The sequence below is a fragment of the Lacerta agilis genome, chromosome 8, assembly GCF_009819535.1.
Source record: "Lacerta agilis isolate rLacAgi1 chromosome 8, rLacAgi1.pri, whole genome shotgun sequence".
NCBI classification, from domain to species: Eukaryota; Metazoa; Chordata; class Lepidosauria; order Squamata; family Lacertidae; genus Lacerta; species Lacerta agilis.
This window is the reverse complement of record NC_046319.1, coordinates 80,951,931-81,093,003: the sequence shown is the minus strand read 5'-3', so window position 1 is coordinate 81,093,003 and position 141,073 is coordinate 80,951,931. Positions and strand designations below refer to the sequence as shown.

Sequence of the window (141,073 nt, the reverse complement as noted above, 5' to 3'; positions counted from 1 at the left end):
TAAACCTTCTTTAGGAGAAGAAAAGGCTGCGGAACAAAGCCTACAGAAATCTCTAAGACGGACGGATGGCACCTTGTCCGCCTCCTTCCGGCAACTCCTGCAGCCAAGCTGGCGCCAAACATCTTCCTCTGGTTTCCGCTGGACCACATCAGCGAGGCTGATGAGAACCCCAAATTAACAATCTCAACTTTGGGGTTTTTCATCAGCTGAACGCCAAAATCATCACAATTATAACAAATAAAGGCTTGACATATCTCGCTTTGCATGTCACGAGACTATTTCATATATTAAACTCCAGTAGCTAATGAAAACAATTGCTTACATAAATGGACTTTTCCACGACATTCTAATTTTTCGAGTTTCGCCTGCATTATGGGAGGGAGGAAAGTCCTCTATCCACTTTCTCTACAACATGCATAATTTAGCACACCTCTGTGAGGTCTCCCTCCCTCCCTCCCTGGTCCCCCCATTTATCTAGCCTTTTGTCTAGATAAAAAATTAAAATGTTGTAACCTTTCCTCTTAGGGAAACTGCTCCACCCCCTTGATCATTCCGATTGCGTTTCTTCTGCAAACAAGCAGAGATGCCTGCAGCTGATAAAATGCACTCTTGATCGAAGTCACGCACCAGATCCTTCAAGGAGGGGGTGACACTCCCCAGAACGAATTGCTGGGAAGATGGGGCCCCACACCTCCGTCCTGTTTGGGTTGGACTTCCTGTTCCTCAGCCTCCATGGGTGCTTTAGGCCAGTGTTTTTCAACCTTTTTTGGGCAAGGGCACACTTGTTTTATGAAAAAAATCACGAGGTACACCACCATTAGAAAATGTTAAAAAAATTAACTCTGTGCCTATATTGACTATATATAAAGTAATTCTCTTGAATAGGAATCAAATAAACACAATTTTTCCCACGGCACACCAGGCAACATCCCGCGGCACACTAGTGTGCCACGGAACAGTGGTTGAAAAACACTGCTTTAGGCATCTGAGCAGGCGTTCCTTCGTGCCTTAACCTCTCAGGGGCTCCAGGGCTGATGCCTCTGCTTGGCCACGTAGCTGAGGATTCCCAGCGGTGACTCGACTTCTCAGAAAGAACAAGTTTCTAGGCCTCATCAACGGTGGCCGTTTTCTAGAAGGGGACATGCCACGATACCCCAACAACTGAAGGAGGACACTCACAAACTGGAACATGCCTAGAGGGCAATGCCGTTTATTTTTATTTTTTTAATGAAATTTATTGGATTTTAATAAAAATAACAAATACAAAATAAACAAAACACTACAACAAAACTACAATACTACAAAAATACAATGCAAAAAAACAACAACATAACAAACAAACACTTAATCAACTATTCTTATCTCATTCATAACATTATTTTGGGGCCTCCTCACACCCTCTCTCCTGCGTACATTTCTAATTAACTATGGTAACTTTATGACATTGTAAATTCTTCCTTCTCAACTAATCTTAATCTTTATATATCATAATCATCTTATACCTATAAACTTATTCCTAATAAAAATAAACATAACACTATTCTAACTTCTTATATCCTATCTTAACCTAACTTCTCATTACTGTCGCCTTAAATTGTCCTCTGATTTCAATTTCAAATGTCGAGGGCAATGCCATTTAGCTGTGATGCCTGCATTGCAGGGGGGTTGGAATGGATGACCCTCGGGGGTCCCTTCCAAACCTGCAGTTCTATGATCACTGACAGTGAGCGGCCGGGAGGAACCAAGTCCTGGGAGGGCGAAACAGCCAGACATGACGGATCCCTGTTTAGCCAGCTGGAGAAGCTGAGACATATAGAGAAGCTACTCTGGCAGCCAAGTCCTCCTTCATGCCATGCGCGGTTAACCTATGGAACTCCCTTCCACAGGAGGCAGTGATGGCCACCAACTTGGATGGTTTTAAAAGAAGGATCTGCTTGTTAAGAACAGGATGCTGGGCCACTGGCCTGATCCAGCGGGCACTTCTGATCTCCCAGTATCCAAAGGGCTGGCACTGATGGGAGAACATTTAATAATAATAAATAATAATAAATTTTTATTTATACCCCGCCCTTCCCAGCCAAAAACTGGGCTCAGGGCGGCTAACACTCATTAAAATCACAGCATAAACATAAACACGATCAATTTAAAATAACAGATTAAAATACAAATTTAAAAATTCAATAATTAAAACTGCAGTCTCATTTTTAAATAACCCACCAATAAAAAATGAAGCATAAATATCAAGTAGAAGCTAACCCAAAGGCCAGGTGGAACAGCTCCATCTTGCAGGCCCTGCGGAAAGATGCCAAATCCCGCAGGGCCCTGGTCTCTTGTGATAGACTGTTCCACCAAGTCGGGGCCAGTACTGAGAAGGCCCTGGCCCTAGTTGAGGCCAACCTAACCTTGGAGCCAATTGATCCAAATCACAAAAGGGGGGGGGAGGTTTAGACTAAACATTGGGATGAACTTCCTGGCAGTACGTGCTGTTCCACAGTGGCAGAGGCTGGAAGATTTTCCAGCCCAGGTTGGTTGACCACCTGCCAGGGATGCTGGAGAAGGGGGTTGGACTGGAGGACCTTTGAGGGTCCCCCTCCAACTCTGATGATTCTATAAGCTTGGCTGGAAAGCCACCGCCTCTTACTTGGGACCCCAGCACAAAAGATGATTCAGGTCTTTCCCTCTCTCATTTCACATCAAAATAAAAAAATAAAAAATTTATTCCAGTAGCACCTTAGAGTCCAACTAAGTTTGTTCTTAGTATGAGCTTTTGGTATCTGAAGAAGTGTGCATGCACACGAAAGCTCATACCAAGAACAAACTCAGTTGGTCTCTAAGGTGCTACTGGAAAGAATTTCTTATTTTGTTTCGACTATGGCAGACCAACACGGCTACCCACCTGTAACCAAGAACAAACTTAGTTGGTCTCTAAGGTGCTGCTGGAAGGATTTTTTTTATTTTTTATTTTGTTTTGACTACGGCAGACCAACATGGCTACCTACCTGTAACTGGAATTATTTCACTCTGGTCAGACCTCACTTGGAATACTGTGTCCAGTTCTGGGCACCACAGTTCAAGAAGTATACGGACAAGCTGGAACGTGTCCAGAGGAGGGCAACCAAAATGGTCCAAGGCCTGGAAACGATGCCTTATGAGGAACGGCTTAGGGAGCTGGGTATGTTTAGCCTGGAGAAGAGAAGGTTAAGGGGTGACATGATAGCCATGTTCAAATATATCAAAGGATGTCATCTAGAGGAGGGAGAAAGGTTGTTTTCTGCTGCTCCAGAGAAGCGGACACGGGGCAGTGGATTCAAACTACAAGAAAGAAGATTCCACCTAAACATGAGGAAGAACTTCCTGACAGTAGGAGCTGTTGGACAGTGGGATTTGCTGCCAAGGAGTGTGGTGGAGTCTCCTTCTTTGGAGGTCTTTAAGCGGAGGCTTGACAGCCGTCTGTCAGGAATGCTTTGACGGCGTTTCCTGCTTGGCAGGGGGTTGGACTGGATGGCCCTTGGGGTCTCTTCCAACTCTAGGATTCTAGGATTCACATGTTTCGAGTCTGACTCCTGGTACCGTAAAGACCAGCAAACCCCACAACTATAATTACTTACTGAAACGTATTCTGCTGCTCAGATTAAGGCAGGGCAAGAGCTGCATGCAGGCTTGGCATTTGGGGAGGGGAGGGAAGGATTGTGGCATACATCTCTAGCAAGAGACCTTGGAAAGGGGCAAGTATAAGTAACTTGTGGCCACTGAGCAGTTGCAACCAGAACCCCAAACAGTGGCTGGCCTTGGGTGGAGGTATGGTTGGGCCAGACACGGAAATATGCCCCCCCCCCCGCTGCCCCGTTAAAGGGATCTCAGAAAGCTGGTGGTGAAGGTTTCTTGGTCCCTGGAGAGTTTGCTGCCAGTCAGAGCGGCACAGATTCCCAGGAGAGAGAGAGGCAGACCTTCTGATGTGGCACAAGGCAGCTTTTGTATTTCTCCTGAGCGAAAGGATGCCTGAGACGGCGTCTCCATCTGTTGAGGCTGCACAAATCGGCAGCTGTTGCAGTAGCAGGAGATGAGGACAAACGCTGCCAGTTGATCTGAATCTCTTTGGGTTTGTGGTCTAGAGAAGGGAACAAGTTTTGAGATTGTGAAGCTGGGGGTGGGGGGTGGGGTTAGCGGAGAAGGAAGCGAATCAGCCTGCCAGACTTCGCCAACCTGGGGCCCAAAACAACTGCAGAGAACCAGGTTGGCGGAGGATGCAGTCCCGGGCAGCGCCTCTGAGCATGTTAAGAGTGCGGGGGCTTCCTACGAGCTCCCTAACTAGGTGATGCGGCCACCAAAAAAAGGCTGATGCAATTCCAGACTGCGCCAACGGAAGTCTAGCGTCCAAGTCAAGGGAAATAATGGTTCTGCTCTATTCTGCCTGGGTCAGGCCCCTCCTGGAGTCCTGTGTCCAGTTCTGGCCATGCCAGTTTAAGAAGGAGGTTGAAAAACTGGAAGGTGTGCAGAGAAGGGCAACCAAGATGATCCGAGAGTCGGGAGACCAAGCCTTGTGAGGAACGGTCGAAGGAGCTGGGGATGTTCAGCCTGGAGAGGAGTAGACTGAGAGGAGACATGAAGAGCCACCTTCAAATATCTGAAGGGCTATCCTGGAAGGTGGAGCAAGTTTGTTTTCTGCTGCTCCAGAGTGCAAGAGACCGAACCAATGGCTTCAAGTTACAAGAAAGAAGATTCCAACTAAACATCAGGAGTAACTTTCTGTGGGTACAGGCAGGTAGCCGCGTTGGTCTGCCATAGTCAAAACAAAATAAAAAATTTCCTTCCAGTAGCACCTTAGAGACCAACTAAGTTTGTTCTTGGTATGAGCTTTCGTGTGCATGCACACTTCTCCAGATACCACACGAAAGCTCATACCAAGAACAAACTTAGTTGGTCTCTAAGGTGCTACTGGAAGGAATTGTTTTATTGTTTTATTTTGTTTTTTCTGTGGGTAAGAGCTGTTGGACAGTGGAGGCTGTGGACTCCCCTTTCTTGGAGGTTTCTAAGCAGAGGTCGGATGGCCATCTGTCATGGATGATTTAGCTGAGATTGGGTTGGACTAGATGACCCCCCCAGGGTCTCAAATTGACAATTCTATGATTCTTTGACTCTTCTTGCTGCAACAGACTAGCACGGCTACTGCTCTTGAGCTTTTCTTCTTGTCTCTTCCTCTTGTCCCGCGATTCCCATCTGGGTTTGCTTTTCGTCGCAGTGACGTAGCGGCGGCGTCTCGGCGCTCTGCACATGCTCAGCAGCGCTCTGCCCTTTGCATTTCGTGGCAGGCAAGCAGGCACCGAGAAACAGCCAGGCCCCGGCTACAGCTCGGCCGTGCCAGATTCTCCGTGCTTGCTCTCCGTGGGACAAAAGGAGGCCCCGGCAACCTGGACACTCCTCAAGCCCAGGCTTGCACCAAACCCTAGACGTGGTTATTTACTCAGACCTCGAGATTAGCTGGGCAGGCGCTTGGCAGACTCGCCCAAACCAAACATGCCCAGGTGATGAGAATCCCTGACTCGAGGGGCTGGGAGGGAGTCTGCGGAGGGTGGCTCGGAGCAGAACCCAGGTGGAAGCAACCTGCCTGCCTTGGGAAGGCAGCTGGGGTTGATCAGTACCACTTAAACCCATTTGCCTATTTCCAAAACCTGCTTGCCTCCTCCCTTTTGAGGCACCAGAGGAAAACATGTGTCAGTCAAAGGACTGCTGTCTACTGCCACAAACCTGCCTTTGTCTCTCCGCCCGTCAAAAGGTTTGTCCTCACTAACTCAAAACTTCCTGGTTCCTAACTGGTTGTTGGAACGCTGATTTAAGAGAAAGTCATGCCCTTCCTATTACTGCACCTCGTTTTGAAAGCGAGCCAGGGCACACACACACACACCCCACCTCCAGCAGCGTCTTTTAAGAGCCGTTTGCTAGGCAGAAGCCCAACAGAGCCCGCTTCATTCCGCACCTTTTGAACTTCTGCCTGTTGAGCAGCTTCTGTAGGAACAGGGGCCCTGGAAGAATTTCAAAAACTCGCCTGCATTCGGAGGACGGGTGAATTGTAGGGTTGGAAAGGGACCCTGAGCACCATCTAGTCCAACCCCCTGCAACGGAGGAATAGGCAGCTGCCCCAGATAGGAATTGAACCTGCAACCTTGGCATCGTCAGCACCAAGCTCTAACCAACTGAGCTATCCAGCAACGGCGGTGCTTCTGTTTTCTGAACAAGCAAGGGCTTCACAGAATTTTAGAGTTGTAAGGGATTCCCAGCGTCCAACCCCCTGTAATGTAGGAATCCCAGCTAAATAGCATTTTTGGGGGGCGGTGCAGTTCTTCGCAATTCTGGAGTCCTGACAATGTCAAGTCCCTGCGCGACCAGAACAGGGACACTTACAACTACCTCTTAAGATGGTGGATTCTCCTTCCTTGGAGGTTTTGAAACAAGAGGTCGGGTGGCTATCTGCCAGGGATTATTTTAGTTTTGATTCCTGCACTGAAGGGGGTTGGTATAGATGGCCCCTGAGGGCCCCTCTCAGCTCTGAGATTCTACGGCTTCCTTTTGCTTGCCGCGGTGGGAAGGGCAAAAGCCGCGTTGGGCAAGAATTCCCCCCGACTCCATAGCCTGGTGGAAAAAGTTTTGGGAAGAATTGATGCTTTTGAATTATGGTGCTGGAGGAGACTCTTGAGAGTCCCATGGACTGCAAGAAGATCAAACCTATCCATTCTCAAAGAAATCAGCCCTGAGTGCTCACTAGAAGGACAGATCCTGAAGCTGAGGCTCCAATACTTTGGCCACCTCATTAGAAGAGAAGGCTTCCTGGAAAAGACCCTGATGTTGGGAAAGATGGAGGGCACAAGGAGAAGGGGACGACAGAGGACGAGATGGTTGGACACAGTGTTCTCGAAGCTACTAACATGAGTTTGGCCAAACTGCGGGAGGCAGTGGAAGACAGGAGTGCCTGGCGTGCTCTGGTCCACGGGGTCACGAAGAGTCGGACACGACTGAACGACTGAACAACAACAAACCCATGGTGCGCACACGGCAGCTGGTTTGTGGCCGAGGCAGAGGCAGAGAGTGCGTTTCTAGGATATAAATAGGCCAGTGGCGGGATAATCAAATTGGGGGGCTGAGCACAGGTGGTTACTGGGAGTCGTGGGGGGGGGAAGTAACAGAGTGCTGAGGGACCAGGGGTTGAGGGTAGGAGACAAGCCAGGAAGCAGGCAGGCCATCCTTCTTTGTGACACACAAGCCATGCAGCCTGTGTCCCCCTCCTCCTCCTGCCTCTCTCGGAGCATGCAATTTCCAGAGGGGTAGCTGTATTCGTCTGCCGAAGCAAAAAAACAATGGAGAGTCTTGTGGCGCCTTTGAAGACTCATCAGAACACCAGCAGCCCTCTTTTAAAACCATCCAAGTTGTTGGGGGGCCGCCCCTGCCTCCTGCGGGAGGGAGTTCCATAGTTCGCTTAATGCGCTGCGTGAAATGTGCCTGCGCTGCAAGGGGGGTTGGACTAGATGACCCACGGGGGTCCCTTCCGACTCTACGATTCTACAGTTCTAAGAAGGAGGTTCTTTTACCGGCCCTGAATCTTCCAACAGTCTGTTTCGTTGGGAGTTCTATTTAACAAAAGTCTACCAGAATTCCCTTCACACGGTGTTCACTCTGCTTAATCAGGTGTGTGTGTGTATATATATATATATAATAGAATTTTAGAATTAGAAGGGAACCAAGGGGTCATCTATATGTCTGTAAACAGAACTGCCGCATTTGTCCCTCCTTTCACACCCACACAGATATAGAGGTGGCAACTAAGGAGAACTTCTCATGCATGCGATCAAAATGACGCCATCTGCCATCATTAATCTTGTCTTTAAGGTGCCACAGCTTCTTTGCAGACCATGCCGGCATGTGGGGGGCACAGAGGCCAGGGGGCTGAGCGACCTGAATTTCTAGCCCTGTAGAGGCAGGTTTTTTTTCCGTCTCTATAACCAAAAGGTTAGGACCTGGTTGGGAAGGGGCTGCAAGGCCTATCGCGTGGCCTGGGGGCCGGATGCGGCCCAATCGCCTTCTAAATCCGGCCCGTTGAACGGTCTGGGAATCAGTGTGTTTTTACATGAGTAGAATGTGTCCTTTTATTTAAAATGCATCTCTGGGTTATTTGTGGGGCCTGCCTGGTGTTTTTACATGAGCAGAATGTTTCCTTTTATTTAAAATGCATCTCTGGGTTATTTGTGGGGCCTGCCTGGTGTTTTTACATGAGTAGAATTTGTCCTTTTATTTAAAATGCATCTCTGGGTTATTTGTGGGGCTTGTCTGGTGTTTTTACATGAGTAGAATGTGTCCTTTTATTTAAAATGCACCTCTGGGTTATTTGTGGGGCATAGGAATTCGTTCATTTCTCCCCCCCCCCTTCAAAATACAGTCCGGCCCCCCACAAGGTCTGAGGGACAGTGGACCGGCCCCCTGCTGTAAAAGCTTGCTAACCCCTGGCCTATCGTTTCAGACCCATCTCCCCCAAGCTGGCACCCGCCAGCTCCCATGAGCCAAGCTACAACTCCTGCAGCCAACCGGGTGCCAAACGTCTTGCCCTGCCGAGGGGGGGGGGTGGTTCTTGTCATCTGGGCAGACCAGGACCTCCATCCACACTTGCGCCCCATGGAGGTGCTGCCAGCGCAACGATTAGATTTCACCGCCAGAGGCGCACTCCATTGTCTCTCGAGATAACAACAAAACATTTCAAGGTGACTACCTTGTTACAGAGGTGAAAATGTATGCGAAGTTCTGAAGTGTCTGGATCTGATTCTAATTAGGGAGCTGGGTATGTTTAGCCTGGAGAAGAGAAGGTTAAGGGGTGATATGATTTTGTTGTTGTTGTTGTTCAGTCGTGTCCGACTCTTTGTGACCCCATGGACCAGAGCACGCCAGGCACGCCGATCCTTCACTGCCTCCCGCAGTTTGGCCAAACTCATGTTCGTAGCTTCGAGAACACCGTCCAACCATCTCATCCTCTGTCGTCCCCTTCTCCTTGTGCCCTCCATCTTTCCCAACATCAGGGTCTTTTCCAGGGAGTCTTCTCTTCTCATGAGGTGGCCAAAGTACTGGAGCCTCAACTTCAGGATCTGTCCTTCCAGTGAGCACTCAGGGCTGATTTCTTTGAGAATGGATAGGTTTTATCTTCTTGCAGTCCATGGGACTCTCAAGAGTCTCCTCCAGCACCAGAATTCAAAAGCATCCATTCTTCGGCGATCAGCTTTCTTTATGGTCCAGCTCTCACTTCCGTACATCACTACTGGGAAAACCATAGCTTTAACTATACGGACCTTTGTCGGCAAGGTGATGTTCAAATATATCAAAGGATGTCATATAGAGGAGGGAGAAAGGTTGTTTTCTGCTGCTCCAGAGAAGCGGACACGGGGCAATGGATTCAAACTACAAGAAAGAAGATTCCACCTAAACATTAGGAAGAACTTCCTGACAGTGGAATTTGCTGCCAAGGAGTGTGGTGGAGTCTCCTTCTTTGGAGGTCTTGAAGCGGAGGCTTGACAGCCATCTGTCAGGAATGCTTTGATGGTGTTTCCTGCTTGGCAGGGGGTTGGACTGGATGGCCCTTGGGGTCTCTTCCAACTCTAGGATTCTAATTGTTTTTTAATGCACAGATGACCTGGGATCTTATTCCCCCCCTCCCCATCCTGACAAAGGAGCAGTCCTGTTACACCCTTTCATAAATGAGGTCATGGCACAGGTTTGGGCAAGGAAGGGGTTGTGATTTATTAGCTACTAGGGGCTGTGTTTCTCATGGTGTTTTTTTCTTTAAGTGAGCCAAGGGTGACTGAGTGAGGGATCTTTGTGCCAGGGCTGAACATTTTGGGGACTAGGCACTTAGCAACTTTCCTTCCTTCCTTCCAGGGAGGGAGGGAGCACACTGCAGCCGACTCATCTGTTTGGAAGCAGGTGGGCAGCTCAGTCCAGACCGGCTTAATTATATTTGGGCCGGTAATAGGGAGGGAGAGAAGCCAATGTCCTTGGGGGGGGGGGCACAGCTGCTGTTCCCTCATTTCATGTCCTTCCCCCAGCCCCGCAGAGCTTTATGCAAACCCCCTTCCCCAGCCTTCCTCATGTACCAGCTTCGGAGACACAAGCCACTAGAATACTTGCTCAAACCCGCCTGGTGAGTTTACATTGGTAAAAGCACTTAATAATTAAGTTATAGGTATGTAGCTGTGTTGGTCTGCCATAGTCAAAACAAAATAAAATTTAAAAATCCTTCCAGTAGCACTTTAGAGACCAACTAAGTTTGTTCTTGGTATGAGCTTATCTGAAGAAGTGTGCATGCACACGAAAGCTCATACCAATAACAAACTTAGTTGGTCTCTTAAGGTGCTACTGGAAGGAATTTCTTTTATTTTGTTTTAATAATTAAGAACCATGGTCAAATTCAATTCTTGGACTCGTCCGTTGCAGTTAGGAAACCAACACAAAGCTCAGAAACAGAAAGACCTCAAAACCCAGGTCTCTCCCAGCTCAACGCTCAAAGTTGAGATCTTTCTCCCAAAAGATGCTCCACAGGTATCTGAGCGTGGGGCAGAGGTGTGGGTGGACCGGTTTTTATTTCGTGCCATGGTGGGCATATGTGTGAACGCTCAGGTGTATCGCAGTAGTGATCTCGCCACTCGTGGGTGGGTTGCATGTGGAAGTATCTGCACAAGCAGCCAGCAGGGTGCAGCTACTCTGCCGCTGGTATGAACATATCTGCGCACTTCTAAGCAGTGTGCGGAGAAGGGCGATCAAGATGACCAAGGGTCTGGAGGAACGGTTGAAGGAGCTGAGTACGTTTAGCCTGGAAAAGAGGAGACTGAGAAGAGATCTGAGAGCCACCTTCCAATATCTCAAGGGCTGTCCCATGGGGAGAACGGAGCAAGCTTGCCTTCTCCTGCTCCAGAGGGTAGGATTCGAGCCAATGTCTTCAAGTTACAAGGAAGGAGATTCTGACTAAACATCAGGAAGAACTTTCTGATGTTGTTCAGCTGTGGAACGGACTCCTCCAGAAGGTGGTGGACTCTCCTTCCTTGGAGGTTTTCCAACAGAGGTTGGGTGGCCATCTCTCAGGGATGATTTAGCTGCGATTCACGCATTGCAGGGGGGTTGGACTGGATGACCCTTGGTGGTCCCTTCCAACCGTATGATTCTATGATTGCCCTTTGCGCATCATACTTCTGCATTTATCCTCAGCGTGTCTTCAAACGAAATATGGTTAACCTAAGGTCTCAGCCGGGTTAAAAAGCATTTTAAAGCAATTTAACAATCACAGAAATAAGGTGGGCCCTAAGAATATGCACCTCGGGTGCCGAAAGCTGGGATAAAGAGAGTTTCGGGTGGGATCATTATTTTCAAAGCAGCGGCAGCAGTAAGTGGATGATCGTAATTGGGCGTTTGCCGCAAACCACTTTGGGCTCAGATCACCGTGCGGAGGAGGCAGGTAAACGAACGAAACCAAACCCAGCACGTAGCTTGCGAATTCTGGTGCAAAACTGAACGCTCTGAGAAGCTCGAGAAGAGTTCGTTTAGAAAAAAACAAACCCACCCCAAAACCCACCCCAGGTTTGTAGCACTCAATTAAGAAGGCAGAGCGGCAATGGATGTCCCAACTTTTCCTGGTCATCTTTGGACCGCGTTGAGTCGTCCTGCCTGGTTACTCAGTAACGGTGTTCTTCTTCCTTTTCGCTTGGGCTCCTCCGGCGCATGAGCACATGGGATGCGCGCATGCCCCTCCTGGCCAATGATTAACACCGTCCGCACAGGCCGGCTGGCGTGATATGTGCTCCTTTCCCCCCCTGCTTCATTTCGGTCTCCTGGCTCTCCCACATCGCAGGCTCAAGGAGCATTGCTTTGGGGGAGTCAGGCTCACAACAGGACCTAGGAGGAGCCCCCTGTTCCTGGATCCGTCGGAAGGGGGCTCAGGGAGCCCAGCGGCCTCAGTGCAAAACCCTCAAGCAGGATCTCTCACCCCTCCTGCGGTATCCAGCGGCTTTGGGAAGGCTGTTGAAGATGCAAAGCGCAAGTTTATAAATCCGGTGTCCATGCAAAGTGCTTGATTTCCATAGATACCGATGCAACCACAAAGGAGCAGCCCAGGCGGCTACAGGGGCCCGTGCAGCCTCCCCCCGACTCCTCCCCGGGAAATGCACCTGGTACTTCTCAGAAGAGCCTCTCTGGTACCCTGTTCCTCCGTTCTGGGTTTGCAGAGCCTGGCTGGCCGCCCTCCCCCCCCCCCCCAGAGCCCCCGGCGCATGCCCTTTACCTCATTGCATCAGAAATAGGTTACAGAGTCAAGGACTGCTTTGTACAGACCATGCCTGAACTTTGGTGTCTCCCGGGGAAAGTTTTAGGAAGATAAGGAAGCTGCCTCATGCAGAATCAGGCCTATTATTATTATTATTATTATTATTATTATTATTATATAATTTCTATGCTGCCCTATACCCAGAGGTCTCAGGGCGGTTCACATAAAATATCAAATATATAAAATCAAAACAAAACAAACAACCCAATTAAAAAAAACAAAAAAAACAAAAGAGCTAGCATTTTTTAAAAGGGTATATAGGTCAGCAAACTTTTCCAGGAGGGGGCCGGTCCACCGTCCCTCATACCTTGTGGGGGGCCGGACTATATTTTGAAGGGAAAAAATGAATGAATTCCTATGCCCCACAAATAACCCAGAGACGCATTTTAAATAAAAGCACACATTCTGCTCATGTAAAAACACCAGGCAGGCCCCACAAATAACCCAGAGATGCATTTTAAATAAAAGGAAACATTCTACTCATGTAAAGACACCAGGCAGGCCCCACAAATAACCCAGAGATGCATTTTAAATAAAAGGACACATTCTACTCATGTAAAAACATGCTGATTCCCGGACTGTCCGTGGGCCAGATTGAGAAGGAGATTGGGCCTAATTTGGAATTCAATGGGGGGGGGGATTGGGGAAGCCCGTAAATATGATGCATAAAAGCTAATTGGTTAAATTGGAAAATAATTGTTAATTACCCCAGGGAGAGGGGGGTTTGCTTTGTTTTGCTCCTCTTGGTGAGAGAAGGGGGAGTTTGGAAAATTTAATCATGTATTGTAATTTGGTTTAAATTGGAAAATCTTTAATAAATATTATTTTAAAAAAAAAAAGAGAGAAGGCGATTGGGCCGCATCCGGCCCACGGGCCTTAAGTTGCCTACCCCTGGTATAGGATGTAGATCAAGGCAGGCAAAGGCCTGGTTAAAAAGGAACGTTTTTGCCTGGCACCTAAAGGTGTATAATGAAGACGCCAGGAGAATTTCCGTGGTGAGAGCATTCCACAGACGGGGAGCCACCACAGAGAAGGCCCTGTTCTCACGTTGCCACCCTCTGGACCTCTCAAGGAGGAGGCGCATGAAGGAGGGCCTCAGAAGATCATCTCAGGGTCCTGGTAGGTTCATACGGGAAGAGGCGGTCCTTGAGGCATTGCGGTCCCGATCCATTAGCCCATCTAGCTCAGTACTGTCTCTACACTGACTGGCAGCAGCGGCTCTCAAGCTTGCTCAGGCAGATTTTGGATGCTGTCAAAGGCACCAGAGGGAGAGGACACCAGAGCTGTCCCACGGGGGGGCAAAATTCTCCTGCGCGGGCGTCTCCGGAAATGAGTGGGGCAGCGAAGGCCCCGTGTTTGGTAAGAGAGCTATCAGGAGGAAACGCAGACCCCGAAGGTTTCCATGGGGTGTGTGTAGTTGGGAAGGGGGGGGGTGAAGTTTGAAGGCTGACACAAGAGCTCCGCCGCCATCTCCTTCCTCGAAATGCTCCCCTCTAGTGAATTAGCTGAAAGTCCAGTCCATGGGTAGGCAAACTAAGGCCCCAATCGACTTCTCAACCTGGCCCACGGACAATCTGGGAATCAGCGTGTTTTTACATGAGTAGAACGTGTGCTTTTATTTAAAATGCATCTCTGGGTTTTTTTGCGGGGCATAGGAATTCGTTCTTAGCCAACGTGGTGCAGTGGTTAAGAGCAGTGGACTCGTAATCTGGGGAACCGGGTTCGTGTCTCCGCTCCTCCACATGCAGCTGCCGGGTGACCTTGGGCTAGTCACACTTCTCTGAAGTCTCAGCCCCACTCACCCCACAGAGTGTTTGTTGTGGGGGAGGACGGGAAAGGAGCATGTTAGCCGCTTTGAGACTCCTTCGGGTAGTGATAAAGCGGGATATCAAATCCAAACTCTTCTTCTTCTTAGAATCATAGAATCATTGAGTTGGAAGAGACCCCAAGGGCCATCCAGTCCAACCCCCTGCCAAGCAGGAAACACCATCAAAGCATTCCTGACAGATGGCTGTCAAGCCTCCGCTTCAAGACCTCCAAAGAAGGAGACTCCACCACACTCCTTGGCAGCAAATCCCACTGCCGAACAGCTCTTACTGTCAGGAAGTTCTTCCTAATGTTTAGGTGGAATCTTCTTTCTTGTAGTTTGAATCCATTGCCCCGTGTCCGCTTCTCTGGAGCAGCAGAAAACAACCTTTCTCCCTCCTCTATATGACATCCTTTTATATATTTGAACATGGCTATCATATCACCCCTTAACCTTCTCTTCTCCAGGCTAAACATACCCAGCTCCCTAAGCCGTTCCTCATAAGGCATCGTTTCTAGGCCTTGGACCATTTTGGTTGCCCTCCTCTGGACACGTTCATCATCATCATCATCTTCTAAATATAATCTTCTTCTTCATCATCATCATCATCTTCTAAATATAGTCTGGCCTCCCACAAGGTCTGTGGGACAGTGGACCGGCCCCCTGCTGAAAAAGTTTGCTGACCCCTGGTCCAGCCGTTCGTCCGAGTCTTGCTTTTCAGCCCCCGTTACTAAACAAAACTTTAAAATTGGGGAGGTCTTTAAATTTATAAAGGCTGTCCTAAGGCTAACAGAGGAGACTAGGACCCCCCCCCCCAATCTCCAGCACCTTCTCATTAACAGAAAGTTAAATTCTTCAATGAGAGTTTGCCAGATACAGCTTCGGACCTTCCAGCTTTCGACATTGCTTCAAAGCTGGAAGAAAGCTGGAACCCTGGATTTTTAAATATTTTGTGCACCACGGTTTAAGGAGGATATTGACGAGCCACCCACAGCCCTTTCCTACTTCCGTGGATTTGCCCAGCCCACTCTGAAAGCCATGCAAGATGGCGGCCGCCGATGCCTCCTGTGGTAAGGAGTTCCACAGTTTTAACACTAAAAGGAGATGCCTGCTTGTAGGGGCTTCTCAAGAGGCACCAGTGGGTGCTGGATCAGGAAGACGGCGGGGCCTGATCCAGCATGGCTCTTAGGATGTTCTGAAACTCACTGATCTTTATCCTTCGCCGCCTCCGCTGCCTGCCCCCGGTCGGGCGAACCGCTTCACCCTGTGCGTTTCACTCCTACATTTCTTGCTGCAATCACGTCTCGTTATTTGGAGTGGTGATGCGTGCTTCTCCATCTCACACCTCCGCATGTTTCAGGGAAATGAGGGCAACCGGTGCTCCGAACAGCCGCCGCCAACCTGAGCCCTCCTCCAGCTGTTTTGGAGTACAACTCCAATCAGCCCCTGCCAGCACGTTGTTGTTGTTGTTGTTCAGTCATTCAGTCATGTCCGACTCTTCGTGACCCCAAGGACCAGAGCACGCCAGGCACCCCTATCCTCCACTGCCTCCCGCAGTTTGGCCAAACTCATGCCAGTCCCTTCGAGAACACTGTCCCACCATCTCGTCCTCTGTCGCCCCCTTCTCCTTGTGCCCTCCATCTTTCCCAACATCAGGGTCTTTTCCAGGGAGTCTTCTCTTCTCATGAGGTGGCCAAAGTCTTGGAGCCTCAGCTTCAGGATCTGTCCTTCCAGTGAGCACTCAGGGCCGATTTCCTTGAGAATGGAGAGGTTTGATCTTCTTGCAGTCCATGGGACTCTCAAGAGTCTCCTCCAGCACCATAATTCAAAAGCATCAATTCTTCGGCGATCAGCCTTCTTTATGGTCCAGCTCTCACTTCCATACATTACTACACGGCTGGTCTTAAATAACGGCAGAGCCACAAAAAACGGTGTTCTGTCCTCCTGAACTCCTGTCACAGGGAGCGAGCGCCAGACTTTTAATTTCTGCAAATCTCTTCAGCGAAGGGTCTCAAAGATAGGCTTTTGGGTGCGAGGAAACCAAATCTGCTGTTATTTTCGTGACCGGACAACACTTAGCTTGGCAAGTCTTGTGTTTGATGAAGAAGGGCATGGACTGCTTTCGGGAAACCAAAGAATTTTAATTTTAGCTTCTGAAAATGCAAGTTATGCTAAATAATGATGATGATGATATAACTGCAGCTGTTTGGCAACCGTGACTTATATGCAGTTCCACACACATTTTACCTGCAAAGCAAAACCGAACTATATCAATTTAGCCAAAATATATTTTGAATTCCCAAATCGCGTTGCAACTTTTCACCACCCTTCATTTTCGGGAATATGAAAATTGAACAATTCAGCACGCCCCATAGGTTCCACTCCTAGGGTGAACTTAGGATGCAGACGTCCGCGTGATCTCCTGCTTTTGTGTTTTTCCAAAGAGGGACGCGGTGGCTGCTCCTTTCTTCAATAGCCTTTTGTTGCAACCTGAGATCTATGTTACGCCCAGCACTGTGTGGCCTCATTAAATCTCCGTTCCGTCATAAAAAAGTGCAGGCAAAAGGGGTTTTGTTTTTTTGTTTTCTTGCAATGCACAGGACCAACACCCCCTTCTCTCTCCTCTCGCAGGTGTTTATTTTTCCTTAACATCCAGCCTGAAGAAGAGTTCTGGTGGGCTCTCCACCGTGGGAATTTCAGTTGCTCTTGGCAGGGGGTTGGACTGGATGGCCCTTGTGGTCTCTTCCAACTCTATGATTCCATGAAATTGCCCCTACTGCCGTAATTCTAGGAGTCAAACGTTCACGACCAGTCCCCTACTTTTCCTATCGTTGCCGGTGTGGCCACGATGCAGCCACAATCTTCTTCTTTTCACCAGAAAACCAGAGAGAACCAGCTTGCTAATCGCTTCTTGCCAACCTGTTGGGAACTGTAGTCCGAAACAGCCAGAGGGCGCCCGGTTGGCCTAGGCTGCCTTAGAACTTCTCTTCCTTTCTCTCCCCAAGCCAAGAACTTATTTCTCCCACGAATTAATTCTCTGCCGGCAAGCCTGTCTTGCAGGGTGCCAAGGGGAAGACCAAGACGAATGAATGAGCTTCGGAGCTGTTTATGCTTTCCATTTAGACACAGCCCATGAATGGTGCTAAAATTCTCGTAAACAGCAGCAAGGAAAGGCACAGCTTCCCCTATCGAGAGCGCCCGAGATTTGCACATTTGATCCAGTTGTTGTTTTTTTATACCTCTGCACGTTCCGCATCCCTTTTCTGGATTTTTCAGGCCCGGCTCTTCTGCCACGGTGTCCTTGAAGCAGGTTAGTTAATTGGACCGCACTGAGGTGAACTGGCATATCTGAGAAAGTTGCAGGGTTCTTGCAAGTAGGCTTGGCTGAGAGGGAGGCAGTCTGGAAGATTAAAGGGTTCCCCCCCCTTCATATATCCTGCACTGAACCTGGATTTTTAATTTGAGGAAGGCAGCATGTGGTTGTATCCTGTTTGGGGCTGGCAGGGGCCCTGCCGTTCCAGCCTCAGCTTGTGTCTCCTTTGTTCCCTGCCCTTTAGTGCTTGGCAGGAGAGTGCCAGGGAATTGTGTTAGGGAGGAAGGGGGTCCCCATAACCTTCAGCTGCAGGCGGAGGGATTAAGACCTCAGAAAGGTCAGCATTAATTTTTCAGGAGCCCTTTTTATTAATTAATTGGAGAATTAGCGCTTCTGCAGAGCTAAGCTGGGGGGTAAATGCCTCGAGAGACTGGGGGGGGGTTATATCCCAGTCTGTTCCCCCACCCCAATTTCCCGGAAACCAGCATCTAGCCCTGCAAACGCAGCATCTCGGGGCTTCTGCACTCTGCACGCGTCCCAAGAACTTGTAGGGAAAAGGCAAGGCGAGCCCTTGAAAACAGCCCGGGATTTTACTGAATACATTAAAGAAGTACATTTGTCGCTTCCACAAGTTTGGCATTTTTAGTTGTTTAGTCGTGTCCGACTCTTCGTGACCCCATGGACCAGATCACGCCAGGCACTCCTGTCTTCCACTGCCTCCCGCAGTTTGGCCAAACTCATGTTAGTAGCTTCGAGAACACTGTGTCCAACCATCTCGTCCTCTGTCATCCCCTTCTCCTTGTGCCCTCCATCATTCCCAACATCAGGGTCTTTACCAGGGAGTCTTCTCTTCTCATGAGGTGGCCAAAGTACTGGAGCCTCAACTTCAGGATCTGCCCTTCCAGTGAGCACTCAGGCCTGATTTCTTTAAGGATGGATAAGTTCGATCTTTTTGCAGTCCATGGGAACATGGTATTTTTATTTTTATGCGGGATTGTAAAGATGAGACCAAAAACTAGCTGAAGAAATGACACCTGGGGTTGGAACGTGACTTGTTTAGTCGTGTCCGACTCTTCGTGACCCCATGGACCAGAGCACGCCAGGCCCTCCTGCCTTCCACTGCCTCCCGCAGTTTGGCCAAACTCATGTTAGTAGCTTCGAGAATACTGTCCCACCATCTTGTCCTCTGCTGTCCCCTTCTCCTTGTGCCCTCCATCTCTCCCAACATCAGGGTCTTTTCCAGGCAGTCTTCTCTTCTCACGAGGTGGCCAAAGTACTGGAGCCTCAGCTTCAGGATCTGTCCTTCCAGTGAGCACTCAGGGCTGATTTCTTTAAGGATGGATAAGTTTGATCTTTTCTCAGTCCGTGGGACTCTCAAGAGTCTCCTCCAGCACCAGAATTCAAAAGCATCCATTCTTCGGCGATCAGCCTTCTTTATGGTCCAGCTCCCACTTCCGTACATCGCAAGTGACATCCAATTGGCTGAATTTTTTTTCCTTGACGTAATATAGAGGCTTTTATTCTGGGTTCTCTTTGGGGTCAGGTGCTGTGCCAAACCTCTTGCTCTCTCACATTTTATGACGGCTCTCTCTGCACTTGTACCTGCCTGTTATCTCATCGCAAATATCCGGAATACCTGCTTTTATCATTTCTTCTGGCGAATGTAACATCCCATGCCAGCCTTGGTTTGGATCGGTCTAGTTTTTTCATATATATATTTGTGTATTTTGTTGCTTGGGTCATAGGGATAAAAATCCAATGGAAATACTGTCGGAAAGGAAAAAGGGGGGAAAGAAACAGCCCAGAAGCTTCCACTGGTTCAGAATATATCTGTGGGGCTTCAGATCACACACGCACAAACGGTTGCCCGTTTCACCGGTCGAGAACTTGGCTGCCCGGCTCAATCCCAAGCAACGTTGCTCTTTCAAGACCTAAACCACCTTGCAAGCAGATTTTCTTGAGAATCGCCTCCCTGTTTAGCCTGGAGAAGAGAATGTTCAAATATATAAAAGGATGTCATCTAGAGGAGGGAGAAAGGTTGTTTTCTGCTGCTCCAGAGAAGCGGACACGGGGCAATGGATTCAAACTACAAGAAAGAAGATTCCACTTAAACATTAGGAAGAACTTCCTGACAGTAAGAGCTGTTGGACAGTGGAATTTGCTGCCAAGGAGTGTGGTGGAGTCTCCTTCTTTGGAGGTCTGGAAGCGGAGGCTTGACAGCCATCTGTCAGGAATGCTTGGATGGTGTTTCCTGCTTGGACTGGATGGCCCTTGTGGTCTCTTCCAACTCTAGGATTCTATGAACCTGCCCAGTTCTGTTTCTGAGGGCCTCCTTGACATTCCTCTCCTCCTGCTGGGTGAATGATGGGGTGGCCCTTCCAGGGGTTGGGGACATTTTCCAGGTGTGGTGCTCGATATCTAAAACAGCAGCCCCAAAGCGGAGCATGCCTGGCCTCATGTTTAGACATTTAAATAAAGAAGGGGGGGGGAAACTTCCATTTTTCCGTCTCTCCACTTCAAAAACTTCTGCAAAATTCCTACTCTATAGTAACAGCCAGCTCTTTTACTTTCCAACCTTTTTTTCAGTCTTCAAACCCAGATATCACAAGCCGATTTTCCTTTTTGCGCAAAAAGCCCATAAGGGGTTTCCAATCGTTGATAAATGTCAACAGTGATTTTCTCCAGTTTAGCACGTCAGCTGTGCCGTCCCGGCCAAATCCATTCATTTCAATATCTGTTCTTCCATAATAGGTAATGAGAAGTCCTTCCATCTTTGTGCGTGTAACAGTCTCGCCGTTGTGATCGTATATTGCAATAATCTTCCATAATCTTCCCCCCCCCCCCCCCCGGGCGTCTGGTTGGCGACTTTGAGAACAGAACGCTGGGCTAGATTGGAGATATCAGTTTGATCCAGCGCCTTGTCTTATCTTAATAAAGATTCGATTACCCCTACATGGTCTTTGCTGTAACATTTTAGATGTCTCTGCATTTTTTGCAGGAGGCAAAAGATGTGCCCCTGCTGGGCAGCTTCCGACACCCTCGCAAACTCTTTTTTTTGTTGTTGTTATCAAAAAACTTTATTGATTAAAACACAATACATTCAATACCTTCTCACAATAACATACAATATCATTTTTATCATACATTTCCCATTTTTTCATCTCACACCCACCACCAAACACCCCTCTGACTTCCCTCCGTCACTCTTTCGACTTCCATTATAAGCTGTTTGTTCACTATTTGTACAATCATAATTACTATATATTTCTATAGTCATCTTTAATTCTTTATATTAATTTATTATTCTACAATTCCTTCATACCTCTTACTCCAAGCATATTAGCACTTCTTTCTTTGAGCGATGTTTCTCCATATACTCTTCATAACATTTCCATTGTTCCTTCAAATTTTGATTTGTTTGGTTTCTTATTGCGGCTGTCAGTTTTGCCATTAACAAATACTCGTTTAACTTGCCTATCCACTCATCCTTTGTTGGGACCTGTTGTGTTTTCCATTTAGCTGCTATCACCATTCTGGCGGCCGTGCTGGCATACAAAAAATACACTTTTCTTTCCACTTGGTATTTGCTCATCTAATAAACCTAGCAAATATGCCTCCGGTTTCTTTACTATTGATTTTTTCATCATTTTTGTCATTTCTGTACGTACCATTGACCAAAATTTTTTATATCCTCGCATAGCCACCACATGCCGACACCCTCACAAACTCATCCGATATGTTGCCTGTGGCACATCTACCTTTGTGAGTGTGATGTGACATACTTGGGTTTTGGACACACACACCCCTGTTTAGAGTCCGAAGTTTTGGGCTGCAGTTCACCTTTAGGATGTTTCCTGCTCTCGTCTCCCCGAGTCAGACAGCATGGCTCCCCAGCCACTTTCGAGATTTCTACTGGCGAGACAGAGGTCTGGTGCTGCCGTCGCAGCCTCTCTCTGCAGATGGTCTCTTCTTCCCGGAACCGATGAGCAGAGGGGCAAGGTTTGGGGAGGGTTTGGCCGCTTGCCTGGGCGAAACGTCGAGCGCCGCTTCGATTCCCGGCAGCGGATGAAGCTTCCCGCCACCGATCCGGGTGGGGGAGGCAGATGCGCCCTCAGAAGAGGATAGAATCGCAGACCTGTCGAGTTGGAAGGGACCCCCAAGGGTCATCTAGTCCAACCCCCTGCAACGATGCAGGAATCACGGGTAAAGAGGTGGGCCAGGCCAGTTCTGTTGAAGAATCTCAAATGCAGGAGAGCCCACCGACTTCGAGCAACTCTTAATGTCAGAAAGTACTACCTGTGAGTTAGCTGGTTCCAGCAAACACGAGGAAAAGAGTATTGGGACACCTTAAAATCAGAATCACAGAATTGTAGAGTTGGGAAGGATCCTGGGGATCATCTAGTCCAACCCCCTGCATTGCAGGGAAATGCAGCCGCCCCATTCGGGGATCGAACCTGCAACCTTGGCGTTATCAGCATGAGGCTCTAGCCAACTATCCTTCTGTGGCTTAGGGAAATTTATGCCATAGCAAACGTGTTACAGCCTCGAAGACGTCACAAAACTCTCATGTGTTCCTTTATTTATTGCACCCTTTTCTCCAGGAAGCTCATGGTTCCCCCGCCCCCGCACACACTCATTGTTTAATAACACAACAACCCTGTGAGGTAGGTTTGGCTGAGTGACAGGAACCCAAGGCCACCACCCAGGGATCTCCATGGCCAAGTGGGGATTCGAAGCCCAGGTCCCCAGGTCTTATCCTGACACTGTAACCCAGGGGTCAGCAACCTTTTTCAGCCGTGGGCCGGTCCACCGTCCCTCAGAACATGTGGGGGGCTGGACTATATTTTTTTTGGGGGGGGATGAATTAATTCCTATGCCCCACAAATAACCCAGAGATGCATTTTAAATAAAAGGACACATTATCCTCATGTAAAGACAAGCTGATTCCCGGACCATCCGTGGGCTGGATTGAGAAGGCGATTGGTCCGCATCCGGCCCACGGGCTTTAGGTTGCCTACCCCTGCTCTAACCCATGGATAGGCAAACGGAGGCCTGGGGGCCGGATCTGGCCCAATCGCTTTCTAAATCCAGCTGGCAAATAGTCCGGGAATCAACGTGTTTTTACATGAGTAGAATGTGTGCTTTTATTTAAAACTAGTGGTTTCAGCCCGTTAAAATAAGGGGCGCTAGAACAGAAGCCGCCTCCCTCCCTCTCGCTCCTCCTCCCTCCCTGCGGCCAGCCGGCCTCCGTCTCCTCTCCCGTGGCCTCCATCATGTCTTCTTCCCCTTCTCCGGAGACGGGGCCGGGGTTCGAGCGCGTCCTGGCCCGGCGGGGCTCCGCCTCGGGCAGCGCTCGGCGGACAGGACGGGCTGCGTGGTGTGGGACGCGGCACTGGTGCTGGCGTGCTTCCTCGAGAAGGGGGCCGAGGACTCAGAGGCGGTGGGCCCGGCAGGGCTCCCTCTCCGCTGCAAGGCTGTGCCCGAGCTGGGCGCAGGCACTGGCCTCGTGGGCCTCATGGCCGCCAGCCTCGGGTACGTCGCCGCCGCGGCCGGGCCTCTCCTCAGAATCGCCGTGGGGGCTGCCGTCTCGCTCAGTGTGGCCTACACGGACTGGCAGCAGCGGCACCCTGGAGCCTTTAAGAATGACAATGATGCTCCTCCTCCCTTCTCCTCCCCTCCCGCGGCAGTGGCAGTTGAAGCGGAACGCCGGCGCTCCGCGGGGGCGGGCTGCTCTGCACCGCTAGGCCTCGGGGCTCTCGTTGTAGCGGCGGCAGCGGCAGCGGCAGCGTGGCCTTCCTCCTCGGCCTCCCCTCTCTTCTGGAGCGCTGGCGTTCCATTTCAACCGCCCCGCTTCAACTGCCGCCGCTGCTCCCGGCCCGATGTCTCTCCATTCAATCCCTGTGTCCCTGGGGCACATGCTCAGTAGCGCAAACCCAGAGACACAGGGACTGGACGCAGAGACACTTGCATTTTATATATATAGATGCATCTCTGGGTTATTTGTGGGGCCTGCCTGGTGTTTTTACATGAGTGGAATGTGTGCTTTTATTTAAAATGCATTTCTGGGTTATTTGTGGGGCATGGGAATTCGTTAATTCACCCCCCTTCAAAATATAGTCCAGCCCCCCACAAGGTGTGAGGGACAGTGGACCGGCCCCCCGCTGAAAAAGTCTGCTGAACCCTGCTCTAACTGCTGCACCACACTGCCTCTGTGTTAATACTGCCAAGAAAAAAAACCCCCACCACAACAGCCCTGTCAAAGCCCGCCCGCCCGCCACTAACTAAGGGCCTACCTCTTGCCCTCCAGACGACGACTCTGTTCCACCGGCCAGCTTTTTGTGCCACGTTTCACTCCATGAATTGTCCTGATAAACCAGGCCACGTGCACTCAGTGCTAAAAATACAGAAAAAGATGCAAAGTGGTAAACAAAACGCTAGGTTCCCCAAAAACGCTGAGGTCTGCAGCCTGTATAAATCATTCCTGTTTGCATAGTCTGTTATGGTTTTGCCCTCTTGCAGTGGGGTGTTTGTGTGGGGGGGGGGAGGAAGATCAGATGAGCAGATGAGGCTACTCTAGCCCAGTCTTGTCTCTGGCAAAGCAGGTGCCCATCTCTGAGCTCCGATCCATCTCCCTAAGGACCTCCAGAAAGCACAGGAGCCCAGTCCCCTGTCCCCGAGAGACTTCCTAATTTCTGCATTTCTGGCATCTCACCAGGCAGCACCTCTCTGAACAAATCTTTACAAGCCTGAGGGCTAGAAACTTGCCTTCGTTTATGCATTGCATTTATATCCCAGCTTTTTTCTTCCAAGGAGCTCGAGGTGGGGCCCACAGATCTCCTCCTCCCTCAACAACAGCCCTGCGAGGTAGGCCAGGCTGCGAGAGAGCGGCAGTGATGAACCCCCCCCCCCCACAAGGCCACCACGCAGTGCAAGTCATGGCCAAGTGGGGATTTGAACCCTGGTCTCTCCCAGGCCCTGGCCCAATACTCTCACCACACTGGCTCTTTGATAAAAGGGATGCAGAGATTCTTGGGCGGCTGAATTTCGCACCCAGTACCAAACCCCATGCTTCCCCCCCCCTTCTTCTGAGAACGGTTGTGCTCCTCCCAAGCTCTGATTCATTTTAAAATGAGTTGGAGAGGGGAGGTTACTGGGTTGTTTTTCTTTAGAATTATGTATTTTGTGTTACTATATCGTTATTTTATGTTGTAACCGCACCGAGATCTGTGGTTATCGGGTGGTAGGGATGCAGGTGGCGCTGTGGTCTAAACCTCTGAGCCTCCTGGGCTTGCCGATCAGAAGGTCGGCGGTTCGAATCCCTGCGACGGGAGTGAGCTCCCGTTGCTCTGTCCCAGCTCCTGCCAACCTAGCAGTTCGAAAGCACACCAGTGCAAGTAGATAAATAGGTACCTCTCCAGCAGGAAGGTAAACAGTATTTCCGTGCGCTCTGGTTTCCGTCACAGTGTCCAGTTGCGCCAGAAGTGGTTTAGTCCTGCTGGCCACATGACCCGGAAAGCTGTCTGCGGACAATCGCCGGCTCCCTCGGCCTGAAAGTGAGTCCAGGGGTCCTTTACCTTTTTCATCTATAGGGCGGTGTACAAATTTTAATAATAATAATAATAATAATAATAATAATAATAATAATAATAATAATAATAAAACAATTCATTTTGTTATCTCATGGGAGAACTTAACTGTGGAAAGAATGAAGTCTGGACTTGCCACCAAGTGATGCTAAAGGAAATTTAATAGGATGCCGTTCCTATGGTCCCGCCCAAGGGGCTCACCGACACTTTCACACAATCCGTATTTTGACTGTACTTTGCATCGGTTAATTCTCCTGGGTCTGAGAGCTTCTCTCCTTGCTCTGGGCCATTCCATGAAAATGAGCCTGATAAGAATGCTAGATAAACGCTGGACTTTGGTGAGGAAGATTCCAAACGTGCAGCCTAACCATTTTTTTTAAAAGCTAAAGACAAAAGAAGTTTATTTTATGGACCTTCTTTTCAAAAGTCCACCCACGTAGTCTTCACAGAAGTGTTCAAGTTAAAAGTTTTCTTTTGATTGTCCCACCCGTGACAGCATTTTTTCCTTAATTTTGTATCGTCAAATTTCTTAAACTTAATTCCTGATTGCATAGTTGTAACCAATAGACATTAATTTAAATAGATATGCTGAGTTTATCATTGATCAACCTCCCAACTCACAGAGTTTTTCCATAAATCAAACTTATCTCAAGCTCCGTGTCCTTTTTTTTGTCCCACCCGTGACAACACTTTTAACATTTAATAAAAATATCCATAAAAATAATAAAAAATTAGTAAAATGTTCAGCATCTTATTAAGAACATAGTTTAAATTTTGGTTGTTAATTTTTATGTATATTTACATTGTTACATATGTGTGAATAACCAAAAAACATGGTCAAAGTGTGACAATGGAATGGCCCCTCTGCCTCTGTGCCCTGTTAAAATGCCATGTCCTCTGAACCAGATCTTACCAGGGCACAGAAAATCCAGAGAGAGGTTTTGTCCCGCTTCCTAAACCGCACTAAATGCAGAACTCAATCCGGACCTAGATATTCATGGACAAACCCAGGTGCGAGAGAGTTCAGAGAAGAAAGCCACTGCTTCTCCCATCAACCGGGCACCGTTGTAGGACGCCGACCGAACGTGCTCACAGGTCTCTGAGGACACATGCCAGCTTATGGCACGATGCCTTTGCTTGCAAAGCAAAACGACTTAAGCGTCAGATGTAATTAAATAGACATTTGGTTCTCCTTGCGAGGGTGGCTGGATATCGATTGTTGCTTCTTGTATAAATAAGTGAAAACTATAAAATGTTTGGATTCCAACCAAACCAAACCAACCGCACCTGCAATTGCTCCTGGTCTGCCCAACCACAGCGACTGAGAGGGAGAGAGGGAATTGTTGGGTGCCTGTAATAAGTACTTACCGTATTTTTCGTCCCATAGGGCACACCGGACCATAGGGCGCACCTCGTTTTTAGAGGAGGAAACAAGAAAAAAAATTTTTTTCTGGTTTTCCTCCTCTAAAAGCCCTGTTTTTTTTAGGATCAGCTAAAGGTTTTGCAGCTTTTTTTTGCAAAGGGAAAAGCCTGTTTGTTTGAGGATCAGTTAAAAGTTTTGCAGCTTTTTTGCAAAGGGAAAAGCCCTGGTTTTTTGAGGATCTGCTAAAAGTTTTGCAGCTTTTTTTGCAAAGGGAAAAACCCTGTTTTTTGAGGATCAGCTAAATGTTTTGCAGCTTTTTTTGCAAAGGAGGAAAAGCAAAGCTCCTTTTGCAAAGGGGGAAAAGCAAAGAGGAAAAGCCCCGTTTTTATGGGGTTCAACTCACATTTCTGCAGCTTCTAAAGGAAAGGGAGCCTTTTCTACAGTTTCCAGACAGATAATCTAATCAGCCAGTCACATGTCGCTGGGGAAACAAACAACCTCCCTCTGCAGCACATTCAACAATGGAGGGCGGGGCTGAAAGGGAGCCGGAACTCTTATCTCTCTCCCGATCTCTTGCTGATCAGCTGCTGAGCGGGGTCCTTTCAATACCCCCTTTTCTCTTTGTAAAATAAAAAGCATGATCCTCTTTTGGCCCCTGGGCAATTCAGCTCCAGGGACCACCATTCGCTCCATAAGACGCACAGATATTTCCCCTTACTTTTTAGGAGGAAAAAAGTGTGTCTTATGGAGCGAAAAATACGGTATTCACATGCTGCTAAATAGCAAAACTGTGGAAATCCCTCCTGCAGGGTGGGCAGCGATGTCCACCTACCTGGTTGGGTTTAAAAGAGGCCTGGACAAATTGATGGAGGAAGAGGAGAGGATTATCAATGTGTTGTAGATTTTGGGGTGGGTACCCCCAAAACCATAAAAATTAATAAATGATAGGATTTGGATGATTTGGGATGTGAAGGCAGAAATTCCAGCTGCAGAAGAATTACACCAGTGTGGTGTAGTGGTTAAGAGCGGTAGACTCGTAATCTGGGGAACCGGCTTCGCTTCCCTGCTCCTCCACATGCAGCTGCTGGGTGACCTTGGGCTAGTCACACTTCTTTGAAGTCTCTCAGCCCCACTCACCCCACAGAGTGTTTGTTGTGGGGGAGGAAGGGAAAGGAGAATGTGAGCCGCTTTGAGACTCCTTCAGGTAGCGATAAAGCGGGATATCAAATCCAAACTCTTCTTCCTCTTCTTCTTCTTCCTGGACTAGCTTATGCAAGAGGACCTGGCCAAGCTAAGGCCATTAAGAAACAACACAGGGCCATTGAGAGCCACTGGCAATGCAATAGAACTGTCTTTTCCGTTTGGAAGGTTGTCAGGGTGACTGGTTGTGGGGTGTCAGGAAAAGTGAGTCTTTAGCGGGGTGTTATGGGAAGAAGAAAGGGGGTGCAGTCCATCTTGGGCAGGTTGGCTGGAGGCAGGGGTGGCGGAAGGGGCATGCAGTGAGGGCGGTGCGCCCCGAGTGTCACCATGCAGGGGGGTGACAAAATGTCAGGCAGCACTCACTGCGCGGCCTGCAGCACGCCCAAGCCACCCGTCTTTCCTGGGAGTGACGCGGTGGCTTGAGCGCCCGCAGGCTCCAAGCTACCCCAAACGGTCCGCCCACCGCCTCCCCCTCAGCTGTAGGGCAGCTGAGTGTGAGGAGGCAGGCAGACTCCTCGCAGGCCCCACGGAGCGTCCTGCCCCGGCTGGCCACGCCGCTGGGCGCAGGGCAAGCGCGCCGCCCCAGGCACCCGGTCGGCTTGCTCCGCCGCTGGCTGAAGGCTGGCTGCACTGCTGTGCGGAACAAGCCCCTCTTGGAAGGCCCACGCTGTAAGATCTGCACTCCCTCCATCCAGGCTGAAGGTGCTAACAGGTGAATAAACCCTGTTTCTTAAAGCTACGGCAGTCTCAGCGTGGCACCCGACTCTTGCAACTGGTGGCTACTCTTTTATGATGGCTAGGCTTTGCCTTCTGAATGCCCGTTGCTGGAAACGGCAGGAAGGCAGATGGTTCTTGGGTGCTGCTTGCGGGTTTCTCGTTGAGCCTCTTGTGAGCACAGGACGCTGGCCTAGACGATCCCCCATTGCCCTGATCCAGCCGCAGAGCTCTCCTTGTGTTCTTCATAAGGAGACGAGTAGGGAGCATGGCTCAAGGTGGTGTCTCTGCCCCGCAGTGCCCCTCCCGTAACCTCCACCTGTGTCTTGCCGCCCTCTTTCCCCAGGTCCACAAGGCCAGGAAGAACCTCTGAGAAGCGTCCCTCGCGCCAGCCCAGCTGATTAGGTGCCACAGAAGAAGGCAGCAACCAGCTCTGTCCCATGGGGGCCTCGCTGCACGCCGATTCCAGGAACCTCCTCGCGATGGCCTGCCCGCCCCTGCAGACGTACCTCTCCTGGCCCCGCAGACCCCTATCCTGAGCCGGGGACCCAGCGCCGCCCGGGCTCTCCGCGGCCCCCTTCCCCCGAGGATGTGCAACGTGACGCTGGTGAGCTGCCACGTGGACTCCAAGATCGACCACCTCTTCCCTCCGGCGCTGTACATCGCCGTCATCACCGTGGGCCTGCCCACCAACTGCCTTGCCCTGTGGGCCGCCTACCTGCAGGTGCGCCAGAAGAACGAGCTGGGCGTCTACCTGATGAACCTCTCGGTGGCCGACTTGCTCTACATCGCCACGCTGCCGCTGTGGATCGACTACTTCCTGCACCACGACAACTGGATCCACGGGCAGCAGTCCTGCAAGGTCTTCGGCTTCATCTTCTACACCAACATCTACATCAGCATCGCCTTCCTGTGCTGCATCTCGGTCGACCGCTACCTGGCCGTGGCGCACCCGCTGCGCTTCGCCCGCTTCCGCAGGGTCAAGACGGCCGTGGCGGTCAGCGCCACGGTGTGGGCCATCGAGATCGGGGCCAACTCGGCGCCGCTGTTCCACAACGAGCTCTTCCACGACCGCTACAACCACACCTTCTGCTTCGAGAAGTACCCCATGGAGGAGTGGGTGGCGTGGATGAACCTCTACCGGGTCTTCATCGGGTTCCTCTTCCCGTGGACTCTGATGCTCTTCTCCTACCGGGGGATCCTGCGCGCCGTGCGGGGGAACATCTCCACCGAGAGGCAGGAGAAGGCGAAGATCAAGCGGCTCTCGCTCAGCCTCATCGCCATCCTGCTCTTCTGCTTCGCCCCCTACCACCTCCTCCTCCTCTCTCGCAGCGCCGTGCACCTCAGCAAGCCCTGCGACTGCGGCTTCGAGGAGACGGTCTTCGTGGCCTACCACACGGCGCTGGCTTTCACCAGCCTCAACTGCGTGGCCGACCCCATCCTGTACTGCTTCGCTAACGAAGGGGCCCGGGGCGATGTGGCCAAGGCCCTCTCCACCTTGCTGCGCTTCCTGGCCAGCTCCAAGCCCCGAGAGATGGCCAACGCCTCCCTCACCCTCGACACCCCTCTCTCCTCCAAGAAGGGCAGCTTCTGCCGGCAGCCGCTGGCGCTCCCCGTGCCCCCCTCGCGGGCTGGGGGCGCGGGGGACGAGGAGCTCCAGATGAAGATACTGACTTTTGAACGCTGAACGCTCGGGAGCTGCATCCACACACAGCATCCGCACGGTGCGGAGGGCACCCGCCGGCAACTCGCCGGGGCAGGTGGCCAACGGATATACCATCGGACCTAACAATAAAATGATAATATAGTATTATAATAACTTAAAAACGTGCCAGCACATTTCTGCCCTAAGTTCCACGCTGCGAGATGATTTGCGATTCCTGCATCGCAGGGGGGTTGGCATCCCCAACCTGCGGTCCTCCAGATGTTTTGAAGGGAGGTGCTCTGAACTCTCCAGCAAAGCACTATGCAGGTGCCAGGTATCGCTGTTAGAATCGCAGGGCCGTAGAGTTGGAAGGGACCCCACGGGTCACCTGGCCCAGCGTTTCCCAACCTTGGTTCTCCCGCTGTTTTTGGACTACAACTCCCATGATCCCTAGCTAGCAGGGCCAGCGGTCAGGGATGATGGGAACTGTAGTCCAAAAACAGCCGGAGACCCAAGTTTGGGAAACAATGGTCTAGCCCAGGCACCGGCCCTCCAGATGTTTTGGACTACAGTTCCCATCATCCCTAGCTAGCAGGACCAGTGGTCAGGCGTGATGGGAACTGTAGTCTCAAAACATCTGGAGGGCCGGTGCCTGGGCTAGACCATTGTTTCCCAAACTTGGGTCTCCGGCTGTTTTCGGACTACAGTTCCCATCATCCCTGACCGCTGGCCCTGCTAGCTAGGGATCATGGGAGTTGTAGTCCAAAAACAGCGGGAGAACCAAGGTTGGGAAACGCTGGGCCAGGTGACCCGTGGGGTCCCTTCCAACTCTACGGCTCTGCGATTCTAACAGCGATACCTGGCACCTGCGTAGTGCTTTGCTGGAGAGTTCTTGGAGGCCCTAGCACAACAACCCTGTAAGAAAAATGAGCATCGAAGGCCCAGGTGGGTGACACCGGGTGTGCTGTGGCTGAGAAGCAGCAGCTTGCCTAAGGTAAGATTCGAAAGGAGGTTTTAGGACACGGGAGCCACCAACGCTTCTGAACACCAGCTGCTGGAAACGACAGGCGGGGAGAGCTGCTCTTGTGTTCGAATCCTGCTCGTGGGTTTCCCATTGGGGCCTCTGGCTGGCCCCTGTGAGAACGCATTTCAGCACATTCCTCCCCTATCCCTTTTGGCTCAGAGTTTCATATTATAAGATGGCTTAAGGACCAGAAAGACACCCCTGCCGTTCTTTAGAGAGCATGCAAGTATTTGCAGGGCTTGTAAAGAACTCCCAAAATACCCACGGGCAAGCCGTAACTGGTTGCTGGGCTGTCTCGATGCCCCTAGAATGGCAGGCTGGAAGCTACCATGAAATCCTGTCCCGTTTGTTCTTTGCAAAGGCACTTTAGTCAGGGGTGGGCAGAGACAAAGATGGAACTGGAAGGGGGTGTAGCTAAAACAAACAGTAGGAGAAACGGCCCCACAGGATCCTTTTGCGGCATCAGAGATCCAAGCAAAACACACATGTCACTTCATTCTTCCCCCCTCCCAGTTTCCCATCACCAAATTACAGCAAGAGGCCAAAGGCCTGGCGGTTACGGAGCTTAATGAGCAGAGGAAGCTCCTTGGGGACCATGAGAAATCTGCCACGCAGCCAGCCAAAGCCCGTCTCCCGCACAGGCCAGGGATTTGGAAGTGCTCCGCCAAAACTGGGCGCACCTCGGAGCTAGCTGAGCAACGGGGTCGATTCTGAAATAAACGAGAGGGGCTGAGGCTGGAGCTGGGCTCGACTGCTATGACCCCCCCCCAGGTGCCTGGGAGCTGGCTGTGATTCCCAAATGGAGAGAAGAGGCACCCAACATGTCCTCTGTCGCTCTTTGTTATGCCCCGAAGGGAGGCTGATGATATCCAAGGCTGCATGAGAAAGCTGACACTCTTTCTGAGTTCCTGTTGTACTTTGGAATCAGGCCCTTTTAAGGAAGACTGAGAACGTGGCCTAGTCTCACAGGTGAAATACAATAGAAAATTCTTTTCAGTAGCACCTTAGAGACCAACTGAGTTTGTGCTCTGTTTCAGTGTATCTGAAGAAGTGTGCATGCACACGAAAGCTCATACCAAGAACAAACTCAGTTGGTCTCTAAGGTGCTACTGGAAAGAATTTTCTATTTTGTTTCGACTACGGCAGACCAACACGGCTACCCACCTGTAGGTGAAATACAGCTGTCAAACAGCGTTGGGGATTGTAAATATGGAATAGGGGGAGAGCAACTCCACAGGTGCAAAGTTATGGTACTAAGAAGATTTAATTCTTTTTATACTGGTAGCCGCAAGTCTAGTGATAGCGTATCCCTGGAAATCCCAGGTGGAGCTACCTCTTGAGATGTGGTTGAGTAATATTTGGGGTATAGCTGGTTCAGAATGACTAACTGGGGAGAAAAAACAAAATAAAATAAAAAAAATTCCTTCCAGTAGCACCTTAGAGACCAACTAAGTTAGCTCTTGGTATGAGCTTTCGTGTGCATGCACACTTCTTCACATAACTGGGGAGAGCCAATGTGGTGTAGTGGTTAAGAGCGGTAGACTCGTAATCTGGTGAACCGGGTTCGCTTCCCCGCTCCTCCACATGCAGCTGCTGGGTGACCTTGGGCTAGTCACACTTCTTTGAAGTCTCTCAGCCCCACTCACCTCACAGAGTGTTTGTTGTGGGGGAGAAAGGGAAAGGAGAATGTTAGCCGCTTTGAGACTCCTTCGGGTAGTGATAAAGAGGGATAGCAAATGCAAACTATTCTTCTAAAAATAAATAAATAAAAAGAATGACTAAGTGGGCTTAGAAGAGTTGCAAAAGGGGTTATGACGGAAAATACCTTTGATGAAACCTGGTCTCCATTCTTTCCACACATAAAGGAAGAATAAAGTTCTCCCACCATCCTCCAGGACGCCATAAACTTAATGCTAGGTTCTTTTCTCTGCTGAGACTGTGTGGTATAATAATTTAAGTTCTAGAGTTATGGGAGCAGGAGAGAAACTTTTCTCTATGCATGCAGCCATGCGTTAATTTTGTAAGCTTCTGTCCTGTCGCATCTTCCTTGACTTTCCTCTAAAGAGTTTCTCCTCAACAAAACGTTTTGCGTAAGACGCGCCTTCCTGCATCCCCCTCCCCCCCCGCCAAGGCAAAGTCCCTGAACATAAGAATAATTTTCACTTTGCTCATAGGCAACTCAGGAATCCCTGCCCGCCTGCAAGGCTTAACCACAGAAATATCCGCATTTCCACACAGGGTCGGCGATCCTGGTATAAACAGCTACCGTATTTTTTGCTCCATAAGACGCACTTTTTTCCTCCTAAAAAGTAAGGGGAAATACCTGTGCGTCTTATGGAGCGAATGGTGGTCCCTGCAGCTAAATTGCCCAGGAGCCAAAAGCAGATTGTGTTTTTTATTTTACAAAGAGAAAAGGGAGTGTTGAAAGGACCCCGCTCAGCAGCTGATCAGAAAGAGATCGGGAGAGAGATAAGAGTCCCGGCTCCCTTTCAGCCACGCCCTCCTTTGTTGAATGTGCTGCAGAGGGAGGTTGTTTGTTTCCCCAGGACATGTGACTGGCTGATTAGATTATCTGTCTGGAAACAGTAGAAATGGCTCCTTTTCCTTAAGATTTTTCAGAAATGTGAGTTAAACCCCATAAAAATGGGGCTTTTCCTCTTTGCTTTTCCCCCTTTGCAAAAGGAGCTTTGCTTTTCCCCCTTTGCAAAAAAAAGCTGCAAAACCTTTTGCTGATCCTCAAAAAACAACCAAAAAAACAACAGGGCTTTTCCCTTTGCAAAAAAGCTGCAAAGCCTTTAGCTGATCCTAAAAAAAGGCCTTTTGCCTTTGCAAAAACAGCTGCAAAACTTTCAGCTGATCCTCAAAAAAGCCAGGGCTTTTCCCTTTGCAAAAAAGCTGCAAAGCTTTTAGCTGATCCTCAAAAAAACAAACAAACAGGGCTTTTAGAGGAGGAAAACCAGAAAAATGTTTTTTTCCTGGGTTTCCTCCTCTAAAAATGAGGTGCGCCCTATGGTCCAGTGCATCCTATGGAGCGAAAAATACGGTACTTTCTCCGCCACCTTCTGTTCCTGGCTGCCTCTTGGCTCAGGATAAAATCAAACACGGTATTCTGCGCTGAACGCTTTCCGAAATTCCCACACCTCCTGGGATTAACCTCCACCTCTGGCGATGGATGGGTCTTGGAGCCTAATACTGCCCCACCGATGACTCACTCCGCGTTCCAGGAATGCGCGGAGGAGCAGGACGAAAGAGAGGGTCATCTGTGACGTCCCAAGATGGGAGCAGCCTAATCTCAGGGTTTAACAAGAGGCGAGGGATGCTGAGTCAAGGGCCTTTCTGGGAACAAACAGGAAGAGGCCAAAGGTGAAAGAAAGCGAGTGGAAATACCCACGGAGGGAAAGGGACCTCCCATCAATTCCAACAGGCTGAGACGAAAACAGCAGAACGGGCAACCTCGGTGGGTTCTCCTTCGCTGGAGCTTTCTCAACAGAGGTTGGGTGGCCGTCTGCCAGGGAGGGGTTGGACTAGAGGACCCTCGGGGGTCCCTTCCTGCTCTACAGTTCTGCGATTCTAGAAATGATCAAGTGGGCAAGGAGTGAAGGATGCCACATGCCAGCCCGTGTGGTGTTGTGGTTAGAGCGCTGGCCTAGGACCTGGGAGGAAACTAGGGTTCAAATCCCCACTCGGCCATGAAGCCCAGTGGGTGTGTGCCACTGGCTCTCGGCCTAACCTCCCTCGCAGGGTCACTGTGAGGATAAAATGGGGAGGGGGGGAGAACCACGCACACCATCTTAAGCTCTTCTTCTTCTTCTTCTGGGAGATTTGCAGCCCCAGTGACAACAGTCCCTCAGGTCTTTTTTTTGGACATTTTGAGAGTGGATTCCGGAGCGCGATACTTTCACCGCTCCTGTTTATTTAGTTTCCTCTCGCTCGGCCTAAATCTCTTGATCCCTTTCCCGCTCGAGCTGCTGGGACGCATGCCGGATCTCCGGGGGCCATGAGAGGACACGGTTCCCATGTGTGCAGGCAGGGAAAGGAAACGACAGGCCCTTTGGTTTCCCATTGGGGCTTGGGTTCCAAACTCTCCTCTCCATTCCTTCCCCGATATTGCTTAATCAATACAGGGCACCAAAACTACCCCCAGCCAGGTTGTGGTTGGGCTGTTACGGTACTGACCTCTTGGGGGGGGGCAGCTCCCTGCTCCTGCCCCTTGGTTTCATGCCTCAGTTTCTCTCTCCGAAAACCCCGTTCTGCTCTAACGAGAAGGATGAGCCAAGACGGCAGCTTCCGAGGCACGCCAGACAGCAGGAAAGTCCTTTAATTCTTGTGTTCACACGGTCTGGGTGACCCTGCGGGAAGGAACGAACTTGGGGTCAGTCTCCTGGCCAGGCAAAACACAGCAAACCCCCTCAGAGAAACTGAGGGTCCAAAGAGGATCTAACTTATTCAGGGGAGGATTATAAAAGCTTCATTCCTCTTCGGAAATCTCTTAGCATGTTTAAAGTCACAATGACCTAAGGAGAGCCCTGCTGGATCAGGCCAATGGCCCATCTTAATCCGTCACCCTGTTCTCACAGTGGCCAGCCAGATGCCTCAATGGGAAACCCACAAGTGGGACGCTCAAGTCCCCTAATTTATATGTATTAAATTGTCTCGTCTCCCTTCATTAGCACTTAACTGATTTTGTAAACACACGAGCTACTCAGCCCAAAACTCAGAGATATAGCGTTAAGGTTATCGCATACTGTATATCACAGGCACACTGCATGGACAGAAGTCTCACACACACACACAAAGGGTCTATTTGCAGTTTGAAATTAATGAAATTAACTATAAAAATGTTATAAAATATAACAAACTTTGTTGGTCTCTAAGGTGCTACCGGAAGGAATTTATTTATTTTATATTTTATAAAAATGTACTAAACTTAAAAATTGCGAAACCAAAGGCCGAAGTAAAAAAAACTTGGCGTAATCAGATGACCTGGGATGGCTCAGTCGGTAGAGCACGAGGCTATGAATCTCAGGTTTGAGCAGCACATTGGGCAAAAGAAACCTGCATGACCCTAAACTTGATGACCCTCTTGGCCCCTTCCAACTCAACAAATTCTTTGATTCTATGAAAATATGACGAAGACCTATTCAGACATTCCTTAAACTTCCCCTCAGCTTTCAAGGGATCAAATATACCATCACAGGGATCAAACGTCAAGACTATTGAGAAACACAGTCGCAGGGACTTTTGATTTGGAACACAGATATCTCTAGATACATACCAAGCCCGGCTAAAGTCTTTGTGCTCTGCTGGACCTGCAACGCTACAGACCCCAGGAAGTGCACCTGAGGTTATCAGGAGGCACCCCTCCTGGCTTCCGTTGCAAACGGTGCTTGGACTTGGGACCTCACAGAAACCCTCGGCTGGGTCAATCTGGCTGCAGCCCTCCTGTAATAAGGTCAAGAGACCTCAAAGGGGTGAGAAATGGAGGCGTCTGGTCAGGAAGGCCGATGGCTGCTCAGCAATCCCACGGAGGCAGGTTCTTCTCCTTGCCTTCTCAGGTCCCATCGTTTTGCACCATTAGACCCGGCTACTCTGCGCAACACTGAACAAAATCGGGGAGTGGGGCCAGGGAGCCAGTGTGGTGTAGCGGTGAAGAGCGGTAGACTCGTAATCTGGTGAACCGGGTTCGCTTCCCCGCTCCTCCACCTGCAGCTGCTGGGTGAAGTCTCTCAGCCCCACTCACCCCACAGAGTGTTTGTTGTGGGGCAGGAAGGGAAAGGAGAATGTGAGCCTCTTTGAGACTCCTTCGGGTAGTGATAAAGCGGGATATCAAATCCAAACTCTTCTTCAGGGTGACTTGCGGGTGCTGCAGGCCTTTGCCCCTTAGACTTTGAGGTGAGCAGGAGAAGCTCTTCCCTAGAAAGCAACTTCATGCCAGCAGCAACAGCAGCTTCACCTGTTGAATTGCTGACATTATTATTATTATTATTCCAGTTACAGGTAGGTAGCCGTGTTGGTCTGCCATAGTCAAAACAAAATAAAATAAAAAATTCCTTCCAGTAGCACCTTAGAGACCAACTAAGTTTGTTCTTGGTATGAGCTTTCGTGTGCATGCACACTTCCTCAGATACCATTATTATTATTAATAATAATAATAATAATAATAATACCCTGCCCATCTGGCTGGTGTAGGAGGAGGAGCAACAGCATCAGGGAGGGGATTTTCAAGGACAGGAAGGTACCAATGCGCCCCTGGGTCTCTGCCCCGCGTGCCTGGAGGAGAGAAAGGGGAGGAGCCTCCTGGCACGTGGCTTCCGCGCAGCAGTGGGAGAGTTTTCCCGCCAAAAACTCGGGAGGGAGGGGGGAAGAGGGCGGATCGAGCCATGATTGGCTGAGGCGGATGACGGCCTGCACTGGAGGGCGGAAGTGCGCCGCAGATATAGAGAAAGGGGAAGAGTGACACAAGAGCACTGCAATTACTGTAAGAGAGGGAAACTGAAAAGCTCGACCGGCTGTGATTGCCTAAAAGGGCAGCCGCGATTATTTTCCTAAAAGCACGTTTGGCAGACGAAGAACAGAAAGGTGGATGAGAGCAGGAGCGCCTCTTTCCCGTTCTGTGCTGCAGCTTATTTCGCAAAGGGCGGGGGGAGTTGCTGCCGCCCAACCCCTTCGATAAGGAGATTCCGAGTTCTTCTTTGGCTTTCGAAGGCGGCCGCAGTGGCTCCTGCCCCGGGTGGGGGGAGGGGGAGGAACGACACATAGACCAGCTTCTAACATAAACCCGGAAGTTCCCTCTACGGAAAGTTAAAGGGTGATTCTACTACTTTTATCTCTGTGACCTCAGCCTCTGGGCAGCATCAAGTTCCTATATTCATGCGCAGCCGCCGTTGGCTGTGTTCCAACGCACCTCTCTATCCCTTGCCATCTCTATGACAATGGGAGCGGCTTCGTTCCTTCCTTCCGGTCTGTGCCGGAAGTGTACGTCAGGGATGCGTTTCGGATCGCTGCTTTGAAAGGCTGGGAAACAATCGGTTTTTGTTTTGCTTTTTATAAACCAGAAATATATTCAGTATAAACAAAAAATTCAAACAAACCAGAGTAAAAACAGAAAGTACACATGTAATTAACATATTCAAAATAATATATTCCACTTCGCCTCATTAGCATATTTATGAAAACAAAAAAAACCCTATATGCCAGTTCGCCTTATTAGCATATTCATGAGAGAAAAAACAATATTATTCAACATTGCCTCATTAGCGTGCGCCCACGTGTTAATTCAGCCGATGCGTCATGCGTGGGAGAATATATTAGCATATTAATAAGGTCTATTTGCATACGGGATATGCAGGGGCGCGACGGGCGTGCGTCTGCGAGCTGACGTCGCTGACGCACGCCAGGGAGGTTTGGCGTGACGTGCGTCTGCGAGCTGACGTCACCGAGGCCCGGCCTCTGCGTGCGCCGCGCTCTGCGCGGGGGCCGCTGGGAGCGCGAGGATGGTGGCCGGCGCCTTCCCGATTGCCAAGCTGCTCTACCTGGGCGTTCGGCAGCTCTCCAAGCCCCTGGCCGCGCGCATCAAGGACGGGGCCCGCGCCAGCCCCTTCTTCCGCCAGTACGTCTGCGGGCCCCCCGCGCAACGTGAGTCAGTCGGCGGGAGCGCCCCCCACGATAGGCGGAGTTTCCCGTCAGGGTCGAAAGGGAAGCCAATGGGAGCGAGGGCGGGCGGGCACGCAAGGGGAGTAGGCCAATGGGGAGGCGAGGGGGGCGGGCCTCCTAGGAGCCGCGGGCCAATGGGTGGGGCGGACCCGCTACGGCGGTGACATTGAGAGGTCCCCTTCCCGGGCGGCACGTGGGGAAAGCGGAGGGGGCGGAGGAGGAGGCTGAGCACTTTTGTGGCAGGGAGTTATATTATTATTATTATTATTATTATTATTATTTAAAATTATTTAATAAAATTTGTACAGCGCTTGGTTGTTTAGAAAAACCATCAAAGCGGTTTACAAAGAGAACAAAGCAATGAAAACAAACCAATGAAAAGTGAGAGAGCCAGTGTGGTGTAGTGGTTAAGAGCGGTAGACTCGTAATCTGGGGAACCGGGTTCGTGTCTACACTCCTCCACATGCAGCTGCTGGGTGACCTTGGGCTAGTCACACTTCTCTGAAGTCTCTCAGCCCCACTCACCTCACAGAGTGTTTGTTGTGGGGGAGGAAGGGAAAGGAGAATGTTAGCCGCTTTGAGACTCCTTTGGGTAGTGAAAAGCGGGATATCAAATCCAAACTCTTCTAAAAACTGAGTTAGAAATCCAGACTTAAATTCATCAATACAGTAGACTGGAAATAGACACTGGAACTCACACCAACTTTCTAAGACTCCGGACAGGCTTGGCTGAGCAAAGGTGCTCCTTAGCCGCCTGGTGTCCACATGCAGGGAGTTCCTAAGTTCAGTGGTACCTTGGTTCTCAAACTTAATCTGTTCTGGAGAGCCAGTTTGGTGTAGTGGTTAAGAGCGACAGACTCGTAATCTGGGGAACCGGGTTCGTGTCTGCACTCCTCCACATGCAGCTGCTGGGTGACCTTGTTAGCCACTTTGAGACTCCTTCGGGTAGTGAAAAGCGGGATATCAAATCCAAACTCTTCTTCTTCTTCTTCAAAACCAAAGTGTTCCAAAACGAAGGCGCACTTTCTCATAGAAAGTAATGCAAAACAGATTAATCCATTATTATTATTATTATTATTATTATTATTACTACTACTACTACTACTACTTACCAGGTAACATGCACAAGATGGCAGGCTTGGAAGCGACCGCACAAGCATTGTTGCACTCTTAAATCATGCTGCCTTTTCTCCGAAATAAACAAGTCCCAAACACTCCTCATAGGGGAGTCTCTCCATCTCCTTGAATGCCCTTTTCTGAACCTTTCCAAACTCCACAATGTCTGACGTGGTGAAAATTGGGGTGTTATTTTTATTCGTAACATTTGCATACTGCCCTTCCATCAACAGATCTCGGGGGAATTCGCACCATTAAAATTACAATTAAAAAACCCACAAAGCACACCCTCCAGACCTCTCTTGGAGGAAACACACAAAAAAGGCCTCAGAGGATGATCTCAGGGTCCAGGTAGATTGGGGAGAAATATAGGAAAAACGCACTTTGAAAATGTTGTCTATAAGGATAAAAGAAAATTATTATAAATTAATTTGGAGATGGTATTTAACACCAGTCAGATTAAATCAAATAAACAAGGGATATTCGGTGTTATGTTGGAGGGGATGCCAGGAAACTGAGACCAATTTTCAAATGTGGTGGGGGTGTAAATATGTACAATTTGGGGGGGGGCAAAGGGTGTTTAAGGAGGTAACAGAAACCACTGGGTTAAAGCTGACCAGAGCACTATTGTCAATTTACAATGGGGTGGAAGGTTCTCAGGCTATGAAGGACTTGCTTGCTAATTTATTGATGGCGTGCACAAATTATTATAGCTAGGAAGTGGAAGGGGCAAGGTGAATATAAAATGGAAGAACGGTACAAAGAGGTGTGGGATTTAGCTATTAATGATAAATTAACATGTGCCTTTAAGGTAAGACGGGGAATATGCAGGAGACATGATTTTGAGGAAATACAGAAGGTGTTTGCAGAATTTAAACTGTAAAAACGGAAAGGGGTCAAACCATCGCAAGAGGTGTTGAAATTTTGGGAGGTCGGATAGTTACAATGGAATGGTCTCGGGGGTGGGCTGCAGGTTTTTAATTCTCATTTATTTATGATCACTGTATTTTTCGCTCCATAAGACACACCTTTTTCTTTCTAAAAAGTAAAGGGAAATGTCTGTGCGTCTTATGGAGCGAATGCATGGTCCCTGGAGCCGAATATCCTAGGGGCCAAAAGCAGATCGTGCTCTTTTTTTTACAAAGAGAGAAGGGGGTGTTGAAAGGAAGCCGCTGAACCGCTGTTCAGCAAGTGATGGGGAGAGAGATAAGGCTCCCTTTCCAGCCCCGCCCCCTTGCCCAGGCCTCCATTGTTGAATGCAGAGGGAGGCTGTTTGTTTCCCCAGCGACATGGGACTGGCTGATTAGATTATCTGTCTGGAAACTGTAGAAATGGCTGTAGGACTAGAAGCTGCAGAAATGAGAGTTGGACCCCATAAAAATGGGGCTTTTCCTCTTTGCAAAAAAAGCTGCACCACTTTCAGCTGATCCTTCAAAAAAGCAGGGCTTTCCCCTTTGTAAAAAAAAGCTGCACCACTTTCAGATGATCCTCAAAAAAACAGGGCTTTTCCCTTTGCAAAAAAAGCTGCACCACTTTGAGCTGATCCTCAAAAAGCAGGGCTTTTCCCTTTGCAAAAAAGCTGCAAAACTTTTAGCTGATCCTCAAAAAAGCAGGGCTTTTCCCTTTGCAAAAAAAGCTGCACCACTTTCAGCTGATCCTCAAAAAAGGAGGGCTTTTCCCTTTGCAAAAAAGCTGCACCACTTTCAGCTGATCCTCAACAAAACAGGGCTTTTCCCTTTGCAAAAAAAGCTGCACCACTTTCAGCTGATCCTCAAAAAAGCAGGGCGTTTCCCTTTGCAAAAAAAGCTGTACCACTTTCAGCTGATCCTCAAAAAAGCAGGGCTGTTCCCTTTGCAAAAAAAGCTGCACCACTTTCAGCTGATCCTCAAAAAAGCAGGGCTTTTCCCTTTGCAAAAAAAGCTGCACCACTTTCAGCTGATCCTCAAAACAGGGCTTTCCCCCTCTAAAATTAGGTGCCTCTTATGGAGCGAAAAATACAGTGCTTTGTCACAGTAAAAATAAAAAAGTAAATGATGCCTGGAAGGGTGCAGGCCCTCCACCCCGGACATTTCTAACTCTTCCATTTCCTCTTGCAGTGTACCACTGGGTGGAGATGCGGGCCAAGATGCGGATCATGGGCTTCCGGGGCGCCGCCATCAAGCCGCTGAACGAGGAGGCGGCCGCCGAACTGGGGGCGGAACTGCTGGGCGAAGCTATCGTCTTTGGGGTGGGGGGGCTGTGCATCTTCCTGGAGTACTCCCGCCAAACCACCAACACCAAGAAGAAGGAGGACGACCTGAGCAGCACCCTCGAGAGCCTGCAGGAGCAGGTGGCTGAGCTGAACTTGACTGTGGAGACACTGGACGCCCGGCTGCGGGAGGTCAACCGGGTCCTCGCGGAGGTCTCTGCCGCCCCCAAGAAATAACGGTGCTCTCTCGGGGATGGCGGGCAGAGGGGGAGAGAGAGAGGCGGGTTCCTAAAACTGCGCTCGGCTGCACCGCGAGGTTCCCCCTTGCTGGACGGCAAAGGGCGCCGCGGGGATCCTAGCGTACGCAGCAGGATTCGGGGTGCAAAAGCCCCGCGTCCCAGCGCACCCTGTGGCGCTGAATTTCTCGGCCTTTTCCATGCGTGTAAATACTGAATCTATTAAAAAAACAAACAAATCGCAACGAAAAAAAGCTCTCTCCTTAGCCTCGCTGATCGTGGGGAGAAGCTGCGAAGGCAGCGGGTGGGTGTGGGGACTCCTGCATGGCAGGGGGTTGGGCTAGATGACCGCTGGGGGTCCCCTCCAACTACAGTTGGCTATCGGTCAGGGGTTCTTTAGCCCTGGTTAAGTCTTGTGTAATATTGGGTGGTGTGTTCATGACCTGTAGAGGGCTAAGCCTCCTGTTTTCTGGCATTTGTTAATTTATAGCATAAACATTTCCCAGATTCTGGAAGCGGGGAGAGAGAACCGATGCCCCGTGGCCATGGATTTAAAAACACAGATGGGGCACATTCTGCTTTTTGGCATTGAGGTGGTGCAGCGACCTTCTTTTCCGCCATTTACGGAGCTGGGGTTTTGGGGAGGTGGTCTGTGAGCTGCTTTCAGGTTCCTCTGAGTTTCAGTCCCCGAGAACAGCGGTTTGGGGAATTATACTCCTGCTAATATTTGATCACTGCATTAACATGTAGGAATCAGGCAGAGCAAATCCATCCACGGTCTTTGAGGTAGGACGGGGAGTTTGGGGAGTGGGTGGCACCGTTCTGGCCCCCAACCAAGGCCCTCTCAACATGCCTCCAAACAGCTTTCCCCCAGCCTGGCATTCTCTGCTGCCTGTTGGGCTACGACTCCCAGTAGCTTCAGCCTGACCGCCCAAGAAGGGGTGAAAACTTCCAGCACCCCATCCCAAAGGAGCCCAACACAATGATCAAAGTACTGATAAGGTAAAGGGACCCCTGACCGTTAGGTCCAGTCGTGGACGACTGGGGTTGCGGCGCTCATCTCGCTATATTGGCCGAGGGAGCCAGCGTACAGCTTCCGGGTCATGTGACCGGCATGACTAAGCCGCTTCTGGCGAACCAGAGCAGCGCACGGAAACGCAGTTTACCTTCCCGCCGGAGCGGTACCTATTTATCTACTTGCACTTTGACGTGCTTTCGAACGGCTAGGTTGGCAGGAGCAGGGACCGAGCAACGGGAGCTCACCCCGTCGCGGGGATTCGAACCGCCGACCTTCTGATCGGCAAGCCCTAGGCTCTGTGGTTTAACCCACAGCGCCACCCGCGCCGATATGTGGTGCATTATTGGAAAGCCCCTGCATTTGAGGAGCCAGTGTGGTGTAGTGGTTAAGAGCGGTAGACTCGTAATCTGGGGAACCGGGTTCGTGTCTCCGCTCCTCCACATGCAGCTGCTGGGTGACCTTGGGCTAGTCACACTTCTCTGAAGTCTCTCAGCCCCACTCACCTCACAGAGTGTTTGTTGTGGGGGAGGAAGGGAAAAGGAGAATGTTAGCCGCTTTGAGACTCATTCGGGTAGTGAAAAGCAGGATATCAAATCCAAACTCTTCTTCTTCTTCTTAACCAGCAGCAAAACCAAATGCTGCTGTCCCTTTAAGAGAAAAAAGTATTTGCGCGTCATCGAAAGGCCTTCTGCCGAGCTACTTAAATAATTAATTTCCTTAAAAGCACTTTCATCGACTGCCTTTGCTTAGATGGGAGGCAAAAGCGAATCCACACAGTAACAGGGCAGAGGATTACCGACAATGAAATAGGGGTGGGAGAGGAGAACTGAAACCAATTCGAGGTGACCTTGTCCTTCCTTCCCAAAACTGCCCCTTTAATTCCTATTTTTAGATGAGGCTTGCCTGTTCCAATAAAGAAAGCCCTCCTTCACACAGATCCTGCAGGCGATAGCAGAGGCCGCTAACCTGGATGCCTTTAAAACATAATTAGAAAAATTAGAAATGGCTATTAGCCATTACGACTCGGCTCGGCCACCACGGCTGGAGGTAGCAATGCTCTTCTGCTCAGATCCTGCTTGCTGGCTTATCTTTGTTGCATCTTCTTGTTGACTGTAAGGATGCTGGACTCGATGGGCCATTGGCCTGATCCAGCAAGCAAGCTCTCATTTTATTACGGCCACTGACAACAGGATGCCAGACTAGACGGCGGCATACTTTCGACCCAGCAAGCTTTTATCTCATCTCCTTAAGCTCTTGGGCTGGGTCGGCTCCGTCACGGGATCGAAGGGTTTCCCAAACTTGGGTCTCCAGCTCCTTTTGGACTACAACACCCATCACCCCTAGCTAGCAGGACCAGCGGTCAGGGATGATGGGAGTTGTAGTAGTCCAAAAACAGCTGGGGAGACCCAACAGGCAGCCTGATCCAAGGCGGGCCACGACAGGAACACTACCACCGTGCAAATATACGGCAAGAGGTTGAGAAACTGGTCCCCCAAAATGCATGTTTGGATCCCAAAGTGTGGCAGAAAGTAAGACCGCCTTAAATGGCACTGGAATTGCGAATGGCCAGCAGGTGGCAATATTGTCTTTTGAGAAGACCTGCTCCAACCACTGGTCCTTTCTGTCATATCTCCTCTCTTCTCCCACCCTTAAAATGAGCGTTGGGTCAGCGCAAGAGCTTCTGCTTTGCATGCAGAACGTTCCAGATTCCATGCCCACTGGCACCTGCGGGTGTGGCTGGGGAGAACACCTCCCTGGCAACCCCCAGAGAGCTGCTGCCAGCCAGTGTAGGCCCGGCGCAAATTAAATTTGAGGTTCATAGCCAAGGTTCACGAGGGCTGAATGCTTAGGACTGCTGCTGCCTAAAGCTGAAATCCTTAACCAATTCAGTAAGGTCAATTAAGCACGCAGTAGATCTTGGGTTCTTAAGAACCAGTCTATAGCATTGCACTTCTCCAGCCAGAAGTCTGGCACCTGCTTCTACTCCCCAGCCCTGCTGGGCTATGTGGTACCTCTTTCTTTGGCGATCCCTCGTAGCTGAGTAGGGACGTGGGTGGCGCTGTGGGTTAAACCACTGTGCCTAGTGCTTGCCGATCAGAAGGTCGGCAGTTCGAATCCCCGCGATGGGGTGATCCCCTGTTGCTGAAGGAGTGCCACCCTTGGAGGGCGATCTTAGAGGAGAGCTTTGCAACAAGTACTTTAGACCTAAGCAGGGCTGCAAGTCCAACAGGGCAAGGAAAACAGACAGGAGTTCAGCTCTCCGAAGAGCTCGGCTTTTGGGAAACAAGAGTGTGTGCATGCAGGTTTTTCATCTTTGCAGATCTAGGATGTGCTCAGCTGGGTGGAGGGAGGGCAACGCCCGCCCACATCGAAAGCCAGTGTGGTGCAATGGTTAGAGCGTTAGACTAGGACCTGGGAGCTCAGGGTTCGAATCCTCCACTCGGCTATGAAGCTCACTGGCTGACGTTGAGGGGCAGCCACTGCCTCTCAGCCTAACCCACCTCGCAGGGCTGTTGTAGGGATTAAATGAGGACTAGGGACGCAGGTGGCGCAGTGGGTTAAACCAAAGAGCCTAGGGCTTGCTGATCAGAAGGTCGGCGGTTCGAATCCCCGCAATGGGGTGATCTCTCGTTGCTCGGTCCCAGCTGCTGCCCACCTAGCAGTTCAAAAACACGTCAAAGTGAAAGTAGATAAATAGGTACCGCTCCGGCGGGAAGGTAAACGGCGTTTCCGTGCGCTGCTCTGGTTCGCCAGAAGCGGCTTAGTCATGCTGGCCACATGACCCGGAAGCTGTACGCCAGCTCTCTCGGCCAATAAAGCCAGATGAACGCCACAACCCCAGAGTCGGACATGACTGGACCTAATGGTCAGGGGTCCCTTTACCCTTTACCTTTGTTGAGTAAGATTGTCTTCCATAAACACGGTTTTAACAATGAGTCCGTAAGTGACTGTGGAGGCCGATTCTGGATCCACACGTCCTTCCACAGTGGGGACATTGGTTCCCGGGCAGGAGTTGATCACGGTGTGGATTTGCCAAGTGTGCCTTCCTCTTGGCACGCTTCTCCCTTGCGTCCAGAGTTCGAGTTTCTTCAAAGCCCACAACACCTTTGGTCAAGGCTGTTCTCCAATTGGAGAGCTCTCAGACAAGTGTTTCCCAATTGTTGGTGTTTATACTACATTTTTTAAAAAATATTTTTTGCCTTGAGACAGTCTTTAAACCTCTTTTGATCATAGAATCGGAAGGGGTACCCAAGGGTCATCTATTCCAACCCCCTGCAATGCAGTAATCTCAGCTAAAGCATCCCTGATGGACGGCCACCCAAACTCTCCTTGGAAACCTCCAAGGAAGGAGAACCCACCACTTTCCAATGGAGTCTGATTTGCTGTCTGACAGCTCTTACCATCAGAAAGTTCTTCCCAATGTTTAGTCGGAACTTCCTTTCTTGTAACCTGAGTCCAATGGTTTGGGTCCCCTCCTCCAGAACAGGAGAAAGCAAGCTTGCTCCATCTTCCATGGCAGAGCCCAAGAGATATTCGAAGGGGCTCAGTCTCATCCCCAACTCCTTCAACCGTTCCTCACAAGGCTAGCTTTCCAAACCCTTGACCATCCGTCTTTTCCTCTCCTGGCTAAACATCCCCAACTCCCTCAACTCTTTCTCTGAAGTTTCTCCCTCCTCTGCATATTGTTGTTCAGTCGTGTCCGACTCTTCGTGACACCATGGACCAGAGCACGCCAGGCACCCCTATCCTCCACTGCCTCCCGCAGTTTGGCCAAACTCATGCCAGTCGCTTCGAGAACACTGTCCAACCATCTCGTCCTCTGTTGTCCCCTTCTCCTTGTGCCCTCCATCTCTCCCAACACCAGGGTCTTTTCCATGGAGTCTTCTCTTCTCATGAGGTGGCCAAAGTCTTGGAGACTCAACTTCAGGATCTGTCCTTCCAGTGAGCACTCAGGGCTGATTTCCTTCAGAATGGATAGGTTTGATCTTCTTGCAGTCCATGGGACTCTCAAGAGTCTCCTCCAGCACCAGAATTCAAAAGCATCAATTCTTCGACAATCAGCCTTCTTTATGGTCCAGCTCTCACTTCCATACATTACTACTGGGAAAACCATAGCTTTAACTAGACAGACCTTTGTCGGCAAGGTGATGTCTCTGTTTTTTAAGATGCTGTCTAGGTTTGTCATTACTTTCCTCCCAAGAAGCAGGCGTGTTTTAATTTCATGACTGCTGTCTACAGTGATCATGGAACCCAAGAAAGTAAAATCTCTCACTGCCTCCATTTCTTCCCCTTCTATTTGCCAGGAGGTGATGGGACCAGTGGCCATGATCTTAAGTTTTTTTGATGTTGAGCTTCAGACCATATTTTGTGCTCTCCTCTTTCACCCTCATTAAAAGGTTCTTTAATTCCTCCTCACTTTCTGCCATCAAGGTAGTATCATCAGCATATCTGAGGTTGTTGATATTTCTTCCGGCAATCTTAATTCCGGCACATAGAGTGGTACTATGACTCTCACCTCATGAGAAGAGAAGACTGCTGGAGGAGACTCTTGAGAGTCCCATGGACTGCAAGATGATCAAACCTATCCATTCTCAAAGAAATCAGCCCTGAGTGCTCACTGGAAGGACAGATCCTGAAGCTGAGGCTCCAGTACTTTGGCCACCTCATGAGAAGAGAAGACTCCCTGGAAAAGACCCTGATGTTGGGAAAGATGGAGGGCACAAGGAGAAGGGGACGACAGAGGATGAGATGGTTGGACAGTGTTCTCGAAGCTACTAACATGAGTTTGGCCAAACTGCGAGAGGCAGTGAAGGATAGGCGTGCCTGGCGTGCTCTGGTCCATGGGGTCACGAAGAGTCGGACACGACTGAACGACTGAACAACAACAACAACATCCCACATACAGTTTCCTGAGCCCACTGAGGGTGCCACCAGAAATAGAGGGAGCGAGAAAAACCACGCAGAGGCCCCCTTTTTTTGGAATTTTACAAAAAAGGAAAAGATTTATTCCTAGAGAAGTTTGGTGCATGTGCCCAAGACCCTAGTGCCGATCTGCAGGTGAGCATGTGCGGTGAGGCCAGAGGGCGGGCAGAAATAACCCGGCAGTTCAGTAATAATAACAATAATAATAATAATAATTAAAAAAATCAAAATATAATATTCCATCCAGCTAGACAAAAAAAATAACAAAAGTCAAAAAATTACAGCTCAGTAGAAAAGCCAAGAACCCTGCCTTGCTTTCCCCTCGACGCTTCCTGATAAGGAGGCAGAGGGGAGGGAATCCTCTTTTTTATTATTAAGAATAAAAAAACCAAATCATTACCCAGAGAGGTGAGAGCAGAGATGGGTGAGTGGGTGGGGTTGAGTAAAATATATTTTTTTTTTTCAGAATGAGCCCAGGAAGAGAGCGCTTGTGAAATGAGAAAAGGTACTAGGAAGTGGGGTGGTTATTAATTATTATTATTTGGGATTTTTGGGGGGGGAAGCTGTCCTTTTCGGCAAAGTGGTCCATCTTCCAGGGGTGGGCATGCGTGACTAGCGAGGGGCGTGTGCATTGCAAGTAAGGGTGCCTTTTTTTAAAAAAATAAAAAGGTTGTGGTCGGCAACTAGGTGGCCGGAATTTGGCCCGGGTCAGGTTACTAGCAGCGGGGACGCTGCTGTTCCGTCACCCTTCCGCTGGGGAAAATATATAACTGCCCCCCCCCAAAAAACTACAGAGAAGGTTCCTTGGTCCCCTAATCACAAACCCAACCCCTGGCATCGTGCCTTGAAGAAGGAAGGGTCCGGGAGATCTGCAAATGCTGTGGGGTTAGGTGAGCAAAGCAGCTCAGGAAAGGGCAGGGCAGGTCCGGCCTTTGGGGCAACCCAGTTGCCGACCACTACCTTCCAAGGAAAGGAAAACTTCTCCAGTTTGGTTAAGCTGGTGGGAATTCCTGAAGCCCAGGAAAAGCAGGGTGTTTCTCGCGCCACTGCCCCCCCCAAACGTCTGAGGGTGCCCGGCCGGGCTGACTGCACCCCCCCTTTCCCACGCCATGGGTTTTTTTGGGGGGCAGGGGAGAGAAAGGAAAGACAGACACAGGCATCTTGGTCCAAGCGTGAAAAAGGATGATTTGCGGATGATGGGAGAGTCTAGCCCTCTCTGGGAATGGCACAGTGTTAAGTGGTGGCGGGGTGTGGGGGGGAAGGAGCCAGTTCCGCCAGGGAAACGCCCCCCCTTGCACACCTCCCGCGGGAACAAGCCCCTCGTTGTGGCTGGGGGGCGGGGAAGGAAGCAGAGGACGAAGGAGGGGTGCTGCTATTGCTCTGGGTAAGGCACAGGTGGGGGCCCTGCCCTTCCTGGGGTGGGGGGGGGCTGCCACAGATTGTCCCTCTCTCCCCCCCCCAACCCCGGGAATTGCACAGCGGGGGCCTGGGAGCCGACGGGAAAGGGTGTTGTGTGTGTGTTGTGTGGAGCTCATCTGGTGCGTTTGGGGTGGGGGTGGGGGGCGTGGGGAGAAAAGGGGTGATCAAGTTCATTTCTTTCATCTTCTTCCGCTTTTATTCTTTCCTGCACGTTTCGGAGGATTTGAACTGATGACTCCAGGTGGCACCGACAAGTTGGGGTTTTCTTTCTTTTTCTTTCTTTCTTTGGGGGGGGGGGGTTTGCACTAAGGAGACCCCCGCTTCCGTAGCTCTGTCACAAATGCTGCGGCGAGAGAGAGAGAGAAAACATGAAAGTGTGAAGTTGGGCCCTTTCAGTGATCCAAAATGATCCAGTGCAATCTATAAAAGTCAGGCGTTTCCAACCCCTGGGGGGGCCTTTGCATAACTGCTTCAGACTACAACACCCATCATCCCCTGCCGGCACAGTCGATACGACACTCTGGCTCATGGGAGTTGTAGTCCAACACAGCTGGACAGCCCCAGGTTGGGGGAAGACAGCTGCAGGTTATGTATATATAATTTATTTTGTAAAATTTATACACCACTTATTTTTTTAAAAAAAACAACCAAAAGCCTTCATAACTTACCTTGTATGATCTCCTCTTTCATTTTCTGTAATTCCCGCCGGACCTCCTGCAAGAGTTCCTAGGGTGGGGGGGTTGGGAAGAAATGCATTTAGGGCCCAGAGGGAGAAGACAGGACATCCCGCCCCCCCCCACCCCCACCGCCCCACAACTCTGGCACCAGGGAAAGAACAGAGCACAACCCCTCCGCCCAGCCTAAAAAGAGGAGTATCTTTGAAATAATCATTAGCTGAGATTCCTGCGTCGCAGGGGAGGTTGGACTAGATGACCCCGGGGGTCCCCTTCTAGCTGACGTTAGCTTGGACCCAAAAAGGCAGGTTTTCTCACCTGTTTCACCCGTTCCAGCTCCGACTCATCTCCTCCTCCTCCGCCGCCACCAGCAGGTTCCGAACCGGTGATCGCTCCGGCGGATTTCATCCTGGGGGTGGCGAGAAAGTAAAGGAAGGATTTCTTTTTTTTTTTTTTTTAAATAGAGTTTATTAAGTTTTTCAAAACACACAATAGAAAAATACACAACAACATAACTACACTACAAAAAGAGAAACATACAAAACAAAACAGATAAAGATAAAAACAATAAAAAACAATACAATGCAAAAAGGACAAAAACAAAATTTTCTAATTTTTATATCCTTATTTCTAATCTTGTTATAGGACTTCCCCCATTCCCTTATCTGCGTACTTAATAAATCTACTTTAGCAGTTTCTTAACCAGTGTAATTCACAATCATAATAATGCTTATTGGTTAAAACCTTTCTTATCTCTATCTCTAATTCTTGAATATAACACATCAATAACAACATCTTGTTTAATATTACATTATCTTCTGCTCCTATTCACTCTTTCCTTCTTATATAGTAAAGGAAGGATTTCAAGGGGGGGGGCAGGCTAAGATTTTCTGCGTCGGACCTGCCAAACAGGCAGCTGCCGTTGAGTTTTCCGTGAAATGCAAACAGCTGCATTGGAAGGGCGTAAAAAAAAAAAACAGCTGATCTCGTCTGGCCCCGAGGGAGGACCAATAACCAAGCCAATAACTGATAATCGATTATTTTATTGCATTTCTATGCCACTTTTGTTTCCAAGGTGGCGCTCGAGGTTCTCCCCCTCCCTCATTTAATTCTCCCCCACAAACAGCAACCCTGCGAGGTAGTTCAGGCAGAGAGATGCAGTGACTGGCCCCCCCCCAAGGCCAAGCGCAGTGAGCTTTGTGGCAGAGTGGGGGGATTTGAACCCAAGTCTCTCCTAGGTGCTAGTCCGACACTCTAACCACTGTGCCACACTGCTCGGGAACGGGGCTGGGCGGGAGGCAGCTTGCGCAGCCCTCATACAGGAAGTATTTGCCTATGGGGGGAGAGAACGCTGTGGGGCAGGCTTGTTTGCCTCTCTCTCTCCCTGCCTTGCAAGCTTTCCTCCCGCAGAAAAAAAGTTTCTCCTTTTTTCCCATTGGCAGGGGGTTTCTTCGCAACAGAAACGCGCCCCCCCCTGCTTTTCATTAGATGCCGCGGAGCGCCTGAATCAGCTCAGAAAGCTGTGCTTGGATGCCAACTGCCATCAGCCCAGGCCGTGGAGAAGGATGGGAGTTGTAGTTCAGCGGCGCCCGGTGGGGGCACAGATACCTCTCCACCCAGCCCAGTCTTAAAAGAAATCCAGCAGCGGGAGCGAAGTGGGCACCCTCTTGCTCACGGAAGGCTCCAGGTATGTTTGAAGTCGGCCGCGATTCCTGCATTGCTGGGGGGGGGTTGGGCTAGATGAGCCCTGGGGTGCCCTTCTATGGTTCTACGGGGGGTCCTTAGCAGATATAAGCCATCCAGCCCTCCCTGCCTGATACCTAGACTGGCCGAACTGAGGACGGGCTGCGGCTGGAGGTGTGGTGCTTCTCTGGGTCACAGTTGTCCTGATCGTTGGGGGTGGGGAGGGAGAAGAGAAAGACTGAGACACAGCTGGGGGGGGCGGGGAAGCAGGATAGCCACCCACCCCCCACCTCCTGCAGTGGACCTCACGGCCCCCCAATTTGTGGGTCAAGGAGGGAGAGAGAGACAGCACACACACACACCCCAATTCCACTGGCTTTGTGGAGACTTGGTGCCAGGAAAAGGGGGTGGGAGTGGGTAGATGGGGGGGAAATTCGGAGAAACTCAAAATGACCACGATGGGCAGGTGACACTCACCTGGGTAGCGTCGTGCTGGTCTTCTCCCAAGGCCTGCGGAAGGGATCTAGGACAAAGCAAGGAGGGAGAGGCTGGGTATGGGGTGCTGTGGGTGCCCCCCAACCACCCCCCACCTGCTCTCAAATGCAGATTCTGCACCAAGGAACCTGGACATCTGGGAACAGCGAAAAGGCACAGCTAGGGCCGGGGAGGCAGGCAGAGGGGCAGAGCCCTTGGTCACTCTGAAGCCCCCCGTCTAGCGTTCCCCAGGCGCCTGGGAACTCTAGAGCGAACAGCCCTTGTGGATCTCTATAGCAGACTTCCCCAAACTAAGGCCCGTGGGCCGGATACGGCCCGAGGGACTCAGTTTTCTGGCCCGCCGCCTGCTCTTACCGGTGTGGCGCGGCGCAGCTGCCCACTTTCAGGTTGGCAGAGCGCTAGAAATAGCTTGCGCACATGCGCGTCATTTCCGGCGCACTTTCGGGTCACGGAGTGCCGGAAACAGCTTTTGCGCGCACATGCGCAAGCATCATTTTCGGCGCACTTCCGGGTCAGCGGAGCGCCGGAAACAGCTTGTGCTCGTGCGCACGGCCTCCGCAGACCCGAAAGTGCGCCGGAAACTATGCTTGCGCGCGTGCACAAAAGCTATTTCCGGTGCTCCGCGACCCAAAAGTGCGCCGGAAATAGTGCGCGCGTGCACGCTCCTCCGCACGATCGCCGCTGCAGGAACCGGCCCGAGGCCGGGTGAGTTTGGCGACCCCTGCTCTAAAGCGACTGGCTGCTGGATCGGGCCATGGGATACCCATCGAGTCCAGCGTGCCGTTCTTACAGCGGCCAAATGCCCTTGAGGACGCAGGAGCCAAGATAGACTGCTCCTGGACCTGGAAGCTCCGAAAGAAAAGCCCAGCTTCTGGATTCATAATTATATTATTTATACCCTGCACATCTGGCTGGGTTTCCCAGCTTCCAGCTCATATAGAAAGGTTAATAAATTTACTACTCCGCTGTCCTCCCAGATGCCTCGAAGGGAAACCCCGCAAGCAGTATTTGGGTCCTTTCACTGGCCGGAGGGGCCTTGTGCCCACTCTAGTCTATCACCAGCCTTTTGGGCCCCCCTTTGCCTACCTGTGGTCTTGGCACCAGCTTCCGTGTCGTTTTGCTGGGGGGGGGGGGAGAGAAAAAGAGATGGCAAAATGAGACATGAGAAGCCACCAGCTTCCGTCCCACCCCCTACCCTCCCACCCCCAGGGGGACCCCCCCTGCTCTGCAAAGCAAAACCAGAGAGGGAGCCGAAACAAGAGAATGGACTGGATTCACTGGCAGGATTTGAACACAAACTTTCGCAACTTCATTTGAGTAACAGATACCCATATTTTCCGGCGTATATAGACGACCCCCCCCCAACTTTTCCAGTTAAAATATAGAGTTTGAGATATACTCGACCGCAGATTCTCCACCCGGCGTGTTAAGACGAACCCCCCCCCCCGACTTTTGAGAAGATTTTCCTGGATTAAAAAGCGGTTTTATATGCCGGAATATACAGTTATTTTAGAGAAATGACAAGGGATTTTATTTTTGTGTAGGAAAAGCAGGATACGATAAATAAAACTAAATTAACTCGGCAGAGGGGGGAGCTGAGAGAAGTCCAGAGGAGGGGGGGGCAGAATAATTGTAAATAGCACAATGAATGAGATTTGTTATCATTAATTGTTATAAAATTCAATATATATTTTTTAAAATTGTTGTAGGAAGTGTATTGGGGAGGGGGAGGGCAATCTTTGCCACCTTGCGGGAAAAGGTGCAATATAAACTGGCCCTACTACACAGGTGCCGATAATCCCCCTATTTGCATCTGCAAGAACTTGAATGTTTGCCCTTTGGAACTCCCCGCCTCTTGAGATCAAGCAAGCGCTTTGGCCGGTGTACCTCCTTTTGGGCGCCAGCTAAAAACATCCTTGTTTAGACAAGCCCGTGCAGACACTTGGAAAGTTATTTTTTTTAATCTGTTACGTATTTGGTGGGTTTCCCCTTGATTTTATTTGTCTTTTTTCCGAGGTGTGTTTTTCTTTCCTTTTCAATCAAGCGTTGGGAAAACTGCACGGAATAAGGCAATGCAGTGCAATAATTAAATGAATGAATTTTGCAAGCGGGTTGTGTGTGTGTGTGTGTGTGTGTGTGTGTGTGAACGAAAGCCAGATTTGGTGGGGAGGAGAGGGGGGCTGCTTTGATCTGTGGGGAAGAGGAACCAAGGCTTCCCCACCCACTCAAGTGACCCCCCCCCACCCCCACCAAGCAGCCAGCAGCCATTCCTAGCCCAGCTGCCAGCACTGGCCTGGCCTCATCCAGTACAGCATCCTCTGACCCTTTTCTAAACTTCTGGTTCTCATACTGGACCCTATGGGGCAGGGAAGGGGGGGGGCCAGGTACTTACGGGACCTTCATCTTTCTTTGGAATGGGTTTCTCACCCTGATCCGCAACTTTCCTCCTGGGGAGACGAGGTTTAGGGTTGGGGGGGGGGAGAGAGAGACAGAAACGGGTTGTTCCAAGATCACCTCACTCCCTAGATGCCCTCTCATCGATCTATGGGAGTGGCCCTGCCATAGGCGCCACAGAACACCCCTTCTGCGTTTGCAATAAATCCAGTTCTTAGTGCGGCGGCAGCTACACTCTGGAACTCCCTGCCACTTGACACCAGGCAGGCGCCTTCTCTAGTGTGCTTTTCAGCACCTGCCAAACGCATTCTTGCTTAGCCCAGATCAGGGGTTCGGCTCGCTTCTCCTACAGCTATTGGGAGAAAAACGGGCCTTCCTTGAGCCCAAGAAGGGGCTACGCCTAGCCTGGGTCCTCGGCCCTACCTGGAAATGCTGCCAGGGTCCGACCCTGGGCCCTTCTGCATGATCCAAAACAGAGCTGGGGTCTTTTCCTTAACAAAAAAAATCGAGCTAAGATCCTAGTCCTCAAGAGTCCTGGATTTGAATAGGAACACTGGTACTCTGTGCCACTGAGCCGTGGCCCCTCACTGCCACCCACCCCCGTGAGGTTCCCCCGCACTCACCGCCGCGCCAACATGGCGCTCATTTCCTCCATGAGCCCCCCGCCTCCCCCTCCACTCGGTGGGGGAGCTGCGCCAGCCGCGGCCTTTGGCGCCTCCTCCTGCGGAAGAAGAACAACAGGATTAAGGGTTAAGGCGAAGGCGCCAAGAGGGCCCCCCAACTACAACTCCCATCTACAGCCTGGGTGCCTGTCAAGGGGCTCCCGAACTACAATTCCCAAAATCCGCGGAGTGGTCTGCACTCACCTTGCCCACTTTCTTGAGCTTTGCCCCTGCGAGGGCAGCAGCCAAGCCGGAGGGCGGGCCGCCCCCTCCTGCCGGGCCCTGGGGAGGCGGGAGGGGCGGCGCAGGGGGTGGCCCCCCTCCCGGAGGTGGAGGGCCAGGGGGGCCGGGCGGAGGGCCGGGCGGCGGCGGAGGCCCCGGAGGTGGGGGTGGCCCCGCTGGCGCTCCTGGCGGTGGGCCCGGGGGCGGGCATGGCGGGGCGGGCGGTGGTCCTGGTGGGGGCGGGGGTCCTCCTCCTGAAGGGGTCCCTGCAGGCACTGCAACAAGAGAGTTTCGGCTGTGGCTCCAGCACGGCAGGGGGTTGAGCTGGATGACCCCTTGGTGTCCCTTTCCAATGCTACAGGGTTACAGTTCTGCGGAATGTGGGGTTGCATCCATCACTGCCACCCCACAAGCACGGAACACCTGTGTGCTCAGCCCAAGATACTTACTTGGGTCACATCCACACGTCACATTTAAAGCACTACAATACCTCTTTAAACAGCCCTGGCTTCCCCCCAAAGGATACTGGGAAATGTAGTTTATTAAGGGTGCTATTTCCCCTCCCAGAGCCATGATCCTCACAGCTCCTTCTTCCCCTCCCAGAACTACAATTCCCAGAACTCCCTCTTCCACTCCAGAGCCATAATTCCCAAAGCGCCCTCTTCCCCACACAGAACTACAATTCCCAAAGTACCCTCTTCCCCACACAGAACTACAATTCCCAAAGCGCCCTCTTCCTCACACAGAACTACAATTCCCAAAGCGCCCTCTTCCCACACAAAACAATTCCAAAAGCGCCCTCTTCCTCACACAGAACTACAATTCCCAAAGCACCCTCTTCCCCACACAAAACTACAATTCCCAAAGTGCCCTCTTCACCACACAAAACTACAATTCCCAGCGCCCCCACTTCCCCACACAGAACTACAGTTCCCAGCGCTCCCGCTTCCCCACACAAAACTACAATTCCCAAAGGGCCCTCTTCCCACACAAAACTACAATTCCCAAAGTACCCTCTTTCCCACACAGAACTACAATTCCCAAAGTGCCCTCTTCACCACACAAAACTACAATTCCCAGCGCTCCCACTTCCCCACACAGAACTACAATTCCCAGCGCTCCCACTTCCCCACACAGAACTACAATTCCCAGCGCTCCCACTTCCCCACACAGAACTACAGTTCCCAGCGCTCCCACTTCCCCACACAGGACTACAATTCCCAGAGCGCCCTCTTCCCCTCACATAGCTACAATTCCTGGGAAGAGGGGTAGACAACTGTAGCTCTGAGAAGGGAATACAGGGCTCTCCTAACAACTCCCAGCACCCCCCCCCACAAACTACAGTTCCCAGGATGCTTGGGTGGGGGTGGGGAGAAGCCACATCTGCTTTAATCATAGGTGAAGATGTGAACTTGACCATTAAGCAGAACGCCCTCCACCCCATCCTCCCCCCCCCCCTCCCAAATCCTCAGCCTGGGCCCGTTAATCCACACTAAACCAATTGTTTATTCTTCAGGCGCTCAGAGGCAGGGTCCGCCTCCTCCCACCCACGGACTTCCCTTTTGGGAGTGAGGTCACCCCACTTATCTTGGGGGTGGGGGAAGGAAGGCTTTACCGAGGGCAACCCCCCACCCTGCAAAAAAAAACCCATAACCCTCAAGACACATTTGCAAGTCTCTCCCCGGAGCCCTTACCAGCCAAGGTCCTGAAACAGAAAATCGGTTTGTTTGTTTTTTGCACCCCACACTCGCCTGGGAGAGGAGGGAGGGCTGGGGGCCACCCACTGGGTGCTGCTCGTCACCCCCACCCCACCCCAGGGACCCACCTGAGATGGTCACCCTCCGCTCTCTCTCGGCCTGTTCCTGCTGCTCCCTCTCCAGCTGCTGCTGCCTGGAGTTGGGGAAGGGGGAGAGAAAAAGAGAAAAATCAGGCACCCCTGGGGTCCGAGGGCCCAGGAGAGGCAGCTGGGCAGGATGAGCCCGACCCGGGCAGGGTCTGCACGCCCCCCCCCCCATGCTCAGCTCCCACCCTCACTGCTGCCACTCACTTCTGCGGAGGCTCCGGCAGAATCCCGGAAACTGCAAAGCCACACATGGTCGGGCCGGGTGGGGGGTGGCCCCCCAGGAATGGGGTATTCTGCTCACGCTGGGAACGGAAGGTGGGACGGAATGGAGGCGGCGAGCGGGTGACCCCGGTGACCCCTCAAGCCGATTAGCAGCTAAGCTCGAGGGGGAACGCCCACCGCTGCGCAAGGAGGCATGAAGGAGGGGCTGGGGGGGGGGAATTAGCAGCAATTGTCTGCTGACAAAGCTGGCCTGTGTACCGGATCGGACCCCCCAGTATTGCCTGCACTGGCCGGCAGCCACTCTCCAGGGTTTGCAGAGGCAGGAGTCTCTCCCAGGGGTCTCTCCCAGGAGAGGCCACCACTGGGGACGGAGGCTTCTGCACGCCAAGCAGATGCTCTGGCCGCCGAGCTGCAGCCCTTTCCATTTCTGGCCGAGTATGAATCGGAGCCAAATAGGAAGGCACAATTCGCACTGGGGGCCGAGGGAAGGGAAAGCTGGCGAGAGGGAGACCCGTTGGATTTGGGGAGAGAGAGGCTCGGTTACAGTGTCCACCTCAGGCAACAGACTCAATCGGGTGGCCCCCGCGGGTCAGCTGCTTCGCAGCCTCAGTTTGCTCCGTCTGTAAAACGGGCACGTCAGCAACCTCAGATTCACAGGGGTTTGTCGGAGAGCCAAGGACTCCTTGGAAACATGCAGCGGTTTAACAAGGTGCAAAGGGGGATGTGAACGATGAAGTGACCTAGCCTGCTCCCCCCCCAAAAAAATCCTTCCCCTCCCCCCCCTTTGCTGGGGGTTGGACTAGATGACCCTTTCCCCTCCAGCTCTACCATTCTATGACCTTAAAGGAATTGAGGCTTGTGCCTCTTTTGAGGGCACAAGCACGGAGGACGCAGCCTGGGCCGGCCTCTGCCAACCTGGCGCCCATCAGCCCCTGTGAATCTGGCTAGGTGCGAAACCGGAGTAGGCCGAGGCCCCGCCAAGGCGCTGCTCAGGGCAGCGAAGCAACGCGGAGGCAGGGAGTTCCACAGAGCACCAAGTACCTTTTCTGCTGCTCCGCCATCTCTTCCGCCGTGGGGCCGTTCTGGATGGGCCGTGGAGCTGCAGGGTTTCCTGCGGGGTGTGTGGAAAAAAATCAGGCTGGCGAGCCAGTTCGGCAGAGAACCCTCCCGGCACCCCCCAATTCTTCCATTTCCCGAAAGGCACCTGCGGCCTCCTCCTCCTCACCTGAATCCAGAGCCTCCAGGGCGGCCATCATCCCACCAGCAAACTGGCTAGCGTCCTCTTTGGTGCCAAAGTTGAGTCCCCAGACCTGGCGGGCATCTCGCCACTGGTGAAAGTTGGGCGTAGCCTGGTTGTATTTTAGCCCTTTCACAATCGGGCTGTTGATGACCACCTTTGGGAGAGGGAAACGGGGGTGGCAGGTAAAGATAAAGCTGAGCCAAGAGGGATTTTGCCAACTTGGTGCCCGCCAGCTGCCTCCCATCAGCCTCGGGCAGGGTGCACAACCTGGCCAGCACAGCGATTTGATGATGAGACCGATGGGCATCGTTGTCCAAAATAGCGGAAAACCTCCCAGGTTGGCAAAGGCTGGACCGAGCAGCTCGGGATAACGGGTCCAAAAGAACCGCCAGTGGGTTCCTCTGGGTGCCATGGGCTTCCGATAAGAAGCTGACAGTGACTGGCAAAAGGGCCTTCTCTGGGCTGCTGCAGGACCCTCCCCTGGCGCCGAACCCGATCCCTTTCCGGCGCCAAGACCTTCCGCAACGCGCCTGATCCCTTTGATGCGACCCGAGAGCCAAGCGAGGCTGTGCTGCTCCTTCTCTTCCTTCATTTTGCAATGGCAAGATATTCAGCGGCTCAAAATAGGAGGGTGGGGAAATCTGAGCCCCACTCCCCTTTCCGCATTTGTAATAAGTCGATATTTTAAGTCTGGCACTATTGGAACTCCCCGCCTGTTGACAGCAGGCAGGCGACATCACAGCACCCTTTTCGGTGCATGCTAAAAAGACATTTTTTTGTACCTGGAGAGGTTGGGAACGTTGACACGTGCGTCAATCTGGTTTTTAAGTTTGCTGCTAGATTTAATTTTTTTGTTTAATGTATTAACCTGTAATTTTACAGTTTTGTAAACTGCTTTGAGGCAAGTTTAAATTCTACGAAATTACGTAAATAAATAGGGGAGAGCCCCGGACCCAGACCTGTGCACCCCAGGAGAGGGAGAGAGAAAGAGAGAGAGAAAGAGCACCTTTGGGTACCCAAAACCTCAACCTCGGCCCTTCAGATGTTTTTGTCCTACAACTCCCATGATCCCTAGCTAGCAGGACCAGTGGTCAGGGATGATGGGAATTTTGTGTGTGTGTGTGTGTGTATGTGTGTAATTTTTATTGAATTTTATATACATTCCTTTAAACATCCATTGAGATTCATCTCTTACACATATTTTTGACTTCCATCAACCACTTCTCATGATTTTCAAATTTCCTTATAGTATTTCCAACTTCACTATTACTTTTTATCTCAACAATTATTACCATCCAAAATTATTTCCGTAACATTTCCTAAAGTTAACCTTGCAAAACCTCCTGCAAGCCCACTAGCGTGATTTGTTGCTCACAATCGTCTTTCAAATATTTCTCAAACTTAAGTCCAATCCTCCAGGAATTCCTGGTCCTGCCGGTTTCGAATTCTCCCTGTCATCTTGTCTTAATCCTGCACAGTCCATTAATTCTGCCATTCTTCCATCGTCGGAAATAGGGATGATGGGAATTGTAGTCTCAAAACATCTGGAGGACCGAGGTTGAGGAAGCCTGCTCTGACATCACAGGAGGGACAGACCCCCCCCTTCCCTCCCTCGTCTTCGCTGTGGGGGGTGGTCCTTACCTGTTGGTCCGGCTGCATCTTTCTCCCCACGACCCGGAACGTGTTGTTGACGGGGCTGTGGTAGATCTGGATGCGGCTGAAGGCCTGGGGCCCGCTACCTGCGGGCACCCATTTCTTGTTGGCGTCATCATACAGCATCACAGTGGCTCGGGTGGTGCAGACAACGGACTCACTGGGTTCGGGGAGGCGGGAGAAAGAGGGAGTGGGGGGCACAGGAAGGAGAGAGTGAGGCTTCGCCAGGGCACAGAGACCTCCAGCAGGAAAAGCGCGGGGCAACAGAGACACACATGCTTTGAGGGTACCAATGTGAGACTTATCATCGAAAGAACTGGGGTTCTATATGATCTTAGCACCTAGGACAACTACAGTATTTTTTGCTCCATAAGACGCACTTTTTCCCTCCTGAAAAGTAAGGGGAAATATCTGTGCGTCTTATGGAGCGAATGGTGGTCCCTGGAGCTGAATTGCCCAGGGGCCAAAAGAGGATCGTGCTTTTTATTTTACAAAGAGAAAAGGGGGTGTTGAAAGGACCCCGCTCAGCAGCTGATCAGCAAGAGATGGGGAGAGAGATAAGAGTCCCTGGCTCCCTTTCAGCCCCGCCCTTCATTGTTGAATGTGCTGCAGAGGGAGGTTGTTTGTTTCCCCAGCGACATGGGACTGGCTGATTAGATTATCTGTCTGGAAACTGTAGAAAATGTGAGTTGAACCCCATAAAAATGGGGCTTTTCCTCTTTGCTTTTCCCCCTTTGCAAAATGAGCTGCAAAACCTTTAGCTGATCCTAAAAAAAGGGTTTCTCCCTTTGCAAAAAAAAGCTGCAAAACATTTAGCTGATCCTAAAAAAAACAGGGCTTTTCCCTTTGCAAAAAAAGCTGCAAAACTTTTAGCTGATCCTCAAAAAAAAACACCAGGGCTTTTAGAGGAGGAAAACCAGAAAAATATTTTTCCCCCTTGTTTCCTCCTCTAAAAACGAGGTGCGCCCTATGGAGCAAAAAATACGGTAATTGTGGCTCAATGGAAAAACAGCCCAGAATTCTACACTGGGCACTTGGGTAGCACTCACTCTGGAATTGAGCTACAATGGAGAAAATCACAGATACAGGTGAAACTCGAAAAATTAGAATATCGTGGAAAAGTCCATTTATGTAAGCAATTGTCTTCATTAGCTACTGGAGTTTAATATATGAGACACTCGTGACATGCAAACCGAGATATGTCAAGCCTTTGCTTGTTATAATGGTGATGATTATGGCATACAAGTGATGAAAACCCCAAAATTGAAATTGTTAATTTGGGGTTCTCATTAGCTGTACGCCATAATCATCACAATTATAACAAATAAAGGCTTGGCATATCTCGCTTTGCATGGCGTGAGTCTATCGCACATATTAGTTTTACCTTTTAAGTTGAATTACTGAAAGAAACGAACCTTTCCACTATATTCTAATTTTTCGAGTTTCACCTGTAATTTTTAGATTTCAACAGGGATGACCCGCATTCTTTGGTTACATACATAGCAGAAACATCATTTTCAGAACAACTCTCATCGCACGCCCGGCATATCTGGAACTTGATAATTTCCCTTATTTATTTCACAAAGTACCAAATAACGTCGACAACGTTCTTTACAGTGGCCCCTCGGTCCTCAAACGCCTTGGTGCTCAAACAACTTGCAACCCAAACACTGCAAACCCCGAAGTACGTGTTCTGGTTTGCGAACTTCTTTCGGAAGCCGAACATGCTCCCCTTTGACTGTTACGCATCTGATCTGAGAGTTACGCTTCCATTTCGAGTGTTACGCTGACGTGTTTTTGCTATATATTTTTCGTTTTTGCAACTTTCGTTTTTGTGACTGTGGGGAACCCAGTTCAGCTGCTGATTAATTGATTGTTGTAACTGCAGTACACTATTTATTGCTTACATTTTATGGATCGATGGTCGCGATAAGATAGTAAAACTCATGTTAAATTGCTCTTTCAGGGGTTGTTTTTAGAAGTCTGGAACGGATTAAGCCATTTTGCATTGCTTTCTATGGGAAAGCGCACATTGGTTTTGGAACGCACTTCCGGAACGGATGAAGTTTGAGAACCAAGACACCACTGTACTTAGATTTTCATTATTTTGACTCCTGCGTACGCATTCCACATGCTTATTTTCCAGTTTTGTTCTTCATCTTTTTTATTTTCAGCATCGTATATACGCATCGTAAAATGAAATAAAAAATATTTACAAACACACACACACACAAAATATCCCAGCCCCGAACTTCTTTCAATACAGTCAAATTTAGCATAGTAGCTGCTAAAAAGTAGGTAGAAAATCCCCCACCCCATTCCCATCTGGAAAAAAAAACACTACCCAAGGAAGAGGAATTAAGCAAATTGCATTTCTCCATTATGCAAATATGAACAGAACTCTATTCCTCTCTGTGCTCAGTTTTAAAAGAGAGAAGTTGACAGACTGAGGACCGGGGGTGGGGGGGTGGGGTTATACTGCAATGTTTATTTATTTTAAAGCTTTCTGTATGGCTTTTCTGACAAAACTGCCCCCCCCCCAAATGCATAAATAAATGAGTCCTTAAGGCCCATTTCACAGACACCAGAGATGAGGACTGCCTGTTATCGCTCGGAAATGGGTTCCCTAACTGGAGTGGGGGGGGGGACTCAGAAAAGGGCATGTTACTTAAGAACTTGCTCTCAATTTGTGGACTCCAACTTTGACCCAACAGCCATCAGGGTTGCCACTTTTTTTATTTTAAAAAAAACTAGTCTTGCTCCTCTGCAGCCTAACATGCCAAAATAAGTAAATAAATGGCAAGTGATGTTCTTCCCTATCTATTGAAGAAGCATCTCTTTGCTGGAAAATTTTAACTTCCCCCTTAAAAAAAATCACTCGCAACTGATGTGCACGGCTGCAGTTAAAGGCAGAGGAGCGGAAGCAAGAAAAAAAGATGGCAACCCCAGCTGAGATGCTGCAATTTTTTTTGCACAGAATTCAGAAGCATGCCTTGGGAGCATAGCTGTCAAGTTTCGGAATTGAAAATAAGGGATCAGCACCCTCACCTGTCCCGGGGACAGTCTACAGTTCTCAGGGACAGTCAACGCCGCGGTAATCTCCCCAGGCTACAAATTAATTTACACCAGGATAGAGCTCCCAGGAAAAAGAAATCAGGGCAGAGAAAAGAAAGCACTTATTCACGCAGCACACGATTAACCTCTGGAACTCCCTGCCACAGGGAGCAGCGATGGCCACCAACTTGGATGGCTTTAGAAAAGGATTAGGCCAATTCATGCAGGAGGAGAGGACCACTGATGGCTTCTGGCCAGGTTGGCTCTGCTCTGCCTCCAGTTAGGGGCAGCAATGCTTAATCTGAGCACCTGTTGCCGAGAAACATTCGTCTATTTTACCTTCTTTATACATCTGTCTGTCTGCCTGCCTGCCTGCCTGCCTGCCTGTTATTAGGTATTTAGATTCCACCTTTTCCTCCAAGGAGATCCCTGGTCCTAGTCCTCATTTAATCCCCACAACAGTCCTGTGAGGTAGGCAGGCAGGCAGGCAGGGCTGAGAAAGGCAGGGACCCAAGGAGTATCTCCGGACTCCAACTCTCCTTCCCGGAAATAAGGGAAATTTAAGGGATATCAACAATAAGGGATAGCAGTGGGAAACGGCTTGGAATAAGGGAGTTTCCCGCAAAAAAAAGGGAGACTTGACAGCTATGCTTGGGAGGCCTGTGACAAAGACAGCGGGACCTGAAACATGGCCTCCATCTGTGTGGATGGAAAGTTCTGCAAAGCATCAAGTCACAGAAGCCCCAAACAACATGCAAAAGAAATGTACTGTTGGCAGGGAGAGGAATTTTCACAGCCCCTTCTGCCTGGATTCCCTAGAGGTCCGGCCTTATATGGGTCCTCAGGGGCCAGTGGCGGGGAGGGGGGCACAAGCACGTGCTTGCCCCCCCCCCGTCTCCAGCCTTCCCTGCTCCCTCCAGCTCTCCTGCTTTAACAGCACCGAGAGCCAGGCAGAAATCCAGCAGGTGTAGCTCACTTTGCCACGGGGACAGCTGCCCCTGTCGAATGCCTGCCTGCTCAAGGCAAGACGTAACAGGGCCGGAGCAGCAAAATGGCCGAGAGTCAGCAACATATGTATATATACCCAACGGGGTAATGGGAACCAACAGACGCCTGGCCAAGGATAAGATTTGGGTTTGGGGACTTTGAGAAAGGAGGACTTTTAAGTTCATTAGATGGCCAACCACATTCTCTTTCGGCCTAACCCACCTCACAGGACTGTTGTTGCGAGGGATAAAGGGGACGGGAAGGAGCGAGGCTGTACTCCTGTGTCACAGCTGGCTGCTGGGGATTATGGGAGTTGGGTTAAACCAAGGAGCCTAGGGCTTGCCGATCAGAAGGTCGGCGGTTCAAATCCCCGCAATGACGGGGTGAGCTCCTGTTGCTCGGTCCCTGCTCCTGCCAACCTAGCAGTTCGAAAGCACAAAGTGCAAGTAGATAAATAGGTACCGCTCCGGCGGGAAGGTAAACGGCGTTTCCGTGCACTGCTCTGGTTCGCCAGAAGCGGCTTAGTCATGCCGGCCACATGACCCGGAAGCTGTACGCCGGCTCCCTCGGCCAGTAAAGTGAGATGAGCGCCGCAACCCCAGAGTCGGACACGACTGGACCTAACGGTCAGGGGTCCCTTTACCTTTACTAGTCCAATGCTACCTGGAAAAGCCACAGATCTCCCTCACTCCTGGCTTAACCCAGCTTCCGGCCTTAAGCTCAGTGAAAACCAGGTGCCTTGGGGGGAATCCGCAAGCAGGGCAGGAGTGCAAGAACACACCCATTTTGGCTAGTAGCCACCGACATCCCTCTCCTCCTCGATGGTTTTGTCTCATCTTTTAAAGCCATCCAAGTTGGTGGCCATCCCTGCCTCATGTGGGATGGAGTTCCACAGGATAACTCTGCGCCACGTGAAGAAGTCCTTCCTTTTATCACCCTCGAATTTTCCAACATTCAGCTTCCTCCCCAGACGCCCATTAACTCTCCCGACGCTGCTCTCTCCATGCCATGAATAATTTTATAAACTATCATGTTGCCACTTGCACAACTTCCCTCTAAACTCAGAAGTCCCAAACACTGCAACCTTTCATTTGTAGGAGTTTCCTTCCCCTTGATCATCTCGGATGCTGTTTTCTGAACCCTTTCCAAACTCTACTATGTCTTTTCTGAGTTAAGGCAACCAGAACAACACAGTGTCCCAAACGTGACCATATCACAGATTTGCACAACGTTCTACAAGCAGTTTTATTTTGAACCCATTTCTGAATTATCCCTAGCATGGAATTTTGCGTTTTTTCACAGCTACCACATACTTGACGTCTTTGTCTACTATGACCCCAAGGTCTCATCCTCGGTCAGTCCCCGCCAGTTCAGACCCTAGGAGCGTAGGTGTGAAATTTACAGAGTTTTTGGCCTGATATCCCGCATTTGCTGCCTTACTTAGTTTGGAGAGGTCTTCTCAGAACTCCTCAGAATCTCTTTTTGTTTTTAACAATCCCGAACCATTTTAGTATAATCAGCAAACTTGGCCACCTCTCACTCCTAACTCCAAGTTTGTTTATGAACGGGTTAAAAAGAGCAGGACCCAATTCTGACCCTCGCGGGGGTGGGGGAAGAGACAGGATTTCTACTTTCAACTTCTCTCCAGTTGGAGAAGTGTCCGTTTATTGCTCCCTGCTACTTAACCGGTTCCTGATGCACTCAGGAATCGTCGGCGAGGCATTTTGTCGAAAACCTATTTGGAAGTCCAAGCACCCTATTGTCACTTCTGCCTATATGCTTGTTTAAATTCAAAGAAAACCGACAGGTTCGGGAGACAGGACTCGCCCTTCCAGAAGCCATGCTGGCTCTGCTTCAGCAAGGCTTGTCCTTCTATATAGCTTTGGTTGCTTTATCCTTAAGGATACTTCCCACCAGTTGAACTTCGCGCAGCGGAATGGGTGCAAGAAGGATCTTCTGGGGGGGGGGAACCCACATGTGGCTCCGGGGATTGGAGTCGCCCTGCCCCACACCCTGGCCTCCCCACCTCCTGTCGCAAGGCCTCAACAGCTCACGGCCTCTGTGTGGCAACCGCACAGCGATCGCTTAACCCCGGGGTTTCCGCAAGAGGAAGCTGAAAAAGGCTTGTCGAAACCACCATGCGCAGAAATTCTGGCCAAGCAGACGCTCCGGACTAGGCTGCTGAACCCCCCCCCCCATGTGCTCATATGCTCCATCTCTGCACGGGTTACAATGACTGGCTATGGAGAAATATCTCTCTCTCTCTCTCTGCCTCAGTTCCCCACTCTGTAAAACGGCTCACCGCTCGGAGCAAATGCAGGGGCTCAACAAAACACTTTGCAGATTTAAAGTGCTGCAGAAAGGGTTAGCTGTCCTAAATCTACATTGAAATGTAAGAGGGCGGGCGGAAGGAGGGTTCTGCACAGCACATGCAAAATTCAAGCTTATCTGCAACCAGGAAGCCCAAATTCCAAGGCTGGATTGAATTATGCAAATCAAAAAAGAAGAAAGGTGTTTGCAATTTAATCCGCTTAAGTAGTCCAGGGCTGCCAGTCCACCATTGCCCGGGGGGGCGGGGGGGGAGAGAGAGAGAGGAAAGAAAGGGGTTGTTGTGCTTGGAAAATGGAGCAGCATCCTTGTGGAATGCTTCCATGCAGAACGCTGAGGACTAGAACCTTGGGCAGGCAGGTTGGGAAAAGAGAATTAATTCTGAAGGAAGCAGGCGGCAAGTGGACTCGGAGGCCTGGGCATGCAGACCACCGTGTGCCCCAGCCGATTTCCACAGCCGTGTCTCCTCCGCACCCAATCATAGCACGCACACACACACACACACACACACACACCCCACACACAAAGCTGCCAGGTGAGTCCTTCTCCCCCTTCTCTGACACCTTCCTCTCTTAGCACAAGGGTGCTCAGAGAATCATGGCAACTGGCAGAACAGGAAAAGCAGGTAGGCTGGCAAGGACTGTGTGTGTGTGTGTGTGTGTGTGTGTGTGTGTGTGTGTGTGTGTGTTTTACTGTCTGGGGTCTTCATGCACAAGGAGGGGGGATATAGAAGGAGCTGATAGGGGTGGGGGAGAGAGAGAGGTTGGCCAAGGTCTGGGATGTAGAAACAGCCTCAAAACCGCACCATTTTTGTGCGCGCGCGCACATGCATGTGCCAAGAAGAGCCTGAGTGCTGGATCAGGCCAATAATGGCCCAGCCTCCTTTTTTTCACAACAGCCAAGCAGATGTACGCGGAAATCCGCAAGCCATCGATAGCCCTCTCATCTAGCAGAAGAGGGGAGGTTTTCACCCGTTGAGTCTGGGCACCCCCCAAGCAGCCTGGTCAAGGCCCCCCCCCACTCTTACTATGGCCTTTCAGGTTCCTGCCCCTCCGCACTGCCAAACACAAACACCGCGCTGCTCGGCTTCCCTCCAGGCACCAAAGGGCGAAGCGGAAACGGCAGCCGCTCCCTTAATCCAAACAGGGAGCGCCAGGCCCGGGCCTCGATTCCTGCCTCTGGGCTGCAGGCGAGTTGTGGCACAGCCGGGCAGCTCACGGCGGCTCTGCGGGAGCAGGAATGGGGGAGCGGGCGAGAAAACAGGCAGCGGTGGCCGCAACTGGAGGAGACCAGAACAGATCGGCTCCGATGAAGCTGAAGGAGTGCCTTCCTCGGAGGGCGAACTCAGAGGAGAGCTTTGCAACAAGTACTTTAGACCTAAGCAGGGCTGCAAGTCCAACAGGGCAAGGAAAACAGACAGGAGTTCAGCTCCCCGGAGAGCTCTCGGCTTTTGGGAAACAAGAAGTGTGCGCAGGCAGGTTTCTTTTAATCTTTGCAAATCAAGGATGTGCTCAGCTGGGCGGAGGGAGGGCAACGCCTGCCCACATCGAGAGCCAGTGTGGTGCAATGGTTAGAGCGTTAGACTGGGAGCCCAGGGTTCGAATCCTCCACTCGGCCACGAAGCTCACTGGCTGACGTTGAGGGGCAGCCACTGCCTCTCAGCCTAACCTACATCGCAGGGCTGTTGTAGGGATTAAATGAGGACTAGGGACGGGGTTGGCGCTGTGGGTTAAACCACACAGCCTAGGGTTTGCTGATCAGAAGGTTGGTGGTTCGAATCCCCGTGACAGGGTGAGCTCCCGTTGCTTGGTCCCTGCTCCTGCCAACCTAGCAGTTTGAAAGCATGCCAAAAAGTGCAAGTAGATAAATAGGTACCGCTCCGGCGGGAAGGTAAACGGCGTTTCCGTGCATTGCTCTGGTTCGCCAGAAGCGGCATAGTCATGCTGGCCACATGACCCGGAAGCTGTACGCCGGCTCCCTCGGCCAGTAAAGCGAGATGAGCGCCGCAACCCCAGAGTCGGACACAACTGGACATAACGGTCAGGGGTCCTTTTACCTTTACCTTAGGGGTTTGATCGTAGAATCACAGAGTTGGAAGGGAAACTGAGACTCATCTAGTCCCAACTCTCTGAAACGCAGGATACATGCAGTCATCCCATACGGGGATCGAACCTGCAACCTTGTTTGGAGACACCAGGGTTGAAATCCTCCACTGGGTGACCTTGGGGCCAGCCACTCCCTCTCAACCTAAGCCCTACCTCGCAGGGCTGTTGTGAGGATGAAACAGGGAGCAGTGAACCTGGAGCTCCTTGGAGGAAAAGTTGGGATAAACCAGCAATAAATGAGCAACAGCCACGCGACGTCCTTCTGGTTTCAAGCCAAGAGCGACAGGGGGAGGCCCCGATCCCCCTCATCCCCACCCCTCCCAGGTTCTGTTGAGCAACAACTTCGGCCCATCATGTGTCTCCCGCTCACGTCCGGCTCTCGCAAAGCCCCAGGTCCCTTCACAATCTCACCACGGCCGCAGTGGCGCAAGGTAGGAAAGCGTACGCTTCTGAGACTGCCACGCTTTTAAAAGAGAAGGCAAAGATCCAAACCGCCCAGAGGAAGGTTGCGCAAGGCCGGAGAAGCCCCGAGGTGTGGCTCCATAACTGCTGCCGGCCAGAGCTGGCACTCGCAAGGGGGAAGGCTGGGACCCTGCAATGCCACCCGCAGGCAAGTTGATGGGTGTGTCGTTTGAGATGGGGATAGATAGATAGATAGATAGATAGATAGATAGATAGATAGATAGATAGATATAGTTGCAGAGGAAACTGGAGGACCCTTGGTCAATCTAGGTCAGTACTGCATGCACAGGCTGGCAGGGGCTTTCCACAGTTCACAGAGAGGGAGATGCCAAGGGTTTCCTGCCTGCAAGTGCTCAACCTCCATCTAAGACCAAGTTAAGGTGCCAGTCCTCATGGAGTTTAGCAAAGGGCTGTTTTAAACAGGAAGCTACAGACTCAGAACTAGCTCAGCAGCGCCTACACAGACTGGCAGCTCCGGGCTAAGGCTCTCTCCCAGCCCTACCAGGGGACGCATTCGGCGTTTGAACCTGGGACCTTCTGCACGCCAAGCAAGGGCTCCGCCAGCCCTTTTCCGTAGAGAAGAGGAAGGTGTACCATCAAAAATTCCAGGCGGGTCTGAAGTCGAGGCAGTGCGGTGCAGTGGTTAGAGTGTGTCAGGCTAGGAACTCGGGAGGCATGCCGCTTGCTGGTTCAGTCACTGCATCCCTCAGCCTAACCTACCTCGCAGGTATCTGAAGAAGTCTGCATGCACACGAAAGCTCATACCAAGAACAAACACAGTTGGTCTCTAAGGTGCTACTGAAAAGAATTTTCTATTTTGTTTCTACCTCGCAGGGTTGCTGTAGGGATTAAATGGGGGGGGGGGAGGAGAACCAGGTACTCCACCTTGAGCTCCTTGTAGAACAGGGTGTGATATAAATGCGAAAAATATTAATAAAATTCAAGTTACAGGTGGGTAGCCGTGTTGGTCTGCCATAGTCAAAACAAAATCGAAAATTCTTTCTAGTAGCACCTTAGAAGAAGTGTGCATGCACACGAAAGCTCATACCAGGAACAAATTCAGTTGGTCTCTAAGGTGCTACTAGAAAGAATAAAATTCAATTCAGCCCTACACACACATTTTTGCAACTGCCAGTGTTCCTCAGAAACGGCTTGGGAAACCTTGGCTCAGCATCACCCAGAATCCTTTGAGATGCATCTAAATCGGATGTTAACTCTTGAAACCGCTGGGACATTTTCTCTCTTTGCAAGAACCTATCCTCTCTCTCTCTCCCCCCCCCCCAGCCATTGCATTTTTTCCTTTGCAAAACGTCTGTTTGCATTTTGGGGTCATGCTTGCCGGCCCCAGACCAAAGGTCTCTCTCTCTCTCTCTCTCTCTCCCCCCCCCCCCCCAGCTCACAAATGGAGGTGCATTTGCTGCCGGAGAGCGAGAGAGGAAGGTTTTGTGAAATGTGGAACTCCTCGGCCCAAATATCCCAAGACACACAAAAATTACAGCATGAATAAACCACCTTCCCTTTCATAATCTCGTGGGGGGGGGGGCGAGAGAAAGAGGAAGAAGACCTGCAGACAGGACTCCTGGGTCCCTGCTGCTAGCAAGTCAGCTCGAGTGGTTCCCTCGCCTCCTTCTGCCTCAGTTTCCCCTCTACGTAAACACCTTAGCTTCTTCTTACAGACCCCTGGAGGGCAAACAGGGGTGGGTGGAGGGTCTTAACAAGATATACCCAGAATTTCAAAAGGTAGGTGTGATGCCTAGTGGGTGGGGAGGGGGCTTCAACCAGGCCTTTTGCACTCCAATACAGCTGCCAAGCAGGGTCGGGGCGTATAAGATTTAGGATGCTGCCTGATAGGACCCTCGTACCTAAGGGACCGCCTCTCCTGGGATGTCCTGGGACCTTAAGGTCCTCAAATAATAACTTTTTGGAGGTCCCAAGCCACAAGGATGCTGCTAGGTTGGCCTCAACTAGGGCCAGGGCCTTCTCAGTATTGGCCCCGACTTGGTGGAACAGTCTATCACAAGAGACCAGGGCCCTGCGGGATTTGGCATCTTTCCGCAGGGCCTGCAAGACGGAGCTGTTCCGCCTGGCCTTTGGGTTGGTTTCTGTTTGATATTTATGCTTCATTCTTTTATTGGTGGGCTATTTGAAAATGAGACTGCAGTTTTAATATTGAATTTTTAAATTTGTATTTTAATCTGTTATTTTAAATTGATTGTGTTTATATTTTTGCTGTGATTTTAATTAGTGTTAGCCGCCCTGAGTCCGGTTTTTGGCTGGGAAGGGCGGGGTATAAATAAAAATTTATTATTATTATTATTATTATTATTATTATTATACCAAGTCAGACCATCGGGACTGTCCAGCTCAGTATTGTCTACTCTGACTGGCAGCTCTCCAAGGATACAGGTGAAGGACACTCCCAACCCTACCTCGGAGATCCTGCCAGCAGAGATCGAACCTTGGCGGCCTTCTGCATGCCAAGCAGGTGTTCTAACCCCCAGAGCTATGGCCTAATAAGTGCAAATGCCAGGCCAGCGGGGGCCAAGTGAGAGCACTGCAACTTGGCCACAACCCCCCCCCCCCAAGGAGCCATAACCGCTGGGGGGCTCAGCTCAAAGCCGGCTGCCCGAACCAAAACATGCCAGAGGTGGAGGCAGCGAGGCTTCCGAGTCCCAGTTGCTCGAGAGGAGAGGGCTGCTTGCGGGTTTCCCCCATTGAGGCACCCGGTTGGCCCCTTACGAGAACAGGACGCCGGCCCTTGTCCTGATCCAGCAGCCCGGCTCTTCTTAAAGAACCTCCAGCTCCAGAGGCAGTCTACCTGGGTTCCTAAGTTGTATTTGGCCTCTGCGAGAAAAGGAGGCTGGACTTAACACGGGCTCGCTTTTAGGTTCTGAGGGCAGACAGACAACCGCTGCTCTCCTATTTTTGGAAATAACAGAGCAAGGTAAATGATGGGGGGGGAAGGCTGTGCGGGAGGAGACAAGCTGCCTCCCCTCCCCTCCCCTGAAAGAATAAGAAGTGGCACCTGGAACGGCCAACCGGAAAAGAGCCAGCGGAAGGAGGGAGGGAGGGAGAGAAAAATCAGCCTTTGCCCATATAAGGTAGACTTGAAGGACAGGCCGGATCTGTGCCTCCGGAGAATGTGGGAATGCAAGGCGGTTGGAGGCCGGGAGGGGCCCACAGAGACATCCTGCCTCTGCATGTCTCCCCCCAATATCCCAGCAACGCTCCCCCCAGCCCAAAACACCCTGACATCACCCCTCACCTCCATCCCCTCCCCAAAGCAACCAGCAGTCTCCATAGGTATTCACAAATTTTTCTTTTTGCTAAAGAGCGAATTTTCCTTTCTGCCCACCCCCCATCCCAACACAGACACACTCCCCAAATTCCAGACTTATGATGAGCTGGAAGCATTGCAACTGATGGGGAGGGTGGGGGGTGGCTGACTTAAATTTGGGGCGGGGGGGGTCCGGAAGAGAGCAACGGACAAGCAGGTATGGTTTGGGCTCAGGATTGGTTTCCCATGTTGCTTTCTCCAACTTGGAATTAAAAAAAAAAAAAGTGGTGGTGGGGGGGTTTTGGGGAGGGGGTGGGAATTGGCAGAGCTGCACAGTCTTTGTTTTCTGCAGAGGGACCAGACCAGCACCGGGTTGGGGGGGGGGGCTGGAAAAAGAAATTTCCATGTATAATGGGCGGGTGTGTGTGTGTGTGTGTGCATTTTGGACTGCGTTCAAAGTCGCTTCGAATTAGCCGTGTAAACATTCCCCCCCCTCCCCGAACGCGATGCAGGCACAAGAAACCGGCAGCTCACTCCCAGTTGAAGCACCCAAAAAGGGAAGAAGTGACCCCCCCTCCAAAAAAAAACAACAACCAATGATATTCCCTACATTGGTGGACTCCTGTAATTAATATATATATATATGGGATTTTTCCCTTTCAGAAATCTTAATGTGTTTGTTGCACACAATGTGCTCACTTAAGACTTCGCCCATTTGTGTGCCACCCCCCCCAAAAAAAATTTCTCTGCTACCCCCCCCCCCCCACTTAGGCAGAGGGTGGCCAAGTGGGGAGCGGGGGGCTCTCAAGCCTTCCAATGGGGAGATGGAGAGTCCCCTATCCTGAAATGCAACGCCCCCTTAACAAGAGCTCAGCAGAGCACCTGTGTTGTGGACCCCCCCCCCAAAAAAAAATTCAGCCGCACCTGGGTTTGTCTACCTGCTTCACCTCGACTTTCTTAGTGGGTTCCGGGGCGGGAGGCTTCTTCCCCAGTGTGATCCTGCCAAAGGGAAGCACATTCCTGGTCTCTGGGGGGGCTAGAAGTCCAGGGAGACCACGGGGGGGGGGTGTTTGAGGGTGGTCCTCAGCCCCCCTCCCTACCAGACCTTTTGGTACTGTGCATAAAGCGGCCCCAGAAGGAGGACGTTTCCAGGCCCAAAATTGCAGGGCCAGGAGAAAAATTAAATAGCTTTGCCCCCCACCCCACCCCAATCTCCGGAAATGCATCTTGCAAAGGGCAGGAGTGGGGAGCAAACCAGCCCCCCCCTCTCCTCCCTGCCACCACCCCCCCCCCCACCCTGGCCCAAATACTCATCCACACTTGAGTTGCGTCGCATGGCGATCATCTTTGGCCTTGGGGGGGTCGGGGACCTTGCTGGAAACGGAGAAAGCCAAAGGTCACAGAATCGTGGAGGGGGGAGGGAACCCCGAGGGTCATCCAGCCCAACCCCTGCTGGAAAACCTCCAGTGGGGGGGGGGGGAGAGATTGCCACCTTCCGAGGCTAAGGTCCCAGACTCCAGGGATCAAACTGGAAAGGAGCCAGGGGGTGGGGGTGGGCGTGTTTAAAACCACTCCTGAGAGTCGGGGGGGGGCAATTTTCAGGTTCCAGCCTGCGGCAGGTCCAAAACTACAGGATTTTTTTTGGGGGGGGGAGAGATTGCGTCCATCCCTGGAATACACAAGGATCTTGTGTACCAATCTCAAAGGCCTCTGTAGGTTTTGTGAGATAAGGGTGGGCACCCCAGGATAAGGAAGTTTTTTGGGGGGGCCCTACACCCCCCCTACGCAGGCCCAATCCATCCACACCTGAGCTTTGCGCCATGCTTCTCGTCTTTGGGCTTAGACGGCGGGTCCGGAGCCGGAGGTCTGCCGGAGAGCAAAAAAAAACCACTCAGGTCGCCTATGGCGAAACGGAGGGGGGAAGAAGGCGACCAGGGGTGGTGTGTGTCCCCCCCCCCAAGTGCCGGGAGCAGGCAAAAGCCATGCCTTGTGGTTAGGGGGGTAGGATGCGCCTGGGTCCCGGCTCTGCTCGCCCCTGGAGAGCACCAGTAAGGAGGTGAAGAGGGGGGGAGGGTGATGTGTGCCAGACGCCTGTGTGCCCCCCCTCAAATCCTCTTCCTCCTCCTCCTCCTCCTCTGCCTTCTCCCCTGGGCAGCCTTGCATTTGAGACGGCTGAGTCACTTCCTGAAAGGCGCTTTTTCCGGTCTCTTCCAGCTCAGGACAATTTGGGAAAAGGGGGGGGGGGCGGAGAGGGCCACCAAGACCTAAGACTCTTTTGGTGGGAGGGGGGAGGGCAAGAAACACCTCCCTCCCCCCCAAAAAACAGAGCTGCATCAGACAGAATATATCAGGGCTGACCTTGGATGAGAAGGTGGAGGAGAGAGAAAAGGGGACAGCTGGTCCCGGCGGGGGGGGGGGGGCGCACAGAAGGTTTCTGGGATGGGGGGGGGAGAGAAGATGCTGCAATCCATGTCGGGGATGCATGTTTAGCCAGGGGGGGGGGGTGGAGAGAGAGCATGGCGGCATTTCCACAGGGCAGAATACGACCCTTGCTTGCAACTCTGGCCCCCTCCCCTACACCCGGGACGCCGGCAGAGCAGAGGGCCCGATCCGAGGTTGCGAGCCGAAACAACCTTCCGAAGAGGCCCATGGTGTCCGACGCGGTCCCCACCGCTGTGCCCGGCCCGGGTGCAGGTCTCTCTCCCACCCAGCCTTACAACCCCCGGGAGACGTGCCAAGCGGAACTCAGTGCTGTGTCACAATGCATCTGCGACCCCCCCCCCCCCGGAGAGGATTCCAGCGCCGGGGGGGGGGGAGGGGGGCAGCCCAGAGACTCAGGGTGAGGCCAAGCGGTTGAGGCAGCTCAGCTCCCCCCTGCACGAGGACCTAAGACGAGCCTGCAGGATCAGGCCGTTGGCCCATCTAGCCAAGCCTCACAGTGGCCCAATACCCCTAAGAACCGAGGAATCTAGATAGACTGCCTCTGGAGCTGGAGGTTCCGCAAGAACCCGAGAAACTGCATGCAATCCGGGCACGGCTAGTAGCCACTGAATATGCCCAGTCCTCTTTGAAAAGCCATCGAGGTTGGTGGCCACCCACCCACCCCGGCCTCATGTGGCAGCGAGTTCCACAGGTTAACTATCTGCGGCGGCGGCAGCAGAAGCCCTTACTTTGCCCTGTGGCAAAGCAACACCCTGGCCCTTAGTTTGCAGAACAAGGCGTCCTGGGGCTCGCTGTTCTGGCCCGCTCATCCCAAGCGAGCTGAGAGTTGGGCTGGCGGCACTTAGTCATCTGAGGAATGAGTAAAAGGGGGCTTAGCAACCCGGCGCCTGAATCTGGCTCCAGAGCGAAATGAAGTCACCCTTTCCCAGTAAATGCCGAATCTTAGCCTCCCGCGTCCCCTACGAACTGCGCAGCTGCATCGGGAAAGAACGCCCTGCCTGTAGCTCAGTATCATGCTTCCAACAGAGGACAGCCAAGCAGAGCACGAAGGCAACACACACACAAACACACTTCTGCTGCTTAAATATAGAGGTAGACACTTTCTGAATACGGAGGCTCCATTTCATTCAACTCCGGGGTCTTTGTTCCTGGCTGATAGACCAAACCACCCCTATGAATTTGTCCAGGGGTCAGCAAACTTTTTCAGCCGTGGGCCGGTCCACCGTCCCTCAGACCATGTGGGGGGCCGGACTATATTTTGGAAAAAAAAATAAAATGAACGAATGCCCCACAAATAACCCAGAGGTGCATTTTAAATAAAAGGACACATTCTGCTCATGTAAAAACACCAGGCAGGCCCCACAAATAACCCAGAGATGCATTTTAAATAAAAGCACACATGCTAATCATGTAAAAACACCAGGCAGGCCCCACAAATAACCCAGAGATGCATTTTAAATAAAAGGACACATTCTGCTCATGTAAAAACACCAGGCAGGCCCCACAAATAACCCAGAGATGCATTTTAAATAAAAGCACACATGCTAATCATGTAAAAACACCAGGCAGGCCCCACAAATAACCCAGAGATGCATTTTAAATAAAAGCACACATTCTACTTGTGTAAAAACACCAGGCAGGCCCCACAAATAACCCAGAGATGCATTTTAAATAAAAGGACACATTCTACTCATGTAAAAACACCAGGCAAGCCCCACAAATAACCCAGAGATGCATTTTAAATAAAAGCGCACATTCTACTCATGTAAAAACACCAGGCAGGCCCCACAAATAACCCAGAGATGCATTTTAAATAAAAAACACACATTCTACTCATGTAAAAACACCAGGCAGGCCCCACAAATAACCCAGAGATGCATTTTAAATAAAAAAACAACACACATTCTACTTATGTAAAAACACCAGGCAAGCCCCACAAATAACCCAGAGATGCATTTTAAATAAAAAAACACACACATTCTACTCATGTAAAAACACACTGATTCCTGGACCGTTCGCGGGCCGTATTTAGAAGGCAATTGTGCTGCAACCGGCCCCCGGGCCTTAGTTTGGGGAACCCTGTTCTAAAATTTCATTCCCCACCACCCCACGTCTGTCTTCTTTAGGCTAAATAACTCTTATCTTTCAATAATACCTTTTTAAACACAGAATTCCCCAACCTAGTGCCTTCTCCGGACGTTCTGGACTACAACTCCCATCACCCCTGGCTGATATGTTAGGACTGATGGGAATTGTAGTCCCAAACAGCCCAACGGGGAGGTCTTTGTTAGAGCAGCTAACCTGAGACTCCCTTCCCCTTCACTGCTGGATTTGAACTGACGTGTCTTTCAACCTTCTGGGTAGAAACTAGATTTCACAGAGAAGTTGCGTGATGTGGAACAGTTTCAGATCTGAGTTCGTTGACTCTCAGGCGCATACTGAGAAATCTTTGAAGATTACATTCAGTCCTCACACCCAGCTGAGTGGGGATTTGAACCCTGGTCCCCACCCCCAGCTCCCATCAGCGGCTCTCGACCTCCATCCTTGCAGTTAGCACAGGGGAGGGAGATTTTTCTTCCTTTCCCAGCAGACAGGATTATCGAGGTTGTACCCAGCACACCATCAATTAAGAGTTTACTGGCACGGTGACCTTGCCTTGGAAGGGGGGGGGGGTGGACTAGATGAATCCTAGGGCTCCCTTCCGGCTCTGCAATTCCAGGACCTCATCAAATCCACCTCTTCTAACAAAACCACAAAAGGCCTTTACGTTCCTCTAATTTGCAAAGCCTTTGTTTTGTGCATTTTGCAAGGTGCTGTGGGGCCCTTTGCAAAAGCAGCATTCCAGGAATCCTGACTACCAGAGAGCACTCAGCCGCCCCTTGAGTTTTCTGTAGGGTCTGGCCGGTCATGGCAGGGGGGGGGTGTCGTAGCTGGCGTTTGCAGCCATGCAGAAACAACCCCCACCTTCCCAACCCCTTGAAAACCCACAGCTTTTCACGGACCACGTCAGCAGGGGAAGTTTGCTGGTAGGAGAAGCAGGATTTCAGCAGCTGGCCGGGGTTTTATTTGAGTCTCCATGCAGTGCCTAGTGGTTAGAGCTGTGGGGGGAGGCCTGAGAAGCTTCAGCAGCTGCGGCAACTGGTGATTTTATTTGCTCCCCCCCCAACCAAATGTCTGCGACTTGGGGTCTCTTTCTGGTATCGTTCAACAGCTGAGAGGCTTCCAGCTGTCTGGGAGTGAAGTGGGGGTTATGTTGAATGCCCCCCCCCGAAAACCCTCCCACCCCCAGCCACTTTGGGGTGCCTCTGGGGAACGAAGCTGCTTAGAAGCAAGGAACAGTAGAGCTGGAAGGGACACCCCACGGTCATCTAGCCCAACCCCCTGCAATGCAGGAATGCTGACTGGGAAGCTGCCCCCCCCCCCAGCCAGCTACGAAGCACAAAGTTTTGCATTGAAAGGACTGGATCGTTGAAGTCTAATGTGAAGGACTTGGGGGGTGCTTTTCCTAAACCCTGCCTCCTTTAATCCCCCACAGCAACCCTGTGAGGTAGACCAGGCCGACAGGAAGTTGGGTTGGACTGGATGACCCTCGGGGTCCCTTCCAATTCTATGGTGTTATGACTGGTTTCCAAAGCCGCACCCAGTGAATGTCATATAATTAGATAGTCCATACATCCACTTACTTATACATACCTATATATAGCTAGACTCTCTTACCTACGTATACATAACAAACTTAACTTGACTTGTATATCCACAAGACTTTAATGTCACAAATCAGACTTCCTTATTCTTATTAAGCATGGTGGATAAAGAAATTCCAAATAAATCAAAAGAAGTTATTTCTTTATGCAATTGCGGCGGCCAGAATTTTGGTGGCAAAAAAGCTGGAAAGAACAAGAACTTCCAAAAATTTCAGATTGGCAGAGCAAATTACGAGAATTCGCTGGATTGGCCCTACTAACTAATAATCTCAGAGGAAATTCTAAACAAAAATTTGCTGGGAAATGGGATATATATTTAAGAAATATGCCCAAAAATATAACAACAACTTTACTTCCGTGCCAGCTTTTGAGTGCTAAAGGAAGGGCAAAGAGTTGGGGAAAGATGGCTATATAATATGGCGGAATGTGTTAAAATAAGATTATAATGTTAAAATAAGATTATGATAGGAGATATAGATAATGAGTTAGATAAGTTTTAAAGAAGATTTTAAAGTTGTTATAAAGTTACTACAGTATATTTTGAAATGAACGCTGAAGAGAGGGTGTGAGGAAGCCCACCAAAAAAAGATTTGAATGACTTTAGAATTTTTTTATGAAATTTTGTTTTTTGTTTTGTTAGATGTATTTTCGTATTGTATTTTGTATTTTTGTATTGTTTTGTAGTTGTTGTGTAGCTGTATTTTGTATATGTATTTTGAATGTTTTTATTTTTGAAAACTTTAATAAATTCCTATTAAAATATATATATATAATATGGCAGAATGTACTGGAAAATATCTGAACGAAGTAGTATTGTTTGATCTACATTCAATAATAAGAGAGGTAGACGCATGGGGATTTGACAGGAAGTCTGATTTGCATACAGTCTTAAAATTAACAGCCTCCTCTGTGCCGCTTGTGACACCCAGAGCTCCCCATTTAAGTGAGCACTCAGTGTAACCTCTCCAAATGAATGGGCCTAGCTTAGCCACGTCCATCCATTTCAATGGGTATACCCTGGGGTAAAACTTAGCCAACTACCACCCAAAACTCCTTCCTACCCATCCCAGGGCAACCTCAGTGCCAGAGGGACCCCCGTCTCCAGATCGCGCAAAACACCAGACAGGACTTTTCTCCGAAACCCTCCAAGGGTGTCCTACTACGCCAGCCGTTTCCAAAATTCTGGGGGTCACGCACCGCCCCCTCCTTGGTCCCATAAACTCATCCCCCGGCAGTGCCCCCTATCCTATAAAAAGCATTGTTCAGAATAGCGGTTCGCACACAGCCCACTATGGAAGAAGTTAACAAAACAAAACTCACAGCAGTGAACGGCACTGAACCCAAATAAAGGTGTTTAGTTTAATTAATTTGAACCAAGTTCTTGGGCTTGCTCCGGGGACACCGGCTTTACGAAGTCTGATAGTCATTTGCATGTCCAGCGACACCCCCCCAAGGAATCCTGCCCACCCCCACTTTGGGACACCCCCACCCCCAGTCCTACACGCTCCCTTTCCCTGCATTTCCTCCTAAGGAGACCAAGAACCCTGTGGGTCCTTCAAGGCTGACTAATTCAGAGGTGATGCTGATGGCGGCAGCAATAAATCTTGCCAGCCTTTAAGGAGTCACTGCACTCCGTGTCTCTTGCAGCGAAGATGACAAACTGACCTCGTCTGCGTTGCTCAACCTGCAAAACACACCCTGCCTCCCACCTCAACTTTCCCTTCTCGTACTGTAAGGCTGCAAGGCTGGGGCTGCCCTTAAATTTAAAAAATAAAAATAAAAAAACCAGAGCTCAGCTTATAGATAACGCATATCATAGATTTTTAACTCGAGGGGCCCTGTGCTTGATCTGAATCTACTTCCCCTACTTCCCCTACAGTTCACTTCCTTTTGCTTTCAGGGGATCGGGGCCACAACAGACACAGCTTCCCCCCCCCCAGCTTTTCCTTCAGGGAGCTCAAAACGAGATGTACTGTACATGGTCCGTCAACCTCCTCATTTCACCCCAACAACAACCCTGTCAGGCTGGGAGGCAGTGAATGGACCCCCCCCCCCAGGTGATACTGAGTGGCCGAGTGGGGGGGTTGAACCCTGGTCTGACACGCCGGCACCAGCGTTCCCCAAACTGGAGTCTCCAGCTGTTTTTTGGGGACTACAATTCCCATCATCCCTGACCACTAGGGGTGATGGGAGTTGTAGTCTACTGCTCTAACCACTACACCACACTGGCCCTCCCCTTGGTTTGGAACAGCCGGTACTTTCCGACTCTACGGTTCTATAATTCTATAATCTGGTGACTCGAGGATGGATGGGAGCTGGGGAGGAATCTCTGAAAACTGCCGACTCAGGATGAACTCCCGCAGGCCTACTGACCGGCAGCGCCTCCTTGTCAGCCTAATTTCTGAAGGGGGGGCGCTGCTTGTCCCTCTACCCTCTTGACCTCAGAACCCTCCCCGTTAGCCTCAGAAATTATCACACTCCGTTAACGAAGCTGGGGGAAAAACACTCTGCACATGCTCAAAAGCACAACCTCGCAAGTCCCAGGGCACAGAAAATGAGGCGGGAGGGCTCAAAACCTACCTGAGACTTAAGATAACCTTGAAACAGGTTTACAGTTCCAAACCTGCATTCACTGAGAGAGACGTGGAGGGAATGTGGGGGTCCTCTGTCCCTCCCTCAACTTGAGGAAAGGTGTGAAGGGGGTTAGGATCAGGGCCAGGATCGCAAAGGGAAGAGAGATGGAGGTTTGGGGTGTCCGTCGCTCCCCTGCATGGTACATAAAGGCAGTCCGGTGGTCATCTTCAGACAAGGATCCATTCAAGGGGAATGACCACTTATCGGGTGTCCAGCATTGGCCAGAACCTCTGGAACCCGCCGCCAGACCAGCACCCCAAATTCGGGAGGGGTCTTGGGCTCAAGGAAAAGACCACCCTGCCTGTCCCGTCAGAGGGGAGGAGCCACCCCACTCTCAGGAATGCCCTCCAGGAACCTCTGGGGGGGGGACAACTTCCTGTGTCGTTAAAGAGGGGGGCGTTATTTGTTCCTTAGGTGTGGGGTTACAAGGAACCAAGTAGATCACAGAAACCAACCTTTGAGATCCCTCCCCACTCACAACAGATCAGAGGTGTCGCCCCCGCCCCCCTTCGACTTGACCCCCTTTCAGCCCCCACCCCCCAAATCCTGACCTTCAGTATGCTTCCTCTACTGCAGAACCAGGAAATGCCCCCCCAAAAAAACTTAAAAACTCCCAGCCCAACGCGAAATGCATTCACACACCCCCCCCGAGAAAGAAATTGCATTGCTCACTACGCCCCCCCCTCCAACCTATTGAGGACATGGGGCAGCTGTGGGGCGATTCTACCCTTATCTCTTCCTGCTCCCCCATTGCCCGGGGCGTGGCTCGTTTTCCTCTCCCCCCCCCCCAGGAACTCCCCAACAAACTCCGCTGCCATCCTGAAAGCTTCCCCCCCTCTTCCCCCATATCTCAAGCGTGGGGGGGGGCGAGCGATGAAGTCACACGGAAGGGTGTGGCTTCAGACATCAACTTGGGGTGCCCCATTCAACCCTCCTTTGCTCCCATTCAAGATGGGCTGCGTGCGTCCACAGCAGGATTTTTTTGGGGGGGGGGAGAGAGACTATCATATCTTGCCTCTTCTAAAGTAGGGGGGGGAGTGCAAACCTTTCCCTCCTCCTATATCGGGGGACATTCCCCCACTTCCGGAAAACACGCTCAATTGGGCTTCAAAGAGGGGTTCAGAAACACCCCCCATTTTTATATAAAAAAAGCAAAAGAAGCTTCTAACAGTTTCTTGTTTTTTTCGAGGGGGGGGGGGTTAATCTTCGCCACGTGCACCTCTCTCCCAAGTGGTTACAAAAGGAGCCACAAGCAAACCGCCCCACTTCCTGCGTAATGTGGGAGGGGGGCTCCCCCAAAACAGCAACCCCCAATGTTCTAGGTTCCCCCCCCCGCAGGAGGAAAACAACAAATCTGCGCTGTCTGCAGCCTCGACGGGAGGGCGGGGAACTGGGTGCCGACCCGGTCCTTTCTTCGGAGAAGCCTCTGCGTACCGGCGACTCCCGTTGTTTCCCCACTTGCTCCTTCCTCGGGGCGGAGGCCCACGGGGAACCCAGACGGCGGCCAACCCCCCCCCCGTCGGCTCCCGGTGCCCGCCGCCGCCCAGACAACAAAGGCGCCCTTCTGCCTCCCTCCCTCCCTCGCCGCGCCCCGGCAGGCAGCAGGTACCGACCTCATGTCTGCGGGCTCCGTGCGCGGCGCCGCCGCTCCTCCGACTGCCGCTTCCGCTCGGCTGCCGCTTCCCCAGACCTGGCTGGGTGGGGACGGGGGTGGGGCCGCGAGGAGGCCGGACCGGAGACCCGGCGGAGCGGCTGCTGCCACCACCACCACCGTCGCCGCCGCCGCCGCCGGAGCTCCAGGCTCAGACAGCAGCAGCACCGGGAGCCGCCGCCGGTGCCACAGCAGCCTCCGCTCGGGTCCCCATCCGCCGTCTCCCTGCCCGGTAGCAGCTGCCTGCTGCTCTCCTCCCTCCGGCCCGCGGCTACCTCGGCCCGGCCCGGCGCCACCGCCGGGGGCTCGTCATGGTCCCGATCCCCGCCGCGCCGGAGGAGGAGGGAGGCGGAGAAAAAGAGAGAGGGGGTGGGCACACACGCGCGCGCTCCTGCACCAGCCTCGCCTCCCGCCCTCTCGGCGCTCCCCCGCGCGCCCGCTTTGATGTGGCGACAATGTTGCCGGCCCCGCCCCTTTCTTCTTTTTTTCCCGCCTCCCCCTTTGCTACATTTCATTCCGAAATTCCATTCCACTCCCCCCCCCCCCACCGCGCGCGCCGTTTCCACAATGCACCGCTCCGGCCCGTCTTAAAAGGGGCCCGGCGGAGAGGGAGCCTTAAAAGGGCGATCGGAGAGTGGGGGGGTGGGTGGGTGCGCGGTGGGAAGTCGGAAGCACGCGCCCCACGGGGGGGCTTTTCTGTTTCATTATTTAATTTGATTTTTTTGGGTGCCGGCCCTCAGGTGGGCCCCACCTGGAGTTTCGTATACGGAGGAGGAGGGCAATGAGGTGCTCGCCGCGTGGATGGGGAGGGGGTTTGGGGTGGGGCGTGGGGGTCGTTTCCCCGTTTGGTTTTTTAATCCTCGTCTTTTAATAGGGTTGCCATATTTTGAAAAAAAAAGCAAAAAAGAGGACGCGTTTGACAACTTCTGCTTTTAACTATGGATTGCTATGACGACTCCGCCCGTGGATAAGAGGACGTGTCCTGGGAAAAGAGGACACATGGCAACCCTATTTATATCTATATTTGCTCCATTAGTTAGACCGGTGCAGACGATGCCAGGGTTGCGGGTTCGATCCACTCGCATATTCCCTCATCGCAGAGGGTTGGACTAGATGAGCCTTGGGGTCCCTTCCAACTCTTTGATTCTATGATGATCTGGAGGGACACAGGTTTTCCCCGTCACCAATGGAGAAGACCTGTGAACCTGAAGATCTGGAGATATAGCGCTGTACAGCTGGAAGGGGGTCCCCCAAGGGCCATCCAGCCCAACCCCCTGCAATAATGCAGGAATCGCAGCTAAAAAAAATCCCCATCTTCTGAGGGAGTCCGTCCCACGTTCAGAAAGCTCAATAGCACCTCAGAGCGCTGAAATCTTTGCGCATACATTGTATTGTTCTAATGCAGATGAAATTCGAAAAATTAGAGTATTGTGGAAAGGTTCGTTTCTTTCAGTAATTCAACTTAAAAGGTGAAACTAATATACGAGATAGACTCATGACATGCAAAGTGAGATATGTCAAGCCTTCGTTTGTTATAATTGTGATGATTATGGCATACAGCTGATGAGAACCCCAAATTAACAATCTCAACTTTGGGGTTTTCATCCGCTGTGCGCCATAATCATCACAATTTTAACAAACAAAAGCTTGACATATCTCGCTTTGCACGTCATGAGTCTATCTCATATATTAAACTCCAGTAGCTAATGAAAACAATTGCTTGCATAAATGGAACTTTTCCACGATATTCTAATTTTTCGAGTTTCACCTGTACATGCAACAGCCTTGTCAGGTAGGACTGTATTATTTGTCTCCCATGTTGAAGGTGAGTGTGTGTAATAAAGTCGTATACCAATTTTAATAGACCTCTAACCAGTTTGCAAAGTGTAATGACCAGTTACAAGGCAGTCAATCAGTTTATTACAGCCATAGAACCAGCAGCGACAAGACATTAAATTTAATAGAGGAAGCGCCTTGCAAAAGACAGCTATATTATCAAGCGAGTAGGTCAGTTACACCCATACATATAGCCGCTATGACTACATTGTTGTTGTTGTTGTTCAGTCGTTCAGTCGTGTCCGACTCTTCGTGACCCCATGGACCAGAGCACGCCAGGCACGCCTATCCTTCACTGCCTCTCGCAGTTTGGCCAAACTCATGTTAGTAGCTTCGAGAACACTGTCCAACCATCTCGCCCTCTGTCGTCCCCTTCTCCTTGTGCCCTCCATCTTTCCCAACATCAGGGTCTTTTCCAGGGAGTCTTCTCTTCTCATGAGGTGGCCAAAGTCTTGGAGACTCAGCTTAAGGATCTGTCCTTCCAGTGAGCACTCAGGGTTGATTTCCTTGAGAATGGATAGGTTTGATCTTCTTGCAGTCCATGGGACTCTCAAGAGTCTCCTCCAGCACTATAATTCAAAAGCATCCATTCTTCGGCGATCAGCCTTCTTTATGGTCCAGCTCTCACTTCCGTACATTACTACTGGGAAAACCAGAGCTTTAACTATACGGACCTTTGTCGGCAAGGTCATGTCTTTGCTTTTTAAGATGCTGTCTAGGTTTGTCATCGCTTTCCTCCCAAGAAGCAGGCGTCTTTTAATTTCGTGATTGCTGTCACCATCTGCAGTGATCATGGAACCCAAGAAAGTGAAATCTCTCACTGCCTCCATTTCTTCCCCTTCTATTTGCCAGGAGGTGATGGGACCGGTGGCCATGACTACATACTAAGCTTTTAAACTATGTGTGTTGTTGTTGTTGTTGAATCGATTTGTCTACTGCCCTTCATCCAAACAACATAGGTCAGTTCACAACATGCAGAATCAGGGGCCCAAGTATGAATCTGTTGGGCATTGCCCAACCTGGTGCCCCTGAGATGTTTTGGACCACAACTCCCATCAGCCTCAGCCAGCCCCAGGCCTCTTCTTCATGGGTTTTTTGCCCACTTAGGGGCATCCTTACACCTGTCGCCATTATCGGAGGCACAGGGGTCCTCAGTGGCTCTCAAAAGCGCTTCCTTCCACCTTTGGCTGTTCCTTATTATTATTAGGAAGTAGGTTCAGAAACTGCAGCTCATGCAGAGTGTGGCAACGCAGCTTTTGGCCAGAACGACTCTGCATCCATGTATTCTGCAGTTACTAAAAGCTCCTTGCTGGCTGCCAGGAAATCTCCTAGCTTTGTTCAAGGTATCGATACTGAGGTCTGAAACCCTAAATGGCTTAATAGGAACCAGGTAACCTCAAGGACCACCTTGTCCCCCTGTATACCAGTTCTCCCATAGTCCTTTCGTTCCTGTGCAAACTGAGGCCTAGAATCGTAAAATTGGATGGGGCACCCAGGGGCCATCCAATCCAACCCCCTGCAATGCAGGAATCGCAGCTAAAGAATCCCTGACCGATGGCCATCTGACCTCTGTTTAAAAAGTTCCATTGAAGGGGGGAGTTTGTCAAATGAAAGAACTCCTGAGGATTCAACTGCCTCAGAAGAGCAGATTTCTGATCCGCTCTCTGCTCGTGGGAATGTGGGGGAACTGGCTGTGGTTACTCTGTGTATGCTCAGAGGCACCCCCTCTCTAGCTGGTCCCCAGTGACCTTATGACTTGATAGGGCACAGATGAAGCCCTGTGCAGACGGACTCCGGCTGGCCTCCCTCCCTTGTTTGTCTTTTGGGAGGGAAGACATTGTCGGCCAAGGGAGTTGGCATTTGGAGAGGGTTGGCCGCTTGGCTACAATTATCTTGGCTCTGCCCTTCCGTGTGCCAGCTGCAAAACCAACCACTTTCCCCACTCTGTATCTATGGGTGCATGAAATCTGGAGCCTGAATTTGTCTGGAATCCCATAATCCCACTTGCTTTTTGCATGGTTGCAAAAAAACACACACAAGAGCAAGCCTCTATGCCTGACCTCGTAGCATGACACATTTATTTGGTCTTTTGTAATCCCTTATGCCCTGTTTACACCCTATATGTAAAGCTCTAGGTCTATGGTGCTGGAGGAGACTCTTGAGAGTCCCATGGACTGCAAGAAGATCGAACCTATCCATTCGGAAGGAAATCAGCCCTGAGCGCTCACTGGAAGGACAGATCCTGAAGCTGAGGCTCCAGTACTTTGGCCACCTCATGAGAAGAGAAGACTCCCTGGAAAAGACCCTGATGTTGGGAAAGATGGAGGGCACAAGAAGAAGGGGACGACAGAGGATGAGATGGTTGGACAGTGTTCTCGAAGCTACCAACATGAGTCTGACCAAACTGCGGGAGGCAGTGGAAGACAGGAGTGCCTGGCGTGCTCTGGTCCATGGGGTCACGAAGAGTTGGACACGACTAAATGACTAAACAACAACAGGTCTAGGGTAACCATTTTCAACAGTCAAGGCCTCCAGCTAAGCAAACATCTTGAATATTTCCTTTATTTCATTTTAATGCACAGTGGCAGTTTTTTTTTAGCCCACACGGATATGTCCAAAAGGTGGCGGGGGGGGGGGATGGCATTCCATCATTCTCTGGTCACAGTTGTACCATACATTCAAAGCACGCTATGATGCCACTTTAAACAGCCATGGCTTCTTGCCCCCCAAATTTCTGGGAACTGTAGTTTGTTGTTGTTGTTCAGTCGTTCAGTCGTGTCCGACTCTTTGTGACCCCATGGACCAGAGCACGCCAGGCACGCCTATCCTTCACTGCCTCCCGCAGTTTGGCCAGACTCATGCCAGTCGCTTCGAGAACACTGTCCCACCATCTCATCCTTTGTCGTCCCCTTCTCCTTGTGCCCTCCATCTTTCCCAACATCAGGGTCTTTTCCAGGGAGTCTTCTCTTCTCATGAGGTGGCCAAAGTACTGGAGCCTCAACTTCAGGATCTGTCCTTCTAGTGAGCACTCAGGGCTGATTTCTTTAAGGATGGATAAGTTTGATCTTCTTGCAGTCCATGGGACTCTCAAGAGTCTCCTCCATCACCAGAATTCAAAAGCATCAATTCTTCGGCAATCAGTCTTCTTTATGGTCCAGCTCTCAGGTAGTTTGTTAAGAGTGCTGAAAGTCCTCCGTAGACCCCTATTCCCCTCGCAGAGCTACGATTCCCAGGGTTCCCCGGGGAAGAGGGATTGATCCTTAAAACCATTCTGTGAATTGTAGTTTTGTGAGGGGAATGGGGTGTGTGTGTGTCGGGGAAGTCATGTCTGATTAAAGTGGTCTCAGAGGCGAGTCTCACCAAACTGCTTTATTGATACGCATCAGTTACAATATCTAATGGGATAGGAGCATCTCTTCCATTGGTCAAAAGCAGAGCGGCCGAGCGGCCAATAAGAGTTCCTTTTACATCCCATTGGCTTCCAGCTGTGTGGACCGGATTCTGTGGCAGCCAATCACTGCCCTCGTCCTCTGGGCACTTGCAGGAGGACAGCTTGGTGTGGCGCCAGCCTCACTCGGTCCACGTTGCTCTCCCGCTGGGGCTCGGGGTGGGTGCTGAAGAGTACCTTGGCAGGAACGAGGAAGTTGAGCTGGCTCAGGCTGAGCTGGAGGGGCCGTGGCCCCAGGTTCAAGACCACCAGGATCGCGGAGCAGGATCCAGGGCGGAGAAAGGCGAAGACGTCATCGGAGTTGCCAGCAAGGGGCAGAGGGATGTAATCGACGCCGTGTAGAGCGAAGGAGCTGGCATGCAGCACCAGGAGAGAGCGGTGGAGGTTCTCCAGCAGAGGCCGGTCAGAGCTTCCTTCCTAATTGAGAGAGCACAGAAAGCAGCCTCAGACCATTGGCCCACCCAGCTCCCTACTGTCTACACTGACTGGCAGCAGCTATCCATCGTTAGCTGTCCAGGCCTAACTGTCCATGCCGAGGATCGAACCCGGGACCGTTTGCGTGCGAAGCGTATAACGCTGCAGCTGCGCTAGGGACTTTCCCTCGAAAAACACACACAACAGGATTCTAGTCCTCATCGATTTGAATAAGGGGCTGATTTAAATAGGGGGTCAGCGGTGTGCCATCAGACCCCAAGTCAGTGTTGCTCAGTTTGGGCTGGGACAGTGGTTCCCAAAGGCGGGTGGGTGGGATGCTAAGAGCCAAGGGGGCGGCAGGAGGTATGGGCGTACTTAAGGGTTGTGTAGGTTGGGGCGCAGGCCAAGTGGCGAGTTCAAATCTGCAGAGTTTCAGAGAGGGCACACTCACAGCCCTACAGGAAGATTGAGAGCCAGCATGGTGTAGGGGTTAGAGTGTCGGTCTAGGACGGGGAGAGAGCAGGGTTCAAATCCCACCGCCCCTGTCAGCCATGAAGATCACTGGGTGACATTGGGCCAGTCATAGAATCCTAGAATCCTAGAGTTGGAAGAGACCACAAGGGCCATCCAGTCCAACCCCCTGCCAAGCAGGAAACACCATCAAAGCATTCCTGACAGATGGCTGTCAAGCCTCCGCTTCAAGACCTCCAAAGGAGGAGACTCCACCACACTCCTTGGCAGCAAATTCCACTGTCCAACAGCTCTTACTGTCAGGAAGTTCTTCCTAATGTTTAGGTGGAATCTTCTTTCTTGTAGTTTGAATCCATTGCCCCGTGTCCGCTTCTCTGGAGCAGCAGAAAACAACCTTTCTCCCTCCTCTAGATGACATCCTTTGATATATTTGAACATGGCTATCATATCCCCCCTTAACCTTCTCTTCTCCAGGCTAAACATACCCAGCTCCCTAAGCCGTTCCTCATAAGGCATCGTTTCCAGGCCTTGGACCATTTTGGTTGCCCTCCTCTGGACACGTTCCAGCTTGTCAGTATCCTTCTTGAACTGGGGTGCCCAGAACTAGACACAGTATTCCAAGTGAGGTCTGACTAGAGCGGAATACAGTGGTGCTCCGCTGCCTCTCAGCCTAGCATTCCTCACAGGCAAAACAAAATAAAAAAATTCATTCCAGTAGCACCTTAGAGACCAACTAAGTTTGTTCTTGGTATGAGCTTTCGTGTGCATGCACACTACAGGGTTGTTGTTAAATGAGGAGGGGGACCAGCAACTTGACACTGTCGACTCCAGCAAAGTGACCTCGGTGGGGCGCAAGCCAGGGCAGTGTGGATGGAGGTCCTGGGCTGCCCCAGACCCCTCACTGATGTGGTCCGAAGGAAAGCAGCACAGGACATTTGGCACCAGCTTGGCTGCAGGAGTTGCCGGAAGGAGGCGTACAAGCCACCATCCAACCGTCTTAGGGATGCCACTCCAGATTTGTGTAGGGTTTAATCCTGAGCCTTTCTTCTTCCTGCAAGGCAGCAGGTACAGACTTTTCCTTGTGCTTTATTCCCAAAGCCTTTCTTGCAAATGAGTATAGCTGCAAGGCAGAAGCAGTTCAGGATCATAGTTTCCTTCCCCTTCCTCATCAGCTCCTGACTAATAATAATAATAATAATAATAATAATAATAATAATAATAATAATTTATTATATATACCCCACCCATCTGGCTGGGTTTCCCCAGCCACTCTGGGCAGCTTCCAGCAAAATGTGAAAAATACAATAAAACGTCAGACATTAAAAACTTCGGATGTCTTCTAAAAGTCAGGTAGTTGTTTATTTCCTTGACATCAGATGGGAGGACGTTCCACAGGGCGGGCGCCACCACCGAGAAGGCCCTCTGCCTGGTTCCCTGTAACCTCACTTCTCGCAGGGAGGGAACTGCCAGAAGACCCTCGGAGCTGGACCTCAGTGTCCGGGCTGGACGATGGGGGTGGAGATGCTCCTTCAGGTATACTGCACTGAGGCCGTTTAGGGCTTTAAAGGTCAACACCAATACTTTGAATTGTGCTCGGAAACATACTGGGAGCCAATGTAGGTCTTTCAGGACTGGTGTTTTATGGTCTCGGCGGCCGCTCTCAGTCACCAATCTAGCTGCCGCATTCTGGATTAGTTGTAGTTTCCAGGTCACCTTCAAAGGTAGCCCCACGTAGAGCGCATTGCAGTAGTCCAAGCGAGAGATAACTAGAGCATGCACCAGTCTGGCAAGACAGTCTGCGGCCAGGGAAGGTCTCATCCTGCGTACCAGATGGAGCTGGTAGACAACTGCCCTGGACACAGAATTAACCTGCGCCTCCATGGACAGCCGTATCTGAAGAAGTGTGCATGCACACGAAAGCTCATACCAAGAACAAACTTAGTTGGTCTCTAAGGTGCTACAGGAAGGAATTTTTTATTTTATCTTGTTTTGTCCATGGACAGCTGTGAGTCCAAAATTACTCCCAGGTTACACACCTGGTCCTTCAGGGGCACAGTTGCCCCATTCAGGACCAGGGAGCCCCCCACACCTGCCCACCTTTTGCAGCTTGTGCAAAAACCACCTTCTCCTGCGTTGGACCCCCTCTTGGTTTCAGCTGCTGCATCTGCCAGAGCCTGTCCTCACAAGCAGGGAAAGTCCCTAACCCACCGAAGGCTTGAGACATGTCGTAAATATATTAAATAAACCCCGGGGATTCAACCCTGCGGACGTGGTTTTGCCCTGAGCTACAGCCCTTCGCCAAGTGTGAGACAACGGCCTGTTTCTCACCGTGGACTCATTCTGCAACGGAACAGGGGATCCTTCTCCTCCTTGCAAAAGCGGGACTCCTGGAAGAGTGAGCTGGAGCACGCCCAACATCTCCCCCAAGCCAGCCTTCAATGGGGGGCCCCATGGCACCTGGAAGAGAGAGAGAAAGAGAGAAGATAAAGAAATGTGATCAAAAGTTTTTCTTATATGCTACCACAGGGTCGAGACTCCTGCTGGCGCAGGTCTGGAAACAAAAAAAAAAATACCAACTGTTCAGCAATGGCAACAGAAAATCACAGAATATATGGAAATTGCAAAAATGACAATGAGAGTCAGACAACAGGGGGAAGAAACGTTCAGAAAAGAATGGGGAAAGTTTATGGATTATCTGGATAAGGTGTGTAAGACGTAAAGGATGACATAAAACACATGGCGTGTAGTTATTTTAAATAAGAGAACACTAAAGAAATAAGGAAAGATATATAATTTTGAAATGAGATTGTAAAACCAATTGAAATCCGAAAAGAAAAAGAAAATTAAATTGGTGGAAAAAACAGTCGATGTGTGAAACATAGATATATGATTTAGAGAAGACATAAGAAGAAAGAAGGGAAGTGAATGTAATAGTAAATGTAAAAGATTAGAGTGGTATAAATCTTTTGTAATATAAGTTTTTGTATTATTTGTTTCTAAAAAATTTCTGTTATAAGCTTTGTAAAAATTCAGAGGAAAAACCAATAAAAATCATTTACAAAAAAAAGAAAGAAAAAAGGGTGTGGACCCCAAACCAAGGCCTTGACTCGTTTACCTGTTTGTTTATTTGCACAAGGGATTCTTTTGGGTGCCTTCTCGCCACAATAAATCCTTCCACAGAATTGTAGATTACCAGCAGCTTGTACAATATACAATTTACAGCTCGGGAGAGGTTACGGAACGGGGATTTAAAAGTTGCAGCGTATTACGCGTCGAAAGAAATTTATATGACAATGATGTCCCGTTGGTGTTTAACTCCTAGTAAATTAGGGGAAATGTATGAAACAGAGTCAGATGTATGCTGGGAAATGTAAGGAAAAAGATGGCCCCTTCTATCAAATGTGGTGGAAATGTAAGGTAGTAAAAGAATTTTGGGAAATGATATATGATGAGTTGGAAAAAATGTTTAAAATAACATTTTCTTTAAAAAAAAAAAAAAAAAACCCAGAAGCCTTCCTTTTAGGAATTCCAGGTGCTGAAATCCCAAGGGAGCAAGAAAAGACTATTTATGTATGTGCGCAGATGTTATTGGCCCAGAGATGGAAAGAAGATAAAGTCCCTACCAGAGAAAAAATGGCAGATCGAGTTGATGGGCTATGCCAAAAATGGGTAAAATGACCGGAAGAATCAGAAACCAGGAGTACCAAAATTTTAATAAGGAATGGGGAAAATTTATAACTTATCTTCAAGACCGTTGTAAACAGTTAAAATCGTTAGTAAGATTGGAACATCACTTGTAGTTTAATGGTGAACGTTGGATACAGTGGAGAGATAAAAGATTTGGATTATTATAAAAGATGCAGGAGGAACGTTGGATACAGTGGAGAGAGAAAAGATTTGGATTATTATAAAAGATGCAGGAGGAAGTGATTAAGAATAGGGCCCACAAAGCAGAGGAGGGAAGTCCTAGAGATCCCTTGTAATCTTGTTTTTATGTTGTATGTTGGACATGTGAAAAATCTGAAAAACCAAATATTTATTTTAAAATAGTAATTTAAAAAGCAGCTTGCACCAGAGAAGTTTCACGCAGCCCAAGCCAAGTCCCTCCTCACCATCCAGCCGGGCCAGGGCACCCTAGGGTGCCCCAAGGCCCCTTCCACCCGTTGCGCCAGTCCTTGGGCGGTCAGGTTCCTCTCGGCTCCCAGCAGACGGCAGCTGAGGATGACGCTGTCAGGCACCCGGCAAGAAATGTTGCATATTTCGCTCTCGTCCCGGACAATCAGGACCCTGAAAGAGATGTGTGTGAAATTAACCGTGTCGCTGTTTTGCGTGTGTGCCGGATTGCAGATTTCAAATGCTTGCTGCTTCGACGCAAGATTTTTTTTCGCAGTAAGGGACATGACAGGGGTTGCTTCCAGGTGACCTGTTTGTGGGGGTGGGGTGGGGGGTTATACAATGTTATGTCAGGGAATAACACAACATTTCCCACTGTGTTTCGCCATGGCTTCCTCTTTGCGAAAAGCCTTCTTTTCTTTTTAAAGGGGGAAGTGGGTTTGTTGCGCAAGAGCACCAGATCGGCTGCAACCGTGCAGCCAGAATTGCTGGTATGCGTTTGAATCCCACCTGACAGCCTGTATGGATCTGCTGGAACATGCATGCATTGCAAAGTGCAGAATGACAATGTGACATCGTGCAACCTCGCTAGAAACCAATCCGAATGAATTCTAAATAAAAGATGGACATCGTATAATCTCCCTGCAAACTTGGTGCAATGCATTCAGGATGAATCATAGAATCCCAGAGTTGGAAGAGACCACCAGGGCCATCCAGTCCAACCCCCTGCCAAGCAGGAAACACCATCAAAGCATTCCTGACAGATGGCTGTCAAGCCTCCGCTTCAAGACCTCCAAAGAAGGAGACTCCACCACACTCCTTGGCAGCAAATCCCACTGTCCAACAGCTCTTACTGTCAGGAAGTTCTTCCTAATGCTTAGGTGGAATCTTCTTCCTTGTAGTTTGAATCCATTGCTCCGTGTCCGCTTCTCAGGAGCAGCAGGAAACAACCTTTCACCCTCCTCTATATGACATCCTTTGATATATTTGAACATGGCTATCATATCACCCCTTAACCTTCTCTTCTCCAGGCTAAACATACCCATCTCCCCAAGCCGTTCCTCATAAGGCATCGTTTCCAGGCCTTGGTTGCCCTCCTCTGGACACGTTCCAGCTTGTCAGTATCCTTCTTGAACTGTGGTGCCCAGAACTGGACACAGTATTCCAGGTGAGGTCTGAGAATGACGTCGTGCATTTGGGGGTCTGTCTAGATGATGCCCTGAGTACCTACCAGGCATTGGAGTCCTGTGCCCAGTGCTGGTTGGAATCTATTGGAGGAGGCTGCTGGGCTGGCCGCACAAGTTTTTTTTTTTTTTGTAAGGTCATTGCCTTGGCTGGCCACCTCAGTGTTCTCATCAGCATCACAAAAGACTGAGCTAGGTTGCAAGTATGTGAGGGGTCTTCCAGGCTCATGGCTGGAAGCTGGAAACACAGGGACCTGCTAACTCTGTGCTGGAAACCCAGTCAGATGGGCGGGGTATAAATAATAAATTATTCTTTTTATGGAATAGGATGTCTCTATTTTCATCTGAGAAATGCTGGAGGGCATGCTTAATGTTGATGTATATATATGGTTGCATATATATGTGTAAATATATGAAAAGAGCGCTTTAAAAAAAGAAAAAATGCATGAGGGCTAGAAGCTTTATATACCTGTTTAGGGAAGTTTTTAATGTTCTGTTGAAAGCCGCCCAGAGTGGCTGGGGAAACCCAGCCAGATGGGCAGGTTAGAAATAATAAATTATTATTATTATTATTATTATTATTATTATTATTATTATTATTATTAGCTAAGGACACGGCAGCATCTGCTGATCTTCATTCCTATGAAACTGAACCCTGGCCAAGCACTGGAATGTCTTACCACTCAGAGATTGGGTTGATGCATAACAGTACCCAGAGGCGTAGGAAGCCTCTCCGCAACCCGGGGCGGCAGCATGGAGGCACCCCCTGGGGGCGGGGAGTCGTGACGTCACGACGCACGGCAGGCTTTCCAGACATGCGCAGTCAGTCCATTGTGCCGGCGCTGCTCCTGGGGCGACCGAGCGAGCCGCCGCTTGTTTGGCAACTTGTTCATTCGCCCCAGGAGCAGCACCGGCCCGGAAGGACTGACTGCGCATGTCCGGAAATCCAGACATGCGCAGTCAGTCCATCCGGACCGGCGCGGCTTCTCCCGCGGCGAGCGGCGGCTCGTGGGGCTGCCCCACCCCTGCTGCTTCCGCGGCGAACTTGCGAGCCGCCACACAAAAAGCAGCAGGAGCGGGGCAGCCCCACGAGCCGCCGATCTCGCGCAGCAACCCCATAGCTTGGGGTCTGCCAGCGGGGCGGGACAAGGCCAGCCCAAGTGGCACCCCCCTCCCCTGGAACCCGGGGTGGGCCGTCCCCCCGCCCCCCTTGCGACGCCCCTGGCAGTACCCAATATAAAGGCAAAACCCACCCCCACCCCGAGCTTCAGATTCTCCAATGCCTTGGGACTGCCTTCATTCCCCAGTCCTGCCACCAGAGGTCCTCGCATCCCCTGGACTAAGGAGGGTCTGTTGTGTGTGTGTGTGGGGGGGGGGGAAACGGAAAAGATCAGAGAACCCCCATAGGGCACTGACCCCCCCCTCACTTACTTCTCCTGCCCCCGATCCGGCTTCGTCTCAGCGCCCAGCTCACTCCAGGCATCCAACACCTGCAATGAAGTCCCACATAAGACAGTATCACACATCCACATATTTGGGGTTCATCAATCCTGGGGAGAGGGGGGGGGACTCAAGCACCCGACTGCTGTTCCAATCAACAACAAACCTTAGATTCCTCGGCATGCCTAAAAATGTGCATCGCAAAGGGGGCATTTTAGAAGTTTCCTTTTTTATTTTTCCTGAACCCAGCGCATAGTTGACCTACGGAACTCGCTGCCACAAGAGGCAGTGACGGCGGCACCAACTTGGATTGCTTTCAAAGAGGATAAGGCAGATTCGTGGAGGAGGAGAGAGCTATGGATGGCTCCTAGCCAGGGTGGCTCTGCGACGTCTCTAAAGTTGGAGGCAGCAATGTTTCTGAATCCCAGTTGCTGGAAAACCCAGGAGGGGGGGGGGAAGGCTGCTTCTGAGCTCAGGTCCTGCTTGAGGGCTCCCCAGGCACCCCTTAAACTCGGCCCTCCAGCTGTTTTGGGACTACAACTCCCATCATCCCTAGCTAACAGGACCGGTGGTCAGGGATGATGGGAACTGTAGTCCCAAAACAGCTGGACGGCCGAGTTTGGGGGGGGTGCCTGCCATAGAGGCATCGTGTTGGCTAGATGGGCCAATGGCTTCTGTTCTTATGCTCACCCCAAATGCGAGGAAGCTGGGCTGAGGGTTAAAGGGTGCCCAAGACCCTTGTTAGGTTCTAGTATGCAGGGGCGTAGCAAGGGGGGGACGGCCCGCCCCGGTTTCCATAATGGAGGGGGTGACAAATTATCAAGGAACAATTTCTTTTGGGGAAAAAAATTGCAATTTTTTTTTTGAATTTTTGATTATTATTTTTTTGAAAATGCCTGCTCCGAAGGTCTTATCTTACTATACTAGGGATTATATAGCTATATATGAAATTTCATGCATATCGGTTCATATCTTGACCCTCCTCCACCAAAATAGCTGTTCACTTGGCTGTTTTCCGATGTCGCGAAGGCTGAAATTTCAGTTCAGCGGAGCACTTACTGTTCCCAACCCTAACCCTGTGGAAAGCCATCTAATTAGACTTTAATTTGATTTTGAGGTGTTTTTAGGAGGTAATTTAATGATTGTTTGATTTTATACCAATGTTATGTACCTGATGTTAGCCACCCTGAGCCCGACTTCGGCCGGGGAGGGCGGGATATAAATAAAAGTTTTTTTATTATTATTACTTGTTATTATTCCTTTGTAAGAAAATATGAAATAACGTAAAATCATTTTTGCGGGGGGGGGAATCAATGGGGGGGGGTTGACAAGAAATTTTCCGCACCGGGTACCAATTTACCTTGCTACGCCCCTGCTAGTTAAAAGTTAAAAATGCTTCTATATTAAAACTTGGTTTGTAAACGGCCTCTCTCTTTTTCTTTTCTTGCTCTGTAAAGCAGATTTTCCATTAAAACAGGTTTTGGGGGTCTTGTAGAAACACAGGTGTCTAGCAAGCTGTCTTACACAGAGTCAGACCATTGGTCCATCTAGCCGCTGGTATCGTCTACACGGACTGGCAGCGTCTCTGCAGGATTTTAGGCAAGGGTTTTTTAGCCCTACCTGGAGATGCTGCCAGCAGGGTTTGAACTTGGCAGCTTCTGCACACAACACAGGTGCCCTGTTGCTTAGCCACAAACTCCCCCAAGTGCTTTATTTAAGATTTTTTTTAATTAAAAAAAATGTGTCGGTCCTGGGATTCGATAAGAAAGGGTGGTAGTATATGAATATTTCAAAGAAGTAAATAAAACGCCACCAGGTGGCACCGCTCTTACCGCCTCCAGACGCCAGGCGGGATCCTTGCCCACCAGGAATCCGTGGATCCCCAGCGCCTGCCAGAACTGGAACGCCCCCTGCAGGGTCAAAAGGAGAGGGGAGCTCAGGGATGGGGAGCTGAATTTGGCTGCAGAAATCCCAGCCTCACTCAGGTGGGAATAAGACCCACTTTGAGACAGAGGGACTGACTTCTCAGTTAACGTGTCGTGTGCCTCAATTTGAGTCTTGTGAGCAAGGGCCGGATTCAAGCCGGGTGTGGCCCCTGGCTCGTGTACAGGGTGTCTCTGTGTACGTACAGGATAAACCCAGGGCCGGATTTAGGTTTGATGAGGCCCTAAGCTACTGAAGGTAATAGGTTTGATGAGGCCCTAAGCTACTGAAGGTAATGTCCAGCTGTTCTTTGTCAACAACAAATGGTCTCTGGGTTGTTTTTTTTGTTAAAAGATCAGAAGGTCAGCAGTTCGAATCCCCGCGACGGGGTGAGCTCCCGTTGCTCGGTCCCAGCTCTTGCCAACCTAGCAGTTCAAAAGCACGTCAAAGTGCAAGTACCGGTAGATAAATAGGTACCGCTCTGGCGGGAAGGTAAACGGCGTTTCCATGCGCTGCTCTGGTTCGCCAGAAGCGGCTTAGTCATGCTGGCCACATGACTCAGAAGCTGTACGCCGGCTCCCTCGGCCAGTAAAGCGAGATGAGCGCCACAACCCCAGAGTCGTCCGCGACTGGACCTAACGGTCAGGGGTCCCTTTACCTATGCTATATGGTAATTTATGGACCTAAGGCCATTTGCACTTAACAAAATACGTATTTTATCAAAGTAATTGTTGAACTGAAATGCAATTAAGGTAGTAAAATTCATGTTACATGGCTGTTTTACGGGTTGTTTGTAAAAGTCTGGAACGGATTTATCCGTTTTGCATTACTTTCTATGGGAAAGCGCGCCTTGGTTTTGGAACGCTTTGGTTTTGGAACAAACTTCCGGAATGGATTAAGTTTGAGAACCAAGATACCACTGTATATAGGAAGGAGCAAACCAGTGATATTTTAGGGAGCAGGCTAGCAGGCGGGGCCCATGACTTACATCACAGGAGCCTACACAACACAAAACACTGTTGCTGCATATAGGTTTTATTTTATTTGTTTTTTATCTTATATATTGGAAATGTACATCCAGTTGTTTTTCCTTTACATTTTTTTCGTGTGCATTGGGGAAACAGCAGGGATGGTTGACAGCTATGCATCTTCAGTGTGTATCTGAAGAAGTGTGCATGCACATGAAAGCTCATACCAAGAACAAATTTAGTTGGTCTCTAAGGTGCTACTGGAAGGATTTTTATGGAGTTCCATGTTCAGTTCACGTCGCCTCACCTCGAAACGGACATTGTATAGTTGGAAAAGATTCAGAAAAGGGCCACCAAAATGAGTGAAGGGGGGAAAGGTTGCATCATTTGGGAGTTTTCAGCTTAGAGGGGAAAAAAGCAAGCGATAATTAATCTGTGGAACTCCCTGCCACAGGAGGCAATGACGGCCACCAACCCGGATGGTTTTAAAAGAGGATTGGGCAAAGTCATGGAGGAGGAGAGGGCTATGGACGGCTACTAGACAGCAGGACAGCTATGCTTCGCCTTCACGGTTAGAGGCAGCGATGCTTCTGGATATGGAAACCGCAAGAGAGGAGAGGGCTCTTGCACTCCGATCCTGCCTGCAGCAGGTTTCCCATAATGGGCATCTGGTTGGCCACCTGTGAGAATAGGGTGCTGGATCAGATGGGTCACTGGCCTGATCCTGCAGGCTGTTCTTAGGTTCTTATGCACCGCCACCCCAGGCAACCTCTGCACATCTGGGATCAGAAGGAAGGTTTCTGGGCCAAAGCCTGTGAATTCCAACCAGGCTTGAATTTTATTTCAGAATTTAAGCAAACCGGCCTCACCAGTCTCCTGCCCTGGCAGCTGAATACAGGGCAAACGTGGCCAGACTTTGAGGAGGAGGAACAACCACATACCTTGAGGCGCCGGTGGGTCTGGTTGTGCTTTGCAGAGGGGTCCATCTCCTCTTGCCAGACTGGGAGTTCAAGCAAAATTCGGAGTCCTGGGTGGTTGGAGAAGAGGGGCATTGGAACGGGAAAAGGCAAAAATAATAGAATCATGGCCACCCAACTGCTGCTTCGGTAAAGGTAAAGGTAAAGGGACCCCTAACCATTAGGTCCAGTCGTGTCCGACTCTGGGATTGCGGCGCTCATCTCACGTTACTGGCCAAGGGAGCCGGCGTACAGCTTCCGGGTCATGTGGCCAGCATGACCGAGCCGCTTCTGGCGAACCAGAGCAGCGCACGGAAACGCCGTTTACCTTCCCGCCGGAGCGATACCTATTTATCTACTTGCACTTTGACGTGCTTTCCAACTGCTAGGTGGGCAGGAGCTGGGACAGAGCAATGGGAGCTCGCTCCGTCGCGGGGATTCGAACCGCCGACCTTCTGATCGGCAAGCCCTAGGCTCTGTGGTTTAACCCACAGTGCCAACCTCTGCTTACAAATCTTCAATGAAGGAGAGGCCAATGTCGAACAGCTCTCACCCTAAAAAAATGTTCTTCCTAATGTTTCATCGGAATCTGCTTTCTTGCCACTTGAATCTGTTGGTTCAAGTCCTCTCCTCTGGAGGAGCAGGAACGAAGCTTGCTCCATCTTCCATGTGACACCCCTTTATATATTTGAAGGCGGCTATAATATCTCCTCTCTGTCTTTTAAACACCCCCAACTCTTCTCTGAAGTTTCAAGACGCGGTCGCCCTCCTCTGCCCACCTTCCGGCTTGTCGACATCCTTCTTAAATTGTGCTGCCCAGAACTGGACACGGGACCCCAAGTGTGGGGGCTGACCAAGGCAGAATAGTGTGGGACTATTATTTCCCCTGATCTGGACACCAGGACTTCTGTTGACGCAGCCTAGAAGTTGCAGTCCAACAACCCCATCAGGTGTGGGGCAAGATTGTACTTGAATAACTGCAACCTGCCATTTCCTGCCCTGTCTGTGGGCACCGGAAGCTCAGCTGCTTTCTGTGGCATCCGGGCCCCTTGGTCCACCAGAATGGCCTTCTCTGACTGGCAGCAGCCCTGCGGGGGTCTCAGGCGGTGGAGGTTTTTAAGCAGAGGTCAGATGGACACATCCTCTAGCTGTGATTCCTGCATGGCAGGGGGTTGGACTGGATGACCCAGGGAGGTCCCTTCTAACTACAATTCTAGAACATCAACAACAACAATTTATTATTTATACCCTGCCCATTTGGCTGGGTTTCCCCAGCCCCTCTGGGCGGCTCCCAACAGAATATTAAAAACACGATAAAACATCAGACATTAAAAGCTTCTCTAAACAGGGCTGCCTTCAGATGTCTTTTAAAAGTCAGATAGTTGTTTATTTCCTTGACATCTGACGGGAGGGCGTTCAAAAGGGCGGGCGCCACCACCGAGAAGGCCCTCTGCCTGGTTCCCTGTAGCCTGATGTTGTAAGAATTTCAAGGTCTTTCATATATATATATATATGTTGTTGTTGTTCAGTCATTCAGTCGTGTCCGACTCTTCGTGACCCCATGGATCAGAGCATTTACCAAACAAATAAGGCCACATGTCTGAAAACAGCACAGAAATACAGGGGGTCTCACTCCATTTTGACTCCTAGCTGGCCAAGTGTTCTCATCTGCAGGGAGGAGGTGAGAGGTCTCTGCCTGAGGATGGGCCATTTCCCTCACAAAGGAACAGCAATTAGCCCTACAGGCCAGGGAGGAAACCTTTTGTTTTGCAGAAATGCGTGTCTGGGAGGGGTCAAGGAGAGATGGCATGTTGTTGTCTTTCTCATATATATATATATATATATATATATATATATATATATATATATATATATATGACCCCCTGGACCAGAGCACGCCAGGCACGCCTATCCTCCACTGCCTCCCGCAGTTTGGCCAAACTCATGTTGGTAGCTTCGAGAACAGTGTCCAACCATCTCATCCTCTGTTGTCCCCTTCTCCTTGCGCCCTCCATCTTTCCCAACATCAGGGTCTTTTCTAGGGAGTCTTCTCTTCTCATGAGGTGGCTAAAGTCTTGGAGCCTCAGCTTCAGGATCTGTCCTTCCAGTGAGCACTCAGGGCTGATTTCCTTCAGAATGGATAGGTTTGATCTTCTTGCAGTCCATGGGACTCTCAAGAGTCTCCTCCAGCACCAGAATTCAAAAGCATCAATTCTTCGGCGATCAGCCTTCTTTATGGTCCAACTCTCACTTCCGTACATTACTACTGAGAAAACCATAGAGATGGCACAGGTGTGGGAAATTCCCAAGTTACCTCCTCTGACCCTCCTATTTTGTGATGTAGATCTGATGTATCTGGGGAAATGGTGGTCTTGGGTTACATCTCTTCTGTTGATTGGATGATGTTTCTGGGGGTGGGCTAGACTCCAGGAGGGATTTTGAAATGTCTTTATAAGAGCATGGCGGCATCGTTCTGGGTCTTTCCCCCTGAGAAACACCGTTGTTGCAACAGCTTCTATAAAGATCAAGCTTCCTAGCTGCTTACTAGATTGCTTCTCAATCTTCTCTGGTTGGCCTCTGTTTTTTTACTCCTACCAATGTAGAACCTGCAAAGGACTTTGCAAGGGCTCTTGTGTACCCCATAAGGGAATAAGGGCAGGTTTTTGCTTATTACACTGACATCTCGCAGGGAAGAAGAGTTTGGATTTGATATCCCACTTTATCACTACCCGAAGGAGTCTCAAAGCGGCTAACATTCTCCTTTTCCCTTCCTGCCCCACAACAAACACTCTGTGAGGTGAGTGGGGCTGAGAGATTTCAAAGAAGTGTGACTAGCCCAAGGTCACCCAGCAGCTGCATGTGGAGGAGCAGGGAAGCGAACCCGGTTCACCAGATTATGAGTCTACCGCTCTTAACCACTACACCACACTGGCTCTCCAGGGAGGGAACCTTGGCACTGGACCTCAGTGTCTGGGCTGAACAATGGGGGTGGAGACGCTTCTTCAGGTATACTGGGCCTTTGAGGCCGTTTAAGGGCTTTCGAGGTCAGCACCAATGCTATGTATCTAGGTCTTTACCTCTGCCACTGAAGTGTAACCCCCACTCCTTCATACCTTCCTTCTTCCCGACATCCACCAGGGCTTCCAGCTGTTCCTGAGACCCATGGGCAGGTAGGATCCTGCTCAGATTGGCAAGGTCGCTCTCGAGGATGGGGCCCAGCACCAAGGCCTGGATGGATAAGGCTAGGAGCCGGTCGAGCTGACGTCTCACGCCTTGAAGGAGAAAGAAGGGCGAGCGGCAGGGTCACTACCGCTGCTTGGACTCCACCCCACCGACACCCCTCCTGCCCCGATTTTAAACCAGCAGGATCAAGCGGGCACAAGATGTGGGTCACTATATTGTTTATGAGTTATGGGGAAAGTTGTGGAAAAGAAATATGAATTTCACGGCATGTCGTGCAATAAAGTAAAACACGGTGAAAATGGCCCGCAGATGGTGTTTAACACCCACCAGACTGGCGAAAATGTCTTTAAAGAAAAAAAAAGGAAAAGGTCTGTTTTGGAAGTGTAATGAAACTGAGGAATCCCTTTTCCACATGTGGTGGTCCTGTATAGTAATTAAGGAATATTAGGAAACAATACAGAATGAATTAAAAAAATATTTTTATTTTTTATTGTTTTAAACTTCCCCCAAAACACCTGAGGTCCCCAAAAAATCAAAAGAGTTTGTTGCTATACACCACCTCCGCAGCCAGAACCTTATTGGCACAGAGGTGGAGAACAAATCTAGTACCCACTAAGGGAGAATTGGCAGTGTGAAATGTTTGAATATGCTGAACTGGCTGGTCTGACGAATGGGGTAAGAGAAAACGAAGATATATAAGGAATAGAAGGCGGAATGGACAATGTTTATTGGATATATTAAGAACCAATCTAGAAAAATACATAGCTCGGCAGGTCTCGGGTAAATCCAGCGGAGCTGAAATAGAGTATTGAATTGGATGATTAAAAAGATGTGGATTACTCGGAGTAGCAGAAAAGCAAAGGAACCAGGAAAAGGGTGGAAGAGATGTCATACGGTATACAGGTGAAGCTCGAAAAATTAGAAAATTGTGGAAAAGTTCCATTTATGCAAGCAATTGTTTTCATTAGCTACTGGAGTTTAATATATGAGATAGACTCATGACATGCAAAGTGAGTTATATCAAGCCTTTGTTTGTTATAATTGTGATGATTATGGCGCACAGCTGATGAAAACCCCAAATTTGAAATTGCTAATTTGGGGTTCTCATCAGCTGTACGCCATAACCATCACAACTATAACAAATAAAGGCTTGACATATCTCGCTTTGCATGTCGTGAGTCTATCTCATATATTAGTTCCACCTTTTAAGTTGAATTACTGAAAGAAACGAACCTCTCCACGATATTCTAATTTTTCCGAGTTTCACCTGTATGTAACCAAAGAATGCAGGTCATCCCTGTTGAAATCTCAGAATCATGTGTGATTTTCTCCATTGTAGCTCAATTCCAGAGTGAGTGGTACCCAAGCGCCCAGTGTAGAATTCTGGGCTGTTTTCCATTGAGCCACAATTAGCTATCCTAGGTGCCAAGATATTATACACGCTGTATTGGGTACGAAGTTTTAAGTGGGGAGGGGGGGGGGAGGGGGGTTAAATATGCTCTCTGTTCCTGTTTCTGAAAATGCAGTTTTTTAAAATAAAAAAAACACAACCGTCCTGACCCCTTACCTTCCAAGTCTCCTTGCCCATCGCCGTCGGAATCCGGGAAGGAGGCCGGGGGCAGGTGGTAGAAGGACGCTTTCTGCCACCAGGCCAAGGGTGGCCGTGGCCGTGGCATCGTCACCAAGAGGAGGACGGCCAGGGCGAGCAGGCAGGCGAACAGCGCCATCAAGAGGCAGAGCAGGGCCTTGCGGACGCCCGGCCAGGGGGCAGAGCCCGCCTGCTGTACCACCTCCTCCTGACTCAGGTAGGTGGGGCTGGGCAGGGCGTGGCCCAGCAAAGGGATGCTCTCGCTGGGCACCTGGGAGGTGATGACCACGTCTTCCGCTTTGCCCATCCTCTACTCCTTTGCCCGCAGAGCTGCAGGGGGGGGGGTCAAAGACAGAGTTGGAAAGAGGCGAGCATTTTGCGGTGGGGATAGCGCAAGTCGGCGCAGTATTTGGGGGTGGGAGTGGGTTTGATTCTGACCAGGGTGGATTTGATTTAAATCAAAATAGAATCATAGAACCATAGAGTTGGAAGAGACCCCAAGGGCCATCCAGTCCAACCCCCTGCCAAGCAGGAAACACCATCAAAGCATTCCTGACAGATGGCTGTCAAGCCTCCGCTTCAAGACCTCCAAAGAAGGAGACTCCACCACACTCCTTGGCAGCAAATTCCACTGTCCAACAGCTCTCACTGTCAGGAAGTTCCTTCCTAATGTTTAGGTGGAATCTTCTTTCTTGTAGTTTGAATCCATTGCCCCGTGTCCACTTCTCCGGAGCAGCAGAAAACAACCTTTCCCCCTCCTCTATAGGACATCCTTTTATATATTTGAACATGGCTATCATATCACCCCTTAACCTTCTCTTCTCCAGGCTAAACATACCCAGCTCCCTAAGCCGTTCCTCATAAGGCATCGTTTCCAGGCCTTGGACCATTTTGGTTGCCCTCCTCTGGACACGTTCCAGCTTGTCAGTATCCTTCTTGAACTGGGGTGCCCAGAACTGGACACAGTATTCCAGGTGAGGTCTGACCAGAGCGGAATACAGTTTTGATTTCAATCCCAATCAGTAAGAATTGATTTAAATCATTGTTATTGTTATTGTTATTACAGAAAGACTCATTCTCGCTGTTATAATCTTAATATTTGCAACCAGAGGAAGGTTTCATTTTTGGAATAATACATCTTCAGAGTAGTTTTTACACTTATATCAAAAATTGCTGATTTGGTTATACTATCAAGAAATACAAAGACGGGTAATTATGAAGTGATTGTTTATATTTGGACAACTTTTCCGCTGGACTTCATTGGAAGGAGAAAAACAATCCTTTCCTTAATAACAATTTAAACAATTATTCAACTAAAACAATAACATTACAGCATATGTATCCATAAACAATTTAAAAAACAACAACTTCAGACTTCAGTTTTAGCCATAGCTGTGAACTTTCCCATTTTTGGCAGGAAATTCCCTTATTCCAGCGCCATTTCTCATTGCAATAAATGGGAAAGTTGACAGCTATGGCCGTTTCCCAATGCAAAAAGAAAAAAAGGAAGGTTGACAGCTCTGGTTTTAGCACACATGAAAAACTTAAAACAAATCCTTATTTCCTGACGAATAGCCTTTGGACTATAATGTAATTAAATAGAAAACTATCTTTAGAAAGATTTTTACTCCAAAAGCATTTTATTTTAAAAATCAGATAAAAACCAACAAACTGATTTATTTATTTATTTTAAATCATTGCTTTTTATCCACCCTGATTCTGACATAAATGAATCGTTGTGGGAATATGTTTTGAAAGGTGCTCCTGCACCTGTTTGTTTGGGTTTATTTTAGGTATCCTTCCGCTTTTGGGGAAAAGGGTAAAAGATCCTGCAGGGAGTTTCACTGCATGGATCCCTCCGCCTTTGAGTAAAGCGCGGTAAATTAGCCTGTGTAACGGTCAGCAACAGGTTTCCCGCCCAAAGTTAGCACAGTAACAAGGTTGTGATTGGTTAATGTAAGGTTATGACGTTGTTTGAGTATTCAATAAATAGCCTCCGCTCTCTGTTGCGAGTGTGGAGAACGCGCGAGACAAGCTAGAGAGAACATCGGTGCGTGGCAAGCCAAGAGAGAAACCGAAACCGAAACCAGCCGCACAGAGCAGTTGAGAGCTTCTTCACCAGACTGCAGTCTTCTTGTGTTTTATTTCATTTTATTTAAAAACGTTCCATTGGCCGTCTAAGTTTTGGCCACTATTTAGTTTAGTTTAACCTCTTCTCCGAAGACCTCCGGAATCTTTGGAACCTACAGACCTCTGCAGAAAAACCTTCAGAACTCGAGGCAACCTTTAAAACTCACAGCAAACCTTCAGATCATAGCCAGCGGACCTTCTCACGACGTAGTGGGAGCAGGTTTCTCCAGGATTACTCGTCGTCCCATCGGCTGGCTATCCCCACAAATCGTGGGATCATAGGATTCTCCTGCCCACAAGACCCAGGAGAATGAACGGGGAGCTCAAGCGAGGTCCCAACCAAAGAAAAATGGCAACTTGAACTTTTAGAATATGAAATAAAAAATAAAAAAAATCCTTCCAGTAGCACCTTAGAGAGCAACTAAGTTTGTTCTTGGTATGAGCTTTCGTGTGTATGCACACTTCTTCACGGAAGCTCATACCAATAACAACTTAGTTGGTCTCTAAGGTGCTACTGGAAGGATTTTTTTATTTTTTATTTTGTTTTGACTATGGCAGGCCAACACGGCTACCTACCTGTGATGGAATATGCACAGCTTGCGGATCTAACTTACAGAATAAGAGAACAAGCAGAACATTCATTTAAAGAGAATCGCAAGATGTGTACTGAATATGCAAGGGGAAATTGTGTACACTTGAAAACATTGTCAGCATTAAGATAAAATCAACAGAGTAAATAGATGGAAGTAATAATGGAATACTGAATGGTTTACTTTAGGCCTCTGGTCGGGGTTCAGTCCGATTCTTCTCTTTCTGTATAAGAACAAGCATTACAGAGGCCTCCTAGGCCGCTCGCAGGTCCTTTATAAGACCAGTGGTAACAGTTGGCCCTGGGGAATATTAGCCACTCTCAATTTTACCCGTGGACTGCCATCTGTCCAGATTTTAATTTGCTCTGAACTAATTTTAAGACGTATTTTAATTAATTGATTGCCTGTTTTTATGTTCTTTGTATACTGTGTTAGTTTTATGATGTGGCTGGGGAGGGCGGGATACAAATATTATTATTATTATTATTATTATTATTATTATTATTAAAAATATGCAGGGATTTATGCCGTGCAAAATGAACCATGGAAAGAGAAGAAGGGAAGTCATTGATATTTTAAGGCTGTCTAAATGAATATTCTAAATTGTAAAAGATAAAATTAAATTATAATTAAATTATATATATATGAGAGAAAGAATGGGGAGCTGCCACACCCAAACTCTGAAGGCTCCCCGCATATCTCAATAATTATGCCGTTCCTCCCCTGCCGCTCTAAAGGTGGGCGTTGCGAAAAGGGCATCTTGCGAAATGCTCGTTGCGAAGGATGATGTGGGGACTATGTGGCAATCTTAACCCTGTCTCAGGGAAGAGGTGGAGGTAGCAGGAATCCAGCTGTTAATGATCTTCGGAGGAAATCAAGGCAGCATTCCAAAGTCGCACACGCCTGTCTTTGCTCCCCTGTCTGCCTTCGTGAAGAAACCCACGAGAAGGGCCTGTCTCCAAGGCCTCCCTCACCCTTGTTCCAGTTACGATACCTCCCGCTATCTCTCGACTCAGATCCCCTTCCTTAGCGTGATGCAGCTGATAAGGAGCAACCGTGCTTCCTTCCAGGAAGGATCGTAGAAGCACAGCAGGGACCCGAGGGTCATCTAGTCCAACCCCCTGCAGTGCAGGAATCTCAGCTGAAGCATCCATGACAGATGGGCCATCCGACCTCTGCTTAGAAACCCCCAAGGAAAGATGAAACTTTATTTATTTATTTGCATAGCCCACAGGCCATTGCATAAAAAATAATAATCTTACAGATACTGATAAAACCATATATAACCAATAAAATGAGCTGAATCGGGATTCGGCACAATTAAAACAAGAATAAATGAGATCTTGATTATGAGGGGGCACTGTTATTCAGCTGGCAGCCCTCAATTTCATGGCCCTCTCAACAAATCTGGCTACCTTCTCCGTTGTCTGGGTATTCTGGTCTGCCAGGAGGAAAAACAGTATGTCCTCGGGCGAGCGGCCTGGAATGGCGAGTATAAGCGGCATGACGATCTCTTCCCTCAGGTCTTTATATAAGGGGCAAGACAGGAGTACATGTGATACAGTCTCCACATTACCGACTCCACAGGGGCAGAGTCGATTCTGGAATGGTGTTTTTGAGAATCGGCCTTCAAGAACAGCGGAAGGTAGCATATCTAATCTGGCCAACGTAAAAGCTCGTCTATATTTTGGAATAGTTAAATTGGACAGGTATGCCGCCTGGGAGTCCAGGTAGGAGGTGGGAAGATGAATGTACCATGCACTGAATTTCTTAATGATGGCCAGGTTATTTTGCTGTTTGATATTCTTCAGGCGCTGGTTTATGAGGCTTTTTGCCTTGGATAGGCCCATTGTGAGTAAATGCTGTGCATGCAGGCCACACGAGAGGAGTTTTTGATGTACAGCCTTTTCCCATGAGCTTTTGTGTACATCCCGTGTGACTAGATGCAATGGAACCCCCAAGGAAGGAGAGCCCACAACCTCCCGAGGGGTGCAAAGATCTGCCCACTCCCCCCAGGTTGTCCAGAGTTGTCTATCTTTTTAAAGGGGGGGACCCCAAAGTTGTTGAGCTATTTTAAGGAAAGGTTCCTCAGCGCTCCAAACGATAGGCGGGCTCCAAGTCTCGGGCCCCGGACTCTCAGCCTGGCATCCCTGAGAGCCTCCCGCCCAGGCGCCCTGCACCCCTGGCACCTATGGTTAAGATGGCCCTGGAATTGCCTTCCGGAGATCTGCCATAACATTTGGTCGGGATCTCCATTCTTGAAATTAGAATCTCTTGGTTCGGGTCCTACGCTCTGGAGCAGCAGAAAATGAGCCTGCTCCATCTCCCATTGGTCAGCCCTTCAGGAATTTGAATATCTCCTCTCAGTCTCCTCTTTTCCAAGCTAAACAGACCCAACTCCTTCAACTGCTCTTCATAAGGCTTGGTTCCCAGGCCCCTGATCTTCTTGGCCACCCTCCTCTGCAAACCTTCCACCTTGTCAATCTCCTTCTAAAAATAAAGTGGCATCTCACCAAAGCAGAATTGGTCCCATTCTATTCCAACATCAGCCACCCCACAACAGCTGGTCAGTATTTTGCTCCTGCTGAGCATGGCTCTCTAAAGCCAGTTGGTCACCTCCTTATTGTGAACGGAGTGGCACTGTTTCGGCAACACGTTGTTGTCCTTTATTTAGTCGCGTCCGACTCTTTGTGACCCCATGGACCAGAGCATGCCAGGCACTCCTGTCTTCCACTGCAGTTTGGTCAGACTCATGTTGGTAGCTTCGAGAACACTGTCTAACCATCTCGTCCTCTGTCGTCCCCTTCTCCTTGTGCCCTCCATCTTTCCCAACATCAGGGTCTTTTCCAGGGAGTCTTCTCTTCTCATGAGGTGGCCAAAGTCTTGGAGCCTCAGCTTCAGGATCTGCCCTTCCAGTGAGCACTCAGGCCTGATTTCCTTCAGGATGGATAGGTTTGATCTTCTTGCAGTCCATGGGACTCTCAAGAGTCTCCTCCAGCACCATAATTCAAAAACATCCATTCTTCGGCGATCAGTCTTCTTTATGGCAACATAGGTAAAGGTAAAGGGACCCCTGACTATTAGGTCCAGTCGTGTCCGACTCTGGGGTTGCGCCGCTCATTTCACTTTACTGGCCGAGGGAGCCAGCGAACAGCTTCCGGTTCATGTGGCCAGCATGACTAAGCCGCTTCTGGTAAACCAGAGCAGCGCACGGAAACACTGTTTACCTTCCTGCCGGAGCGGTACCTATTTATCTACTTGCACTTTGACATGTTTTCAAACTGCTAGGTGGGCAGGAGCTGGGACCGAGCAACGGGAGCTCACCCTGTCGCAGGGATTCGAACCGCCAACCTTCTGATCAGCAAGCCCTAGGCTCTGTGGTTTAACCCACAGTGCCACCCACGTCCCTTTATGACAACATAGCCAACTGCAATTAACACAAAACAACAGGCCAAACCCTACGCCAAAGGATAAATGGACATAAATGTGACATCAGGAATCACAAGACAGAGAAGCCAGAAGGAGAACACTTCAATCTCCCAGGACATTCAATACAGGATCTCAAACCAGCTGCCTTATTACAAAAGAATTTCAGAAATAGATTTGAAAGAGAAGTTGCTGAATTACAACTTATTACTAAACTGAAAACTATGGAGAGACCTGGTCTGAATAGAGATACAGATGCCTGTCTCATTACATATTCTAATCATCTGCATACTATCCCTTGCTTCTTCCCATAGGACTAATTGCAGTCGTTAACAGTCGTCAACAGGTTTACCATACCCATTGAGTCAATCACCCATCTCCTACTACCCTTCTGAGAAAAACCCCACCCCACCCTCCCACTATATAGAAAGGTCTGGTGACTTCTGTTTCAGTGTATCTGAAGAAGTGTGCATGCACATGAAAGCTCATACCAAGAACTAACTTAGCTGGTCTCTAAGGTGCTACTGGAAGGAATTTTTTTTTTTTTTTTCGACTGCATCAGACCAACACGGCTACCTCCCTGAATCTGCAATGAACACAAGAACATTACAAAATCCTGCTGCATCATCCCAGTGGCCCATCCAGTCCGGCATCCTGTCCTCGCGGTGGCCAAATACCCCCAAAGAGCCTAGGAATCTGGATAGACTGCCTCTGGAGCTGGAGGCTCCATAAGAACATACGAAGAGCTTGGCCGCTAGATCAGGCCAGTGGCCCAACTAGTCCAGCACCTCACAATGGCCAACCAGATACCCATGATGGAAAACTCGGAGGCAGGACCTGAGCATACCAGCACTCTCCTCTCCTCAGGTTTCCAGCAGCTGGTATTCAGAAGCATTATTTAGTAGCCACCAATAGTCCTCTCCTCCTCCGTGAAATTCTAGGTTGATGGCCATCGCCGCCTCCTGTGGCAGTGAGTTCCATAGTTTCGCTGTGCACTGCGTGAGGAAACCCTTCCTTTTCTCCGACCTGAATCTTCCAACTCCTATCCTGAGCATTAAAAAAGATTCGGTGACGATAACAATGATGATTATTTGGAGGCGGTGCTTCGATGACTGCATTCTTGGACTATGTTCTGAGAGCTGTGGCTAGCATTGCAGAGCAGTTTCAGAATCAGCCCAGGCCATGGCTTTGTTCCGCTCTGCAGAGAGACAACGCCTCTCCTCCCATATCTGTGCTACAAGAAAAGATCTGCCACCGACATGACACATTCCTCGGGGTTTTGCTGAGATGGAGTCATGATAACCTCTTCCCTCCCAATCCTATGCACTTTTACACAGAAGTAAGAGTGCTTCCAGAAAGTCACTGTTTGGGGGGCAGGATTCAGTCACAGACCTGTGAATTCGGGTATCTGAAGAAGTGTGCATGCACACGAAAGCTCATACCAAGAACAAACTTAGTTGGTCTCTAAGGTGCTACTGGAAAGAATTTTTAATTTTTTTAATTTTTAATTTTGTTTTGACTATGGCAGACCAACACGGCTACCTACCTGTAACTGCGAATTCAGGTTGTACAATTCAAGCAACAGTCCTGCTCCAACCATGCACCCAACTCCAAAACTGGAGTTGTTGTTTTTTGCAATAAGGAAACAGAGCGGATTGTCTGGACTTCTGTACAATATGAAATCTAACATACTATAATCGATTTCAATATGGCACCTAACATACTGTTGGTATTCCTGAGCAAGATATTGTGCCCTTGGTTGTATAAAAATACTGCACAGCAGGTCTTTTTGTAAAAATAAAAATAAAAAAGATTTAAATCAAGTCTTACTGACTAGTGATTTATTTATTTTTACAGAAAGACTCGTTCTTGCTGGTATAATCTTAATATTTACAACCAGATGAAGGTTTCATTTTTGGAATAATAAACTTTCAGAGTAGTTTTTACAGTTATATCAAAAATTCCTGATTTGGTTATACTTTTAGAAATACATGGACAGATACCGGTAATTATGAAATTACAGTGGTACCTCTGGTCACAGGTAGGTAGCCGTGTTGGTCTGCCATAGTCAAAACAAAATAAAAAATAAAAAAAATCCTTCCAGTAGCACCTTAGAGACCAACTAAGTTTGTTCTTAGTATGAGCTTTCGTGCGCATGCACACTTCTTCAGATACTTAATTCGTTCCAGAGGTCTGTTCTTAACCTGAAACTGTTCTTAACCTGAAGCACCACTTTAACTAATGGGGCCTCCCACTGCCGCTGCACTGCCAGAGCACAATTTCTGTTCTTATCCTGAAGTATTATTTCTGGGTTAGCGGAGTCTGTAACCTGAAGCGTATGTAACCCGAGGAACCACTGTATTGTGGGGTTTAATAAGTTAACTGTTTATATTTGGACACAACTTTTCTGCTGTACTTTATTGGAAGGAGAAAAATAATCATTTCCTTAATTACAATTTAAACAATTTATTCAACTAAAACAATAACATAGGTATCCATAGCAAAATAAAAAAAAAATCCTTCCAGTAGCACCTTAGAGACCAACAAATTTGCCTTAAAAGTGGACCTGCCCAATTCACCCTTTCTGGAAAAAAAAAATCACGAACCAAAGCCAAACCAACCATCACAATTCACCCTTCTCTGAATTTTTCAATGTAGCTCCTCAGCCAAATCTCATGTACAAGATTACATATACCAGGACCTGAATTGTGCACGGAAATGCATTTGTCCGTGCAAATAACACGCAGGAACGCATTTGCATTAGGGGAAATTGCTTTGAAAAAACTGTGTTTATTAGGCATACCATTGCATACGAAAATGTGTGCATCGGGATAACTTTTGCACGAAAATGCTGACGAATTGTTGGGAGGCCTTAAAACAAAACCCTCGAACTGATTTGGAAACGTGCGGCGTGGAATTTAAGATTGGGAAAAGGAGAAAGACAGTGGTTCCTTGGGTTAAGAACTTAATTCGTTCTGGAGGTCCGTTCTTAACCTGAAACTGTTCTTAACCTGAAGCACCACTTTAGCTAATGGGGCCTCCCGCTGCCACTGCACCGCCAGAGCACGATTTCTGTTCTTATCCTGAAGCAAAGTTCTTAACCTGAAGCGTTATTTTTGGGTTAGCGGAGTCTGTAACCTGAAGCGTCTGTAACCCGAGGTAATAATAATAATAATAATAATAATAATAATAATAATAATAATAATAATAATAATAATTTTATTTATACCCCGCCCTTCCCAGCCAGAAAACCGGGCTCAGGGTGGCTAACATCAATTAAAATCACAGCAAAAAACATAAAAATGATCAATTTAAAATAACAGATTAAAATACAAATTTAAAAATTCAATTAAAACTGCAGGTCTCAATTTCAGAATACCACTGCAGACAGATTAACACGTCCCTCGCATCATTTTGCCCCCCAAGAAAAAAAGGGCGTGGTGAGAAAGAAGCCCCCAGAGACTGGCTGTGATTCAAGATGCTGTCACTAAACATGAGCTGGGGTTTCGCTGGGGGGGGGGCTGAGGCACGCTGCCCCCCCCCCTGCCGAACCCCCACTCTCTGTGCCTTCCCTACAAGCTGCAAAACGGAGGGATTATAAACCAGGCCCGCCTTACAGGGCCGTTGTGACAGTTATAGACATTTTGGGGGACGCTGGAAGCTTTGCCATAATATTGCAATCAAATGGTCCTGCAAAACAGGCGTCGCTCTTACCGCGTTCTGTTCTCTTCTTGCAAAGGAGGGCCGGGAAAGAGAGAGGGGAAGGGATTCTGAATGCCGGCCTGGGCAAAAGAGAGCGACAGGCCAGTCTCTCTGGGTGTCCAGTCCTCCTTCCTTCCTGGACTCTGGTGGGCTGGTCAGAAGGCAGTAATGGGTGATGCCTCTCCCCATCCTTGCCTCTTGCATCCAATGTCCTGGAAGGGGGGAGGAGGGAGCTGGCCGGGAGCTCCCAAGTCCTTGCGAGCCATTAGGAGGGGGGTGGCAATATTTCGTCAGCTGAGCAAGCAGGAGGAAAGGCCCCTTCTCCTCACCTTGTTCCTTTCCAGCTCTCGGAGCTCTTTTTCGGGTGGTCAGGTAGCCAACAGGGAGCAGACCGGCTTGGTCCAAAGATCTGGGGCGTAGCAAGGGGGGTGCGTAGGAGGGCGGACTGCCCCATGTTCCATAACGGAGGGGGTGACAAATCATCAAGGAACAATTACTGCCCTACTAGGTACAGGTGGGTAGCCGTGTTGGTCTGCCATAGTGAAAACAAAATAAAATTAAAAAATTCTTTCCAGTAGCACCTTAGTTGGCCTCTAAGGTGCTACTGGAAAGAATTTTTCATTTTATTTTGTTTTGCCCTACTAGAGTGGTTCATTAAAAAAAACCTTTTTTTTTTTTTAATGCCTGCTCCGAAGGTCCTATCTTACTATACTAGGGATTATATAGCTATATATGAAATTCAATGCATATCGGTTAATATCTTGACCCTCCTCCACCAAAATAGCTGTTTACTTGGCTGTTTTCCTATGCCGCGAAGGCTGAAATTTCCGTTCAGTGGAGCACTTACTGTTCCCAACCCTAACCCTGTGGAAAGCTGTCTAATTAGACTTTAATTTGATTTTGAGATGTTTTTAGGAGGTAATTTAATGATTGTTTGATTTTATACCAATGTTATGTACCTGATGTTAGCCACCCTGAGCCCGACTTCGGCCGGAGAGGGCAGGATCAGGGGCGTTCCTAGCCCCTTGGCTAGGAAAGGGGGTGCTACAGCAGCGGCTTCAGGACTCTTTGCAGCCCAAAAAGGCTCCCTAAGTTCCCGCCCGGCATCCCCGGGGGCGGGGCATCGCGGCGTGTGCGTCATGACGCACGCACACACGGCGACGCCCCGCCCCCGGGGGGTGCCGGGCGCAGGCTTTTGGAGCCTCTGCAGCCCGCGAAAAGCCGCTGGAGGGCGTGGGGGCTATTTTGGGTGCTGCCGGGGCAGAGCCGCAGGAGCGGCCAGCGAGGGGGGTGACACCCCGACTCGCTGGCGGCCCCTGCGGCTCCACCCCGGCAGTGCCGAAAATAGCCTAAAAAGAATTTTAAAAAAAAAATTGTAGAAAAAAAGCCCAGTGGGCGGGGCAGCCCCCCATGGGTCACCCCCAGCAGGGGCGCTGCCCGGGGGCCCCCCGCCCCCCCCTGCGACGCCCCTGGGCAGGATATAAATAAAAGTTTATTATTATTATTATTATTATTATTATTATTATTATTACTACTACTACTTGTTATTATTGCTTTGTAAGAAAATATGAAATAACGTAAAACCATTTTTGCAGGGGGGGAGAATCAATGGGGGGGGGGTGGCAAGAAATTTTCCGCACCGGGTACCACCTGACCTTCCTACCCCTCTGCCAAAGATCAAAAACCAGAAGAAGGGGAGGAGAGGGCTTGAAGCTCCCCCCCCAAGTGAGCCAGTTTTTAACATGTGCAAATAAGCCAAAAGACCATGCTGGCTGCCATTTGGGGGGGGGGGGAGAGATTTTTAATTAGGTGCCAGAATTTTGATTCTTTTGGGTCTAAATTGCTTCCAACTATCGGATGATGTTCATTCAAGTCATGCTCCAAGCAGGCGTATTGAAACCAGGAACGGTTGAGGAAGACACAGTAGCAAAAGGAGCATCCACGTTTAGGAGCAGTATATCTTTGAATGCCAGATGCTGGGGGGGGGGAGGGCCAAGGAGGGCTGTTAACCTTTCATGTCCCGCTTGGTGCATTTCACAGAAGCATCGAGACTTTCTGATATACACACACTCAAGGGTCTGGAAACCAAGCCTGGTGAAGAACGGTTGAAGGAGCTGGGTATGTTTTGAAAAGAGGAGGCTGAGAGGAGATAACATAAAGGGTTAAGGTAAAGGGACCCCCGACCATTAGGTCCAGTCATGTCCAACTCTGGGGTTGTGGCGCTCATCTCGCTTTACTGGCCAAGGGTGCTGGCGTACAGCTTCCGGGTCATGTGGCCAGCATGACTAAGCCGCTTCTGGCAAACCAGAGCAGCGCACGGAAACGCCGTTTACCTTCCCGCCAGAGCGGTACCTATTTATCTACTTGCACTTTGACGTGCTTTCGAACTGCTAGGTGGGCAGGAGCAGGGACTGAGCAACGGGAGCTCACCCCGTCATTGCGGGGATTCGAACCGCCGACCTTCTGATCGGCAAGCCCTAGGCTCTGTGGTTTAGACCACAGCGCCGTCTTCAAATATCTAGAGGACTCCCACATGGAAGACGGAGCCAGCTTGTTTCCTACTACTCTGGAAGGGAGGGCCTGACTCAATGGATTCAAATGACAAGGAGATTCCGACTAAACATTAGCAAGATGTTTCTGATGGTAAGAGCTTTTTTGGCTGTGGCCCCCAGGAAACGGTGGACCCTCCTCCAATGGAGGTTTTTAACCAGAGATGGGGCGGTCAACTGTCAGAGATTCTTTAGCTGTGACCCTTGCATTGCAGGGGGTTGGACTAGATGACCTTTGGATGTCGCTTCCAACTCTACAATTCTATCACCCACAGTTTGTCCTACATTTTTTAAATAGGAGATAGGGCTGTGGCTCAGGGGAAGCGCCTTTTCCTTGCACGCAGATGGTGCCCGATTCAATCCCCACTGGCAGCATCTCCAGGGCCGAGAATATCTCCATCCCAAAACCCTGGAGAGCTGCTGCCAGTCAGAGTCAGGTCTACAGGGTGGACAAACCTGACCTCGACAGAGCCATGCTTCTGACTTGGTGAAAAGTAGCCTCCGGTGGCGCCTGACGGTTTTCTGTTCGGAGGCTGCATATGTCTCTTTCAATTTTGCTCCGTATAAAACCCGTAATTATTATTATTATTAATGCATTTATCTGTTTGGCAAATGACGACTCCGGCAATCATTGCTAATTTCCTGTTGCTCATGTTGTCGTGTTACTGAGCTGCGGAACCTTTTTCTTGCATCTGTTACTTAAATGTTATTATTTTTTATTTTTTTAATAAAAGCATCCCTATGAAAACTATGATAAATAATTTGTGGGGGGGAATGACAGGTTGCCGAGTCCCAGTTCTTGAGCTGTACATTTAGAACCAGGAAGGAACTTAAGAGGCAGCTGGGCTGGTGATGAATTATGAATTTTGTGACATCACAGAAGTACCGTCATTGAGAGGCTCTCTCCATCGCAAGGAGAAGAAGCAGCCTGAATAATGCTTTGGGGGAGGCAGTCCAGGAGGGCTTATCATCATTGACGTACGACTGATATGGGGTAAAGCAAATGTGACTTTAAAAGAATGTGGGGGGTTGAATTTTCCTCGCACAGCAATGTATTCAAAGGTCAGTCTGTGCAGGAAGCTTGAGTTTATAAATCAGCCTTCAGCCTCAAAGTCGTGCATTGGAGTGTTTCTGCTCCGTGTCCTTACGATAAATATATTCCCTTAAGGAATAAGGTCCAAATCTAAGCAAACGAGGGGGTGAAGATTTCATACCGGTACGATGCAACTCGCATGCAACCACACAGTAGTGAAATGCGAGAAGCTGAGACAGACTCTCACCAACTACGCCGCCGGTATCGCCACGTGGAAGCCTGGAAGCACAAAACTTACCGGTATTTCCAGAAGACAGGTATACCCGATACAATAAGAAAAGAAAAAGGAGGCCTCGGAGACAACTCGGGAGGTTCCAGAACGTTAAGTATCTGGATATTTGCGAATACAACTTCCCTACGCAAGAGGAAAGGGTATCTGTGCAGGTGATCATATGAGAGAGCCACAGGGATCCCAGAAGAACTAATTTTGGAATCTGTTTTCAGTGTCCTGGGTGCCACTTTGGAGGAGCCCCAACCAGCTGCCACACCTGGGACAAAGGTGAAGGTCGTCCACACTAATGAGAATGTCTCCCTGCAAGCAGACATGAATCCCAGCCCATGTCCGTGTTAGGAACAAAGGCCTCCATTATTTATGGACAGTGTACAGGGGTCAGCAAACTTTTCCAGCAGGGGGCCGGTCCACTGTCCCTCAGACCTTGTGGGGGGCCAGACTATATTTTGAGGGGGGTGGGGAAATGAACGAAGTCCTATGCCCCACAAATAACCCAGACATGCATTTTAAATAAAAGGGCACATTCTACTCATGTAAAAACACACAGATTCCCGGACCGTCCGCGGGCCGGATTTAGAAGGCTACTGGGCTGGATCCAGCCCCCGGGCCTTAGTTTGCCTACCCAAGGCGTAGTTAACAGGGGTGGCCAACTCTCAAGAGACTGCGATCTACTTTCAGAATTAAAAACTGGCAGTGATCTACCCCCGTTTTTGGGGGGTTCAGCTCAAAGTTGTTGAGCTTTTTAGGGAGGATAAAAGCCCCGTTTTTTTAGGGGTTATTAAAAAAAGCTTTTTCGGGGAGGGGGGGAGTTCCATTTTGAGGGTGGGGTTAAAGGCAAGGGGTATCGTCGCTCACAGAAAGATCGCTATGGATCAAATCAGCAGCCAGAGAAAGCTCTGTCTTCCCTTCCAGAGATCATACAACAATGGAGTGATGCTAAGGAAAGGGAGCCAGAGATCGACCGCGATCTACCAAAACCTCGCAGGGATCTACCAGTAGATTGCGATCGACCTGTTGGACATCCCTGGCGTAGGTAAGGTTGGAGACCGCCTTACCCGAAATACGGCCACTTGACCGCTTCGATCTCCGGAAACGGCACTGTTCCAAGTGCCACATGTACAGTAATACCCATCCTAGATTTGCAAGAAATTGACATTTTAGTGTGGAAGCACTATGGAACTCCCTGCCTTTTGACATCTCGCGGGAACTTTCACAGTCCTATTTTTGGCACCTGTTTAGGGCAAGCCTCTCCAGGTGTGTAGAACGTCGATGCAGGCTGTGATCTGCTTTTTTTCTTTAGTTTCTTGCTGGTTTTATCTTTTGAATGTTTCAAAGAGTTGCTTTTACTGACAATTCCGTTGTTTCATTCTCTTTGTAAACTGCTTTTAGGTGTCTCTCCCCAAACCAAGCAATGTATGAATCTTGTGAAGAAATAATAATAATAATAATAATAATAATAATAATAATAATAATAATAATAATTTATTATTTATACCCCGCCCATCTGGCTGGGCCTCTCCAGCCACTCTGGGCGGCTTCCAACACAATATTAAAATACAATAATTCATCAGACATTAATTAAAAGCTTCCCTAAACAGGGCTAAAATAAAGACTGGTGCAAATTTTGCTGAATGGAGCAAAAATATTAGAAACCTGCCCAGCCAAGGACTGTATTAGTGACCCAAATGACTTGAGCTGGCATCATCTATAGGCTGTGCTTCTCAAACTTGGGTCTCCAGCTGTTGTTGGACTACAACTCCCATCATCCGTAGCTAGCATGACCAGTGGTCAGGGATCATGGGAGTTGTAGTCCCCAAACAGCGGGAGACCCAAGTTTGAGAAGCACTGACGTATACAGGCAGCATTTTCCCTTCTGATAAATTCCAGGGGTGGCGATGATTCTTGCAAGTCTTTATTGTCGAAATGCAGTGTTTAAAGAAGCAAAACTCATTTCCAGGTGAGAAACAAAATGCATGATCTGTTCTAACATGGACTGCCTTTGTCTTGAGTGCAAGCTTTTCCTCTCAGTCCACATGGTGTTTTCTACCCTGGTGGTGATGGGGAAAGGTAGCCCCAATGCGGCTTGCCCCACCCCATCCATTGCCACAAAGCTTCCTAAGTTTGCCCAGAAATCCTGGTCAGATTTGCTCGCCAAGCCTGGTCTCTTTCGCAAAAGGATGTCTTGGCATCAGTGGTCCGACCTGCACAGCAGAGCGTTCAATCCGAGGCAGGATTCGCACTGGGGGCCTGAAATGAAGAAGGGCAGGGAGAAATCAGAACTTGGTTGGAGCGCCACGGTTTGGGAAATTGTGTCGGAATGCGAGCACCAACGTTCCTTTTAATCGACTGCATTTTCTGGAAACTCGAGAATTGGTGGTGTTGAGCAATTAAATATTTAAATTAAATCGAATCAAAATTAACCAGCCGGTCCAGCTGAAAAGCAGCCTCCACAACCACACTTTCACAAGTTCCCAAAAGTTTATTTGGGGCAGCTTAGCAGATGGTTAGGCTGCTCTGAAACTGGTTTAAGTTTGTAGAATCGATACCCAAGAGGCAGGAAGGCACAGAGCAGAAGAAGAGCACCTGCTGGATCAGGCCAATGGCCCACCCAATCCAGCATCCTATTCTTACAATGGCCAACCAGATACCTGCAGGAAACCAGCAAGCAGGATCTGAGCCCAAGAGCAAACTCCGTTCCTGGGGCTTCCAGCAACAGAGAGATTCAGAAGCATGCTGTATCCCACGATGGAGACTGAGAGCAGAGCCATCCTGGATAGGAGCCACCGAGAGCCCTCTCTTCCTCCGTGGATTTGCCCCATCCTCTTTTAAAGCCATCCAAATCGGTGGCCATCACTGCCTCATGTGGCAGGGAGTTCCGTAGTTTGCTACATGAAGAAGGAATGTTCTTTCACCGGCCCCGAATTTTCCAAGCTTCAGAACCCAGTAGTCTGGTTTGGTGGTGTCATGAAGAGAACAAATAACCCTCAATAAACCTCTGGGTCCCCTATAACGCCTACAGACAGTTCAATAAGATCCGGGGGTTTCTTACCGGGACTTCTTGCTCCTCGCGGCTCTGTTTCACCCGCTGATAAGCCTCCATGATCACAGCTCTCCTGCGAGAGGAACAAGGCAGTCACTAGCTTGTGATACGCCAAGCCACTTGCCCTCTTTTCTTTGTAGAAAGAAAAGCTTCTGAGCATAAACAGAGCGCTTTTCATGCAACCACAGAGCAAACACGGCCACAGGTCTGGGGTTAGGGGGCACCCACTTTTCTCAGCTTATGCTAAGCCTGTAAATGGCCCTTCTTGACAAATCAGCTGTAGTCTATGCCCTTTTAAAATGTGGCTCCTTTTTTGCGGGGTGTTGTTGCAATGACAAACCTAGGCAGCATCTTAAAAAGCAGAGACATCACCTTGCCGACAAAGGTCCGTCTAGTTAAAGCTATGGTTTTCCCAGTAGTGATGTATGGAAGTGAGAGCTGGACCATAAATAAGACTGATCGCCAAAGAATGGATGCTTTTGAATTCTGGTGCTGGAGAAGACTCTTGAGAGTCCCATGGACTGCAAGAAGATCAAACCTATCCATTCTTAAAGAAATCAGCCCTGAGTGCTCACTAGAAGGACAGATCCTGAAGTTGAGGCTCCAGTGCTTTGGCCACCTCATGAGAAGAGAAGACTCCCTGGAAAAGACCCTGATGTTGGGAAAGATGGAGAGCACAAGGAGAAGGGGACGACAGAGGACGAGATGGTTGGACAGTGTTCTCGAAGCTTCTAACATGAGTTTGGCCAAACTGCGGGAGGCAGTGGAAGACAGGAGTGCCTGGCATGCTCTGGTCCATGGGGTCATGAAGAGTCGGACACAACTAAACAACTAAACAACAACAATTGGGTTGTTGCTGAAACCTCCGGGTTTAGGGCGGTATATACAGATGAAACTCGAAAAATTAGAATATCGTGGAAAAGTCCATTTATTTAAGCAATTGTTTTCATCAGCTACTGGAGTTTATATATGAGATAGACTCATGACATGCAAAGTGAGATATGTCAAGCCTTTGTTTGTTATAATTGTGATAATTATAGCACACAGCTGATGAAAACCCCAAAGTTGAGATTGTTTATTTGGGGTTCTCATCAGCTGTACGCCATAATCATCACAAATTATAACAAATAAAGGCTTGACCTATCTCGCTTTGCATGTCATGAGTCAATCTCATATATTCGTTTCACCTTTTAAGTTGAATTACTGAAAGAAATGAACCTTTCCACGATATTCTAATTTTTTGAGTTTCACCTGTAAATTCAATAAATAATAATAATAATCTGGACCCCACCCCAAACTCCAGCCACAGGTCCGTACTAGGCTCCACCCACTGGCCCAGAAGCCCCACCCAGGCCCCGGAATCCTTTAGGTTTCGAAAGCTGGCTGTCCTTCTTACTGGAGCGCACCTCTGTGTTTTAGAAGAATCGGACCCCCCTGCAGATATGAGAGCGGGGTTTGTGATTCCCAGGGAAGGGGGGAGATCATCATACTTACTTGCTAGCCAGGCCTCCCCCAGGGGGAAGGTTAGGGTTCCCCTCTGTAGCCAGACGTTGGAAGACGGAGACGAGGCTGGGACCCCCATCCTGTTCCAGCAGTTCACCGTAAAGCTCTGGGGTGATATTTGGGGTGGGGTGAGAGAAGTGGAGTGGCTGGTTACCCCAGTGGCACTGGCAGATAATTGCCCCACGAGCGACTTCTAGGTCCCCATCGCCCCACCCAGACGCAATAATATCATCTTTATTTGAGTCTGCAGAACAGGCACCGAAGGACGAGAGTTCGAATGATCAAAAGAGAGCCCCATGCAAAAGAGCTCAGCTCCCCGACCTGCTGTTTGGCAAATCCTTGCAGAACCTGAGCTGCACCTTTGCAGGACCTCTGTAACTCTGCAAGACTCTTTCTTGCCTGAGTGCTGAGTTCAGTTTCTCAGATCTGCAGTCGTACCTCGTGTTACGACCGCTGTGTGCTGCGTTCATCACGGGTTACGAACCCGCCAAACCCGGAAGTACCGGAACGGGTTACTTCCGGGTTCGGCGGTTCGCGCGTGCGCAGATGCATCAAATGACATCTCGCGCATGCACAGTTGCGCCAAATCACACAGCGAGCATGCGTTCACATCCATAGGTACCACTGTATAGCACTGCATGTAGACCAGGCATCCCCAAACTGCGGCCCTCCAGATGTTGTTGGCCTACAACTCCCATGATCCCTAGCTAACAGGACCAGTGGTCAGGGATGATGGGAATTGTAGTACAAAACATCTGGAGGGCCGAAGTTTGGGGATACCTGATGTAGTAGACCACTAAGCCAAACAAAACGGTGTCCTTGGCAGAAAGGACAGCAGAAACTGTGGTGTCTTTAGTATATATGGTTTCATTTATCCACATGCACAACCTGAGCCTAGGATGGAGGGCTCAGGGCATTCGCAGCCCAACAGATCTTGTGTCTCCATTGGTCTTTGGATCCAGCACAGAGCAAGCAGGTCTCCCTGTCTCCGGCTTCCAGCCTCCTTCCAGCCCAGCTCACACCTCAAAGCACTGGCTATTGTTCAGATAGGTGAGGGGGCTGAAGGAAAGCCCCACCCCTCAACTGCAACTCTTGCAACCTAGCTCATTCTTTTGGGATGCGGATGAGGACACTTTAGTTCAGGGGGTCGGCAAACTTTTTCAGCAGGGGGCCGGTCCACTGTCCCTCAGACCTTGTGGTGGGCCAGATGATATTTGGGGGGAGGGATGAACGAATTCCCATGCCCCACAAATAATCCAGAGGTGCATCTTATCATCATCATCACTTTTAATTGGTATACCACCTTTCTATCTTACAATACCCAAGGTGGTTTACAAGCTGAAGAAACAAAAAATGTACACCTTACAACAATGTAATGCAATACAAAAAAAATGTGATAATAAAACATAGCTTTAAAATAAACAACCGACATCAAATAAAGAAATGTTCAACCATCATTAGACATCAACAAATCATTTTAAATAAAAGCACGCATTCTACTTATGTAAAAACACCAGGCAGGCCCCACAAATAACCCAGAGATGCATTTTAAATAAAAGGACACATTCTACTCATGTAAAAACACCAGGCAGGCCCCACAAATAACCCAGAGATACATTTTAAATAAAAGGACATACTTTCTCATGTAAAAGCACACTGATTCCTGGACTGTCCGTGGGCCAGATTGAGAAGGCGATTGGGCCGGATCCTGCCCCCAGGCCTTAGTTTGCCTACCCATGTCCCATGCTTTAGCTCATTGTTGTGCAAAGAAACCTGTCCGAGCAGTTCACCAACAGAATCTTCTGTTAGATTCTAACCCTCACTTGGGTACCGGACCCCAAGAACTGGAAGGGACCCAGGGCATCATCCAAACTGACCCCCCCCAAAAACCCCATCACAGCACTAATTTCCATTCTGTGATTTTTCCCTCCCCGTTCTCAAAATCCCACTCCTCCCTTTTGCCTGCGGCCAATGAGGCCTCCCAGCCTCGCTCCATCATAGCGCAAACGCCGTACGCACCTGCCACCCTCTTCTCCAGGGAAGCGTCCAGCTCCTGCTCCTTCTGCAAGGCCTCCTGGGAGACACCTGGGGCAGCTGGGAAGCAGACCACGATGCAGGTCATGTTGTCACGGCTGCCCTGCGGGGAGAGCGTAGAGTCGTCTGAGGATTGTTTCCTCCCGCCTGTTTAGCAAAGCAATTTTTTGCAAGGGGGGCGGCGGCCATCTCCTTCAACCTGGAGGGCCTTATTCTCCCTGGTGGCGAAAGATTTATACGATCTGAAGAGAAACCACTCTGGTTTCTCTTCAGATCATATAAATCTTTCGCCTTTTTATTCTTCCTTGTGGCACCCGCCCTGTGGAACGCCCTCCCACCAGATGTCAAAGAGAACAACAGCTACCAGACTTTTAGAAGACACCTGAAGACAACCCTGTTTAGGGAAGCTTTTAATTTTTAATATATTATTGCATTTTAATGTTCTGTTGGAAGCTGCCCTGAGTGGCTTTAGAAACCCAACCAGATGGGTGGGGTATAAATAAATTATTATTATTATTATTATTATTATTATTATTATTATTACAATTCTGTGATTCTACAAAATAAAAATTTCTTTCCAGTAGCACCTTAGAGACCAACTAAGTTTGTTCTTGGTATGAGCTTTCGTGTGCACATCTCCTGGGAGATTGAAGTGTTCTCCTACTGGTTTCTCTGTCTTGTGATTCCTGATATCAGATTTATGTCCATTTATCCTTTGGCATAGGGTTTGGCCTGTGGGAGAACACTTCAATCTCCCAGGACATTCTATAAAAGATCTCAAAGTAGCTGTCTTAATACAAAGAAATTTCAGAAATAGACTGGAAAGAGAAGTGGCTGAATTGCTACTAATCACCAAACTTAAAACCATGGAGAAACCTGGTCTGAAAAAAGACATTGGATTCTTATCTCATTATACATGACAAAGCTATCTTTAGCCATCTCACCCCTTGCCTTTCCCTGCAAGACTAATTGCAGCCGTTTAGAGTCGTCAACAGGTTTCCCACACTTATCAGCCGATCACCCATTCCCACCACCCTTCTGAGTAATACCCCTCCCCACTCCCCCACTATATTTAAGGATCTGGTGGCTTCCGTTTCGGTGTATCTGAAGAAGTGTGCATGCACATGAAAGCTCATACCAAGAACAAACTCAGTTGGTCTCTAAGGTGCTACTGGAAAGAAATTTTTATTTTGTTTTGACTATGGCAGACCAACACGGCTACCCACCTGTAACTGGAACTGTGATTCTACAGGTGCATCTTTTCCATTTTCTTTAGAGCAGGGATGGGACAGTTCCCTGGAGCCCAATGAAGTCTGGAGGGACACCTGCTCCCCATAACTGCTGCTTGAACCTCCTTCAAGATGCTCCAAAGACCGCAGCTCTTTAATGAACTCTTCTGGAACTCACCTTTCCGGAAGCCCCTAAATTACTTCTTGATGCTCCACTGTCCTGCTTTGCTAATCCTGGACCTCCAGTGCCCTCAATTGGCAGCTGCTTCCTTAAGCCCTTTGGGGATGAGGCTGATGTGTGTCAATCGTGGCTGGGCCCAGGGATGGAGATAAATGCCCAGCAGGAGAAGGAGGAGGTCTCCACAGGGCAGCGGCAGTCTTAAAACTGAATGCGGAGAGTTCATAGAATCCTGGAGTTGGAAGAGACCCCAAGGGCCATCCAGTCCAACCCCCTGCCAAGCAGGAAACACCATCAAAGCATTCCTGACAGATGGCTGTCAAGCCTCCGCTTAAAGACCTCCAAAGAAGGAGACTCCACCACACTCCTTGGCAGCAAATCCCACTGTCCAACAGCTCTCACTGTCAGGAAGTTCTTCCTCATGTTTAGGTGGAATCTTCTTTCTTGTAGTTTGAATCCATTGCCCCGTGTTTGTTTCTCTGGAGCAGCACAAAACAACCTTTCTCCCTCCTCTATACGACATCCTTTGATATATTTGAACATGGCTATCATATCCCCCCTTAACCTTCTCTTCTCCAGGCTAAACATACCCAGCTCCCTAAGCCGTTCCTCATAAGGCATCGTTTCCAGGCCTTGGACCATTTTGGTTGCCCTCCTCTGGACACGTTCCAGCTTGTCAGTATCCTTCTTGAACTGGGGTGCCCAGAACTGGACACAGTATTCCAGGTGAGGTCTGACCAGAGCGGAATACAGTGGTACTATTACTTCCCTTGATCTAGATGCTATACTCCTATTGTATAGGAGTTCCACAGATCCAGTTAAGCCAGGCTGCTGCAGAAAGATCTCAGGTTCCTCTAAACTTGGGTTGGTTGGTTTAACGCCCAGCTTCCCGAAAAGTCACTGGGAAATAGTTTTCTTCAGTCTGCTCAATGCTTTAATTTTCATTCTGGGGAAGGGGAGCAGTTTTTTTTAACTTTCCTTTCAAAGAGTTGCGATTCCTGCATTGCAGGGGGTTGGACTGGATGACCCCTGGGGTTCCCTTCCAACTCTATAATTCTATGATACTATTTCTGTGGTTACTTGCCCTTCCCCCTAGGGTCCCAGGGTGGGTTACGGGATTAAATCACAATATTAATCAGAATTCAGACCACCTTGCCCTCGTCAAAATGAGGTGGGTTCTAAAAAGACACACTTCCTGTCGCTATTTCAGGAAGAACTTTCTGGCTGCAAGAGCTGTTTGACAGTGGAACGGACTCCCTCGGAAGGCAGAGAGGGCTCTCCATCGTTGGAGCTTTTTAAGCAGAGGTTGGAAGGCCATCTGTCAGGGGTGCTTTAGCTGTGATCCCTGCATTATTGCCGGGGAATGAAAAAAAGCCTTTGCAGTTCTGCGATTCCATTCTATGCCCGCTGCCCTAGCTGAAGGATGCTATTTCCAGACTCCTCATGCAAAGAGAGTCCTCCCATTCGGAGGTAGCATGCCTTAAGATTTACGCCACTTACTTACTGGTTTGCTCAAACTACGAAAACTTAGAGGCAGCCTTGTTCAATGATTCGCATCTCCCAGCTGGGAGAAGAAGTAGAAGAAGAGTTTGGATATCTTATTCTGGAATCGATATTCTGTATAATATTGAGTAAATCGTACAGGGGATATGAGAGAATAGGAAAATATAGAATAAGGATAAAGGATATAAGATGTAATAACACGATTATAAAAGGTAATATAAGGTACTGAACAAATAAAATCACGTACAAGTGAGGGGGAGTGAAAGGGGTGGGATGGGGGAGGGATTAATTTCATTGTTTTTATTGTTTGATTGTGTGTTGGTATGTGTGTTTCTATATTATTGGAACCAAATAAAGATTATTTTTAAAAAAAGAAGAAGAAGAGTTTGGATTTGATATCCCGCTTTATCACTACCCTAAGGAGCCTCAAAGCGGCTAACAATCTCCTTTCCCTTCCTCCCCCACAACAAACACTCTGTGAGGTGAGTGGGGCTGAGAGACTTCAAAGAAGTGTGACTAGCCCAAGGTCACCCAGCAGCTGCATGTGGAAGAGCGGGGAATCGAACCCGGTTCACCAGATTACAAGTCCACCGCTCTTAACCACTACACCACACTGGCTCTCCCCTCTCAAAAATATCGATTGGATATTTTTATTAAGAGAAAGTCTCCCTACACCTCTGAGAAAGGGGCCTGTTTTGCCTTTAGAGTGGCAATTTTAAGGACTCATCGAATCGTAGAATTGTAGAGTTGGAAGGGGACCCTGAGCATCATCTAGTCCAACCCCCTGAAACGCACACAGTTGTCCCATACAGGGATTGAACCTGCAGCCTTGGCGTTATGACCACCGAGGAAACATTTGTAAGGGATGATAAGTTACATTTTTTTCAGGGGAGCAAACGCTCGTCTGGTTTTAATAATTATTTTAGCTGTGTAATGCGCTTTATTTATTTTGTGTTTTGCAAAGGCGTCAATAATAATGGGGGGCTGGACTAGATGGGCACTGGGTGTCCCTTCTAACGCTATCATTAGAATCAAAGAATTGTATTGCTGGAAAGGACCCCGAGGGCTAACTAGTCCAACCCGCTTCAATGCAGGAATCTCAATAATCTGAGACGTCTAGAAATCTAGTCGGCCGCAATTTCCACGATACTGAAAACCCCTTGGAAGGTTTTGAAGCCGAGGTTGAAGCCTGTCGTGGATGCGTCAGCTGAGATTCCTGCATTACAGAGGGTAGGACTGGATGACCCCTGGGGGTCCCTTCCAACTCTACATTTCTATGATTCTAAGTGAGAGCCACCTGTCCCACTCACCTTGTAGAGGCAGGAGTCCAGCACGCACTCGCAGACGTCCCTTGGGCTGCCGGTGAGGCAGAGGCGCGAGCGCACGAAGGCGCACAGCCCCGCGTTGTCAAAGGTATCCCAAACCCCATCGCAGGCCAACACCAGGAACTCGTCTTCGTCGGGGCAGCGCACCAGCTGGTAAACCTCGGGCTCGGGGGACACCGGCTGCTCGGTGGGGCCACGCCAAGACACGGCCTTGTAGCCGAAGTCGCCCAGGGCCCGGGAGACGGCCAGCGACCCGTTGACCCTTTGCAGCACCACCGTGCCGCCGGCGTTCTCGATGCGCCGCCGCTCCCTCGGCTTGGTGGGCTTGTGGTCCTCGGTGTAGAACGTCACGGCGGCCGAGCGGCAGAGGAGGGCCCTCGAGTCGCCCAGGTTGATGAAGTACAGGTGCCGGGGCGACACCAACACGGCCACGGCGGTGGAGCCGGCGTGCTCCCAGGCCTCGGCCCGCGACAAGTCCTGCATGCGCCTGTCGATGGCCAGGAAGGCTTCGCGCACGGCCTCCTTGACGGCTGCGGGGTCCTCCTCCTGGCTGGACAGGGCCTCGGCCTCCAGCACATACCCGAGCAGGTGCCTGGCGCAGAATTGAGCCACCGTGCTGCCCGCGTGGCCGTCGTATACGGCAAAGAAGGCCCAGCCGGCCAAGGCACCGGGCAGCTGGGGCTGGGCGGTGTGGGCATCTTCCATGTGCGCCCGCCAGCCTTGCATGGAGCCCAGGCCGTATCTCAAGCCGCCCACTTCTCCTTCCTCCAGCAGTTTCTCCGTCTGGGGCTTGTCCAAGAAAAAGCTGGGGACTTCCTGCGCTTCCTCCGCCTTGAAGAACAACGAAACCCTCCTCTCGGCTTCTGCCACCAGGAGCCTCACGAAGGTGGCCATGCTCAGGAGCTTTGCCATCAAGCGAAACGTGTCCCCCGAAATGTCGAGGGGGCTGGAGCCTCCCCTGGGGGTCCTGTGTTGCTGCTGTCCTCGAAGAGCAGGAAAACGGCAGGCCAAGGGCCCATCTAGTCCGGCATCTGGTTCTTGCAGAGGGCAACCAGAAGCCCCAACTGGCAACTGGAGAGCAGACTCCGAGCGCTCTCTTTGAGGTTCGACTCAGGTTGGCATCTTGAAAGAAGCGCTAGGGATCTCTCTTGTCACCGGCGACCGTCCGCTCTCGGTCGCCGGTGGCTCGTAGCTCCTATCCTCTTCCGGATGGCTGCACAATTTGCTGCCTGGCGGTCCCCGAACTTTTGAGCCGAGGAGGGTCGTTACAGCGTTGCAGCTTCAGTCGCTGATGGTGGGTTGCCCATGGGACCACCGTTGGAGTCTAGCTGGTCTTCCACTAAAGTCCTTCCTCTTTAGAAGGTCTACACACACCATCCCCTCTTCCGAAAAATAGCATCAGCTGTTCACCCCTAATGTTCCTGCTGGCTGCTTCCAGCATAGTCTCTGGGTCACTCCCGCAGCTTCCACCCCCCCCCCCTGCCCTGCACCCATCTGCCCTCACCCTCCGGGGAAGCCGTTCCCGATTGGCTCTTGGCTTCGGCATTAGCCCAGTAGTTCATAATCTCTTCATCCAGCGCTAAATATGGGGTTTAAAAACCCCTAATCCTCGCCTGTGTCGGAGGCGGCCTTCGCAGGGACTCCCACTCGGGATTCTCCTGCCCCCCCCCACTCCCAACCCACTCTGGCCACCAGATGGTGCCTTTCGTAGCAGCCAGCTGGAGATACGGTTTCTGTTTTTAAAGCTCAGGGCCGGTTATGAAACAGAACCCAGAAGGGCGCAACCTTTGTCCTGGTATTGCGCTCCTTTGCAAACGGCCCAGATACGTTTCCTTCTGCATCACCTAATTGTAAATTGGTGAATTGAATTTGGGGGACGTAAATCGGTGCAAGATGTTTTGGAATTTTGTTTTGACGGAAATAATAAGGAAACACCGACCAAGATTAATGTTACCGAATGTTTCCGATGACAACAATGTAGATTGATTGTGAAAAGAACCATTCTTTTGTACGATATTGGCAGCTCAGATAGTCTTTGCAAGTCAATGGGAAACAGCCCCAAATCTTACAAATCTGGACTGATACCTTATAATTAGATAAGGCTGATATTCTGTTACTTGGACTTTGTTATTTTAACCCATGGGTAGGCAAACTAAGGCCCAGGGGCTGGATCCAGCCCAATGGCCTTCTCAATCCGGTCCGCAGACAGTCCAGGAATCAGCGTGTTTTTACATGAGTAGAAAGTGTGCTTTTATTTAAAATGCATCTCTGGGTTATTTGTGGGGCATAGGAATTTCTTCATCCCCCCCCAAAAAAAATCAGTCCCCCCCCCAAGGTCTGAGGGACAGTGGGCTGGCCCCCTGCTGAAAAAGTTTGCTGACCCCTGTTTTAACCCATACTTTTATTCTATGTGCCTATTTTATAGCTTTGCTTTTCGGTTTTTAATTTTCACCTGTTTAATTTCCACCCTCTCTTCCCTCTCTTTCGTATACATTATAAAATGAGAAACAAAATCTTTACCAGCCACCCTTATCCTGGGCAGCTCTGCATGTTCCACAGTGACTCAGAAGCCAGCTGGGCTGCAGGAACCTCACCTCTCCAGAACCCTAGTCTTCCTTGTTTCATTCTGTTTCATTTTTCACGCAAGCCTCTAGCCTACCAACTTTTCATGTTGTGCTTTTTAGACATCCATCATTCCGCGACACAGTAATTCAGTTTCGCAAGCAAACCAGAGGTTAAGCTAACCCCTTTCTGGCGACGCACAGTTTGGAAAGCTCTGCTCTCTAGCCCATATTATGACGCAGCCCGCGATGCTTGCATGTGGCCTGGTGTGACCTCATGGGGCAGAACTGAATTATGGTGCTGTGGGAGAGAAGGAGGTGAGGCGGATGACTCCACTCCGATGAGCCACAGCTCTCCACACCCACTCCCAATGCAAATAGGCGCAGATAAAAGAAATCCCAGCACATGAGAACACAAGAGGAGCCCAATGGCCCACCTAGGCCAGCATCCTGTTCTCACAGTAGCCAACCAGATGCCCCAATGGGAAACCTGGAAGCAGGATCTGACCAAACAAGGCCCCTCTCCCCTCCTGTGGTTTCCATCAACTGGTTTTCAGAGGCCTTGCTGCCTCCAACTGTGGAGACCAGAGCTGCTTCTTCTTCTTCTTTTGCGATCCCTCGTAGCTGAGTAAGATTGTCTTCCATAAACACAGTTTTAACAATGAGTCCGTAAGTGACTGCGGAGGCTGATTCTGGATCCACACGTCCTTCCACAGTGGGGAGATTGGTTTCAGGGCGGGAGTTGATCATGGTGAGGGTTTGCCAAGCGTGCCTTCCTCTTAGCACATTTCTCCCTTGTGTCCTGGGTTCGAGTGTCTCCAAAGCCCATGACCGCTTTGGTAAAGTCTGTTCTCCATTTGGAGCGCTCGCAGGCCAGTGCTTCCCAGTTGTCGGTGTTCATACTACATTTTTTTAAGATTTGCCTTGAGACAGTCTTTAAACCTCTTTTGTTGACCACCAGCATTACGCTTCCGATTTTAAAGTTCGGAATAGAGTAGTTGCTTTGGAAGACGTTAATCAGGCATCCGCACAACATGACCAGTCCAACGAAGTTGATGTTGAAGAATCCTTGCTTCAACACTGGTGATCTTTGCTTCATCCAGTGCACTGGTATTAGTTCGCCTGTCTTCCCAAGTGATGTGTAAGCACAGCCATCCTGGCCAGCAGTTGTCAACAGTCCTCCACAGATCCTCTTTCGGATTTATCCATCACAGCCTGGAAGTGAGTTCCATTATTCAACTGTGCCCTGAAGAGGGCAAGGCTATCAGCATAGGAGCCAACTCCATGGGGCCGAGGTCCTTTTGTCTCCCCACAAAAAAAAATACTTTGAGGGGGGCCAGGGGCATTGCCTTTCAAACTGTGTATGTGCACCCGTGTGGTGTGATGGTTTTTGTGGAGCGGGCCTTACCTGCTTCCCCAATATTTAATTCAAGGTGGCAATTTAAGCTGGCACCCTTTGGCCTATCAGTGGCTACTAGTATGCCTCTGAACTGGTATGCCTCTGAATACCAGTTGCTGGAACCAACAGGACAGGAGAGTGGCCCAGTATACCCGAAGGAGCGTCTCCATCCCCATCGTTCAGCCCGGACACTGAGCTCCAGCTCCAAGGGCCTTCTGGCAGTTCCCTCCCTGCGAGAAGCCAAGTTACAGGGAACCAGGCAGAGGGCCTTCTCGGTAGTGGCACCCACCCTGTGGTACGCCCTCCCATCAGACGTCAAGGAAATAACTATCTGACTTTTAGAAGACATCTGAAGGCAGTCCTGTTTAGGGAAGTTTTTGACGTCTGATGTTTTATCGTGTTTTTAGTATTCTGTTGGGAGCTGCCCAGAGTGGCTGGAGAAACCCAGTCAGATGGGTAGGGTATAAATAATTGTTGTTGTTGTTGTTGTCTAGTCGTGTCCGACTCTTCTTCATGACCCCATGGACCAGAGTACCATAGCTGTCAACTTTTCCCTTTTCTTGCGAGGAATCCTATTCAGAATAAGGGAATTTACCTTCAAAAAAATTGTAAAGTTGACAGCTATGCAGAACACTCCTAGAATCATAGAATAGAATAATAGAATCATCAAGTTGGAAGAGACCCCAAGCGCCATCCAGTCCAACCCCCTGCCAAGCAGGAAACACCATCAAAGCATTCCTGACAGATGGCTGTCAAGCCTCCGCTTAAAGACCTCCAAAGAAGGAGACTCCACCACACTCCTTGGTAGCAAATTCCACTGTCCAACAGCTCTTACTGTCAGGAAGTTCTTCCTCATGTTTAGGTGGAATCTTCTTTCTTGTAGTTTGAATCCATTGCCCCGTGTCCGCTTCTCTGGAGCAGCAGAGAACAACCTTTCACCCTCCTCTATATGACATCCTTTGATATATTTGAACATGGCTATCATATCCCCCCTTAACCTTCTCTTCTCCAGGCTAAACATACCCAGCTCCCTAAGCCATTCCTCACAAGGCATCGTTTCCAGGCCTTTGACCATTTTGGTTCCCCTCCTCTGGACACGTTCCAGCTTGTCAGTATCCTCCTTGAACTGGGGTGCCCAGAACTGGACACAGTATTCCAGGTGAGGTCTGACCAGAGCGGAATACAGTGGTACTACTACCTCCCTTGATCTAGATGCTATACTCCTATTGATGCAGCCCAGAATTGCATTGGCTTCTTTAGCTGCTGCATCACACTGTTGACTCATGTCAAGTTTGTGGTCTACCAAGACTCCTAGATCCTTTTCACATGTACTGCTCTCAAGCCAGGTGTCACCCATCCTGTATTTGTGCCTTTCATTTTTTTTTGTCCAAGTGTAGTACTTTACATTTCTCCCTGTTAAAATTCATCTTGTTTGCTTTGGCCCAGTTCTCTAATCTTCATATAAATAAATAAATAAATAAATAAATAAATAATAGTTGTTGTTGTTGTTACCATTTGCCAGGGATTGTTTTGCTGTGATTAATGCATTGCAGGGGGTTGGGCTAGAAGACCCTTGGATCCCTACATCCACCCTATTGACCTGGTGGTGTTCAGCCCTCCCAGCCTGTGATGATTCCCCTCCCCACCCCCACCCCAATTCTGCTCTGCAGCGAAAGCAGGAGGGCGGGACTACATGTTGAGTGGCAGGGAGGCAGGCAGGCAACGCACCCAACCATGATCCATCCATCCTTCCTCCTGCCTGGGCGGGCCTTCTCCCTCCTAAGGCGAGCAAGACCTCTCCCTCTCCACAACCACCCCTCCTCCCTCACCCCACCCTAAGGACCCCCCCCAGGCGACCTCACCCCCTACCCTACTTCCTCCCTCCCTCCCTCCTCACCTGCCCCTCCCTCCCTGCAAGGTAGGCTCCTCCGACCCCATCCCTCTCTCCTCCTGCATCCTTTGTCCGCATCGCTTCTTTGTCTCCTCGCCCGCCTCGCCTTTGCGGCCTCGCCCAGGCGGCCCGCGAGCCTCCGGCCGGCCCCGGCCCCCCCTCCCCTGCCCTCGAGGCGGCGGGCCGCGGCTGGGGCAGGATGGGGCCGCGGGGGAGATGAGCGGCGGCGGGAGGCGGCGGCGGAGGCTCAGGGGGGCAGCGCGGCCGCAGCGCGCATCCCGCATGGACCACGAGGCGGGCGATGGGGCAGGTCCTGGGATTCGCCCATTGCAGTAGGTATCTTGTGGGGCAGGGAGAGAGGGCGTGAGGGAGGGCAAGGTTCCTTATTTCTCTCTCCCCCCTCCAAAAAACCCCAAAAAAACCAACCGCCCATTTTGGACGCCTCTTCTCTAGTCATCGATTTTTCAAAGCATCGCCCATTTCCTCCTAGGCAGGTGGGGGGAGGAAAAAAACAAAACAGTATCCATTCAATAGCGTAAAAAACTATAGCGTTAAACCCCATATTTTTTGGGGGGGTGGGTTGATGACTTTCCATGTGGGGGACAGGGGAGTACGACTCCCTAGTGGGGGATGGGAAGGGTTTGCCAGCGCCCCCCCAAAAAACCCACTTTCATTCCCCCCCCTCCCATGCATATCCTGGACCTGATGTTCAGCTGGTCCTGAGAGCCATGCTCATTTCTGAAACATTTATTTACTGACATGTTTAGCCACCGTTTGTGACTCCTGCTGCCCCCCCCCCCGTCATGCACACACACATAGACCTCACAGTGTTCAGGTGTGAATGTGTGGAGGGGGGGCGATTAATTGTGTTTGAGTCTGTGAAAGCAGTTGTGGAAAGGGGCCGGTTCTAACTGCACTCTGCACGCGCTCTTGGCTGCTGTTTGGTGTGTCCCAAGGTTGAACCCCCTGCAGCTTCTGGGAGATAAACCCACCCAACGATGTAACTGTAGGGCTTTTCCAGAGATTAAAAGAGAGGGGGTGGAAATAGCAGTCGCGAGAGATTCCCTTTGATTAAAAAAGGATGCATAGAACCAAGTGTTTGGTGCAAGGCTGGGGATGTAGAGGTCATTCGTTGTGTTTTTCCGGAAGGATAAAGGAGAGGGCTGTGGGGAGGAATCTCTGGGCAAGACTGTGATGCCAGATAAGTTTAATAATGAGGAAGCCCCATGGAGACTTACTTTCGTGTAGGTGTGCAGAGGTTTGTATTGCAAGGTAACAGCTGGACATGGACAAAATCACAGCAAGGCATTCTCATGGATTCATAGGACAGCTGGCATGGATTCATAGGACCCCTCCCCATGTGGGGTAAGTTAGGCTAAGGGATGCTGCCCCCCACCCCAAGGTCACACCCGCTGAGCTTCATGCGGCCATGTGTGGATTTGAACCCCTCTCTCCCAGATCCTAGCCCTCATTTAACACCCACAACAACCCTGGCGAGGTAGGTTAGTAGTCTGAAAGGGGCAGTAAGGTGGCCAGCAAGATCGCACCCAGAGAGCTTCATGGGGCTGAGCGGTGGGATTTGAACCCTGGTCTCTCCAAGGTCCTGGCCAGAGACTTGAACCACGGCACCTCACTGGTGTCTCTGCTCAGAGCAGGCCAGGCCATGGATTCCCACAGCGCGAGAGACAGAGAGGGAAGAGGCGGCTGGATGGGGGACTGAGCTGAAGTCTCCGGCAAAGTCAAAAACCTGCTGGCATGGACTGTGATGGCGCAAGAGGAAATTGCTCCCTTTCCCCTCCATTAACCTTTTGTAGGGAGTGAGGCTTGCAAGGCATTGTGTGAATTAAAGCTTGGGCTTCTGACAGCCGGTGGGCATTTTTTTTTGGGGGGGCAAATAAGCACCCAGAGCAGAATTCTCCAGCATTTGGAGCTGTCGAAGTGCGGTCATGTGCAGCTCCTAGCACGCCGTTGGGACGTTGGCACAGGAGCAACATGTCTTTTCTACGGCATTTCAGTGGAATTTCTGGAGGTGTGGGTCTTCTCTATGAAAGTGGCAGCTCCAGCATGTTTGCAGCTGAAAGTGGACCTGGGAACACAGGAAACTGCTTTATCTAGGCCCTTGGGTCTGTCTAGCTGAGAATTGTCTACACTGACTGGCAGCGGCTCAGCAAGGTTTCAGGCAGAGGATGCTCCCCACCCTACCTGAAGATGAAGTCGGGGACCTTCTGCTACAGCCTTTTCCCAGGAGCTGACCCACTTGGATATTGACTCTTTAGAAGAAGAAGAAGAGTTTGGATTTGATATCCCGCTTTTCACTACCCGAAGGAGTCTCAAAGTGGCTAACATTCTCCTTTTCCCTTCCTCCCCCACAACAAACACTCTGTGAGGTGAGTGGGGCTGAGAGACTTCAGAGAAGTGTGACTAGCCCAAGGTCACCCAGCAACTGCATGTGGAGGAGTGGAGATATGAACCCGGTTCCCCAGATTACGAGTATACCACACTCTTAACCACTACACCACACTGGCTGCATCTCCTTGAAACAGGAATTTCAAAGTCTAAAACGGAGGAGCCGAGCTTCGGCCGCCTGGGGGATTCCTTGGCATGGCCCAGGAGAGGTGCGGAGGCCTCAGGGGAGCCGAAGATCAAGGGGAGCCTGGTGTGGGCAGGCGGTCTTCTTTTTTGCCTGCGTAGCTCAGTGGGTGGGGCGCCTGGCAGGCCCGGGAAGCTAAGCAGGCTCAGCCCCGGACAGCTTTTGGATGGGAGACCAGACCAGCGGCCTGGGTAGAGGCGCCACTTCCGCTTAGCTCGCCAAAGGCTCCCGAATCCACCAGGATGTCAAGTGCCAACCCCTCGGGGTCACAACTGGAACTGGAAACCAAAAGTGGAGGAGGAAGAGGAAGATCCCTTCGACAAAACGATCTCCCGCACCGGTTGCACCTCTTTCCACTATGCAGTGCAGGAGGAGTGCCTGGCTGAATACCAGGCCTGTAGGAAGTGCCAGGAGCGGGTGAAGAGCTTCAAGGCCCGCATGATGGAACATGAGAAGCAGAGGGTGACAGAGCGGCACAGGAGACAGAAACGGCATCAAACCACAAGCTGACAAGAGCCAGCTTTGCACAATGGGTCGCTTAGCTTGGCAGAAGTATTTAAATACTGGCAGTGCAGCACAGGGGTTGAGTCCTGGGGGAAATGTGTCTGTGGGAGGTGGTTCAAAGAGGTAATAAAGGGAAAAGCACTGTTTTTTTGAGGATCAGCTAAAAGTTTTGCAGCTTTTTTTTGCAAAGGGGGAAAAGCAAAGCTCCTTTTGCAAAGGGGGAAAAGCAAAGAGGCAAAGCCCCATTTCTATGGGGTTCAACTCACATTTCTGCAGCTTCTAAAGGAAAGGGAGACTTTTCTACAGTTTCCAGACATATAATCTAATCAGCCAGTCACATGTCGCTGGGGAAACAAACAACCTCCCTCTGCAGCACATTCAACAATGGAGGCCTGGGCAAGAGGGCGGGCCGAAAGGGAGCCGGGACTCTTATCTCTCTCCTGATCTCTTGCTGATCAGCTGCTAAGCAGGGTCCATTCCACACCTCGTTTTCTCTTTGTAAAATAAAAAGCATGATCCTCTTTTGGCCCCTGGGCCATTCAGCTCCAGGGACCACCATTCGCTCCATAAGACGCACAGATATTTCCCCTTACTTTTTAGGAGGAAAAAGTGCATCTTATGGAGCGAAAAATATGGTAACTTCATGCATTACTCTTCCAGTAACTCCCTGGCAAAACTCTTCTGGTTTTTAACAGAACAAGCAAAACTCATTTTCTTGCCACAAGATAAAAGGTGGAATTTAGAAAACAAGAACAAAATGGAAGAGCCTTTGTGCTCACACAGTGGAAGCAGAGAAAGGGAGAGGGCAGGAGAAACTCCACACACCTGGGATGTTTGTGACTGGGCATGCTTACCTGTCTGGCCCCAGAGCATTCTGGGTAAAAGGACCCCTGGACGGTCACATCCAGTCAAAGGCGACTATGGGGTTTTGGCACTCGTCTCACTTTCAGGCCGAGGGAGTTTGTCCACAGACAGCTTTCCGGGTCATGTGGCCAGCATGACTAAGCAGCTTCTGGCGAACCAGAGCAGTGCACAGAAACGCTGTTTACCTTCCCGCCACAGCGGTACCTATTTATCTACTTGCACTGGCGTGCTTTCGAACTGCTAGCTGGGCAGGAGCTGGGACAGAGCAACGGGAGCTCACCCTGTTGCGGGGATTCAAACCGCCGACCTTCTGATCGGCAAACCCAAGAGGCTCAGTGGTTTAGACCACAGCGCCACCCGCGATAGGTTGGTCTGTAAGGTGGGCGCCCATTCACACATCCTGGGTATCTAGGCTTCCTTTAGATAAAAACACACACACACACACACACATTATGCCTCTTTGAAGGAGAGCCTCAGGTCAATCGCAGAGTGAGTGCGAAAGGTCCTGAACTCAACCCCAGGCAGTGCAAAGATGGACACCTGCCTGCAACCCCTGAGATCCATTAGCTCAGCGCAGATCATGTGGAGCTGGGTGGATCAATAGTCTGTCTTTGCAGAAACCAGCCAGCTTACTGGGCTCCTTGATTTTTATTTATATTTTGGAGTCTGCAGGCAGGGGCGTAGCAAGGTACCCGGTAAATTGGTACCCGGGGGCAATTTTTTTTGGTCAAACCCCCCCCCCCCAGGCATGGGAAGGTCAAGTGGTACCTGGTGCAGAAAATTTCTTGTCAACCCCCCATTGATTCCCCCCTCGCAAAAATGGTTTTACGTTATTTCATATTTTCTTGCAAAGGAATAATAACAAGTAATAATAAAAAAACTTTTACTTATATCCCGCCCTCCCCGGTCGAAGTCGGGCTGAGGGTGGCTAACATCAGATACATAACATTGGTATAAAACCAAACAATAATTAAATTACCTCCTAAAAACATTTCAAAATCAAATTAAAGTCTAATTAGATGGCTTTCCACAGGGTTAGGGTTGGGAACAGTAAGTGCTCCACTGAACGGAAATTTCGGCCTTCATGACATAGGAAAACAGCTATTTTGGTGGAAGAGGGTCAAGATATTAACCGATATGCATGAAATTTCATATATAGCTATATAATCCCTAGTATAGTAAGATAAGACCTTCGGAGCAGGCATTTAAAAAAAAATGTTTTTTCAAAAAAAAATTGTTCCTTGATAATTTGTCACCCCCGCCATTGTGGAACCTGGGGCAGACCGCCCCTCCCTTGTTACGCCCCGTCTGCTGGATCAGGCCAATGGCCCTTCTGGCTAGCATCCTGTTCTCCCAGTGGCCAACCAGATGAGAAAACCCGCAAGCAGGATCTGACTCCAAGAGCCCTCACCCCTCCAGTAGTTTCCAGCAACTGGGATTCAGAGGCATTGCTCATTTTCAACGCTGGAGGGAGAGAACAGCCATCCCTGCTAGTAGCCCAACAAAAGCTCTCTCCTGCTCCTTGAATTCGTCTAATCTGCTTTTATAGCCATCTAGGCTGGTGGCCATCACTGCCTCCTGCGGAAGGGAGTTCCAAAGTGTAACTATGCACTGCAGTGAAGAAATACTTCTTTTATCTTTCCCGAATCTTGCAACATTTACCGGTAGCTTCGTTGGACGTCCGTAACTTCTGGCGTTACGAGAGGAGGGGGGAACGACTTTTATTTATCCACTTTCTCTATGCCCTGCGTAATTTTTAATTCTTCTGTCATCCCCCCTCTTTACTTAGCTTTCTCTAAACTAAAAAGTCTCAAACACCGCAACCCTTCTTCATATTGGAGTTGCTTGGTCTTATACTGTAATCTCCTCGGGGCAGGGATCTGCCCCTTTGCCCTTGGTCATGTAAAGCGCCACACTGTGATAATT

General features: G+C 49.9%; 5 protein-coding genes across 5 annotated transcripts; 2 read left to right on the top strand and 3 right to left on the bottom strand.

Annotated features, from left to right (window-relative positions):
• Window positions 1-28,716: 28,716 nt before the first annotated feature.
• Window positions 28,717-30,108, top strand: GPR4 (G protein-coupled receptor 4). Its single transcript, XM_033158580.1, has one exon. It carries the CDS (start codon window positions 28,916-28,918, stop codon window positions 30,011-30,013), a length of 1,098 nt encoding a protein of 365 aa, XP_033014471.1. The 5' UTR covers window positions 28,717-28,915; the 3' UTR covers window positions 30,014-30,108.
• Window positions 30,109-38,421: 8,313 nt separating this feature from the next.
• Window positions 38,422-42,418, top strand: OPA3 (outer mitochondrial membrane lipid metabolism regulator OPA3). Its single transcript, XM_033158579.1, has 2 exons — window positions 38,422-38,630; window positions 41,861-42,418. Exons 1-2 carry the CDS (start codon window positions 38,489-38,491, stop codon window positions 42,187-42,189), a joined length of 471 nt encoding a protein of 156 aa, XP_033014470.1. The 5' UTR covers window positions 38,422-38,488; the 3' UTR covers window positions 42,190-42,418.
• Window positions 42,419-49,834: 7,416 nt separating this feature from the next.
• On the bottom strand, window positions 49,835-83,379 carry VASP (vasodilator stimulated phosphoprotein). The gene is made up of 13 exons (XM_033158578.1): window positions 83,243-83,379; window positions 60,625-60,796; window positions 58,969-59,137; window positions 58,785-58,854; window positions 57,504-57,568; window positions 55,661-55,953; window positions 55,418-55,515; window positions 54,793-54,847; window positions 53,487-53,520; window positions 52,383-52,428; window positions 50,541-50,631; window positions 50,217-50,274; window positions 49,835-49,891 (listed from the first exon to the last, which is right to left on the bottom strand). The coding sequence occupies exons 1-13, from the start codon at window positions 83,245-83,247 to the stop codon at window positions 49,854-49,856; spliced, it is 1,194 nt and encodes a 397-aa protein (XP_033014469.1). The 5' UTR covers window positions 83,248-83,379; the 3' UTR covers window positions 49,835-49,853.
• Window positions 83,380-88,591: 5,212 nt separating this feature from the next.
• On the bottom strand, window positions 88,592-105,128 carry LOC117052090 (4F2 cell-surface antigen heavy chain-like). Its single transcript, XM_033158814.1, has 8 exons — window positions 104,784-105,128; window positions 103,147-103,305; window positions 100,019-100,104; window positions 98,019-98,096; window positions 96,178-96,236; window positions 93,547-93,736; window positions 91,778-91,906; window positions 88,592-88,981 (listed from the first exon to the last, which is right to left on the bottom strand). The coding sequence occupies exons 1-8, from the start codon at window positions 105,109-105,111 to the stop codon at window positions 88,631-88,633; spliced, it is 1,380 nt and encodes a 459-aa protein (XP_033014705.1). The 5' UTR covers window positions 105,112-105,128; the 3' UTR covers window positions 88,592-88,630.
• Window positions 105,129-120,743: 15,615 nt separating this feature from the next.
• On the bottom strand, window positions 120,744-130,250 carry PPM1N (protein phosphatase, Mg2+/Mn2+ dependent 1N (putative)). Its single transcript, XM_033158813.1, has 5 exons — window positions 129,324-130,250; window positions 125,089-125,206; window positions 123,061-123,175; window positions 121,576-121,639; window positions 120,744-120,773 (listed from the first exon to the last, which is right to left on the bottom strand). The coding sequence occupies exons 1-5, from the start codon at window positions 130,248-130,250 to the stop codon at window positions 120,744-120,746; spliced, it is 1,254 nt and encodes a 417-aa protein (XP_033014704.1).
• Window positions 130,251-141,073: the final 10,823 nt, after the last annotated feature.

Bases quoted from the DNA above. Each gene is read 5' to 3' on its own strand.
- GPR4 (XM_033158580.1), top strand. From the start codon at position 28,916: ATGTGCAACGTGACGCTGGTGAGCTGCCACGTGGACTCCAAGATCGAC.
- OPA3 (XM_033158579.1), top strand. From the start codon at position 38,489: ATGGTGGCCGGCGCCTTCCCGATTGCCAAGCTGCTCTACCTGGGCGTT. The intron at 38,631-41,860 runs GTGAGTCAGTCG...TTCCTCTTGCAG, and splicing joins CTGCGGGCCCCCCGCGCAAC to TGTACCACTGGGTGGAGATG.
- VASP (XM_033158578.1), bottom strand. The intron at 55,954-57,503 runs GTGGGTCCCTGG...CTCTTGTTGCAG, and splicing joins GCGGAGGGTGACCATCTCAG to TGCCTGCAGGGACCCCTTCA. The intron at 49,892-50,216 runs GTAAGTTATGAA...CTCTCGCCGCAG, and splicing joins GAAAGAGGAGATCATACAAG to CATTTGTGACAGAGCTACGG.
- LOC117052090 (XM_033158814.1), bottom strand. From the start codon at position 105,111: ATGGGCAAAGCGGAAGACGTGGTCATCACCTCCCAGGTGCCCAGCGAG. The intron at 103,306-104,783 runs GTAAGGGGTCAG...TTCTCCTTCAAG, and splicing joins TGGGCAAGGAGACTTGGAAG to GCGTGAGACGTCAGCTCGAC. The intron at 96,237-98,018 runs GTAAGAGCGGTG...ACTTCATTGCAG, and splicing joins CCGCCTGGCGTCTGGAGGCG to GTGTTGGATGCCTGGAGTGA.
- PPM1N (XM_033158813.1), bottom strand. From the start codon at position 130,250: ATGGCAAAGCTCCTGAGCATGGCCACCTTCGTGAGGCTCCTGGTGGCA. The intron at 121,640-123,060 runs GTAAGTATGATG...TTCCTCTCGCAG, and splicing joins GGGGGAGGCCTGGCTAGCAA to GAGAGCTGTGATCATGGAGG. The intron at 120,774-121,575 runs GTAAGAAACCCC...TCTTCATTTCAG, and splicing joins GCGAGGAGCAAGAAGTCCCG to GCCCCCAGTGCGAATCCTGC.